Source organism: Thalassophryne amazonica, chromosome 7 (assembly GCF_902500255.1).
Source record: "Thalassophryne amazonica chromosome 7, fThaAma1.1, whole genome shotgun sequence".
In the NCBI taxonomy this organism is placed as follows: Eukaryota; Metazoa; Chordata; class Actinopteri; order Batrachoidiformes; family Batrachoididae; genus Thalassophryne; species Thalassophryne amazonica.
Genome location: NC_047109.1, coordinates 65,022,843 through 65,128,008, shown reverse-complemented (window position 1 = coordinate 65,128,008; position 105,166 = coordinate 65,022,843). Strand labels below are relative to the sequence as shown.

The 105,166-nt window shown below is 40.7% G+C and overlaps 1 protein-coding gene across 2 annotated transcripts; it reads right to left on the bottom strand.

Moving 5' to 3' along the window:
• Nucleotides 1–7,244: 7,244 nt before the first annotated feature.
• Nucleotides 7,245–92,465, bottom strand: smarcc1a (SWI/SNF related, matrix associated, actin dependent regulator of chromatin, subfamily c, member 1a). 2 transcript variants are annotated; one of them, XM_034174345.1, is made up of 28 exons: nt 92,230–92,465; nt 86,974–87,093; nt 86,140–86,225; nt 85,938–86,019; nt 79,443–79,535; nt 79,246–79,315; nt 76,445–76,514; nt 72,019–72,094; nt 70,160–70,285; nt 65,531–65,649; nt 65,134–65,264; nt 61,076–61,129; nt 60,901–60,938; nt 59,196–59,317; nt 57,444–57,515; nt 57,161–57,274; nt 44,081–44,234; nt 43,796–43,906; nt 43,378–43,437; nt 42,664–42,922; nt 41,481–41,642; nt 36,080–36,135; nt 33,465–33,618; nt 29,911–30,086; nt 27,654–27,788; nt 20,400–20,751; nt 17,116–17,241; nt 7,245–10,944 (listed from the first exon to the last, which is right to left on the bottom strand). In XM_034174345.1, exons 1-28 carry the CDS (start codon nt 92,404–92,406, stop codon nt 10,853–10,855), a joined length of 3,387 nt encoding a protein of 1,128 aa, XP_034030236.1. In that variant the 5' UTR covers nt 92,407–92,465; the 3' UTR covers nt 7,245–10,852. The 2 variants fall into 2 exon arrangements, with proteins under 2 accessions (XP_034030236.1, XP_034030237.1); XM_034174346.1 differs by having other exon boundaries at nt 65,531–65,625.
• Nucleotides 92,466–105,166: the final 12,701 nt, after the last annotated feature.

Genomic DNA, 105,166 nt, shown 5'->3' with positions numbered 1-105,166 from the left:
TGTCTAAGGACACCAGGGCCAAAACTGTAGACCTACACAAGGCTGGGATGGACTACAGGACAACAGGCAAGTAGCTTGGTAGAAGACAACAACTGTTATGATTATTTATTAGAAAGTGGAAGAAACACAAGATGACTGTCAATCTCCCTCGGTCTGGGATTCCATGCAAGATCTCACTTTGTGGGGTAAGGATGATTCTGAGAAAGTTCAGAACTACACAGGAGGACCTGGTCAATGACCTGAAGAGAGCTGGGGCCATAGTGACAAAGATTACATTAGTAACACATGATGCTGTCATGGTTTAAAATCCTGCAGGGCATCAAGGTCCCCCTGCTCAAGCCAGCACATGTCCAGGCCTGTTTGAAGTTCACCAGTGACCATCTGGATGATCCAGAGGAGGCATGGGAGAAGGTCATGTGGTCAGATGAGACCAGAATAGAGCTTTTTGGAATCAACTCCACTTACCATGTTTAGAGGATGAGAACAACCCCAAGAAAACCATCCCAACCGTGAAGCATGGGGGTGGAAACATCATACTCTGGGGGTGCTCTTCTGTAAAGGGGACAGGACAACTGCACCATATTGAAGGGAGGATGGATGGGGTCATGTATTGCGAGATTTTGGCAAACAACCTCCTTCCCTCAGTAAGAGCATTGAAGATGGGTCATGGCTGGGTCTTCCAGCATGACAATGACCCTAAACACACAGCCAGGGCAAGTAAGGAGGGGCTCCATAAGAAGCATTTCAAGGTCCTGGAGTGGCCTGGCCAGTCTCCAGACCTGAACTCAGTAGAAAATCTTTGGAGGGAGCTGAAACTCCAAACCTGAAAGATCTAGAAAAGATCTGAATGGAGGAGTGGACCAAATCCCTGCTGCAGTGTGTACAAACCTGGTGAAAAACTACATGAAACATTTGACCTCTGTAATTGCAAACAAAGGCTACTGTACCAAATATTAACATTGATTTTCACAGGTGTTCAAATACTTATTTGCAGCAGTAACATACAAATAAATTATAAAAAAAAAAAAAAAAATCATATTGATTTCCAGATTTTTTTGTTTTTAGATTATGTCTCTCACAGTGGACATGAACCTAAGATGAAAATTTCAGACCCCTCCATGATTTCTAAGTGGGAGAACTTGCAAAATCGCAGGGTGTTCAAATACTTATTTTCCTCACTGTATGTGAGGGTGGGCATTGTTTTTGAGGATACACAGCACAGCAAATTTCATTGTGCTGATTGCTACGCAACGACAATAAAGGTGATTCTGAATCTTTGTCTCATCAGACCAGAGTATTTTGTTTCTCATGGTCTGAGAGTCCTTCAGGTGCCTTTTGACAAACTCCAGGCAGGCTGTCATGTGCCTTTTACTAAGCAGTGGCTTCTGTCTGGCCACTCTACCATACAGGCCTGATTGGTGGATTGCTGGAGATATGGTTATCCTTGTGGTAGGTTCTCCTCTCTCCACAGAGAAATGCTGGCGCTATGACAGAGTGACCATCGAGTTCTTGGTCATCTCCCTGACTAAGGCCCTTCTACCCCAATCGCTGAGTTTATTATTATTTAAAAAGTATAAAGACAGTTGTTTGACAATGAATGGCTTCACCCAACCACTAACCATGAGTGAACAAAAAGCTTTTGTGTTATTATTCATATTCTCTGAAAAATGCCAAATAAAATAAAATAAATTAAAAATAGAGAATTCTGACAGGGTATGTAAACGTATGAGCACAACTGTGCGCACATGTGATTTGTTCATGTTTATTTTCAAAAATTTGCAAATTCTCAAAAAAAAACTTTTTTCACATTGTCATTATGGGGTATTGTGTGTAGAATATTGAGGGAAAAAAATAATTTACTTCATTTTGGAATAAGGCTGTAACATAAAATGTGGAAAAAATGAAGTGCTGTGAATGCACTCTGTATGTGTGTGAGTGTGTGTGTATATATATATATATATATTCACTTTTGGTTATTGTTATTTTTATTCTCCAATCGCCCAGCACTAACAGAGCAATTATTGTGTTTAAAGACAAAATTTGAGCCACCTTTGCAGTGTATCAGTTAGGTCCTGAGGAAGATGATCCAAGAGCAGTTGCCATATTTTATAGAAGGTGTCTGAGCTGCCTTTCAAAAGTGCACTTAAGCGTTCCATTGGAAAAACTCTAAATGTTTCTCTGTACCTTTGTGTAACGGATGGGGGCTGTGCCAGTATCCATTGAAGCAGGATGCATCTTCTTGCTATATGTAGAAGTTTGTGCAACAGCTTTATCTGTCCAGGTAGCACTGGCAATCTCTCAAATAGTCCAAAGAGAAATAAAACAGGATTCATCATGATCACACAGTGAAAAATGGAGCGAAGCTCCGTAGCAATATTTCTCCAAAACCTCATTATTAACGGACATTCCCAGATACAGTGGTAGTAAGTACTCACAGTGTTCTTACATTTTAAACAAAATGGTGAAATTTGAGGGTTAATTTTATGCAGAAACTGAGGGGTACGTTGGAGTCTGTGCAAAATTCTATATTGGTTTTCTCTGAGCCGATTGCAAGTAAATAAATTTCCAGCAAGCTTGAGGGCGCTTGACCAACTTTCAGTACCAATCTCAATCCCAGTGTGTTCTAGAGTTCCCGATGCTGGGAGGATTAATTTCCAGTAATTGTGCATAGCACAAAGAAAGAAATTTTTTAGGTATGGCCTCCTTATTAAATTTAAGCACTAGCTAATTTTAAGAGATGTATGTCAATCATGTCAGCCTCCTTCATATTACTTAAATATGAGAGGAAGAGACAGCTGAACTTCAAAGAACAAGTACTGTGCTCCTAAATATAGAAGCACGGCACAAAACTGACATCAGCCGTCTCCGGAAAGAAAAGGTCACCGCTTTGAGCCGATGTGATTGCATAAAATGCCCTTGTGTAAAACAGTGAATCTCCTCACTTGCTGTCAGATCTTCTCGGGAAGAGCGTCAGCAAAATGCAAATTGGTCAGTTCCAGCCTGTTTGGCAGGCAGCCTGTCAGCCTTCACCTAGTCGTTTTTTCTGCTTTGGAAATCTGTCCCAGGCAGCAGCAACAGCTAAGTAATCTGGCACACAGTCCCTCCAAAAGATACGGAGTCAGCACTTAATGGCTGCTTTAAAAGGAAATGCTAATAATTCACGTGCTTTCCCCATATGGCCATCAGAGGTCTTTGGTCATTAAGTGATTGGGTGACAAAAACAGCCCTTCAATAATTTTCCAGAGGATGTCATAATTAAATGTAGCACCCCAATTTGTCCTTAGTATACTTCAGTCTGGCTTGAAGGTGTCTCTTCTGCAGAAGTGGAGTTTTTCTTGGTCTGCAATCTTACAGTCTATTCCTGTCCAGGGCTCTAGTGATTCTCTTCTTTAAGACTACAATTCCCAACTTGGCTAAGGGCCCCTTCACGCTTAACACAAGACCCTGCTCAGAGTGCCGCTCTTATTGGACTGACATCTCTGCTGTTTTTTCACCATAATTAAAGACAGGGAAAATTTCCCCTTCGTCTACATTAGCTAACCTGACCACCTGTTAAAAGTGTTCACAGTGCTTCATTTTTTCCAGATTTTATGTTACATCCTTATTTCAAAATGGATGGCATTTTTTCCCCTCAAAATTCTACACACAATACCCCATAACAACAATGTAAAAAGTTTTTTTTGGGTGGGGGCGGGAGATTTTTTTTTTTTTTTTGCAAATATAGTAAAAATAAAATACTAAGAAATCACATGTACACACTATTCACAGCCTTTGCCATGAAGCTCAAAATTGAGCTCAAGTGCATCCTGTTTCCACTGATCATCCTTGATATGTTTCTACATCTTAACTGGAGTCCACCTGGGGTAAATTCAGTTGATTGGACATGATTTGGAAAGGCACGCATCTGTCCACATCTAAGGTTCCACCACTGACGGTGCATGTCAGAGCACAAACCAAGCAAGAAGTCAAAGGAGTTGTCTGTAGACCTCTGAGACAGGATCATCTTGAGATACAAATCTGGGGAAGGGTACACAAACATTTCTGCTACTTTGAAGGTCACAATAGGCTCTATCTTCTGTTAATTTGCACAATTTGTTTCACTTACCACCAAAATTGGAGCAAGTTTAACTTTTGACCCCTGTACACCCTGAAACTGACCTCTGCCACCATTCTTGCCATTTTACCCCACAACTCTAACATTTAGTCACAAATAATACAAACTATACTTTTGGAATTTTTGTGATCAAATAATGATTATTGCATCATGCTTTCATTTCACCCCTTTATCGCCCATCCTCAAATGAGACTATGTTGCCCAATTGTTAAGTTTTTCCAGTATTTAAAGTCATAGTAAATGAAGTTGAACTGCACCATCACTGTGTCCACAATGACTAGTGAGTGAGGTATGTGATGACCGACTCCTTTGGCACAAAACCCTTTCCCATCCCCCGCTCCCTATGCCACTGAGTGTATAATCTCTGCCCCCTCATACCTCTCAATAACATCCTCATGGTCAATCTGCCGGACAGAAATCCCTCCTCTCGCCAGATTACAGCACTGGTCGACTGGGATTAGGGTTTAAACGGCAGCAGGCCAGTATTTTTGTATTTTTACAAACATTTTGACTCCGCGTGTGCGTATACAACCCCTGGCAAAAATTATGGAATCACCGGCCTCGGAGGATGTTCATTCAGTTGTTTAATTTTGTAGAAAAAAGCAGATCACAGACATGACACAAAACTAAAGTCATTTCAAATGGCAACTATCTGGCTTTAAGAAACACTATAAGAAATCAGGAAAAAAAAAATTGTGGCAGTCAGTAATGGTTACTTTTTTAGACCAAGCAGAGGGAAAAAAATATGGACTCACTCAATTCTGAGGAATAAATTATGTAATCACCCTGTAAATTTTCATCCCCAAAACTAACCCCTGCATCAAATCAGATCTGCTCGTTAGTCTGCATCTAAAAAGGAGTGATCACACCTTGGAGAGCTGTTGCATCAAGTGGACTGACATGAATCATGGCTCCAACACGAGAGATGTCAATTGAAACAAAGGAGAGGATTATCAAACTCTTAAAAGAGGGTAAATCATCACGCAGTGTTGCAAAAGATGTTGGTTGTTCACAGTCAGCTGTGTCTAAACTCTGGACCAAATACAAACATGGGAAGGTTGTTAAAGGCAAACATACTGGTAGACCAAGGAAGACATCAAAGCGTCAAGACAGAAAACTTAAAGCAATATGTCTCAAAAATTGAAAATGCACAACAAAACAAATGAGGAACGAATGGGAGGAAACTAGAGTCAACGTCTGTGACCTAACTGTAAGAAACCGCCTAAAGGAAATGGGATTTACATACAGAAAAGCTAAACGAAAGCCATCATTAACACCTAAACAGAAAAAAACAAGGTTACAATGGGCTAAGGAAAAGCAATCGTGGACTGTGGATGACTGGATGAAAGTCATATTCAGTGATGAATCTCGAATCTGCATTGGGCAAGGTGATGATGCTGGAACTTTTGTTTGGTGCCGTTCCAATGAGATTTATAAAGATGACTGCCTGAAGAGAACATGTAAATTTCCACAGTCATTGATGATATGGGGCTGCATGTCAGGTAAAGGCACTGGGGAGATGGCTGTCATTACATCATCAATAAATGCACAAGTTTACGTTGATATTTTGGACACTTTTCTTATCCCATCAATTGGAAGGATGTTTGGGGATGATGAAATCATTTTCAAGATGATAATGCATCTTGCCATAGAGCAAAAACTGTGAAAACATTTCTTGCAAAAAGACACATAGGGTCAATGTCATGGCCTGCAAATAGTCCGGATCTTAATCCAATTGAAAATCTTTGGTGGACGTTGAAGAAAATGGTCCATGACAAGGCTCCAACCTGCAAAGCTGATCTGGCAACAGCAATCAGAGAAAGTTGGAGCCAGACTGAAGAGTACTGTTTATCACTCATTACATCCATACCTCAGAGACTGCAAGCTGTTATAAAAGCCAGAGGTGGTGCAACAAAATACTACTGATGTGTTGGAGCGTTCTTTTGTTTTTCATGATTTCATAAGTTTTTTCCTCAGAATTGAGTGATTTCATATTTTTTTCCTCTGCTTGGTCTAAAAAAGTAACCATTACTGACTGCCACAATTTTTTTCCCTGATTTCTTATAGTGTTTCTTAAAGCCAGAAAGTTGCCATTTGAAATGACTTTAGTTTTGTGTCACGTCTGTGATGTGCTTTTTTTTCTACAAAATTAAACAACTGAATGAACATCCTCCAAGGCCGGTGATTCCATAATTTTTGCCAGGGGTTGTATATACACACACAATATTACCAGCAGCTGATTGAGCATACACACAGATCAGTTTCCTCCTGAAGAACAAGGTCAGGCAATTTGAGTAAAACATGAAAAATTGGAGAAATTAGAGAAACCTGGGATGTAATTTAATAGCCTAAAAGTCCTGATCATGCACCTATACAGCATTATATATATATATATATATATATATATATATATATATATATATATATAAAAAGGAAGTACTTTTTCCTTGACTGCTTAAAACTATATGCATAATGTCAGTTAAAATTGTAGTAATTCAATAACCAGATACTAACATATACGTGTAGAAATACATCGTTGACAAGCTTAAGTTTTCAGCAGGTTGAGCACCTACTTGTAAAGTTTGGTTTCTGAGCTCCAGGTACTTTTAGGAGAGAGAGGGGAGTAGAGGGAGAGAGAGTTAAAAAAAAAGAACCCAAATGATTGTAATAGGGGCTGCTTGGACCCCCTAATAAAAAGTCTGACTGGGCGTTATCATTTTAAGATTTTGGATAAGCCTCTGGCGTCACTACAAACTGCAGTTTACACACACTTTATGTGCATGTTTCATACAAATATATAACATAAAGGTACGAGAAAGAGATGAACCAGACTTACTTTTTTCCTGTTTGTGAAAACATCACACAAAATACATCAATATAGTGCTCAACTTAACAGAACAAATCTTTGAGTTTTGAGGATTCACGTTACAGTAAATGTTATTTCAAAACCAAATGACTGTTCAACTGAATAATTACCTCCCTCACATAATGCAACTCTGTGTAATGGGTTGAAACGTAGTTCTTCAGAACAGGTCCACGGCTCTAAGTCTTGGAGCAATTATTATTAGTAGTAAAATTGTTCATTTACTTCAATTTCTGCTGTAAAGAGATTGAAAAACAGACATCAAACTCATACAAAACAGTTTATTCGACAGTGTCTAGGTCCAAGTACCAACAGACCCCATACAAAATTAAAAATAAAAACAAAAAAAGCTACAAACTTCCCAAAAAAGAAAGAAACTTCCATCTACACAAACATTCTTAAAAATACATTACTGTGAACACACACACAAAGAAATGACTGACTAAATATATGCAAGGGTTTCCCATCATATTAAGTCATTTCATATATTGATTCTGGTAAGATCTTAAATGGGAAAACAGAAAATGGTAAAATAGTGAGTGAATATGTTTTTTTTTTATTAATGCATTTCCTTCTTCCAGTGGGCTGGGGGGAAAAAGGCCAACAGTCAGTGATGCAGCAGTCATGTGGGCAGTGAAAAACAAAGAAACCGTTAGGGGGCGTGAGCAAGAGGTAGCAAAGGGGTGCACGAAGAGGTAGCAGATAGCAAGAGGAAGATTTCTAGAAGAGGTAGTAGCCAGCAGATGAAGGAGGAAGAGGTAGGAGAGACACTAACCGTGTTAGCAAAGGAGGAGAAGGAGCACTGATATTTAAAGTGTGTGCTGACCGGAAAGACACGTGACGGCGTCGGCTGTGTGACGGTTATTATTTCACCATCTGATCAAACATAGGATAAGTATAAACACTGGAGAGCTAACCTTTCGTCTCAAAACAGTTTGTCCATTTCAGACTAACATGCATGTAAAGGTTTATGACCTCTATTTATACTAAATGAGATTCAAATTAAATGGAATCAACTTTTTTTGCCGTTTGCTCCTCTTATTTTAGTACCATCATATTTATTGTGGCATAAGTTTTGAGGACTAACTGAAATCATAGCTGCTTCTCCTTATTCCACATTTAAGCAAATTTGTTTTCCCTTAGGCACACAGACACACACAAAAAAACAAAAAACATTACATCACATTTCTAAGGATTGATACACATAAATAAGAATATTGCTGCTAATGGATGGCTTGTGGCTAAAAAGCAATGCAAGAATGTGCACAAAGGTTTTTGGGTATGTGTAGGGCGTGGCGAGGTAGGAAGCACTAGGTATTGGTAATTTTGAAGTTGAAGGGGGCGGGGCTTAAATACTACTGTATTAGCACCTACAAACAGATAGAAGCCCACCGCGCTGAGAATGGTGCCATTAATAATTAGCTTCAGTCGAACTGCATCACAGCGTCTGCCCCTGGGCTGTGTGAATGTCAACAATTTGTGTGTGTATGCATGTGTGTGTGGTTTTCCAGTGTTCTGTGGCAGATTTGGCCAAGCAGTGTCCAGTGTGTCAGCTTAGCTTACGTCTGAGTGTGTTTTACTGAGCTGTGGGTAGGGGGTGTGGCAAAAGAAGACTGATCAGCGTTTTCAATATCCATTTTTCTAATTCTTGTACAGTTATTTTTTCCCCTCCACATTTGACACTTTGCAATATTGTTTCTATTCTTTTTCAAGGGAAAAGAACAACCCCCCCCCCAAATGTTACCAAAATTAAAAGTAAGAAATGATTACAACTGCTATAATAAACCACTCTACTCAGTCACCCAACCACAAAAAAGAAGAAAAAAAAAATCTATACTGAATAATAAATCAATTTCTTTCACTATTTCTTCCAAGGAACTGGAACTTTGTGAAGACAAAGTACAATTTAACAGGACGTATTTACTCAAGCATAAAACAGAACCTACAAATCAGATTTCAGATAAATGTCATGATTTGAAAATATGAAAACGGACGTTAAAACTAAACATGGTGCTGAAAACTACAGCGCCCATCATTTTTAAAGCAGTGTGTCCGACTGCTAACTGAATGCAATGAAAACAGATTTTCAAAATATTTCAAACTGAAACTATAAAGAAACCACTAATATGAAAAGAATTCAGTTTTTTAAAACTAATTTCCTGCCTTTTATTTTGGATGTTACTGACAAAGAAAAACAGTCATTGGACTGCGTCACCGGTCGATTTCACTCATGAACTCACCTGCTGATTCGATCAGCAGCATCTCGGCTCTGTGCAGAGCCTGTGTGAGACCACGGACTGACATGTCTCAGCTCAACGGTTTTGAACTCCGTGTCAGAACTGACGGGTTTAGATCGCAGCAGTGGACCAGAAGACACACATGATGCTGATCAGACTGACATCTGATTTGTTTTAACCAACAATGGCCATCACAGACATTAAAAACTGTGACTAAATAAAACTCTACAGCTCTTGAAAAAGCAGCAAACCTGGTCCCTGTGGTAAGAAACAGTTTAAAATGTCACTGGTCATAAAATGTTACTTACAGCAACTGTTCAGCAGTTAAACATAAATCAGTAGTTGTGACAACAAACGTTCATGGACATGTTGTGAATGGTTATTAAATAAGAAAGGAAATTTTATAAATATATTCATAGTATTCAAATTTTATAACCCCCCCCCAACATACGCACGCACACAAATACAATGCTCAGGATATCCTTAATTTGTGCATATTCTTTCCTTGAAAACTATATATTAAATGTTTGTTGAATGAGTTGTACCATTTAATCCTGTCAAGTGTGATCTGACCCATGATGCACAAGGACCTGTTCAGATCTATAATGCCAGTTACACATCACAGGTGAGAGGTGCAAGGCAAGGGAGTAACACTCAGTAAACAATATTCAACTATTATTCAAAAAAGAAAACCAAAACACAACCAAACAAAAAAAAGTTTGGCATTTCGTGCTGTTTCTGCTTCAACAAGTCCACCCGCAGTCATGTGGTCCAAGTCAGTACTGTTGCAACACCCCATGCAAAATGTAATTTTAATTGTAAATGTTACAGAAAGATTATCATTTCAGCCGATGCTTTGTCAAAAAGACTTGTTTTATTTGAACAAAAACTATTTAACTTCTGCACTCAAATGCAAACGAATTCAAAATGTCAAATGCAATGATGACTAGACCAAAAACACTGGTCAAACCAGGAAGAGCCAACACTGTGGTCACCAAACACCCTTCTGTCTGAAGACACACACACACACACACACACACACACACACACACACACACACACACACACACACACACACACACACACACACACACACACACACACACACACACACACACACACACCTACAGTGTATCATTTTTGGGGAAGTGAGAGGTAGATGCTCAACAAGAGCGATTTGCAGGCTGAGCCTGCTACAGCTCAACGCACACTCCCATTTATGTCTGACTGACCCTGTGGTCTCACTAGCTCCCCCTTGTGTTTTACTGGAATAAAGAGACAGGCGACAGAAGGATGTCTGTGACAGAAAGGGGGCTACAGTGCATTAGAAAATGAAATAACTCCTCCTGATCTCTTCCATCTTTCCAGCCTCCTTTTGACCCAACAGAGCAGAAAACTTTTTTTTAAAAAACCAGACAAGCCTCAGTGTTGTGCCCTGAGAGGAAATCTAAATATGTGTGCGAAAATCTGGTTCACACTTTCCACTGAACCTTGAGTGAGTGTGTGTGTTTTATCGTGAAGTGTGTCATAATTTGGGGAGCTGAGGAGGAAAAAAAATACAGCAAAAGCAGCAAAGGCCATCAGAGAGGGACTGTGGTTCAGAGAAGGGGTTAGTTTTTCTGTGTGTGTGTGCAGGTCTTAGTTTTCAGCCACTCGTCCAGGTGGAGGTGCTGCAGGACCCACAGGAGCTGGAGGCATCGCATCAGGCTGTGCAGGTGGTGGGCCAGGGTCTGAGGAGAGGGAAGAAGGCGGGATACATACAGGATTAATGCTGATCCAGTGTCTGGGGGGACTATTAACGGGAGAGGGAAGAAGACAAAATATCTTGCTGTTGTACATTTGATTTTCTGAACAATTTGCTTTTTCTGTACAATTCCAATCACAGTTATAACTAAAAGCAATGGCAAAACAAATTAGCCACTTTGAACAGTGACGCAGAGCTCATCCGGACTATTTCCAAACAACACGCAGTCGAAGAAAATTGTGACATACTTTCAATAAATCCTTTACCAAAAGTTGTAAAGTTTCTCAATTATTTTCAGCATGTACACTATTATGTAAATACACTTTTGAATTTAACCTGAGCGACCAGGTGAAATGTTGACAGGTGTGTTCAAACTGTCTTGGTGGACAGTAATTTATAACCTGCTCCTCTCATACACACACCTTTGCAACAATGTGTAGGTTTTTATGAACGGTGTGTTCGTTTGATGATGTTCTTTATCTTCTCGCCAACATACCCCATTTTAGGTGAATTTCAGTGTTTTCACCACCAAGTGTACATTTTTCCCAAAATTTTGCAAAGTAGAATTATGAACAGTGCTTAGATGAAGCAAAGAAAACCACTGGACTCAAAATCAGCCAATAAGCATTTTTGATCAATTTCAGTTTTCACACACACAAAAAAAGCCTAAAATTTAAAATGCCAAAATTCTGAGGAAGAAATTTGAAGAGAGCTTAGATGAAGCAAATTAATCAGAATCAAAATCCATGAAGGACTGGTGGGCGGACTGGCGGTTTGTCACAACGTTGGCTCATCTGACTTTTGCGCTGGATGAACTCATAAACACTGTTCTTTGTTCTTCCATCTGTGGATGGATTTTAAAATTGTGTCACAACAGTGTCATCAAAAGCTACAGTGTTGTGAGCAGTTGTAAAGAAAGAGCACAAACGATGAAGTTCCTGGTGCACAGATGGTCTGTGATGGAGCCAGCCAAATGTGCGCTTGCAGATAGCGAGCACAGCTGAAATGGTAATCAATGGCTCTCAGTCAGACATTAATACTGTCAGTTTCTCTTTCAGTCATGACTTAACGTGCATATCTCTGGTAAATGAAATGTCAAATGAGCTGACTATTCTCAATAAATAAGGAATTATGAAAATATTGATGTATTGTGATTTATGTATGGCGCCATATGCCCTGAGAAACAAAGTCATAAACATTGGGAAATTAGCTTGATTTCATCTGCCACTGATAACCGCTCACAGATGAGTGACTTTGGTGACATCATGTAAGGCACTGCCCCCCCCAGAGACATTAGAAAAGTGGAAGTTTTTGCTGTTTGAAAACTGTTTTTTTTTTTGTGGACTTTGACAATGAAAATGTTGGAATGGTGAAGAGGTGTGTTTTTGGAGGGTCCAACATAAACAGTTGTGCTGTTTATTAGTTGTGCAGTTTTCCAACGGATAAGATTTTTGAGGGAGAACTGGAAGCGTTTTCTATACTTCACTCGTACAAAGTGGAGAAATTGCAGCCGAGCACAGCGTGAGAAATGTGCTTCAAAAACTAAGGGAAGGAAGGATTTTATCTGTGTTTAAAAGGTGGGAACTAGGGGTCAACCGATTATCCCACTCAAAAATGTTGAAAGAGGAAAAAAAAAAATTGTCAGATGACAGAAAACCTCAGCCCCACCCAGATATGTCTCACCGTATTAAAGCTACTGCATCAGTTTTGAAGAAGAGAGCAAATGGTCCATGTGTTTTTAACCTCTTAATGAAATATAATATAAATATGAATCCTATTCAAGTTAAATTCCATCAAGATGTGGCTCTTACAGTAAATTACAAAACATTACAAATCTTGAATTACTTTGTTCTGCTTCACATAGGACCACTGATGTGTGAGAAGGCCCCATCATATGGAGCTAATGGCCCCTTACTTCAGGCACTGAGCAGTTATTGGGCACTGTAGTTTCATTTGTACTTCCGGGACAGCCCCATTGTCATTACTCACATTAAATCTCTCTAAAACGTAACGACACAACCTCTCCCATTTACCCCGTCTTCCCTTCACCACTGCACTTTTCGGAACTGCTTTGCAGCCGAAAACAAAACGGCAAAGGTGGGACAAAGCCACTGTCAAGTCATTCTGAAGTCATCAATGTGCATGTCCCAAATCAAGTCTCAGGCCAGCTTGCAAACAATTGTTGGTCATTATGACTTTAGACTTGCTGATTCATAACTTGAGAATGACTTGATGGTGACTTTGTCCCACCTCTGTAAAACAGTACATCATCTTTCAGTGTGAAGTAACGCTGTGTTTGTGTTGCGCACTGGCAGGCTGTCCTCGGGAGTGGTCAAATCCCGCAATATCACGCAGGGGTTCAAATTAGACTGCACTGCCTCATTAGTCCACACCACTCTTAAAATATGAATTGCTGCTTTCTGGTTTGTAGCAAAGTCCCGTCTACAGCACTACTTGATTAGCTACACATCACAAGTTCAGCCTGCCAGTGCTGAAGGCTGATGTCAGACTGGCATAGAAGAAGATAGTGTGCAGACTGGAGCTGTGTCAGCTGTATTTATTCATTTGTTCAACTTCACAATCATGTTATTTATACAGTATATCTGGAAATAATGACAATGTGTTTTTTTTTTTTTTTGCAAATGTATTAAAAATAAAAATGAAGAAATCACATGTGCGTAAGTATTCACAGCATTTGCTATGAAGCTCACAATTGACTTCAGGTGCATCCTGCTACCACTGATCATCCTTGAGATGTTTCTACAGCTTAACTGGAGTCCACCTGAGGTTAATTCAGTTGATCGGACATGATTTGGAAAGGCACACACCTGTCTACATATAAGGTCCCAAAGTTGACAGTGCAAACCAAGCATGAAGCCAAAGGAAAAATGAGTTTACTACATTTTGGAATAAGATACAGATTCTTTGGTGTCATTGTAACAAGTACAACAAAAGGTAAGGTACAAGCCTTTCAGTGCAAATATAAACCTGAGTAAACCACATGCAGACTTGAAAGGTTTGGGGAAAATAAACATGAAATTTAACAGAATGGAAAAAGGTATGCATGGCCCTGATGAGTCTGCCGGTAGGCATACAACCTACCACTGTGATACAACCTACCATTGTGGTATCATCCACAAATTAATGAAGGTGTTGCTGGTGTGGATAGGGGTCAGAGGTATAAAGGGTGAAGAGCAACGGGCTCAGCATATAGCCTTGAGGGGAACTGGTGCTGACTGTGAGAGCTGTGGATACATGAGGGCCAATCCTTACTCTCTGTGCAATCTGACAGAAAGTCCTTAAACCAAAGATAAGACTGTAACATAACAAAATGTGGAAAAAGCTGTGAATGCTTTACAGATGCACTGAAGCTCCTTGCACTTTTTGTGTGAAGGTCATGTTGAACGGTTCTGTGAATTAAACACAAGCTGCAAAACATTTAAAGAAAGTTTTATGTTAAGAGCATGTTATTTAATTAATTATTTATTTATTTAATTTTGACACCAGGCAATTATCGGCCTGATATATTGGTATGGCCTCCAAACCTTGTCGATAATCTGTATCTGCTCTTAAAAATCTATATTGGTAGATTCCTAATGGGAACAAGAAAACAGAGAAAGTGACTGCTACTGTGAGAGACGTGCTGTGGACATCAGACCTGCTCTAAACCATTGACCAGCGTTACCTGCTTACCGGATTAATGACAGATGAAAGCAACACAAATGCGAAAATCGCGATCGGATCTTGTCTGATCGTCATGTGTTCCTCACTCATCACTCACTCATCTTAATCTGCTTATCCAGGATCATGTCAGGGGGGCAACAGCTCCACTAGGAGAACTCAACCTTCCCTTTGCCGGTCCACATTTGACTGGGGGATATAATCTCCACACCTAGCCCTGGGGTCTCCTCCCAGCTGGACGTGCCTTGAACAGCTCCCTAGGGAAGCACCAGGAGGCATCCTTACCAGATGCCCGAACAACCTCAGCTGGCTCCTCTCAATGCAAAGGAGCAGCAGCTCTACTCCGAGCTCCTCACGAATGATTGAGCTTCTCACTCTATCTCTAAGGGAGACACCAACCACCCTCCCGAGGAAACCCATTTCGGCCGTTTGTACTCATGATTTAATTCTTTCAGCAGTGACCTAGGGCTGAAACGATTACTCGAATAACTCGAATAATTCGATTACAAAAAACGATCGAGGCAAATTCTGTGCCTCGAAGCTTCGTTTAATCGTTGTAGTACATATGCCACGCCTGTGTGTGGCGCTGTAATGTCCCCAGAAAAACAACAGAAGAAGACTTGAGCATGCGCTCAGGCCATGTAACAGCAAATCATTTAGCCCTTAAAGCTACTGCTTTCCAATGCGACAGAGTAAAATAAAGCCTCTTAAGAGAAAGAGAGTCCACACTGATTATCTGAAATAGACTTACTGTGCATTTAAAGCGAAGCAGTGTGTTTGTCTATTATTAAAAACACACTGTCTGCTCGACGTGATGAGTGACTATTGACCCGACGGCCGGCAAACCACAGTTGAAGCCGGCTGAGACTAGCACTAAGTGTTTCAAGTGTTTGTGCCTCACAAACACGATAAAACTTAAAACAGTAACTGCGAGGCTTGCATGTTTCAACCTCCTGCTGAAATGCATCTGCTGAATTGCAGACAAACAGGGTAAAAATAATAATAATAATAATAAACACATAGGGATCCAGTCCACCAACCTTAAAAAAAAAAAAAAAAAAAAACTCAAAATGGTTACATTTTACAAGTTGGGGGAAAAAAAAAAAAAAAAAACAGAACAAAAGCCACATCCCATCACCATTTCAGCAAAATGTCAAGACTTTGGCACAGGGACATTGTGCCATTGCTTAGGGAGAGCCCTGGACTACTGATGTTATTTAAAAACGTAAAAAGTACTTTTTATCCGATTACTCGATTAATTGCCAGAATAATCGATAGAATACTCGATTACAAAAATAATCGATAGCTGCAGCCCTACAGTGACCCAACCCTCATGACCATAGGTGAGAGTAGGAATAAAGACTGACTGGTAGATTGAGAGCTTCACCTTTTGGCTCAACCCCCTTTTCATCACGACAGTGCGGTAAAATGAATGCAACACCGTCCCTGCTGTGCCCATACTCCGTCCAATGTCTCTCATTGTCCCCTCACTTGTGAACAAGTCCCCAGTTTGCCACTCCTCAGGCACTGTCCCAGACCTCCATACGATGTTGAAGAGACATCTCATCCAGGATAGTCCCTCCACACACAGAGCCTTCAGCATTTCTGGGCGGATCTCATCAATCCCTGGAGATTTGACACTGCGGAGTTGCTTGACTACCTCAGTGACTTCAACCAGGGAAATTGATGATGATCCCCGTCAGCTTCTAGCTCTGCCTCTACTTGGGCTGTTCGCATTATTTTGTAGTCAGGTACGACAACACACCTGCCATTTCAAACATCAATATTTTGAAACAATACTCAAGCACAAACTGCCGAACATTTGAGGAAGATCAAAAGGCTGGTGTGTTTCTGTGTGTAGGTGTTGAGGAAGTACTGTGATCAATAAGAAACTACAATTTGCTCAAAGAATTATTTCAATTATTGGACATTTTATTTTGGCACTGGGTTGTTTTCCCTCCTCATGATGTAATTATGTTTTGATTACAGTCTGTCATGGCATCAGTGCAGAGTCGTTCATTTTTGCATCAAAGACTTTACATCTAAGTATTAATTTCTGGAATAAAAACTGAATTTTCATTCATCGCTTCCTGTCTCTTATTAGAGTGAGAATGCCAACACCTGTAAACTCAAATCCAAAACTTTCAATTTTGTGTCACTCAATTTGAGTAGTTTACTGTCGTAACAGCCACGCTTTGAGTGAGGCATTTTCTCTGTGAAACTCCGCGGATCCAAAGACACTGATTTATATCCGTTATACAGATCAATGTCCGTGGATTTATAAAATTTGCACGATGTAAAAAAAGAACGCTTTGCGATAGGCATTTTAAAAACTCAGTGACGATCACGATTACAGAGTACAACATGAACACGCCACCCCCCCCCCCCCCCCCCCCAACCACCACCATGATGAAATCCACGGAATTCATCGGATCTGCTGAGTTTTCACAGCCCTGAGAACGAGTTCTGTACTCACACATGCCATTGGGAGCTCCAGGGTGGCGTGGAGGCATCATGGGAGGTATGCCTCCTGGAGGAGGACCAGCAGATGGCGGACCCGTCATCATGCGTCCTGGCATAGGCTGGCCTGGTGCCACTGGTCCTGTGTTGTGCACCAGAGCAGTGTAGACACAGAAACGTTTCTCAACATGGTAAAGAGAACAAGCTGACATGACAGCAGGCAAAGCTGAAGACGGCATTTAGTGTGCAACCAGTTTTAGTGACACACTTCCTCATTTGTAATGTTTAAATCATAATAAAAATCCTACATACTGGCAGGTTCACAAATGAACAAAGACCTACTTTTTTTTACTCATCGTTTCATCCACTGTGTTGTGATAACACAGGAATGTTCTGATTGACTTATTTCATCATTCTGACATCAACAATTCATTTGGGGTCAAACTGACAAAATTAATCCAATTTCAGTGCACCTTTCTTACAGAGTATAAAAAATACACAGATCAAGCTCCTCCTTTTGTGCAGCATGGAACAAGTGCTGTCAAACCAAATATATTTTTATTTACTCTATGACAACCGGTTCTTACAGTGGGGCAAAAAAGTATTTAGTCAGTCCCTGATTGTGCAAGTTCTCCTACTTAGAAAGATGAGAGAGGTCTGTAATTTTCATCATAGGTACACTATGAGAGACAAAATGAGAAAAAAAAAAAATCCAGAAAATCATTGTAGGATTTTTAAAGAATGTATTAGTAAATTATGGTGGAAAATAAGTATTTGGTCAATAACAAAAGTTCAACTCAACTCTTTGTAACATAGCCTTTGTTGGCAATGACAGAGGTCAAACGTTTCCTGTAAGTCTTCACCAGGTTTGCACACACTGTAACTGGTATTTTGGCCCTTCCTCCATGCAGATCTCCTCTAGAGCAGTGATGTTTTGGGGCTGTCACTGGGCAACATGGACTTTCAACTCCCTCAACAAATTTTCTATGGGGTTGAGGTCTGGAGACTGACTTGGCTACTCCAGGACCATGAAATGCTTTTTATGGAGCCACTCCTTCGTTGCCCGAGCGGTGTGTTTGGGATCATTGTCATGCTGGAAGACCCAGCCACGTTGCATCTTCAATGCTCTCACTGATGGAAGGAGGTTTTGGCTTAAAATCTCACGATACATGGCCACGTTCATTTTTCCCTTAACATAGATCAGTTGTCCTGTCCCCTTTGCAGAAAAACAGCCCCAAAGCATGATGTTTCCACTCACATGCTTTACAGTAGGTATGGTGTTCTTGGAATGCAACTCAGCATTCTTCTTCCTCCAAACACGATGAGTTGAGTTTTTACCAAAAAGTTCTATTTTGGTTTCATCGGACCACATGATATTCTCCCAATCCTCTTCTGGATCATCCATATGCTCTCTGGCAAACTTCAGACGGGCCTGGACATGTACTGGCTTACGTAGCGGGACACGCCTGGCACTGCAGGATTTGAGTCCCTCTCTGCGTAGTGTGTAGCCTTTGTTACTTTGGTCCCAGCTCTCTGCAGGCCATTCATCAGGTCCGTGTAGTTCTGGGATTTTTGTTCACAGTTCTCATGATCATTTTGACCTCACAGGATGCCATCTTGCGTGGAGCCCCAGATCGAGGGAGATTATCAATGGTCTTGCATGTCTTCCATTTTCTTACAATTGCTCCCACAGTTGATTTATTCACACCAACCTGCTTGACTACTGTAGATTCACTCTTCCTAGCTTGGTGCACATCTACAATTTTCTTCCTGGTGTCCTTCGACAGCTCTTTGGTCTTGGCCATGGTTGAGTTTGGAGTCTGACTGTTTGAGGCTGTGGATAGGTGTCTTTTATACAGATAACGAGTTCCAACAGATGCCATTAATACAGGTAACAGGTGGAGGACAGAAGAGCTTCTTAAAGAAAAAGCTACAGGTCTGTGAGTGCCAGAAATCTTGCTTGTTTGTGAGTGACTAAATACTTATTTTCCACCATAATTTACCAATAAATTCTTTAAAAATCCTACAATGTGATTTCCTGGATTTTTTTCTCATTTTGTCTCTCACAGTTGAAGTGTACCTATGATGAAAATTACAGACCTCTCTCATCTTTCTAAGTAGGAGAACTTGCACAATCAGGTGCTGACTAAATACTTTTTTGCCCCACTGTAGGAACATTTGGTGATATTAAGAAAGACCTTTTGACCTATTTTAAAATATATTGAACTCCAGTTTTGTCCTATTGCCTGATCATTTCATGCTGCAGATGGTACAGCTTGTTTGTGTGCATTCAGCAGTGGCCAGTGCACATTTTATTAAATGTACCAAGTACAAGTTATTGTACTTGGCCCCACAAATCTTAGAAGCATGGTGTCTAACCAGATCGTTACTCTGGATGGCATTTCCCTGATCTCTAGTAATACTGTGAGAAATCTTGGAGTTATTTTTGATCAGGATATGTCATTCAAAGCGCATATTAAACAAATATGTAGGACTGCCTTTTTGCATTTACGCAATATCTCTAAAATCAGAAAGGTCTTGTCTCAGAGTGATGCTGAAAAACTAATTCATGCATTTATTTCCTCTAGGCTGGACTATTGTAATTCATTATTATCAGGTTGTCCTAAAAGTTCCCTAAAAAGCCTTCAGTTGGTTCAGAATGCTGCAGCTAGAGTACTGACGGGGACTAGCAGGAGAGAGCATATCTCACCCGTGTTGGCCTCCCTTCATTGGCTTCCTGTTAATGCTAGAATAGAATTTAAAATTCTTCTTCTTACTTATAAGGTTTTGAATAATCAGGTCCCATCTTATCTTAGGGACCTTGTAGTACCATATTACCCCATTAGAGCGCTTCGCTCTCAGAGTGCGGGCTTACTTGTAGTTCCTAGGGTTTGTAAGAGTAGAATGGGAGGCAGAGCCTTCAGCTTTCAGGCTCCTCTCCTGTGGAACCAGCTCCCAATTCAGATCAGGGAGACAGATACCCTCTCTACTTTTAAGATTAGGCTTAAAACTTTCCTTTTCGCTAAGGCTTATAGTTAGGGCTGGATCGGGTGACCCTGGACCATCCCTTGGTTATGTTGCTTTAGACGTAGACTGTGTTTCATAATTATTGTATGGCCTTGCCTTGCAATGTGGAGCGCCTTGGGGCAACTGTTTGTTGTGATTTGGCGCTATACAAGAAAAAAGTTGATTGATTGATTGATTGATTTTAGGTAATACGTCCATACACTTAATTTTCTTTACCTCCTGTCCACACAGTATGTTGTATAACTGGATATGAAACAGTTTTCTCTCTCTCACCTGTTTGTCCTGGGTGGTGAGGTGCCATGGGGTGATGTCCCATCGGCGGATAGCCAGGGTGCATGGCAGCACCCGGTGGTGGACCACCGTGGTGGGGAGGTGGTGCCCCATGATGCGGTGGTGGTCCTCCGTGGTGAGGTAGGGGCCCAGCAGGGTGCATACCAGGTGGAGGCGGTCCAGAGTGAAGCCCGGATCCAGGAGCCTGTCCCTGTCCTTGGGCTGCAGCAGCTGCGGCGGCAGCAGCAGCAGCTTGCTGCTCCATCTGCTGCCTGGCTTTCATTTCGGCGTATTTCAGCTGCTCCATGTGGAAGGCCTGACGCTCTGTGAGCAGCTGCTGCCTCTGCAGTTCCAGCTACAAGACACAAGAAAGGGAGTTACTCACCAAAACATCCACAGTCTGATTAGCCACCACTTAATATACATATGCATAATATGCATTTTCAACACAGCATTTGTAAACATTCTAGTTTATTTTTCATGCTTACACAGAAACAAAATAAATTTCACAAAGCACTTGGGAAAATTTTAAACATTACCGGTAAATTTCATAGGGGCTAATAATTTTGTACTCATCTGTACTAGCCAATGGGTGTGGACTAAGGTGTAAAAGCCAAGTGTTTTTCCAAATTACATCTGAGGACCACTGAGAGTCTGTGAAAAATTTGCAGTCAATCAATAGAAAGGCCTGTTACAGGATAATTTCCATTCTATCATCTGTCACACATAATTCTAATACAATTACATTTGTTCCACAAATCTGAATGGTTAATCATGTGTGATTTCCGACCATAAAATATCACTGTGATGGTGGCAAAATATCCAACCTTTTCACATTTGATGTATAACTCCGCGCCCTGACCGCTTTGCTATGCAGATGTCAATAATGGCACTGTCAGCTGACAGTGAAAGAAACTGGTGGCGCAATGACGCTGTTGCTATGGTAAGCTTCACCGACCGAATTCCTTACAGAAAGATAAACCATGCAAACGATGGAATTGCATTAGAATGGGAATAACCCTATTGTGTCTGATGATTTGCGGATGTTAATGCTGGATTATGGTCGCAAGTAAAACTCAATTTACAACTGTAAAATCCAGCATTAACATCTGCAAATCATCAGACACAACAGGGTTATTCCCCAATTTTAAGATAATACAGATTGTTGGACTATGTACCCTCTGGACTAAACTCCATGCTAAAGTGGTGTTTACGTGCTCTGCAGCTACTGTACTTACATACTGGTGAGACATCACCTTGCATGTGCTGCCTATAACTTCCAAAACTTGTATTCAGTGCCATTACGTATCATTGTACAGTAATACTGTTGCACCAAATCTCAGCATATTTTGAAGACCTGTGGCTTTAGGAACATACTGGGTGGGTCACCAGACAACACTGTGTTGAGTTTACAGACTGTCAGCCTTGATTTCCATCTACAGTGTTTAGAAAGTTTTGCACAGCAGAGGCCTTTTCCTTCGCTATTTAGAGCTCTGCACACTGGGACGTGATAGTGATGCCTCCATAACAAACAGTTCCATTGTGAATAAAATGTCCAGTGACTGTCTGAAGATAGGACATAAACAGTTGATGGCTATCTGCATGCCCCCTGAAAGCAGGTTGGTTTAATCTACTTTACAAGATAAACACAGTGCTCTGGAAAATGTTTACTTCCGCCCATTTACAAATAATTCTGTGTTGTCCTGGACCGTGAGAGGAGCCAGCTGGTTCAGAGCCACGCTGGCTGAGGAAATCCAAAAAAATACAGAATTCTGTAACTACACATGGAACTGAGTGGTGCTCTCTGTTAGCAATTCCAAATGTAATACAGCATTTACACAAAACGACGACAAGTCACGAATGCCACGAAGTATACATTCTTGGCTGCTGATCACGAATGCGATGATTTGAGGCAGAGGTGTCAGGTGTAATCAGGAACTGCTGCAACCTGTTACCACGCATTACACGTAATGGCATGTGTTCCTGGTGAATTATCAGGAACCATTATACACAGTCAAGAATTAATGTTGCACGCTACTGCGCGTAACAGTGCATTGTTACATTCTGTCACGTTGTGAATGAGGCCAATTGTCTCCACACACATCCCCATATTCATCCTCCAACTGCTGAACAATTCAGATCGCTCCAGTTTGCTCCTCAAAATCCACAGCAGAAGAACTTTGTGACTGCATGCTTAGTTGGGCTCTGTGTCATGGAGTGGTGCAGAGAGGAGGAGGAGGTGGAGAGAACCAGATGTGTGGCTCCACATGGCTTTGTCTGGCACGTTTTCCCAGACATCAGGTGCAACAGCAGCAGGTGGAACACCTGCAGGAGCGTGCTGATGAGCATTGGAACGAAACTTTGAGCCGACTTGGCGTCACTGTCCTTCTTCAGCATACTGCAGCAATGGAACTTAATGTGGTGCAGCAGGGTTTAATTAATTGTGCGCATGTCAGAGAAGAATGCTGTCAGTCTCTGTTAAGGATCACCACTCATCAAGACAGATCAACACGCTCAGTTTCAATCTCCACGACATGCACTACCCTCACACATGCACTACTCCATGCACTACCCTCACAAATGAGGGTAGTGCGTGACATTCGAAGATTTTTTGACAGCCAAAAACATGCTCCACGAAAATCACGAATATCACGCACCAACACGCACTATTAAGAAACCTATTCAAATGCGTTAAGTCACATTAAGAATGTCAGGAATGTGCCAAGAATGACACAAATATGACATTCATAACGCGTCCTGCCTATGTGTAAATGCAGCATAAATATTAAATTCAAGAAAGTTTTCTGCTTGGAAAGACACCCTAAGTAATTTACTGCCACAAGATGTTGCACTGACATGTGCAACGCAATTTAAAACAACCTTGGCCACTCCCTCCCGACCCTCATTCCTCCCCCTCTTATCTCTCACCAACTGGAGCCCTTGAATAGAGGCTTTGCACGTGATGTGCCATGTGCGGTCACAATACACCTGGCTGTATCAACAAGTCATCTCAACTAGTCTTTCCTCAGTTTTTCACTGTTTTTTCCACTATTAAACCATGCCAGAGACTTGTTGTGTGGTTCACTGTCACAACAGATAGGGACAGAAGGAGAACGTGAGCTCATTACAACACACAAGTTGAATCCCAATTCAGGGTCTGCACACTTCGAATCTCTGGAACAAACCCTCCTGAAATGAGACTAAATATAAATTTAGTAATAAGTGCTTTTCAGCAGAGATACCCTCACCACAGAGTTGCATGAAATCCTGTGCCTCTGCTGAAGAGAAGGTGAAATGCCACAAGACATGAGGAATACAAACCTCCCTCTCTACAAAAACAAAGGCAACAGAAGCAACTGCAACAACTATCGTGGTAACTCCCTCCTCAGCATCGCTGAGAAGCTCTTTGCTCGAGTTGCACTGAAGAGGCTCCAAGTTCTTGCAGAAAAAGTCTATCTAGAATCCCAGTGTGGTTTTTGTGCAAACAGGTCCACTATCAACATGATCTTCTCTCTAAGACAGTTGCAGGATAAGTGCCAAGACCTGACCAAAGCCTTCGATTTAGTCAGCAGGGATCCTCAGCATCATCAAGTCCTTTTAACATCAGACTCCTTCAGTATCCAGAGCAGTGTGAAACAGCTCTGTGTCCTCGCCCCAACCCTGTTCGCAATTTTCTTTGCAGTCCTGCTGAAGCATGCCTTCGGCTTGGCAACTGAAGGCATGTACCGCTGAACCAGGTCAGATGATAAGTTCCTTCAACCTCTCCACAGTGAGAGCTACATCAAAAGTTTGGCTGAAATGCCTTCAAGCCTTTCCTTTTTGCTGGTGATGACACAGTCACTACTCACTCGGAAGACAATCTCCAAGAGCCCATGACCCCCTTCTGTGAGGCCTGCCAAGACTTTGGACTTACTACAAGCCTGAAGAAAACACAGGTCATGGGAGAGGATACAGATCCACCATCCAATATCACCATCTCTAACCGCGAATTGGACATCGTCCATGACTTCATGTACATGAGCTCCACGATCTCTGACTGTCTCTCCTTTGATATAGAGCTGAGCAAGCGCATAGGGCAAGCATCTACCACCATGGGCCAATAACAAACTGATGGACCACACCAAGATTCAGGTCTAATGTGCATGTTTCATCAGCACCCTCATGTATGGCAGCAAGACTTGGACACTCCGTGCCCAACAGGAACACAAGCTAAATGCATTTCACATGCACTGCCTATGATGCATCGTGAACATCATCAGGCAAGAAAAAGTCTAGAAAGAGCAAAAAGCCTCTGCATGTATTGTATGCTGAAAACAGAGACGCATGCTCTGGTTAGGGTATGTCGCTCGAATGCATGACAGGCAGATCCCCAAAGACCTTTTCCATGGAGAAGTTACAGAAGGGAAGCGCCCTACACGGAGACCACAACTGCGCTTCAAGGGCATTTGCAAGAGAGACATGAAGGCCCTCAGCATCAATCCAGACTCCTGGGAAGCTGCAGCTTCAACACAATCGACCTGTAGACAAGTGGTGAGAAAAGGCCTTGCAAGCTTTGAAGGGACACTTTCACAACAGTCTGAAGCAATGAGACAGAGGAAGAAGGCTTCCAAAAAGACAGAAAGACAAACGATGAGGTGCTCATTACAAGGACTGTCACTCCCGCATTGGGCTGACCAGCCACAACAACCAATGCTGTTCCAGTTCCACCATTCAGCATGCAATTCCATAGTCTACCCAGACTGACAGATACCTACATGATTTATACTTTACAAAATAAACCCTGAACCATCCCTTAGTTATGCTGCTATAGACGTAGACTGCTGGGGGGTTCCCATGATGCACTGTTTCTTTCTCTTTTTGCTCTGTATGCACCACTCTGCATTTAATCATTAGTGATCGATCTCTGCTCCCCTCCACAGCATGTCTTTTTCCTGGTTCTCTCCCTCAGCCCCAACCAGTCCCAGCAGAAGACTGCCCCTCCCTGAGCCTGGTTCTTCTGGAGGTTTCTTCCTGTTAAAAGGGAGTTTTTCCTTCCCACTGTAGCCAAGTGCTTGCTCACAGGGGGTCGTTTTGACCGTTGGGGTTTTACATAATTATTGTATGGCCTTGCCTTACAATATAAAGCGCCTTGGGGCAACTGTTTGTTGTGATTTGGCGCTATATAAAAAAACTGATTGATTGATTGACATTTTTAAATGATTGCCTACTATAGTAATATTTATTTGCCATTTAGAGCAGCTTTAATTTTGGATTTTATTTGATTTTTTTGTATAAACACATCCTGGCCACCGACAGTAACGGCGCTTTAAATGTATAAACAACGCATTAATCAGGTGCGACCACACCTGATCAATCAGATCGTCTGATGATCACACCGACAGCGATGATGCTGTAAAGAGTTACGGGGCATTAATCAGGTGTGATCACTCTGATTGATCAGGTCATCTGATAATCACACCACGGCGCCGGTGCTTTTAAATTTTAAATCATCACAACGCTTCTGTCTGTGTAATCAGAGTATGACACTGGCGTGAGAAATGCACCTGGAGCAGAAAAACCATCAAGGGACTTGCTTTAAAATGCTGCCTTTCAAGCCACAAATTACAGTATTTCCAGACGTCATTTTCAAAAAATCAGGAGCTTTATGTGGATTCATCTCTGTCTGTGATGGTGAACTGGACTGAAACGAACAGGTCAGATTTTATATTTTTTGTGTTTGTGAATGAAACAGTCTGTCTGCATGAGGACTGCAGCTTTCAGCCAATCAGTGGCCAGCATGAATGGACGGATTTAGAGAAACGTGTGCCAACAATAACATAACTTACCTACAACTTATGTCCAGCTTGTGCGGGACGTATGAGTCACACGCTGGCATGCGTTGAAAATTTTCAGCATGCCCAAGATTTTTTGAGGAGTTCAGTTTATTAGGATGTATATCAGCGAACTTCGGTGTGTTTCAACGTGTTCTTATAAAAAACGTATCCTTAACTTACTGGACTTATACCAGCGTTTTTTTTAATATGATTGCCATATGCTGGCGAAATCTAGGGATGGGACCGATCTGATCCAGAATTACATCGGTATCGGGTTCTAAAACCAAAATACCGATCCAACCCGCGACATTTTCTGATACCGGAGAAGAACCACTGTGAATCCTCTCAACTGCTGTTGTTTGCTCTCTGCTTGTTTATTGCGGAGTGGGAGGAGGAGGGGAGGTTTTTGAAGCTGGGCTGTTTGAGAGAGCTCGCTTCTGAGATGTTCTAGCTGCGGGCAGCGGCAAATTTCTGCCGGACTCTCGGCTTCAACTTGTCTGTTCGTCAAGCATGGATTTTCAGAAAAATTAACTGAATTGTTGCTGAAAATGTGTGCTAAAAAGTTAGCCGCTTAACTGTCCCGAGGCTGTCAAATACCAGCTCAGCGTGCAGCCGAGGAGAAGCCAAACAGAGATTCTGCCCACTGAAAGGGAAAAAGTCTCCATTAAAATCCTGCACGTGAGCATCCATAATTATTTTACAGTTGAAAGGCTTCGTGTTTACCAAAAGGTCAAAGTTTGCGCAGCACTGAAACAGCGAGAGAGGAAGAAAAAGAGAGAGACGGAGGGGGAGAGAAAGCAAGTGAGACAGAGAGAGTGCTGTCTTTTCTCTTTAAGTCTATAAAAATAAGGCTATAAAAGTCAATACAAATACTTAATTCTTTCACCAAAACATCAAATCTAGGCTTTCATCTTAGATGCACCTTCTGGCAAATTGTGGCTCAACTTTCAGGTCTCCTTTTAAAGAAAATCCTCATATAAAATCAACAACAACAATAATAATAATAATAATAATATTAAAGCAAACAGAGCTCTGGTATCGGATCGGAAAAGTATCAGTATCGGCAGATATCCAAATTCATGTATCGGGATTGGAGCGGAAGTGAAAATTGTGGATTGGTGCATCCCTAGCTAAATCGTCAAAGTGTAATAGGACCTTTACATGAAACAAAAACAAACAGGTAAAAAGTAAATTATACAAGAGAAAACACTGAAATTTAAAAACTAAAAACTGATGGTTTGACTAAGTTACTTTAAAGTTTAATGGTGACACTGAACATACTGATTCAATGTCTGAAGAAAAAAACTATCATGAAAGATGAGCAATGGCCACAAACGATTTGTTGATTTTTTTTTTTAGCAAGAAGGTAAACAATGAAGAAATTCCAAATAACAAAACAGAGTGGAAGGGCATAAGGAATAATGCATGCTTCTTTATGACTTACGGCCTCTTTTTCCCGGTCCATGATGGTTTCCAGCTCCTCAAAATGCCTTAGCTTGATCTCCAGCTTCTTCATCTGGGTCTCTACCAGCAGAGCAACCAGAGACTTGATCTTCCTCTCCTCCACTGCTGCTAAATGCTGATAGGATAGAGAAATCATGTAATATTCCAGCAGTGCTGGTTGCAAAATGTCAAACTGTATAATATGTAATTTTAGATAAATTTCAGCACTAAACATCAGGAGGAACATAGTGCATGAAGAACACCAGAGTGAGTTTATCCTATTGAGAGAAAGTGAAACTTCGTTGCATTCTAATTGGGGAATCCTAAACTTTGAAAAACATGCTTTGTAGCTAGTCAATACAGGTAGGTGCTGCAAATGATATATAAAATAATTTAAGACCTTCACTCCTCAGTCGCCTGTTAAAGCCAGTAAATGCAGCACTCAAAACACCTCTTTCTTCAAAATACATGTACAAAGTCTGAATCCTTTAGAGTATGAACAAAAAATCTGCGAGAGATAATACATGCTGCAGGAATCACACATGTAAGGTATACTGTGTCAACATTCACATCACGGGATGTGATATGTCAAACAAAGCAATAAAATCAAACACTTTACTCAACAACTTTTCTTGATTTTTTTTTTTATAAAAGCTCCCCCCATGCTCATCTTCCATGAGAGGTCTGTCTGGTACAACATAATTTACTGTAATTTAAGGATTCCTGCATTCTGCGAGGTGTTCTGTTTTATGTGTCAAGTTCACCTCAAGTTGTCACAATCTTGCACTACTTGTCAGTCAAAAGTAAGACCCTTTGGCTGCTCCCTTGTTTTGGGATCAGGTTGATCAGGTTGAAGGTTGATCAGCAGGGTGATTTGGCACAAGTTTTATGCTGGATGCCCTTCCTGACACAACTCCACATTACATGCAGAAATTTGGCAAGGGTGGGGTTTGAACCCGGAACCTTCCACACTGAAACCAAGCACACTAACCACTTGTCCACCCCCCCACACACTGCTTGTCAGTGCCGATCAGTAAATTGTAGGGGGAGGTGGTTTCTGTATAAGTGACCTTAGATTTTGGACTTTTATTGTGAAACATCGTAATGGAAGAACCAAGTTTCCTTTGACTGTGAAAGGAGCTCTGTGCAGCAGTTAGCTTAGGGCAGAACTGTGTTGTATAAACAAAACCAGCTTCATATGTATGGAATTGGTTCTATGCAGAAAGGATGATCTTGACCAAAACAGGAAAATTGTTGAGAATACCTTGCAGAGTTTACAAGCTTTATTTTTGGCTTTTAACTAACTTTCTGTGCATTCAGCTACAAAATCACACTGAATCATAATTTCCAAATAAAGTCATGTGTGAGAATCCCTGTATTTTCCACATCATAATATACAGCATAACACAGGTTTAAAAAAAAAAATAAAACTGCGATGATATTACAAAGACCGTGGCCATAATATATTCAATATTGTGCAGATTTAAAAAACAAAACACACACATATGCAAGCATGCGAGCGGCAAATGTTTTAGGCTATATATTTAAAACTATAATTTTAGGCCAAATATCCAGCTCGACTGGCCACAACATATCTCAGCAAACTGTCCAAACATCTGTTTCATTAACACCCCTATTCCACAGGCCACCGTTCTATTACGATCACCCATGACGTGCAAAAATGGGATGAAATGGCTTACTCCGGGTTGCCTCCTAACACGATGGCTTATAAAGTGCACACCTGTCTACCCGCCTGAAATCAAAAGTAAGGAGCTGCGCCCTCAGCCAGAACTGCAACAAACACTGCTTCTGCTTCACATTTATCCCGCTGGAGCACAAACAAGTTTCAAGCTGTACTCGCTACGAATACTCCGCTTAAAGACATTCCAACATGAATGAAGCTGTTAAGGCTATGAACACCCCAAAGTTACCACGCAGTAGCAACTATTTGGCAAATTGGGATGAAATTTTTGCACAGCTTGAAAATTTCACCAGGATTTCAAAACGGGTGCCAATGATGGCCTAACTACTAAATATACCAAGTTTGCTCAAGGTTGACAAAGATGAATCAAGAAGGTACTATGACGCTTCAAAACATGCTCCGATTTGCCATTCGGAATGAAACAGGAAGGAACAACACTCTGTGGAATAGCCATCTAATACTGCTTTGACAACCAATGAATCAATCCAAAGTGAATACTCAGTTGACGGCTGGGACCTTTAAATTTGCTTCAGTGGATGTGTTCTGAAAGTCTCACCTTGGCCTTGGTGGCAGCAGATGCTAGGGCAGCAGCAGCTGCTGTGGCAATGTTTCCCTCTCCAATATCAAGTTCCAGCTTCTTCCTCTTGTCTTCATCTTCTGTAGATCCCTTATCTTCCCTATCTTTCTCCTGATCCGAGGATGCAGTCTCCATTGAGTCCTCCTTGTCTTTGTCTGAGAGGGAATACAAATTCATACTAATAACTAAGGGTGTAACGGTACATGTATTTGTACTGAACCGTTTCGGTACAGGGCGTACAGTTTGGTACAGGGCTGTTCACGGGTGAGTTCGCGTTGCGTGTATTTACATTCAGTGGTGCCAACTTAGCAACTTTCTCGCTAAATCTGGCGACTTTCCAAACCCTCTTGGTGACATATTTTCTCAAAAGCGACTAGCGAAAAATCGAACTACTTTTCCTGGCATTACTGGAGACTTTTCTGATGTTTGGCGACTGAAAGTGAAAGTCTCTTGTCACGGAGCGGCAGCGGGTCTCCCCCTTCTCCCCCGCAGCCTGAAAGCGCTGAGCGGAGGGATATCTACAATCCTCCTCAATTGGACTCACTCAGCCAACTGACCTTGTTTGCTGCGCTGTGATTAGTTCCGACTTTGAGAAGCCCTGGCCTTGAGAAATTTTATTTTAATAAGTGATGGCCAATTTTAATGGCAAAATAAATAAACAAACCAAGAATCAAGTTTATTTGTGGTTTTAAATATTTTTAAGGTGATTTTACTCACTTTTTTTTTTGCCTCTCCACAATGTTTTTGTTTTCAAAGCTTTATTTAAAAAAATATATTAACAAACATTAAATGAACAGTTAACAGAAAGAGATAGAAAATAAAATAAATTGTACAAAAGTAAATGGATTCTTTAACATTAATTCTCTTAAAAAATCCCTTATAGAGTGTGACAGTTTTGGAAAGCTGAATAAAATTTAACAGGGCTTCATGCTGGAACCGTTGTGGAAAGGCTTTGTTAAAAGCTGTTGACTACTATGAATGTATTTTTTTTATAAGATTTCATACATTTGTCATTTATTTGAGATTACATTTTATTTAACTTATTACCAGGCAGAACTTTGCAATTATTTTATTTTCCTGTTTGTATAATGTTACAATAAATCGTTGGTTTAAACAACAAGCAAATTTAGGTTTTGCATTTTTCTCCCATACTGTACTGAAAATGAACCGAACTGTGACCTCAGAACTGAGGTACGTAAAGAACCGTGATTTTAGTGTATCGTTACACCCCTACTAATAACAGACCTCAACACTGTCTTTGAAGCCCACCTGTCTGTGAGACAGGTAACATTGGGGATTTACCTGTTCATTGATGAGCTAGCCATTTCTGGACTTGCTCTTTCCATCCATTGTTCCTGCCAATAACAACTAATATTGATGACTGTTACCTATCCACAGAAATTGTACTATGTGGCCTCCAGCATATAATGAAGTGTGCTACAAATTATTTGAAGAGTATTTGTCCATAATCTCAAATAAACTGTTCAAATTAAGCTGCAAGTGTCAAGGCTTGTGGGGAAGCAATTAGCTAGGAGGCTTAATGAAGTGTCTGAGCATTGACATGCCACAAGTTTTCTCTCCCGTTTTCACTTTGGTCAGATTTCCCAGTACAGCCAACGAGAATCATTTGTCAACGCTGTTGTACTTTGCCTTGTCATTGCTTTCTTTTCTAAACTGAAGCCACACTTGTGACTGTTATGACATCTACCACATATGTGAGGAACATATTTCCAGGCAATACATGTCACCACTTTAAATATTGTTTAAAATATTTGTTGGAAGCAGATTGCTATTTTTGTGCATAGCAACTGGACACATGCTGCTCCTTCTATTACCAATTATCTTCTTTTCATTTGTTATGACCTGCCTCACTGTTTTTTTTTTATTGCTGCACATGGAAAAATGTCATCACAATTTCATTGCATGAAGTATAATGACAAACTCTAGTTTATTGCAAGCCATCTCACACTGTTGCAATGTTAACATGCGTGCTAGTTCATATAAAAACAATATGCTGCATCACAGCATATTGTTTTTACAAAATAAAATTGTCAATTTTTGATGTAATTGTGTTTTGGTAAATACATTAGTATCGGGTGTGATTACTCAAAGTATATTCCGTTTCGGGTCAGGTCTGAGAGCATGTACGTGTCACAACATCCACTACACAACAGGACAATTCTGGCTTCTGAATGGCAACTACTCAGGTAGAAAAGTGGCCCACCCCAACCTCCCAAAAGTAACCCTTTGTTTGGCAGCCAGGTATTCCCAGAAATGCACGAAAAAAGGAGGCTGCTTCTTGCTGCAAGGTGTAGAGGTTTGACCAGTTTTACCGACGAGGTAATGACCTGACAATGATTCTTACGAGACTGAAATGTTGCTTGCAAATAAAATTCTACAATTGAGGGCTTAGTACAACTAGGGCTGTCACAATTATTACAATATTCGTCAATCGCGATTATTTTTCATATTCGCGATTACTTTTCATATTCGCGATTACCGTGAATTATTTATTTTATCCACAAAGCATAAAACGACTCAGAATCTGACATCATTGTGCTGCAGCCTCGCTCTCGTCTTAAGGCAGGACAATAACATGGAGGCTGAAGAGCAATCCGTCCTGCCGTTTGGATAAGACGGCAGATTAAAACAGTGGCCGTCTTCTTCAAAAGCCGTCTAAAATGCGGAGTGTGTGTGTGTGCGTGCGTGCGCGCGGAGTCAACAGGCTGCAGACTGCGAGGGAGGGGGTGCGTGAGGGAGATTCCTGAATGCAGGCACGACACGTTACAGTCTGAGAACCATCAGTGCGCATCGAGCGCAGAGCAGAGGATTTTAACCTGAGTGAACATGTTAAAAAAACAAAACCCAAAACGTGAATTTTACTTCTCTCTGAACTTTCTCTAAAGGTGTGATTCTGCCGTTACCGTCCTGTTCACACCATGTGCGCGTCGTATGCTGAATTTATGAGATCATGAGATGAAATAAACGGTCAAATAGCTTTAAAAACATATTTAAAAAATGAGAATATATGAATGAACTGAGCCACAAAAAACAAAAACAAAAAACCCTTGACATGGAGAAGCTGTGGTGATGTTAAGATGCACAGATCACAAAAAGCAGGTGAGAACTCTGAACTTCAACAGCTGTTACTTTCCAAAGGTATTTATTTGTTCAATATGGGCTTAATGCAGTGTTTAAGCACAAAACATGACTGATGAGGAGAAACAATTTCAGAAATGCAACAGAAACAACCACAATTCAGAAAAAGTTGGGACTGTATGTAAAATGAAGATAAAAATAAAAATGTTGCACCATTCCCAGTTTCTCCACTCACAGAAGCCAAACGTTCTTCCAGAGTTGTGTAATTATACTACAATAGTAGAATATAAAGAAGGGGAAAAAAAAGAAAACAAATAGACAATATATTCGTCAATCGCAATTATTTGTCTGACAATTAATCGTCTCCAGAAATTCTTAATCGTGACAGCCCTAAGTACAACATAATGAGACTTTTCCATGAACCTCAGTATTACCTGATGGTGACATTTTGGCTTCCCCTTCCTCCATCTCTCCCTCCTCATGCTCTAATGCATCTCCTCCTTCCTTCTTCACCTTTTCTGTTGCCTCAGTCTTCTCGCTCTTCTCTGCTGATTCACTAGGCCTCTCTGCCTCATCCTTTAATTCAGCCTCAGGAAAGACGACACAGACATACAGCAATGTTAACACCAACACTCAAGTCTCAGGGGGGAGTGTGAATGATGAGTATTGATATTGATGGTAACTGTGGCATGAAAAAAAACAAAACATTTAATTGGCTGGCTGCATGCAGACACACACAAACACACCTTAATCAATATTGTTTAACTATGTGTGGAAAAAAATGCCAAGAACATTAGGTAGTAAAAATAAATAATTGAAAAAAATCAGTTTGAGCATAAAATAAAAAAAGAAAGTTGTGTTGAGTATGTTGTTCATGCATACTTAGTAGTTCATAATTTCCTACTACACTGAATGTCAATTCTGAGGCTGTTCTGTTATTCATTCATACACTTAAGAATATTCATGTTCTGAGTTCATAAAAAACTTGTTCTGTAAATAGTTCTCTTACTTTTGTGATCAAAAATATTGATTTGAATCTCAATTTTGAGACTGTTCTGTAAATAGTTTTCAAATAAACAATAAATATAGCAACTTCTGATGAATCCATATAAATTTCAGGCTTAAAATAACGTACAGATTTAAGCCCCAGCTATTTTGGGTTAAGCCACCCCCACTTCCGGTTTAGGCCCCGCCCACTACGAGTACAGATACGGATACAGATAATTTAGATGGTTGAACAGATGCAGATAGTGGTGTACTCGCTCATCCCTAGTGGCTAGCACTGTTGCCTCACAGCGAGAAGGTCATGGGTTCAATTCCCACCTGTGGCCTGTTCTCCCCGTGTTAGCGCATGTTTCCTCCGGGTGCTCCGGTTTCCTCCCTCATCCAAAGACATGCAGGTTAGGTGGACTGGAATTTTTAAATTGCCCATAGGTATGTGAGTGGGTGTGAATGTGTTTGTTTGTCTGTTAGTGGCCCTGCGACAGACTGGCGTCCTGTCCTGGGTGTTCCCCGCCTCGCCGTCTATGACTGCTGGGTTGGGCTCCAGCCCCCCCGTAACCCAATTGAACTAGGCAGTTGAAGTTGAGTGTGTGTGAGTTTTTGTCAAAAGCAATTCCTTTCAGATATTAATAAGGCAAATGTAGCCCCACAGCCCTGAGGTGAGCTCTTGTAGTCAGCTGCTCTGCAAGTCAACATCAACATAATTCATAAAGAATGGAGGACGTCTCATTTTGGGAGAAAAAACAAAACAGTTTTGTCCGGTTGTAGTTTTTTGTCTGTGTTACAATGTTTGGAAAGAGGTGTCATTTGATTTAAAATGGCAATTCGCTTTGAAGTTATTAATTATCTTTCGAACTTCATGCCTGGTTCACACGGCAAAATAATTAGGCTGATATCAGAACCAATCGTCCCCTTCCGACAATCTTAAGGACGCCCCTACAATTGTGATGACGCTAAAGATAATCTTATCAGATATTCCTGCCATGTGTGGTGTGTTTAGAGTGCTCTGATCTGCTGGGAGGGACGTCAGGAGTGCTCCGATCGCAAATCGAGGATATTCAACATGTTGGATTGTCTTGGCCCAATATCGCAGCGTGTAGTGTCCCCCAACCACAAACGAGCACGCAGCCTGTTGAATGTGACGTGTAGCCAATCATAAAGCAAGGTGACGGACGTATGGAGTGGAAAATAAAATCAAAACAGCTGTTATGACTTAACAGAAAGTCCAGTGGTTGCGCTGTCTCCACTCCTTTAAAGAACGCCTTTTCTTTCTCTTTTTGTATCTTTTTTTCCCCCTCTGTTGTAAATAGTCCATAAACTATCTCCGTCTCTTTACTCTGAAGTCACGTTTAATCTCGAGAGATTTTACGAGATTTCCTGTCTGACCTGGGAATATTCGTGTGTGACATCTGTTCATGTGTGGTGTGTTGACTTCACCGTGTGGCTGAACACCACACTGGGCGACCAAACCTGTGAGGTCTGATTTTTTTTTATAACCACGTGTGTGGTCTCTCGGGTTTTGGAAACCTACAGATAATTTTAAAATCCTGCTGTGTGAACCAGGCATTAGCCGACAGAGAGCCAAGCAGCGTTTGGAGCTGTGCAAACGGAATGGAGGACGATTCTCTTTTCTTGCCTGCAACACGACAAGAGTCCCAGTTAGTGACTTTAATCCGCACAAAGGTGACTAACGATTGACGTCTTTAAATGGCTTTGAGAGGGATTAAGAAGCAGACCTGCCGCTTCTGAAAAGCAGTGAAGCAGAGATCCAACCAAGCAGCGAGTCGGAGCGCTGCTTCGTTGCTTCTAGCAGAGCTGCTGCAGAAGCAGTTGACTGCAGACCCGCTGCAGGGTCTGCAATCAAGGTAAGAGAAATAATCATTTTCCCGATCAACACCCTCAAAAACAACGGCCGCTCTGGCATAATGTGAACTGAAGGACTGATAAGGGCATTGTTAAGCAAAAAAGCTATTGCTGTTGGTGCACTGAATCATTTCTTAACGATTCTTGAAAAGAACCAGTTTTCGATATCCAGCCCTAGTCTTACCTTATCACCCTGTTGCGAGTCGGTGTCTGTGTCCATCTTCTCTGACTCTGTTGTTTCTGGAAGTGACAAATGATCAGTGAAAACAGAATCTCGTCACAGTGTGAATGAGCCAAGCATCTTGACAATGAAGTGCTTTTGCGACCAAAAATAAAAGTTATGGCCAAGTTAATGCAATATCTCTAAATGCATTCAGAAGCAACAGGGTGATGGTCTTACCTTTAGCATCTACACATACTTCTGGAGTCAATCAGATATTTCTCCGGGGGGGGGGGGGGGGGGGGGGGGGGGGGGATGACATGAACTTTTGAATAATCAAACCCACCAAGTGAGGGCTTGAGGAAAGGAGATCAAAAGCATTTTAACCCCTTAACACCTATTGTCGCATATATGCTACAATATTTGACTCAAATATGCAACATACCAAATTGACCAGTATGCCTGTTGTCGCAAATTTGCAACATACCAGTATTATTAGTATAACATTATAACATAATTACCAAAATTACTATTAATTTTTTGTGCAAAAGTGAAATTAATAATCTCAACATTATTTACCATCTACTTAAAGGCAAAAACACACACAAAACAGTTTTTTATATACAGCTATATAAATTCAGGCGTTAAGGGGTTAAGAGCGCATGCCAGCCACAAAGAATCAGTTTGTGCACGTACCCCAAAAATGCAAAAACATGCAACCCAGTAACTATGTGTACCATTTCTGTAAAAATGTGTCTCAGGTACACTTGTATATGTGCAGGATCTTGACTGTGTAATGTGTCAGTTGAGGTCATTACAGTAGATCAGACACTGAACACAATCAGACTTATTGATAGCAACTGTGAGCCAGCAGGAAATTAAGTACCCATGAGCAAGCTCACAAAAATTAAGGAGTAGCTAGCATGTAGCAAAACCTGAATGAACAAACTGGTCAAATTTTCTACATGTAAATAATAAAACAAACGCAAACAACAACAAGATGTCAGACAGCAATAATTTTCTTTCATGCACATCTTCATGTGGAGTGCACTGTGTGAAATTTAATGGAAATCTAACAGTTTTTGATGAGTTGTGCAAACAAGACTCATTCACATGATGAACAGACAGGTGGGGTAATTCCTATGGACCCAAAATGACTGTTTGCAGGGATATAATACATAACTGGAATATGTATGGAGACATAAAAATGACAAAAAAATGCAAGAGCAATATCAAGATACCTCAACAAAGAAAGGCAGATAAGAGTGTCGGTTGAGATGACCCCGTTTTCTTTCCCCCCTCTTGCTCACCCCATCTGCCACGGTTTTAATCCACTGGTTACCATAATACTCTGTGCACACTAACACACATAACACACTTCTTCTCTTCCTTGTGTAGGCAAAACTAAGTGCTGTTAAGATCTCCAAAGCTCAAGACATAACGATTATCTCTGTGCTCAACACTTATGGCAACAACCAATAGTGAGAAAAAAAAAATTAAAACATGAGAATGTAAAGCAAGGAAATGCCAATGTCCACTGCTCTGTCTGACTCAAAAGGGGGAAGCACACAAAACTCACTGTTAAGTCTTATTTTCAAGAAAATTGAGATTTTCTTTTCACCCACACATAATATTTTACAAGGAGTGCACAAATGCAGTGTGACATAGTGGCTTAGAAGGTTGTGGGATTGTGTCCCTCCTGGTCCTTTCTGTGTGGAGTTTGCATGTTCTCCCCATGTTTACATGGGTTCCCTCCGGGTGCTCTGGCTTCCTCCCACTCCCAAAAACATGCAGGTAAGACTGTGAAATGAAAATTTGCAGGGGGTCTTGGGGGACGCAGCCTCCTAGAAACCGGGGTTTGGGCCCTGCTGGGCCCCAGAAACCAAGTTAATTTTTTATTTAATGATACGTTTTCAGCATCTCCTGGACGAAAAAAAATCTCAAAAAGAAGTGATCCTAGATGCAACCTTTCATTTGTACTGTCAATGTTAATGCTGAAATAACAGAATATGACCTGGAAGTATGACTTGGAATGATTTTCCTTTTAATTGTAAACCAAATTATGCATTAAGTCAGAACAATTAAACTACATGAAATTCACAAAGACTGAAAAGACTGTTAAAGCATTTCAAAAACCACAGCTAAAGCTTGTAGAATATTTTGAAAATCATGGTAAAATATCAATAACATACCTTATAGTAAAAAAGTCACATATCACTGTGTAAATTCCTGTAAATCCATTCAAAGCCACAATGTCTTTTTTTCCAACGAAACAAAGTCTACATTAATTAAAAAAGTCACATAATCTTGTCTGAAATGTTTGAACAGCATGTTTATTTTCCAGACAAAAAAAATTCTTACCGTTTCTTGAGGGCACAAGGTGCAGTTCGCTTTTCCTGTTTTTTTTTTTTTTATCTGTGTTCATGGCGACAAACTTTAAATTCTACCCAGTGCCAATTCCACAGATTGTTGTCCTTATTAAACTTTTTCAAACCGCGTTTCCCCTCTGGTCGACGTCGCTCCGTGACACAGACTTGCCGCAAAATTTTCCTTTTAAAAACTTGATGGCTCTTAAAGTATGTGATTCCACATGCTACGTTTAGCTTAAAGAACAGCGTTTTGGAGCATCGCTGTAGCAACCAACCAGTCCCACTTTACGACAACTGTCACAACAGCCACGCTTTTTTCCGCGGACGTCTTCGGATCCAAGGACACAGATTTGTATCCGTAACACACAGATCAGTGTCTGCGGACTTATAAAACTTGCACGATGTTGTAAAAAAAGAACGCTTTGCAATAGGCATTTTAAAAACTCAGTGGCGATCACGATTACAGAGTACAACACTAACACCCCCCCCCCCCCCCCATGATGAAATCCGCGGAATTCCTTGAATCCACAGAGTTTTCACAGCCCTGCATGCAGGTTAGGTGAATTGTTGACTCTAAACTGACCGTAGGTGTAAGTGAATGTGTTTGTCTGTCTCTATGTGGCCGTGATGTTTGTCACCTCTCACCCAATGACTGCTGGGACAGGCTCCAGCTCCCACTGTGACCCTTGACCAGAGTAAGCAGGTGTAGAAAATGAATGAATGGTCAAAAACAAGTATTTATAGCGGTCAGGTTAGGGACAATGCCCTGGTGTAGGGCTTTTCAACTACAGTCCTCGAGGGTCAGTGTCCTGCGACTTTTAGATGTGTCACTGCTTCAGCACCATGCCATGGGTCCTGGATGGTATTGAAGCAGGCAGACAACCATTTCGTTCCGTTCCTATCCTCATCTGTGACAGTCAAGTGAAACTGGGGCGTCCCCCTGGTCTTTTCTACCCACTGGGGTAGTTACTGATGTGTCTGCACCAGAGGGCTAAAATGTGACAGCTGATGTTCCTTCAAAAGTGATACCCTTCATCTGAGTCTCCCTACTGCGCATCCAGAAAGTATTCACAGCACTCCACTTTTTCCACATTTTGTTATGTTACCGCCTTGGAAATTATTTTTTTCCTCAAAATTCAGCATAGAATACCCCATAATATCAATGCGAAAAGGTTTGAGATTTTTCCATCCATCCATCCATCCATCCATCCATCCATCCATCCATCCATTTTCTTCCGCTTTATCCGGAGTCGGGTCGCAGGGGCAGCAGCTCAAGCAAAGCTACCCAGACCTCCCGATCCACACACACCTCCCCCAGCTCCTCTGGGGGAACCCCAAGGCGTTCCCAAGCCAGCCGAGAGATGTAGTCCCTCCAGCGTGTCCTGGGTCTTCCCCGGGGCCTCCTCCCAATGGGACGTGCCCGGAACACCTCTCCAGCGAGGCGTCCAGGGGGCATCCAGAAAAGATGCCCGAGCCACCTCAACTGCCTCCTTTCGACAAACAAACATAAAAATAATAATAATAATTAAAACTAAGAAATCACATGTATTATAACATATTCCCAGCCTCTGCCATGAAGCTCAAAATTGAGCTCAGGTGCATCTTGTTTCCACTGATCATCTTTGAGATGTTTGCACAGTTTAATTGGAGTCCACCTGGGGTACATTCAGTTGATTGGACATGATTTGGAAAGACACACACCTGTCCACATATAAGGATCCACAGTTGACAGCGTGTCAGAGCACAAACCAAGCACAATATCAAAAGAATTGTCTGTAGACTTCTGAGACAGGATTGCCTCGGGGCACAAATCTGGGGAAGGGTACAGAAACATTTCTGCTACTTTGAAGGTCCCAATGAGCACAGTGGCCTCCATCATCCATAAATTGAAGAAATTCGGATCCATCAGGACTCTTCCTAGAGCTGGACACTCGTCTAAACTGAGCAATTGGAGGAAAAGGGCCTTAATCAGGGAGGTGACCAAGAACCTGATGGTCACTCTGTCAGAGCTCCAGCATTCCTCTGTGGAGAGAGGAAAACCTTCCAGAAGGACAACCATCTCTGCAGTAATCCACCAATCAGGCCTGTATGGTAGAGAGGCCAGATGGAAGCCACTACTGAGTAAAAGGCCCATGGCAGCCCACCTTAGACTGAGGCGACGGTTCATCTTTCAGCAGGACAATTACCCTCAGCACACAGCCAAGATATCAAAGGAGAGGTTTCAGGACAACTCTGTGAATGTCCTTGAGTGGCCCAGCCAGAGGCCAGACCTGAATCAGACTGAGCATCTCTGGAGAGATCTGAAAATGGCTGTGCACCGGCGCGCCCCATCCAACCTGATGGAGCTTGAGAGGTGCTCCAAAGAGGAATGGGCAAAACTGCCCAAAGATGGGTGCACCAAGGTTGTGGCATCATATTCAAGACTTGAGGCTGCAATTGCTGCCAAAGGCGCATCAACAAAGTATTGAGCAAAGGGTGTGAAAACTATGTTTTGTTGTTTTTTAAAATTTCTAATAAATTAGCAAAAAACATTTTTCATGTCATTATGAGGTGTTGCGAGTACGATTTTGAGGGAAAGAATGAATTTACTCCTTTCTGAAATAAAGGAGTAAATGCAACATAACAAAATGTGGAAAATGTGAAGCGCTGTGAATACTTTCCGAGTGCACAGTAAATCCTGGTTTCCAACTTGCCCCCTGCTCCCCCACGCTGAAGTGGCCTCCAAAGATCAGATGGACTGCCTGTGGTTTTGTTGAGTCTGAGGTTATGAGAATTAAAAGTTCACAGATTAAATAGTCATAACACATTTTTACTTGTCAATCAAAACTAATTCAAAAGATAACTGTCTTTGGATGAATTGAGAGAAGGAGGGGATGTATTATGAAATGAATCACTGCTGCCATCCAGTGGCTACAAATACAGACAAGTGCAAGAGTTAAAGTTTGAGTTTATACACCCACATTCTAGATGTTTAAAAGGATTTCCATTTTCCTTTTTGCAACAAAACCCTGCTCTACATTTACACTATTAACACAGGGGCATATCTACTAATTTACCTGTCTTTTCAGGCTCCTCAGGGGCAGTGCCAGCAATCCCACTGCTCTCCAGGCCAAAGGCTGGGTCCACCTTACCCGTGCTCCGGGCTGCCTCCTGCACCTTTTTCACATGTGCTTCCACAAGTTCAGCTGGCACCTCTTCACGCACACGAGAGAACTCCTCTAAAGACAGATGGAAATCCCAACTAGACCCAATAATTTACAGGGAAATCTGTGTGGCATTTTAGAAATAAATCAAATAATCTCAACAGTTAAAATGAACAATAATAACATGAGCATTGAAATTTCTCCATGATAGAAAGTTGAGATATCAACACAACTGTAAAGATTTTTAAATGAAAGCCTATGTCTTTAGCTTTAATCTTAATGGGGAAGCGTAGTCTTCTTTGAGGGTGAGTGATAAAGGGGTTAAATGAAAGAGCATATGACGCAATAATCCTACTTCCGGGGACAGCCCCGTCATAATTATTCACATTAAATCTCGCTAAAACATGCTGACCCCACCTCTCCCATTTGCCTTGTCTTCCCTTCTCCACTGGGAACCGGAAAACTGCACTTTTCGTCACCGTTTCGGTAATTGCGGCCAAAAACAAAACAGTACACCATCTTTCCGTGTGAAGTGATGCTGTGTTTGTGTTGTGCAATGGCAGGTTGTCCCCGGAGGTGGTCAAATCCCACAATATCATGCAGGGGTTAAAGTCTTGCTACGGTAACCTATCACGACCAGAACAAAAATAACACAATATGTATACCTTACCACGTCTGTTTATGTATCACGCCCTGTATCATGTCAGCCCGAGTCCGAAGGACGAGGGTTGATACATGATACGAATCAGATGTGGTGAAGATTTTCCATCCACCTTTTGAAGGTGTTATACTTCAAAACACTTCTGGACAGCTTTTCACTGTAACCAGTGAAAAGCTGCCTACAGTGAAAAAAAGCTTGTGAGTGTATTTCTAAAGAAAAGAAAATTTGAAATACTACGAAGTAAAAACCCAAAATATGTACCCCTTTGTGTTTCCAAATCACATTTCTAACATGCATATATATTCTACACATTTAAGAAACCTATGTACTACAAATAAACATAACCAAAAGGCATGGCTAAATACAGAACATTGGCTCCATATGCCATATCATAATGTGAAATCGGACTATGTTTCCACAGTCATCAGTTCTCACCCAGGGCTGCCTTGGCAGCAGCAGATGCCACTCTGGGATCAACCACAGAGGCCAAGAAAGCGACTGTGCTCATGACAGGGTTGCCAGACTGGCTAAAAGGTATTGGCTGGTAGGCCAGTGGCCCAAGGGAGGTCTCTGTACTTTCCAGATACGGATCCTCAATGGGAAGGCGCAGGAAGTGCAGGATACACTCATCTTGGGTTCTCGAACCAACATGCTCTGACACCTTGTTCCAGTCATCCTTGTACATCTCCAGGGCCTGGGAGAGCGCAAGGACAGTGGAAAAATTAGTGTCATAATACTTGGCCAACATAAGCAGTATTCACAAAAGTAATGACAGGAGAGTGGAGGGACAGAGGAAGAAATTCAAATGTCTGTAAATGTGAGCAGAAGAAGAAAATACACAATAGAGGATGACATGGAAACAAATCCGTTTTGGACAAGGGGAGGGACTGTCGGTAATTATTATGCATGAGGGATAAAAAGAAACAGGTCTGAGGAGAGACAAAGGTCATAGCGGAGAAAAACAAAGGGTTTTGGAAGGTGGAACAGAAATGCTGACAGAGAAAGGAAGCAGAGTAAAAATGGGGGTGGGGGAGAAAAGGTATTGAGCACATGAAGTGACACAGAGAGACAAAGGCCTTGCCTGGCACAAGTGTAGTTAATAGCTACAAATTCAGTTCTTATATATGTATGACAGCTAAATGAATTGACCTCCAGCAGCAGTAGAGTCTCCTGTTCTGTCCAGTCCCGCGTGGAGCTCACAGGTTTGCCCTGTCGGAACGCAAAATCAAATAAACACACATATACACACACACATATATATATATATATATAAACGTGTGTATATATAAAACGTGTGTGTATATATATATATATATATACATATATATATATATATATACACACACACACGTTTTCTATGCATGCTTACTCCAATTAAGGTCCAATTTTTAGTCCACGTAGAACAGAACCAGACTTCCAACAATTATCTTAAAAAAATTTGGTATTAATTTACAGTATGCATGATGAGTTAAGGTTTCTTTCATGGGCACACTTCTGTGAATTTACCAAATCCTGTTTATGAAAAACGAAAACAGAGAAAACCTGATTATGAGAAACACATGCCAACCTTGGGTATTTTCCTGGCATAGAGGTCAGTGCGCAGGCCAAAGTTCTGCAGATCAATAGGCTTGTCTTTGTTTTTGTCTGGAAAGCTTGACATTGGCTGTGCAGGTGGAACCTTAAAAGCACAGCAGAGACAACTGTTGAACTTCACTTGCATTGTTTCAGTATTTGTAAAACCTTTTAAAACTATTTCACTGTGCTTTATGATCTAAACTGTTGAAATGACAGAACACCATCCAACTTTGCAGCTGTGAACCATCCATCACTTTTTTCCCCCTGAACGTTCTACCTGTGCAGGTCGGTTGTTAACAGGCATGAGGCCAGAAGGTGTGTCAGCAAGCACGGTGAAGTGGGGGGTGGGGGGTGGCCCCATGGGCAATGGGCGACTTTCAGCATCAACCTGGTAGTTCACTAAACCCCACTGTTCCAAGAAGGCATGCGCCCTTTAGACAAACAGGACAAAAACCACTGTCAGTTTTCTTTGGACATGTCAAGAAATCACTTTTATTTTATAACATCACAATGATTTACTTCAACTAAATATGCCTGCTTCTTTCAATTATTGCTTAAGTTAGAATGCATACACTGTGTGTGTCATCTTTCCACAAGCCACCAATCTGCAACCCTTAAACATCACATTTTACCATGATCACAATTCTTTGCATCTGTGGCGTTTTCCCAATCAGAGCCAAACTGGTACTTCAACTTATTTGTTGTTTACACCAGGGGTTCTCAAACTTTTTGGGGGCACAGACCCCTTACATGAGGAAAATAAAATGTTCAAGGACCCCCTCGTAACTTTTCAAACTAAATACTAAACAGCATGTTCACCAAGCTGGGTATCAAAATGTAACAGCAACAGTGGGAAAAAAAAAATCTTCAAAACAAGTGGAACATGTATTTGTTTTTAAATATGGACCACTAGAGTCTTGAGAATGTAGGTTTTTTTTAAACAATCTTTATTCTCTGAATAATCCTGGTTGCTCTTTTGCATGAAAATGCCCAGAAAAGTGGAATATTTTGCCAAATTAATAATCCCTGCCCACAAACGTGTCTTTATTCACAGATGATCAAAAGACATATTTCCAAATAGGTATGGAACTATGCTAACTTCCTGCACAGTTTCATTGATGTCAGTTGTTGCACCATGCAGCAGTGTGGGAAACAAGGTGTTAAGTTTGAATTTTTTTTTAAAACAGGTCCATTATTTTACTTGCTGTAAAAACAAAACCAGAAGAAAGAAGAAAAAAAACTGTTTGAAACATGCCTTCTGTAGTGCCCAAGCATCATGCAGGTTTTGCTAGAAGGGGTATAGTTTTATGTAGCGAATGTGTTGAAATATCTGTGATGGACGGACACTGTGGGACAATGTGCATGTGACGGACAAACACGGTGGGACATATAGACCATCAAAAATCTAACAAGGATTTACATATAATGTTTTCTATGCATAGCGCACTGAAATGCAAACAATATTAAAGCCGTTGTCCATTTGAATTAAGCGTGCCATAATTAATTTCCTTGTTTGTTTACTTTTTGAAGACAACACTTGCATTTTCTAATGTGGTCTGTCAATATCGCAAATCCTATTTAGCCAAGTTGCCAATACAACATCAAATTAAAGGGCAAGGTTTTATAGGAGTAATTTACTAAAAGTAAACAAAAGCCTGATTTTACATGGAATGGACCATGGCTTTAAGGATTTACATGCAACTGAAAACACCGTATTAAAGGGACACTCCACTCATATTAAAATAGCAGTTTCTAAAAGATAAAGATCATATCAACCTTGAAATAGTTTGATAATTATTGCAATTTATTTTTTTTTGAGAATTTTTCAAATGAAGCTTCCTCCAGTTGCCTGTGCTATGACATCACAAGTGCTCTTAACACATTGTTGAATGTAAACATGTATAGAGATATCAGTAAAACCACTTACAAAATCTCAAAAAATAGGCTAATGATTTGACTAATATTCATAAATAAGAGCAAGAAATATAATTTGCTACTTTCTGATGTTACATTATAATTTAAGTGTAAGATTTTCAGGTTTTTTACTGCAGTAAAACAGCATGTAAGCAGCATGTATGCACACCAGGCTGCACAAAATCAGCCCTTGTGCCTTCATACATGTAGCACATGGAAGGCTGGTCAATTTTTTAAAAATCATAAAAATAAAGCTAATCTATTGCAAATCTTATTTTTATTTAAGATGTCACTATTTCAATATAATATATATATATATATATATATAGTGGTTACCGCTGATGAGTCAAGTGTCCCTTTAAGCATCCAAACATACCTTGAAATAAACAAAATGACAAGATATTAAGTTATTTAGCGTAAACCAAAATCAAGATGGCTGCCATGGGGGCATCTTGATTATTGGAGCATGCCACAAATCTATATGAAACATCCTTACCACCCTAACATACTTTTAGTACCCTGAGAAAATGAAAACAAAAGGACCGGGCATTTTTAAGATTTATAAGGCAGAAAATATAATCAATATGGCCACCTTGCATGTAGTAGCCATCTTGATTTATCAGAGTGGGATGTGAATTTAAAGGGAAATCATAGCAGGATGTGCATAAAAAGGAATCATCCTAAAACCAACCTCAGCACACCAGAGAATAATTGACATGTATTTTTTTACTTATCAAAAGTCAAATTTGACAAACAGCTTTTGAAAGAAAGTGAACTGAAGGAAAATCAGGAAACTCATGGTGACTCACCTTCAGAAAGCTTTATAGAGTAGGGCTATATCTGTACAGTTCAAGATTTCCAGTCCAAATAAGGATTCTGAAGCCACCGATCAAAATAAACACATTGTTTACAACTTGCACCCTGTGACACTGACTGCACTTAGCATGCACTCACTGAAATGCACTTCATGCTTCTGCACTTGCATTGCTGCTTCATTCTAAAGTGATATATTGCAAGCATCTGAGGGGCCCTAAATTCAATGAAGCATAAACATGCAATCAGTACTTGACCAATTTCACCTTTAAAAGACAGGTTATTTATAATGACTAATAATATCAGACTGAGCTCCCGACTGTACATGGGACGGATGGACACTGTGTGACCAAAATGATGATCTCCATCTCTGAAACTTTCACTATCTCAAAGTTAAATCTGTGTGAATAATAAATCTTCACAAATTCTGATTTGAGTAAAGAATGTCACCTTCATCTTTGTAAATTGGCAATGAATGAAGAAAAATTATCTCCAATATCATAAAAAGAACAAAATCAATGAGCCTTAAGAGATCTGTCATCATGCAAAAGTAAATTCAATTTGTGAAAAATGCACAAATATCTGTTGTAAACACTGTGACTATGCAAAAATTATACATACAAATGATACCTTTTCCATACAAATAATGTACAGTACCAAAGGAAAAAATGTCCCACAACATGTTTGTCTGTCACATGTGTGACGGACGGACATTTTGTGGGAGAGAAATAGTTCATTGGTTGTGGGGACTTGGCCACTTGAATTTTTCTTCATGGGTGTCATTATAGAGTATGCTTGTGGGTAGGTCTTCATCACACTTAGGTCAACTTTTTTTTTTATGTTCCCACAGTGAGGAGCAACATGTAGCGTTATGCATGGACACTGTGGGATGGAAAAAAATATGCCCAAAATAAAAGGACTACAGTATCAAATTCCAAAAATCTAATGAAAAGTTATTTTTGTCAACTCTTTCGATCAACCAATAGGTGTTTTGGGTACTTCCACAAGTTTTAACGTGTTTTTATCCACTAAATGCAAGGTGACCTGTGTGTACGGTAAATTTAGGTATTTTTGCATTATGCTTCATTGAAGAAAAACAGGACGGACCAGCTGCAATTGCCCCGAAAGTACCACATGCCATATATCAATGGAAACTAGAAACAATAAGGATGCTGTAAATATGATGTTTCCTAATGATTAATAGGTGTACAACTTATTTCTGTCCAGCTGAATTTACATTATATCAAAGATATTACATTATTTTGGAAAAACCATCGTATTTTTGGGTCAATTAATGCTCACTGTGTGACTATTAAACACACCAGCCACCTGAATTTGTCTTGACAGATTCCTAGGAGCAGTGGCAAAACAATAATTTTGCTTGTTTTTGAAACTTGAACTGAAAGTATTTGGTTTCGATGCCCAGCATTGTGAACACGCTCTAATCTAAAACATCGGTTTCATATAGATGAACATAACCAAATTAAATCTGAATAATTTTAGTAACATTTCTATCAATTTGCACACAGGGTGATTTGCTCAAATACAATTTTGACTTCACACCTTTTTCAAGTTGTAGGTCTTGAAGCTTTCAGGAAAATGAAAAGTACCAAAATGGGCACAAATGAAAGTTATTTTCAAAACCATTTTAAAGCTTACTTTCATCTTTAATGTAACTTATTTCCCCTTATTCACAAAAATGAACAGCATCATAACAGTATTAGTTATTAAGCCTTGTCATAAATACTTTTATTATTTTATACACATATATTGTATTTTCACAATCCATTGAGCCACTAAATAAGAAGCCCACTTTGCTTTTTCTGAAGTTGTGTCCAAGTTCACCATTTGTGTTTTCTGCTTTATATATTCCTCACCCTTTCAATGAAAAAATAGTGTTTTGTCCTTGCACCCTGGATGCTTTGTAATGAGATGCCACTTTAGCTTGGCAGGCTTCCTGGCTTCATTTGCTAGCACCTGAAGACACATGACACATTTTGGTCTTCTGTCGCTGTTCGCAATCAATCCAAAGTCAATATAACTGTCATCATATTTTCTCAGTTTAGCTGGTTTGGGTTTAGTATCACTCGATAAAGTGGACGTACTAAAATATTTGTCCACTGTTGCCAGGTAGAAATGCTAAGCAACTCAGCAGGAGTTGTGCACCAAGTGCCTCATGAGTAAAGCAACTGGTACATGATAGCAACATGTAACAGATTTATGTGATGTGTCAATCATATGAGACTTTTTATCGAGCCAGAGGTAATAGGGAGTAATTGGTTTGATATGTTTGTTTTATTGGCGCAGCGGTCCCTGCATGTAATTATGTTCTTTTTTTAACGATACGGCATAACTTTAAGAATTTATTACAAATTATTTTGCGGACCCCCAAGCTTAGGCTCGCGGACCCTGGTTTGAGAACTGTTGGTTTACACACTTTAAAAAAATACCCCCTCCTCCCCCAAAAGCAAAGCTTAAAAATCAGATAAATACAAAGCGTGGCATATACCCTTGCAGATATGTTGGTGTAAGGATTTATAGTAGAGGTGATAATAAAGTCGAGAAATGATTTCCATAGTGAATGAGGGTGCTTTAAAGATGGTGTGTGGTCTATTTGTACAGCAAAATATTGATGCTTTACAATTGATATGTGGTGTACTGACCCAAACTGTTGAACAGAACCTTACTATAACCTGCCCCAATACACCACCAACAACTGATTTCAATCAGATGAGGTGTTCTTTAGTTCTTTAGAACAGAGGCTGCTGTGTGTGCCTTCAACCGGGACTATGGCCTGACTGGTCCCAACGTCTGTTCTCTATCGGCTCGGCATCACTCCAAACAGTCGCTGAAAAAAAAGCTTAGGTCTTGTCGAACCCCCAAATTTTTAGCAATGGATTTATGCTAAGCATGTGGAGATTAATAGACACGAATCGGTATCTAGATACAAATGTGTGCAATCTGAGTGCATCGACTCAATTGACGGGTTGAAACGCGATGGATCGGTCGCTACCTGCTTGCATCGATTTTTTCTGATGCACACTGAATGCACCACGGACTAAGCCAGAAAGCACATTTCTACCAGAACAAAAATAATGACATCAATAGCCTTTTTGCTTAACGATTCCCTTATCGGTCCTTCAGTTCGGGACACTGGAGCGGCCATTGTTTTTGAGGGTGTTTATCAGGAAATGATCATTTCTCTACGTTGATTGCAGACTAGAGCGGGTCTTCTTGAAGCAAGGAAGCAGCGCTTCAACCTGCTGCTCACTGGTTCTCTGCTTCACTTCCAACGGCAGGTCAGCAATTTCTTCATTAACCCCTCTCAAAGCCATTTAAAGATTTGTGTGGATTAAAGTCACAAACTGGGACTCTTGTTGCGGGCAAGAAATGAGAGTCGTCCTCCGATCTGCACCGGAGTTTTAGACGATGGTTCTCTGGCGTGAGAACCGGTTCACTGCCGTGAGCACCAGCCGGTGCATAAACTGAAGTTGTCCATCAGGTAATGGAAATAATAATAATAATATCCTCTCTTTTGCGGGACTAAGTGCACAGCTCCAAATAGCTGCACAGAATATGGTCAGAATTAATAACTTTAGAGCGAATCGCTGTTTTAAATCAAATGTCAACTCTTTCCAAATGTTATAATAAACAAACAACATCCGACCAAAACCAGGTTTTTTTATCCTCTCAAAATGAGATGTCCTCCATTTAAAAAAAAAAATTACATCCTGATGTGCAGTGCAGCCGGCTGAGCTCAGCTCAGAGGTTATGGAGCTAGATTTGTGCCATTAATATCTGAAGGAAATGCTTTTGACAAAAACTACAGATTTTGTTTATTTCTATTTATGTCCAGAGATCTAGGATCCACCATGTACATCAAGGACCCATTGACCATGTACAGATTTTACTGATTTTTATTTATGTCCAGAAATCAAGGACCCAGTGACCAATTTCATATTTATTTACTTAAAGACTCAATAAAAAATTGTTGACATAGAAAACCTGTAAAGCCTACATTTAGTACACAGAAAATTCACAAGAGGTATTGATAAGGGAATCGAAAAAGAATTGGACCATTATCAGAATTGATAATCGCATCAGTATCGATGAAATCTTATCAATATCCACTAGATGTGCACCGATCGATCGGGCACCGATCATGCCTTGATCGGTGATCGGCAAAATGCGCCGATCAAAAGGACCGATCACAACAGTGCAGGCAGTAGCGCAGGGAGTGCTTGGTCCTGTCATGACACGCTTTCCTCTGTGACGTAAACTCATTTTGACTTCTGATATGAGCTGGACGGACAAGGAGAGCAGTCGCTATCATCTAATGTAGTCCATGTCCGTCCAGCTCATATCAGAAGTCAAAATGAGTCAAATGGCTCTGAGATCTAAATAGACTGCTGTGTAATGAATGGAACCACACTGCCATCTAGTGGATATCCAGTGTGCGTGAGTGTGTATTTGTAAATTAGTAGGCATTTTGATTTTGTTTATTTTTTCATGAGTGTAGAGGTACAGAGAGTACAAAGAAGCTTTGTTCATTTGATTTGCTTATATTGTGAACTGCCATGATAGTGGAATTGACAACTAAGTTCGAAATAAAAAAAATTGATTGAAATGATTGATTTGTTTGTGGATCTGTGGATTTCGCGAAAAGAATGTCTCAAAATTACATCACAGAGGAAAGCGATGAATGCATGTAATTGGTGATCCACAAATGCTGAAACTCAATTCACAAATACAATTTCCAGTTTTACAAATGTAAATTTTTTTTTTTTTTTTTTTTTACAAATTAAGTTTTATATTTGCAAATACAACATTATTTGCAAAGACCAATTTACAAGTTACAAATATGAAATTTGCATTTGTGGATATCTGAACACATTTGCAAATCAATGATTATTTGTAGATCACCCTGTGTGCATTTACAAATATTGAGACAATTTTAACCCCATAGAATGAGGGCTGTATTTTACATTCTCAACGTATTCTCTGTAGGCTGTAACCTGAGCAACATGAAGCATGGAAAAAAAAAGCTTGCTGGTAGAACAAAGTCAGTGTAATAAAACAAAAGTTGGCAGTTTATTCTAGTGTCTTTATTTGAATGCATGTTTTTTGTTTTCATCATTAAGTTTTAATGCAAAAACAGTCCAATACATTAGACCTATATTCTTATTTTGGGCATGATCCAAATATGTACTTGATCGGTATCAGCAGATCAAAATTTCAGTGATCGGCCTAAAAAAATCCTGATCGGTGCACCTCTAATATCCACCATTAATAATATTGCACTAAACTGCATCGTATCGCATTGTGTGGAACTGAATCATCATCAAATACATATCAAATCGCATCAAATCGGTAACAGAGGTGAATCGCAACACACTGTATCGTTAATACTGTCATGTATTGCTATATGTAACGCATCGCTGGTAGTATATTGAGGTGCATAAAGAATCATTAGTGATGAGATTCACATGCCTAATTTACACCAATCTGGCCCAGCTGAAGGTTAAAAAGTCAGAAAGCTGCGAATCCACAGAAAATTCTCATGCCTGCTTTTATGAGAAGCTGCTTTTTTCTTCTTCCGGATGTGCCTCATTTGGGACGATCGAAGCTCACCGCTTGGTGGAAACATAATGCCTCCCAACTTCGTTGAGTGGGGGCATAAAAAAAAGAACAGTTGCAAGTCCTGGCTCCAGTGATGTGGACAAGAAAAACAGTTGGCCATGTTGTCAGTTGTTTACATCAAGACGGTGGCATCTGAAAGCAGTTTTGTTTCAACTGAGAACTCCATTGGTAATTGTATCTTTTACAATGGGGGGAAAAGGACCATACACTGGTAACTGAATACAGGAGACTCGTATGTATTGAGTTAACCCTGTGGGGTCCATATTTTAACCACACTTTCCGTAATTGTCATTTTAAGGTTTTATTTATTTAGTATAATGCACATGCTCAGCATGTTGGTTTAGTGGTTAGCACTGCTGCCTCACAGCAAGGCTGTAGGATCGCTTGGCCCTTTGTGTTTGGCGTTTGCATAATCTCCCTGTGTTTGCGTGGGTCCCCTCCGGATGCTCTGGCTTCCTACTACTTCCAAAGTTTTGCAGATTAAGGGAACTAGTGACTCTAAATTGACCATAGGTGTACATGTGAATGTGTCTGTCTGTCTGTCTGTCCAATAGACTGGTATCCTGTCCAGGGTGTAGCCCACTTCATACCCGATGACCCTTGATTAGAGTAAGCCATTACTCAAATGCATATAATTGCATTTGTGTATAACACGGTATGTAGAAATATTTTGGTTCTAAATGGCTCTAAGATGCATTTTTAGAAAATTCCTCAAATCTTTATTGAAAATACACCTGTATTCATGTACAACCCCTGGCAAAAATTATGGAATCACCGGCCTCGGAGGATGTTCATTCAGTTGTTTAATTTTGTAGAAAAAAAGCAGATCATAGACATGACACAAAACTAAAGTAATTTCAAATGGCAACTTTCTGGCTTTAAGAAACACTATAAGAAATCAAGAAAAAAAAATTGTGGCAGTCAGTAACGGTAACTTTTTTAGACCAAGCAGAGGGAAAAAATATGGACTCACTCAATTCTGAGGAATAAATTATGGAATCACCCTGTAAATTTTCATCCCCAAAACTAACACCTGCATCAAATCAGATCTGCTCCTTAGTCTGCATCTAAAAAGGAGTGATCACACCTTGGAGAGCTGTTGCACCAAGTGGACTGACATGAATCATGGCTCCAACACGAGAGATGTCAATTGAAACAAAGGAGAGGATTATCAAACTCTTAAAAGAGGGTAAATCATCACGCAATGTTGCAAAAGATGTTGGTTGTTCACAGTCAGCTGTGTCTAAACTCTGGACCAAATACAAACATGGGAAGGTTGTTAAAGGCAAACATACTGGTAGACCAAGGAAGACATCAAAGCGTCAAGACAGAAAACAAAGCAATGTCTCAAAAATCGAAAATGCACAACAAAACAAATGTGGAACGAATGGGAGGAAACTGGGGTCAACGTCTGTGACTGAACTGTAAGAAACCGCCTAAAGGAAATGGGATTTACATACAGAAAAGCTAAACGAAAGCCATCATTAACACCTAAACAGAAAAAAAAGAAGGTTACAATGGGCTAAGGAAAAGCAATCGTGGACTGTGGATGACTGGATGAAAGTCATATTCAGTGATGAATCTCGAATCTGCATTGGGCAAGGTGATGATGCTGGAACTTTTGTTTGGTGCCGTTCCAATGAGATTTATGAAGATGACTGCCTGAAGAGAACATGTAAATTTCCACAGTCAGTGATGATATGGGGCTGCATGTCAGGTAAAGGCACTGGGGAGATGGCTGTCATTACATCATCAATAAATGCACAAGTTTACATTGATATTTTGGACACTTTTCTTATCCCATCAATTGAAAGGATGTTTGGGATGATGAAATCATTTTTCAAGATGATAATGCATCTTGCCATAGAGCAAAAACTGTGAAAACATTCCTTGCAAAAAGACACATAAGGTCAATGTTATGGCCTGCAAATAGTCCGGATCTTAATCCAATTGAAAATCTTTGGTGGAAGTTGAAGAAAATGGTCCATGACAAGGCTCCAACCTGCAAAGCTGATCTGGCAACAGCAATCAGAGAAAGTTGGAGCCAGATTGATGAAGAGTACTGTTTGTCACTCATTAAGTCCATGCCTCAGAGACTGCAAGCTGTTATAAAAGCCAGAGGTGGTGCAACAAAATACTAGTGATGTGTTGGAGCGTTCTTTTGTTTTTCATGATTCCATAATTTTTTCCTCAGAATTGAGTGAGTCCATATTTTTTTCCGCTCTGCTTGGTCTAAAAAAGTAACCGTTACTGACTGCCACAATTTTTTTTCCTGATTTCTTATAGTGTTTCTTACAGCCAGAAAGTTGCCATGTGAAATGACTTTAGCTTTGTGTCATGTCTGTGATCTGCTTTTTTTCTACAAAATTAAACAACTGAATGAACATCCTCCGAGGCCAGTGATTCCATAATTTTTGCCAGGGGTTGTAGATGAACTGCTTTGGTGCTGGAAATGGGTTCACCAAAGTCTTTACCTCACAAATGCCGTGAAATATGAAGAAAGTTGCAGATCGATGTATTACCAAAAAAAAAAAAGAAAAAAAAAAGTGCAGCATCATTCTTTTTCTGGGCATGATGTTGAACTGCATGCTAGAGTGTAGGGAGTTATCTAGCCTGCAGATTAGGGGTTGACTGGTATGGATTTTTAAGGGTAGATACCAATACGATTATCGACAAGGATTATCGATATTTGAAGCAGATATTTGCCTGCAGTCACAAGTGGCAAAAATTTAGTATAACACATTCTTAAGGTGTGTTAAGGGGAGGTGATGGCCTAGTGGTTAAGCACTGGGCTTCAGACCAGAGGATCCTTGGTTCAAATCCCCATCTGGCCAGAAAATCACCTGAGTTGCTCCCAAGGTGCAGTTGAGTGCCTTGCATGGCAGCACTCTGACATTGGTGTGTGAAATGGGTGAAGGTGAAGCATCATTGTAAAGTGCCTTGGACTTCTGATTCAGCTGGAAAACGCTAGATAAATGCAGCCCATTTACCATTTTCCCATGGTCTAGTGTTACAGAGCAAACTAAAAATCACAATCTAGTGTAATATTCACTGGCAATACTTGTACAATCGCATTTAAGATCTGGGATATGTATCAAATTGAGAGTCCTAGACCTACTCAACTGGAATATGTTTTATGCTGGTTGTCCTTCCTGACAATGTCAAATTTACAAGGAAAAAAGAAACCTAATGTACATGCTTTTTATGGTTTAATTTAACCAGGTTACCAACAGATAATCCACGTAAACATGGAGAGAATATACAAATTAAAAACAGAAAGGAACTAGGTATTGGTGGGATTGAAACCAGGGCCTTCATGCTCCGAGGCAACAGCGCTAACCACTGTGCAAACAGAAATACATCTTTTGTTTGTTTTTGTACTCTATCAGAAAAAAGAAAAATACATGGGTGGTGGCCAAGTGGTAAGTGCACTTAGTTTCAGTGCAGAAGGTTCCTGGTTCAAACCCCATCCATGTGGAGTTGCGTCAGGAAGGGCATCTGGTGTAAAACTTGTGCTATTTCAACACGCAGATCCACCTTGGATTTGCTGTAGTGACCCCAAGTGCAAACAAAGGAGCAGAAGGGACTTACTATCACAAAATGAAAAAATATCCCTGCACTGAACCAAAGTACACAAAACCTCTGCCGGTAGAAGAATGAATCAGCAACAAACTCAGAACACACAGACATCAAACCATAAACGGACTGGAAAGCAATGTGCAATTGTGACCCAAAAATCTCCCAGCCAGCAATGCGCTATTCAACTGAATCAAGATCAGACAGTGACAGATTTGACGTCCACTCGTCACAGGCTGATAGCTGCAATCAACAACTCTGGTCACTGCTCCTAGTGGTTGAATTGTGTCAAACTATAATTAGGATGGGTTAAATGCAGAGGACAAATTTTGTTGTACATACGAGGTCTGTTAGAAAAGTATCCAACCTTTTTATTTTTTGCAAAAACCATATGGATTTGAATCACGTGTGATTGCATCAGCCAAGCTTGAACCTTCGTGTGCATGCGTGAGTTTTTTCACTCCGTCGGTTGTGTCATTCGCCTGCGAGCAGGCTTTGTGTGAGTAGTGGTCCACCCCTCTCGTCGGATTTTTATTGCGAATAAAATGTCTGAACGATCTGGAGCTTTGCTGCATCAAATTTTTCCAGAAACTGTGAGAGACCTCCAGGTGGACACCATTCGGAAAATTCAGATGGCTTTCAGGGACGATTTTATGGGGATTACACAGATTAAGGAGTGCTCCAGCCGGTTTAAAGACTGCCCACAGCTGCTGAGAGCGCGCCGCGCGACAGGCTGAAACCCCGCTGAAACAACCAGATCATTTCCAACGTGAAGGCTTTGTTGATCCGGGACGTCGTCTGACTTCCACAAAAATGGCAGAAGACGTGGACATCAGTACTTTTTCGGCACATTCCACTGTTACAGGAGTTTTTTTTCATGGAAAGAGAAGCGGAGGGATGCGCCACGGAGCTGTTTTTGGAGCTGTTTGAAGGGAATGGAGGACGATTCTCATTTCTTTCTCGCAACAAGACAGGAGTCCGAATTAGTGAGTTTAATCCGCACAAGAGTGACTCATGATTGACATATTTTAATAGCTTGGAGAGGGGTTAAGAAGCGGATTTGCCGCTTCTGAAAGGCAGCAAAGCAAAGAACCAAAGCAGCGGGTCGTAACAGTGCTTCAAGCTTCAAAGTGATGCATGTCGGTACTCAGATGAAGCAGAGCCCGGTGGTTGAGATATTGAATCAGGCTGCTCGTGCTCCGTAATGACTACGACGACTGCGGACCGCTCTTCTTGCACGTGATGAACCTCTGGGTACCGAAACTTGGCACCGAAAGCCGTGGCATGTTTCGATACTCAGTACTACCAAAGCATTTCGGACGGTGCCACAAAAGAACCGAAGTTCGGTACCCAGTCCTAATTAACGCAGCAGAAAGTTGGACATATAGGAATCCTTTACACCCCCCGAGCTCACCTCATGATGGCACACACATCCCCAGTCAAGTTTCTTCGGCAGGATGTGGAAGTGAGGTACTCCTGAGGGTTTAGCCGATACGTGTCAATCATGAAGTTACGGTACGCCAGGTATCTGTTGCAGAAATGGAAGCCAAACTAGATGATCAGTGGATCACATAAGGTGGTACATTAGGTGATCCATCATTCTGCATTGAAACTAACATGGCATACAAGAATTACATATGAAACCTATTACAGTAGCTTCGAGTAAAATGAGCAAAGGTACGTGTTGCTAGACGCACATTTCTGGAGTTTTGGACTTGTTTTTTCCATTGAAGAACTCCGGCAAAGCTCTTCTCTCAATCTGATGGATACTAGAAGAAAAGACAAACATAAAACAGAAATCATCAGCAAAGAAAAATGACAGAAACTAGTCAGTCAATGAAAAAAATGCAAGTGCATCACCTTCTGAATGTCAACATAACTCAAAAAAACATGTCATCTTGTACATTTCTAAATTAAAAGGGCATATAATCAGGATTAACTGATTAACCATTGGTCAACTTTGATTTATCAGATCGACACAAAAAGAAAGTTTGCTTTGCTTTGCTTATATACCTGCCTGCCACGTGCTGGACATATGTCTCCGGGCTTGGTTGCAGAGAATAATCTTACATGCACGATGAAAATTAGGAGCAGCTGTGTTTCATTTCAGAGAAAACAATGCTGTCATTCAAATGCTAGATTCCACTGTCCATTATCTGAAGGGATGTTGGCTTAATGTTTACATGGGTAAATGTCCTTGAACAAGACACTGAACACGTAATTGCTCAGTATGCAAGTCAGCACCTTGTACGGCTGATCCTGGAATTGATGCGTGAATGCGTGCATGTGACACATTATTGAAAAGCATTTTGAATATCTGTTCTCAGGCACAATTTAACCCTGTGGGGTCCGAGGGCATTTTTTGGACAGTTCACTCGCTTGGCATAAATGTTTTCTTATTGCTGTTAACAGCTCTCCCTGCATCCCACAATCAACTTTTTTCAGGACAACCTGTGCTTTCAGAATATATATGTTTTTGTTGTGTTTTATATGTGTAATAAAGATTTACAATCAAAAATAGGCAAGGAAAAAATAAAGCGAAAAATAATTTTCCACACACATTTATTCAAAACACACCGCAAACTATAATAAACAACTGTTGTGACACTTTATAAAGGTAATTTGAGGTCGTGTGAAAGACTGTACAACAAAGAGGTTCAAACAATAAACACAAATGCACATTTTGAACAATATATACAAAATGGTCTATGTGTTTTGTTATTTTGATATGGTAAACAGTGCTTTACACCGAGAAAGCAACAGAGTTACCCAGTAACATTCACATGCAAACTAGTGGAGCAATCCTGATAGTTACACACTCTTTGTTTGAGCACATGAGATTGTCATCAGAGGCTCTCCGTCTGCTCCTGCTTTTACTGATTGCTGTACGTAATGGCGCAGGGCGCACTGAGTATGTACTAAAAGTAAGTACTCATTGGAGCACCCAGGGGGCTATTCAAATGGGCCAACTAGTAACATATTACTCCTGAAAATGATCTTTGGCTTTTCACGTGAGGTAAATCTGCCCTACTACTGGATTTTGGAAAACCATGTGATGGTGAACCAGTTCCGATTGGACACCCACATTGCGCACATTATCACACAGCTTCTATGAGGAGTACAAAGATGGCCGATGGCTGGTTCGAAAGTCAGTGGAGTTAACTTTTCACCAACTTTACAATATAAAGCGCCTTGGGGCAACTGTATGTTGTGATTTGGTGCTATATAAATAAAATTGATTTGAACTATCTCATATCATTAAAAAGTTATTTATAAATTAGTAAAGCTTGGTCTTAGCTGTCGTATGCGACGGTGTTGGCCTAGAGGGTTAAATGTCGTCTATTTACAGTTCTTGCCAGAACACATCATTTTCCATTTAATTCCGTCCATTATAAAATTCTCTATTAATGCTAAAATCCAGAGTTGAGAACAGCTCCTCTCTCTCTTACCAGTTATAGTCAAACCAAGCAGCATAGCTGGGAATGATGATGTGGTGTGTCTGTTCTGTCACGTTGTCCTCGCCAGTGTCTATGAGTCTGTTTGTTTCACCTTTGCCTTGTTCTTCATCGTCCTGCAGAGAAGCAGCAAATAAAATGTTAGTATGACAATTGCAGGTTATCTAGTAGCACTCTGTGTCTTAAAGATTTGACACTTAATCGAAAAGGTCCAATTTCCCAAAGATCTTTCAATATAGATCAATATGAAAAATCTTCATGATATTGTCACATTTCAAAAGGAAAACTTGACAAAGAACTTTCTAAAGATAAAGATAAACTTTACTGATCTCACAGAGGAGAAATTCACTAATGCCCCAGTCATACGGCGACAGATGGAGGAAGGACAAAACATTAAAAAGTCAAAAATCGTCAAGGTGGACAAAAAATCCTGCACAATTCCAATCACTGAAACGAAAGGAATGAAACAAAACAAAAACTAATGACAGAAAAACGACGCAAACGCCTTAAACGAAATTAAAACAAAACATTCACAATGACATGATCGAGAGCGGAAATAGAACTGAGCGCAGCCAGCCTTATCCTCATTTACACAGTACCTGCAGGTGAGAGACTGCGTTTGTCTTCACAATAACAAGTTTAGTTTGTCTTCACATTCTGAGTTCTCCATCAGCCATGGGGAAACTGTCCGTGTCAGACGAAGGCTATTACCAAAGGCATGCACACACAGGCCAGCTACAAATGGTTAGTATGTGTGTAAACAGTTAAAGTAGTTGGTAAAACATTGTTAATGCTATTGTTTTGGTATGAAAACATTGCTTTTTTTCGGCCCAAAACATGAACAATTCATTAGCAAGGACGTTTCATTCAGCCCAGTGAAGCTTTAGTTACTAATTCATTCAGATATTGTTGCGTTCATTCAATACTTTGGACTTGGGAGGATGAACGTCATTAGACGAAAGTCAAATGATACGCTAACATTACGTGAAGTAAGCAAATGCTAAGAAACTGTCAAGAAAGAAAGCAAAACGAAACGCAGATGATTCAAGGTTGCCAGCGGTATTCACTCAAATTTTTCAAAAGTTTGAAGATTCTGACAAACCGCCAGCTGCAGGAATGAAGATAAACGAAGGTTAAACAATGCCACCGAAAGTTGACGTAAGTCCAGATTTCTTGTTTTGTTTGGGCTTCGTTGTCCTTCGTCTGTGCGTGTGACCGGGGCTTAAAACAAGAGTTACGTACGTAACTACAGTTCTATGAATTCCAGATGAAGGAATAAAATAGAACTCCAACTCTGATACAGGGCCAGTCAAATTAATTACCTGATTTAAGAGCACACATTCACATGACTCAGTTACTGAAATAACCACAGGTAGTGTCTGCCGTAAAGCTAAACAAAGACTTTGTAGAACTAGTCGTGTTAGTATTTGGTCACAAAATGTCACAGCAAATTTCAATTCATTTCAGCATAATTTGCAGCAACCCACAAAGCTGATCAGGACTGCACAATAATCTGTGTATATATTTTAACCTGTTGCCAATTTCAGTTAACTTGAACATGCAAAAATATGGATTCATGCCAAATTACAAACTGCCCTTACACTGCAGAATTTTTAAACAGTGTCCATAACATCCAGACAACACACTCGGTTTAGTGTGATGAGTATAGAATGGAGGCCCAAGTCATGAATAAACTCACCCTTCCACCAGAAAGCATGGAATCCTCCTCCATGTCATCTGGCAGAAGAGAAAAACAAAAACAAACAAAAAAAAAATCAGAGGTCAGTGGAAATACATCTCGCTGTGCTGTGGTCCATACATAAAAGAACGAAAAGGGAATGTTTTCTTCATGACAATTTGTCCAAAGCACATACCCAAGTCATTCCCTCCTTTTACTGGAGTATTCTCACCATCTTTCTTTGAATTTGCTGTGTTTGGAAAAAAAAATATTAAGAAATAAGGAGTGATGCATTAAAAGAGCAAAAAACATTTTTAAAACTTTTATACAGCTGTAAGCAAGGAAGAATTATTCAACACTCTGCTTTTCAAAAGGGGACATGTAAATGATTCTGTGGAATCATTTACATATGAATCCTGATGCGAGCATTCCTGATGCGCTTTGAACATTTCTTTATTTCTTGATCAGTGTCTATTTCAGACAGTATATATATATATATATATATATATATATATATATAGACAATATATTTGAAGGGATCTAGGGGGGGGGGGGGGGGGGGGGGGAATCGATTCATGTCTGAATCGCGATTTTTATTAAGATTCAGAATCGATCCAAAATGTCCAAGAATCGATTTTTAAAAAGCATTTTTTAAAACATTTTCTTACTTACTTGCTGCGTGTACTGTTTGTCAGGCAACGGCCTCCGTACTACAGCGTCCCCACGAGGGGAGGGTCCGGCGTGCTTCAAACATTAGCTTAGCATGGCGGACGAGGGGCTAATTCAGCCAGCGCCGTCTTTGCTGAAGGCAAATGTTTGGGCACATTTTGAATTTTATTATTTGCTGCGTAAGAAGGAGCTTGACATGACTTATGCAGTGCGCAAAATCTGCAAAATGAAAGTCAAGTACTTCGGAAACACTTCAAATCTGCAAGCCCACATGCGACGCCATCACCCAGAGCTAAAAGGAGCGGCGCAGCGGTCTCTGCCGACTACTGACCAGCGCTTCACTAAAGTGCCAGCCAACTCAGAACAAGCAAAGCAGATAAGTAAATTTACATCTTTAGAATCTTTTGATTAACCTTGTAAAGCTGCATTTTCACATAAACATTTTTAGTAATATAACTATTTCTCAAAGCTCTTTGAATCAAAAATCGATTCTGAATCGAATAGTCACCCCAAGAATCTAATTGAATCGTGAGTTGTTGTACGATTCACATCCCTACGATCTAGGGAGGATAAAGCTGTTAACTTTGGAATTTAGGCCACAGCTAAGTGTTTCACATCCAAATGGTAATAAATTATTTTATTCGTGTATCTGCATGAATAAAGTTAGTGTTGCGAATCAGACCAGTCTTCCTCGCTTCGGCACTCAGCAGTTTGAGCCAATTATTGAGCAGATTCAACCAATTACTGACAATATGGCGGACAACCTGACAGATGTCATATCGTGGAAGATGCAATGTCTTAGACCAAAAATCGAATATAATCATTGTATTACTGTCTTCAGGGGCCTCATTTATCAACTGTTTGAATATAAAGATTTGTACTTAAATAGTGCGTAGGAACACTTCGAATGCTGCGTTTACACACAGGCAAGAAGCGTTACGAATGTCATATTTGCATCATTCTTGGCACATTCTTGACATTCTTAACGCATCTGAGTAGGTTTCTTAATAGTGCGTGTTGGTGCGTGATATTCGTGATTTTCGTGGCGCATGTTTTTGGCTGTCAAAAAAAAATCTTCCACGAATGTCACACACCACCCTCATTTCGCCTCATGTCGTGGAGGTCGCAACTGAGCATGATGATCCGTCTTGATGAGCGGTGATCCTTAATAAAACGTGACAGCGTTCTTCTCTGACGTGTGCACAATAAACCCTGCTGCACCGCATTCAGTTTCATTGCTGCAGTATGATGATGGGGTGTGTGGAGACAATTCGCCTCATTCACAATGTGACAGAACTACGCGATATCGCGTAACAACACGGAAACTTATTCTTGACCATGCGTAATGGTTCCTGATTATTCTCCAGCAACATGTGCCATTAATCGTAATGCGTGGTAACAGGTTGCAGTATTTCCTGAGGACACCTGATGCCTCTGCCCCAAATCATCACATTCGTGATCAGCGGTATGCTTCGTGGCATTCGTGACTTGTCGTTATGTGTAAACGCACCTGAAGCAAAGTATGGAATTTTTCAACTTGGACATGGGGTGCATCCAGAAAGTATTCACAGCGCTTCACTTTTTCCACATTTTGTTATGTTACAGCCTGATTCCAAAATGGAGTAAATTAATTTTCCCCCTCAAAATTCTATTCACAACAACCCATAATGACAATATGAAAAAAGGTTTGTTGAAATTTTTCTAAGTTTATTAAAAAAAAAAAAAAAAAAAAACCCCAAGAAATCATATGGGAGGTGATGGTCTAGTGGTTAAGGTGTTGGGCTTGAGTCCAGAAGATCATGGGTTCAAATCCCCGCCTGACTGGAAAATCACTAAGGGCCCTTGGGCAAGGCCTTTAATCCCCTATTGCTCCCGGTGTGTAGTGAGCGCCTTGTATGGCAGCACCCTGACATCGGGGTGAATGTGAGGCATAATTGTAAAGCACTTTGAGCGTCTGATGCATATGGAAAAGGGCTATATAAATGCAGTCCATTTATCATATGTATAAAGTATTCACACCCTTTACGCAATACTGGTGCATCTGTGGCAGCAATTACAGTCTCAAGTCTTATTGAATATGATGCCACAAGCTTGGCGCACCTATCTATGGGCAGTGTTGTCCATTCCTCTTTGCAGCACATCTCAAGCTCCTTCGGGTTGGATGGGGAGCATTGGTACACAGTCATTTTCAGATCTCATCAGAGATGTTCAATCAGATTCAGGTCTGGGCTCTGGCTGGGCCACTCAAGGAAATTCACAGAGTTGTCCTGAAGCTACTTCTTTGATATCTTGGCTGTGTGCTTAGTGCCGTTGTCCTGCTGAAAGATGAACCGTCACCCCAGTCTGACGTCAAGAGCGCTCTGGAGCAGGTTTTCATCCAGGATGTCTGTATACATTTCTGCATTTATTTTTCCCTCAATCCTGACTAGTCTCCCAGTTCCTGCTGCTGAAAAACATCCCCACAGCATGATGCTGCCACCACCATGCTTCACTGTAGGGATGGTGCCTGGTTTAATCCAAACATGACACCCGGGATTCATGCCAAAGAGTTCATTCTTTGTTTCATTAGACCAGAGAATTTTGTTTCCCATGGTCTGAGAGTCCTTCTTGTGCCCTTTGGCAAACTCAAGGCAGAGTGCCATGTACCTTTAGGTTCTCTTCTCTCCACAGAGGAATGCTGAAGCTCTGAAAGAATGACCACTGAGTTCTTGGTGACCTCCCTGACTCAGGCCCTTCTCCCCTGTTCGCTCAGTTTAGACAGACGTGGATCGCAGCTTCTTCCATAAATGGATGATGGAGGCCACTGTGCTAATTGAGACCTTCAAAGCAGCAGAAATGTTTCTGTACCCTTCCCCAGATTTGTGCCTCGAGACAATCCTGTCTCAGAGGTCTACAGATAATTCCTTTGACTTCACGCTTGGTTTGTGCTCTGACATACACTGTCAAGTGTGGGACCTTATATGTAGACAGGTGTGTGCCTTTCCAAATCATGCACAATCAACTGAATTTACCCCAGGTGGACTCCAATTAAGCTGTAGAAACAACTCAAGGATGATCAGTAGAAACAGGATGCACCAGAGCTCAATTTTGAGCTTCATGGCAAAAGCTGTGAATGCTTATGTACATGTGATTTTTTTTTATTTATTTTTAACAAATTTGCAAAAATCTAAAAAAAAAAAAAAAAAAAAAAAAAAAACTTTTTCACATTATCATTATGGGATATTGTGTGTAGAATTTTGAGGGGAAAAAGAATTACTTCCACTTTGGAATAACAACAAAATGTGGAAAAGTTGAAGCACTGTGAATACTTTCTGGATGCACTGTATAATTTCTACAGATCATTTCTGTGTCAGCAGCAGGCAAGTTCAGATTCCAAATTCAAAGCGCTCAAAGTGGCGACATAAATAAATCAGTGAGTTTCCAACCAGACTCTCCTCGTGCATGTATTTTTTTTACTTCCCTGGATTTACATATTTCACAAATAACCCTGAAACCTTTTTCCTCAGTGGTAATCTGTGTCAATACAGAAAACTTTCATCTATGTTATGAATCAAGTAGCAGTTTGGCATTTCCATCAGACTATACCATTCTTGGATATGCTCCCCTCCTCAATGCTGGCCCCAGCTGAAGAGTCATCCATGTCCTTGGTGAGGTCCTCTTCCATGTCCTCCTCTTCACCTCTGTGACCACGTCGCTTCCAGTGAAGTCCTGGGTTGCTGGCATAAGGAAAGAAGAATTAGGGCATTACTCACACTAGGACCAGCAGCACTGGATTATGCCCGAACACGACTGTTTGGCTTGTGCTCACAATTCACCACATGTTGCATCCCTGAGCACATCAACGTTTAATTTTGAATTTACAATGTCACTTTTACAAATCAAGTCTAATTAAATTTGCTTCCTTAAATTTACTTCTTTGTCACAGCTTCCTCTTCTTGCTCAGTTCCTTCTTTAAAATAATTTCAAAGTTTATCACACTTACCCCTTCTTGCCTCCCTTCTTGCGGGACTCAGCAGGAGTGCTGGGCGGCGAAGGAGAGCGTCTCCTCTTCTTCCCGGCAGAGTTGGCTTTACGCTCCTTGCGATCAGGTGTACGGGAAGACTGATCAGAAAAACCCCGTGTAGCGCAGGGAGTGAGGGATGGAGGATGAGAGAAAGATCAAGAGAATGAGAGGATGGAACGACTACACACATAAGGAGGGGGAAGTGGTGGGAGAGCGACAGCAGGGAGGGGAGGAAGGATGCTGTGTTGGAGGAAACTCAGAGTTCCTGTACACTCACTGTCAACACCAACAGTTCCAGGTTTGTATTTGACCAACATTGAGGCTAAATATTTAAAAATAAATAAATAATTCACTGCTAGTCATTTTAAAATCATGTCTGCAACAGTTTGAAATGACAATTTAACCTGTCCATATCAGATTTGTCGATTAAACCTCTGGAGTCTACTGACACGCCTCCGTGTCAAAAGTCATGAGCTAATTAAGTGAACTTAGCACACAATGCGCTCCACTCTGTCTGTTTGAATGTGTGTTGAACGTGTGAAATTCAACCTGTACACCACTTTTTAAATTTTATTAATAGGCCAAGTATAACTTGAATTATGATAAAAAATTTACACAAGTTTTTTCCTGTATAATATGCTCATATTTGCTGCACGTTTTGCAGACACCTGCAGCAAAAATGACTCATTTCCTCATTCTACTGCAAAAGAGAGAGGGGTGAGAAGAAAAAAAAGACTCCATCTGCAGCACGAGAAAGGGGTGTTCATCACTGGTGGAAAACTCAGGAGCTAACCAATCAAAATCACCAACTACACGTGGGTTTGATGACAATCCACAGACGCCACATGGCTGTGTGTGTGTGTGTGTGCATTTTGCGAACAAGACTTTTCTTCCATCTCTCTCTCTCTCTGTGACAGCAAACAAGTTAAAAATAAAATAAAAAATACACAAATTTTTCCTTTATCACTGGAGTAAAATATATGATCTAATAAACAATGATACCTAATCCACATAATTTGGTTGCTGACAGAAGGAAAATTGTGGTTTTGTGCGGGGCGAAAAGCAGACAGCAATCAGTTTTGAAAGTGTGATATTTGCCGTGCTTGGAGTGTGCATGGTGGTGTGTTTTAGTGTGTGTGGCTAGTGTGTGGTGTAGTTATTTTATTTATTTATTTTATGCATCAAAATAATGAGGCATCTGAAAAAATGACACCAAACAAGGCGAGATAAACAGTTCTTTTTAAGGTAAATTATGAAGGTAAAACCAAAAGTACTCAAAAACGCGCAGTATACCCGACTCCAGATGGTTAAACGGCACAACTTCCTAAATGACCTGGGGCCTCATGTACAACGTATGCTTATGCACAAAAACGTGTCGTACGTCTGTCTCCACGCCAACGTTCAGATGTCTCAAAAGTAAAATGACTGTGGAAATGTGCAGTGCATCACGCAAAAATCCTGGCTGGCATACACGTTTCTACAGCTATTGTTTCACTGCCGACACATAGCGGTGATGCTGGGAATGTTAACAGTGTGAAAACAAGATGTCATCAGATTGATGTGCACATCAGCAACACAGCAATGAGCAATTAACATACTCACGTGTTTGCAATTACATAGATGATATAAAACCATCAAAGTGATGTGTAAAATGGCACTAACAGTTGCTGCGTTAGCGTCAGTGGACCTTGCAAATGGTGCAATCTGACGCGAGCATGTACTCAGGGAACACAAGGATTTACTTGCAAATGGAAATAATTGGCTCATAAACCGATTTTGATTATCAAGGCCACTGTTACTGGAGTTGTGCGCAGAACTGCGGCCCTCTCAGAGCACAATACCGCAATGAGCCAGGAGGTTGCTGGAAATAGGGGCACTTCAGCGCGAGATGGCCGATCAGTTAGGAGTGTGCCAGTAAACCTTAAGCCAAGCCATGCCAGCTCTATAGAACGCAATCATCCAAAAGTCATCCAGATACATCCCATTCCAATATTAAAGTGGCACTTGCAGCGAGAGCCAGTTTCCATGTAATCGGAGCTGTTGACTGCACACATGTTCAAATCGTATGTGATGTGCAAATGCGCATCAGGTTGGTGTTTAGCACGGTGCACGATGAGAGCTGCTCAATCAATCAAACAACTTTATTAATCCCACAAGGGGCGATTACCGGTAAGTAGCTGCTTGTTGTGTAAATAGTGTATTTGTGTAATTTATCCGAACGCAAACCAGTGCGGCCACATTTGAGGATGTGCGCATTCAAATATGATTATTATTATTGTTAAGGTTTTTTTTTTATTTTTGCTTGACAGTGAGCTGCAGAGCTTCTTAACAGGCTTCCTGTGTTCTGTATTTGTCAATAAACGCGTGTGTAAACTGTGAATGTCATACCCTCAGTGGAGGCACGCCTCACCTTTTAACACCAGTGTGCGCGCTGTTTTGCATGTCGGCCTGACACACACAGGCTCTGTAGCTCCCACAAACATTTTTCCAGTTTCATGATTAATCCATTTAACAGTGCACTGAATAAACTGTCCCTGCGTGTCTCCACGTAATTTCCAGTCATCTATAGCATAATTTCTTTCCTGTGTTCATGTTGTCTGATGTGACGTCGTGGGGAATCCCAGCTCAAACGGCCTATTTACATGAAAATGCATATTTAAAGGGGCGTGGCCAGGGAGAAGTTTGGTTCTATGCTCAGTGGGATGTACAAATGGAAAGTGCGTGGATCCATGCCTACGCACACCTTGATACATCTGAATATATGGCGTACGCTATGTTCCAGTAGGAAATCCACGTAAGTCTTGTACATGAGGCCCCTGTTCATCAGAAAGAAATTTTACATCCATTCTTGGGTTGTGTTTTGGACTCTTATCCGCATATGCCTTTTTAACTTGAGGGAGAGAAGGGGAGCAATGTTGACAGGTGTCAAGAAATGGTTATGTGCTTCTGTCCTGTTCCATTTCAGAAGTTTTTTTTTTACCTGTTGAAAACAAAACAAAACAAAAACAAAAACTAAATTGAAAGAAGATTATCTAGCCAGTCCTACTGCAACTTCAGGTCAGAAGAGGACTTGTGAAAACCTAATCTACGCATATCACAACTATTCCAGTTATACTTGGACATGTAAAAAGCACTCACTTATACTTGGGTAAACATTAGCTGTCTTGAAAGACAAAGATCCAGACTTTCAATAACTTCCTGGACTCAGCCACAGGCAATGAGTCTGTATGTGGCGAGAGCATCAAACTTGTTAAGAAACTCACTTCCCTGCAGTGACATTTGTGTTTCTGGCAGCTTACCTAATGGGTCTAAGAAATGTCTGGAAAGAGCTTCCAGACTTGAGGTCGCTGGATAGAGGTCTATGGCTATGCCAATACATCTGCAAGTGGACAAAGGACAATACACTTGTGCCCAAATACATATCATGGTATTTGGGTGCAAGATATGCAAGAAATGCAATTCTACAAGTATTGCAATCTGACGTTACAATCACAATTGTAAATGGTGCATTTATATAACACTTTTCCATCTGCATCAGATGCTCGAAGCGCTTTACAATAATGCCCCCCCATGTCAGGGTGCTGTCATACAAGGTGCTCACTACACACTGGGAGCAACTAGGAGATTAAGGACCTTGCCCAAGGGCCCTTAGTAATTTTCCGGTCAGGCTGGGATTTGAACCAAGCTTAACCACAAGACCATTACCTCCCCTGTGTGATTTTTGATTGTCCTTTATAACCCCAGACCATGGAGAAAATACTAACAACACACATCTAGACACTGTATATCCTAAATCATATTTACAAAAACAAATGTGCATCACATGTGGGGGTTCTTTAAGTAAATAATCATCAGCACTCAATCTGATCTCCAGGGAAACTTCTCACAGCCCAACTTTTTTTTTTGTCTTGGGTCTGTTTGAAACGGCAGTGACATCAGTTAATACTCAGATTAGGTCCACAATACAATTAGTGGTAAATCAGTTCTCATACTGTAAAATTAAATATTATGAGTCTGTAAGTATTGATTCCCACACCCACCACTAAAAGAACGAGGCTAATGCGACATCACCATATTAGGGCTATTTTCAGGTAATAGTGGTGATTAGTCAGCTGGGCAGACCTTGATTTATACATCTTAAGATAGGTGCTAGATGTAAGCATTATTAGTGATCAGCTCATTTTTACCATTTGTTGGCAGGCCTTAAAACTATTCTGTAGTTAATGCCAAAATTTAAATTCTTTAAGACTGAATTTTATAATCTGCCATCTAAATGTGGACAGGAACCCTAAACAATATTATACAGAGATAAGGTGTGAGGAAAGACTTGGAAAAAATGGGTGATGAACAGATAAGAGACCATACTTGACAGAGGACAATAAAAACTATGGCATAGAGCATCAACAGACAAAACATGCACAAAAATCAGGCAGACGTGTGCCCTCATACCATTCAATAGCCCAAAAATTCAAAGTGTCATAGGACAGAGCCCCTGAAGAAAATTTAACCATAGCTTCTGATATCTGTATTTTACTTTTTGAGCCACTTATATCTTACAACATTCAAAACAGACTTAACTCAGTATTTTAGAACATACACAGCACTTACCTCTTCCTCCTTGGGGAAGATCCTGTGACGGAAGGTGACTGGCTTCTTGTTCTCATCTACTTCATAATCTTCTTCATTCATCCACTCATTGAAGGCATCTGTGTCTAAAACCCACTTAGCGTGAACCTAAGAGTGCGAGAGAGAAATGAAAAACAAAAGAGATGCAAAGGAAAATTGTGAACCACAATCAAGTCTTTTTAATATTTATATTTGAGCTTACTACCAAGAAACATTCAAGACTTTATGACATGAAAGCCAGCTTGCCTGTAATTCTGCACTTATTATCCCCTCAGTATTTCTATTTTTAATTATACTCACTATTCTATACTGTAGAGCGGGTAGCTTAGTGGATAAGGAGCTGACCTGCCAATCTGTAGACCTGAGTTCCAATCCTGGATCCTGGAAAGTATGCGTCTTTGGACAAAGTACGTAATCTCCATTGTCTCAGGCTATCCTGCTGTAAATGTGTACCTGCCTTGACTGGAGACATAACCTGCTTTGGACTGGGGTCCAAGGAGAGTCACAGACTCTTGTCTGCTTCATGCTACAGAATCTGGAGATGAGCACCGGCCCAATGGGCCTCACAACCTATAATGGCTTTACTTTAATATTCTATACTACCGTGGAATGCTGTGGTGTTCAGTGCACTTGTTTTCAAAACAGAAGTATGGGGGCATTATTGCAGCAAAAGTATTTGCAAATGTGTATTTCGATCCACAAATGTGTAACCAGATCCACAAAAGTGTAAAAACATTTGTGTGTGTAACCAAATCCACAAATGTGTAATCACATCCACAAATGTAAAAAAAATAAATAAATAAGTGCGTGTGTCTGTGAAAATTGGGCCACTCGATTGGATGTTTTCTTACACGTGACTTTTGCTACACTTCTGCTGCGGAAGCACCAATGATATCAGCCACTACTGTTTTAAGCCTGGCCAGGCCCTCGCAGAACATCTCTGAGGGCCTGGCCAGGCCCTCGCAGAACATCTCTGAGGGCCTGGCCAGGCCCTCGAAGAACATCTCTGAGGGCCTGGCCAGGCCCTCGAAGAACATCTCTGAGGGCATGTTTTATTTCTTTATTTTTCCTGCGTTTCGGAGACCAGGAACATGAATGGATCTTCTTGCGTCTTTTAACATTAAATAAACACAAGAATAAAAATAGTAATAACAAGAAAATGTTGACGGTTCCTTTCAGCCTGCTGCATGTCAAGATATGATTAATAGAGGAACACCTTAAGGGAAAATCCACTGTGTGCTATTATCCAGTAAATGCAATGCTCTTCCATAAGATAAAGTACTATTTGTGTTAACATTTTGTTATTATTACCATTTTTATTTTTGTGTTTATTTAAAATTAAAAGATGCAAGAAGATCCATTCATGTTCCTGGTCTGGGTATCGTTGTTTTTTCGGAAAAAGGTGATTAGATTACTGAATTCAGTGCTAGGTATTCAAATGGAGCCGTCTTTTATCACTTTGTTTCTTGGCATGCCCAAAAAAGGGATTATGTCCAAATAACATATTTATTCAGGATTAGCCTTGCTGCAAAAAAGCCATCACTAAATACTGGCTCAAAAAAGACTTCTTCTGTTACAAGTAATCAAACACATAAGAACAATGGAACTTATGACGTTTAGCCTCCGTTTACAACAGCACAAGGGTTAAAAATACTGGAAAAGATGGGACCGTTTTATCCAATCTGTGGACGATGACAATGTTGGCAAGATGTGAAATGTACCTGTGATTCTCCTTGGTTCTTTTGTTTCCTGTATGCCCCGGGATGTTTAAAAATAAAGCTCCAAAAAAAAGCTATTGAACCTGTTGGAGTCTAGCTACACTCATGCTAGTTACAGCTCACCTTCCAAGACCCATCTGTGTCTGGTGGCTCTTCTACATCAGCATCCACTTCACTGGCTGATATCCATGTATCATAGCTGGTGGTACAGACAACAGTCATTGGTAAAGCACTCAACATCTCTAGTAGTAAAGCATTTACCAAAGCATTATAATACCATATCATCATACCATATTATATATTATGTCAAGGCTATGCCAAACAAGGACAGATTGGTTTTAATGTATATTTTACATTATTAACCATGCCCCAATCACTCTCATATTTGTATGTGAGGTGCAGACTGGCACTCACTATCACCTGACAAAGTTTGGAGGTTCCAATTTTATGCCTGTTTGTCTATCTTCCGGTTATCAGCTGGAAACCAAGTGCCAAAAAGCAATGACAAATTGTGCATCGCAGAGAGAACCAATGTTCTGTGAAAGCGGCCTGAAAATGAATCCAGAAACCAATTTGGGGGGGGGGCTGAAGATGCCACAAAAACAAAAAAAAAACCCTCTGATTCAAGTGCATGAACTAAATACATACTCCTGACATTTGGTCACATCTAAGTTAGCTTATGAAAAGCCACTTTGAAGTGGCTTTGACTTTGAACATTTTAACCAAGGTTAAAAAAATTTTGGAACTCGAAACTAGTGTTCGTGGAGGTTTGCGCACTACGAGCAGGACACTCTAGTTATGAGTGAAACTAGAATAATAAAAACACAAACTGCAGCACAAGCAACTGCAACAGAGTACTGTATTTAATGACACACCAATCTATTCCTTTAAAACATAAATTCTTTGTGAAAATCTCAAACAAAACCAAAGGTATGCAGAAATTAAAAGCCATAAAATTGGGGTCTGTTTGAGCACCTTTCTTGTTCTTGAGTGATTTTTACTAATTGATGCATCTGTACATAAATGGGGTCATCTTATGTTCAAGGACTCGACTTGTACATGTTAATACATCCACAACAGCAGGTTGTGTTAAATATCCGTGACACGAATGTGCCCAGAGGGGTGTCAACCTCTCTATCTCTAAAATGTGTGCCTGTCTTTTTATCTTTCTATGGAAGCAGTTGGACAGTCGAAATACTGCCAGTGAAGCAGTGTTTTATTATTTATTTTGTGCTCAACCATCTGCATTTAGAAGCGGTTGTGTACTTTGATACATAAACTAAAAACTGTTAACATTGTTCTTAAGCATATTTCTGCTGCTGTCAGACGTGTCCATAGAGTATGTCCCAAACGTATAGTTCTAACAACCTAAATTGAATCCTGATACACAGTGTTATCTCGAGCCCCACTGACCAGACTTTCCAATGATCTAAACTTGACGTCAATGGGTAATTTTCTGCAACGATGGGGATCGATAGTGGGCTCCCACTGACCAGTACGTAGCATGGCACATAACCAGAATATGGCATGTTGCTGCCGTGTCACATTTTCGCAACTGGGGAAGCGGTCACCTCCTGCAAAGCCAGCATGTTCTGAGGAGTTGGATGATCTGCAGTCATGGCATGTAAAGTCCACCAGCATGAGCGGCAAGAGCACCTCCTATCTACTGTGCTATATGAACAGAGAGAGCACTCAAAATTGAATGAAAAAGAAAGAGGCTATGGTGGTGAAATCCCTGATAAAATTGTCCAATCCAATTGGGATTGTGACTGTCTTCATCATAAAACTGTGAATCAAATTAATTTTTAAATTTTTTAAAATTATTTTGTGATCTTTTTCCTCACAGAGGTTAAGCTATTTAAACAAGTAAACAGGGACACACTGCAGCATAACCTTTGTCTTTCTGTACTTCCTACGAAGGCTGAAGATTATTTGGTATGTCTTCAAGAATCCTCAGCAACTTCTACAGGAGAAGAGCAGAAAGTGTCCTCACCAGTTCTATCAGTGTGGTATATACATTCAGTGCACAGTTCAAGAAAGGAGGCCCTTCAATGTGTGATAAAAACAACACAACACCTCTCAGGAGTGGGCTTCCCCTCACTCCAGGGCCATTAGAAAGGCATGCAGTATCATAAGGGACAACACACTTCCCCAACAGTCTCTTCACACTCCTGCCATCAGGCAGACATACAAAGGTTTGAGCTCAGAGACAAGTTTGACAACAGCTTCTTTCCACAAGCCATCAGACTTCTGAAGCTACACTGCACTTTCACACCAATTTAGACTGAACACTGGTTATCTCCAATACATTCCAATACTTGCATAACCATCACAGGTGCCTATATGCACAATGCACTTATGACATTGTGCACAACAGATACATAACCATCATACAGGTCTTCTTATATATTTATGTGCTGCTCAGTGTGTATCATGTCATACTTTTTTGTTTTTATCCTTTTATATTTTTAATAGCAGTGTGTAATGGAGGACCAGGAAAGTACAAATTTCCAACAGACTCCTGATCTACTGATCTTTCTGTGGCTGCCTGAGCATGTGTGCAGGACTGCCCAATGGAGGACCCGTAGGCCACATGTGGCCCAACTTTCCTTTGGTGCCACCTTGGCAATTGACATGATCTTTGGAATTAAATAAAACTGATTTTATGTTGAAACTTCATTATAGATTCAGAATGTTAAATAATGCATTTAATTGAAATCACATTAATTCTGTAATTCACAAAGGGATAAATATTTTTGGCATGTGGCCCTCCATTCAGATTAATTTGGATGACTTGGGTTGTAAGGACAGCCCAGAGGTCACTGGAGCTGAGATTCCTGTCCTGGATGCTGTGTATGCTGGACGTCTGTAGAGGAGAGCCACCAGGATCTCCACTGACCATACTCACCCTGGACACCATCTGTTTGCCACGCTCCCATCAGGGAAGCGATACTACAACATAAAAACCCAGACTAGTAGATTGAGGAACAGCTTTTTCCCCAGAGCTGTAGCCTCCATCACCCCTCCTCTTCCTCGCCCCCCCCCGCTCTCATACTCACCAGCTTCAGCTACATTCTGAGCCACAGACTATTGTAGCAACTGGATTTTAAATAGCCATGAGCAGTGCAATTTTTGCATCTCAGTTTACATTGTAAATGTCTTCTTATATTTTATTTTTATATTTAATCATTGCTGTTACTCTACACGCTCCATTGGGTGCTTGAGGGTTCATGGGCGTTCGCCCAACCAGTCCACATGTGTTTTGTGGCTCTGGAGAAGGCATTCGACCGTGTCCCTCGGAGCACCCTGTGGGGGGTGCTCCGGGAGTACGGGGTCCTTTGCTAAGGGCCATCCGGTCCCTGTACGACCGCAGCAGGAGCTTGGTTCGCATTGCCGGTAGTAAGTCAAACCTGTTTCCAGTGCATGTTGGCCTCCACCAGGGCTGCCCTTTGTCACCGGTTCTGTTCATTATTTTTATGGACAGAATTTCTAGGCGCAGCCAGGGTGTAGAGGGGGTCTGGTTTGGGAACCACAGAATCTCGTCTCTGCTGTATGCGGACGATGTGGTTCTGTTGGCTTTGTCAAATCAGGACCTTCAGCGTGCACTGGGGCGGTTTGCAGCCGAGTGTGAAGTGTCCGGGATGAAAATCAGCACCTCAAAATCCGAGGAGTGGAGCCTCAAGTGAAGGAGTTTAAGTATCTCGGGGTCTTGTTCACGAGTGAGGGACGGATGGAGCATGAGATCGATAGACGGATCGGTGCAGCGTCTGCAGTGATGCGGTCGCTGTATTGGACCGTCGTGGTGAAGAAGGCTGAGTAGGGGGGCAAGGCTCTCGATTTACCGATCGATCTACGTTCCGATCCTCACCTATGGTCATGAGATTTGGTTCATGAGCAAAAGAACGAAATCGCGAGTACAAGCGGCCGAGATGAGTTTCCTCCGCAGGGTGGCTGGGCGCTCTCTTAGAGATAGGGTGACGAGCTCGGTCACTCGGGAGGAGCTCGGAGTCGAGCCGCTGCTCCTCCACGTCGAAAGGACTCAGTTGAGGTGGCTTGGGCATCTTTTCCGGATGCCCCCTGGACGCCTCGCTGGAGAGGTGTTCCGGGCACGTCCCATTGGGAGGAGGCCCCGGGGAAGACCCAGGACACGCTGGAGGGATTACATCTCACAGCTGGCTTGGGAACGCCTTGGGGTTCCCCCGGAGGAGCTGGGGGAGGTGTGTGTGTGTATCGGGGGGTCTGGGCGGCTTTGCTTGAGCTGCTGCCCCCGCGACCCGACTCCGGATAAAGCGGAAGAAGATGGATGGATTTTACCCCTGTGTAATTCTTTATTGACCCTGACCTGGCTATCAAGAACAATGTGATGTTCTAGATAACATCCTGGTGATACATTATTCTGATCATGTTACTGGCTGGCCCTACATGGTCCTAAAAGAGAAGAGTGGTGTTCAGAAAGTGTTTCTCTAAAAATAAATTTGTTACAATCAAGGTCTTGGCTTCAAAGAAGAACAAAAAAGTGCATCAACTGTCCGCACTGCTCAGTACTCACCTGTCTGGGTAAAAACCCCAGTGCACCAGTAGCTGTTTGTCTTTTTTCATAACAGGACGCAGCCACTCCTCTGCAACAAACACAAACACACTTTGAACCAAACTAATATTTATTGTGGCTATATGTCTAGAGAGAGTACTGTACAAAGGTTTTAGGCACATTGACATAAATACAAATATAGCTTACCATACTTGTATATGACAGTAGGGAGTGGTGGACAAGTGGTTAGTGCACTTGGTTTCAGTGTGGAAGGTTCCTGGTTCAAACCCCACCCCTGACGCATTCCTCCATGTAATGTGGAGTTGCATCAGGAAGTGCATCCAGTGTAAAACTTGTGTCAATTCAATATACAATTTATGCAATGCAATACGACTTGCTATACTTGTGTATGTCAAAGTAGATATTTTAAATCATAGCTTTTAAGTTTTCTTTGTATTTCTTAAACTAACAGTCTATGTGCCAAGCAGGATTTCAGTACCATGTAAGGTGGCAAACACAAACACTAACAAGCCAGCCTCAGTGTATCAGGGTCAATAAAGAATTACACAGGGGTAAAAAAAAACCAAAAAAAAAAAACCCTCCAGTTATATTGAAAAGTTTGGACCATCTATGACTGAATGTTGTGGGGCTATGGGGCAAAAACAGCAAAAAATGGTGACAAAGGTCAATTTCAGTTTGTACAGCAGTCAGAAGTACAGAGCCCACATAGGGACATGGTGGTTAATTTTTTAGCCCAGATTATAGTGTTCCCTCGCAATACTTTTGAGTCCATATTTCCAGCCTGGGGACACACAGGTTTGTTGAATCATTTCAATGGATTGCACATCATGGATAACCAGAACTTGATTAAGTTCTACTTTAACCTGGGGCTTATATACAATAAAATACTGGAGGCTTTGTCTGTGAGACACAATGTGATTATGTGCATGAAGACTCTGAACCGTATTTTAAAGTTTCGGTGGAGATATGATGCACTAGAAGACGCCGTGTGCTTTATTCGGGGGTAACTCCAAGGCTCTGGAAGCCTGCATGGCTACTGAGTTACAGCTGTGCAAGTTGTAGCAACTTACTCCATCTCACGGGATTCCATTCTCTCGTGAATCCTGTTGCTGTGTGTGTGTGTGCATATGCTTTCAGTCTCCCCCCACCTGATTCCACTCACTGTGTACTCTGATAGGCATGAGCTTTAATATATTAGGTTACTGCGAAGGAACGCGAAAACTATTGTGAGGGAACACAATAATATTGCAAAGGAACGCAATAATCTGGGCCCCCCCCAAAAAAAATTAACCACCATGTCCCTCGGCGGGCTCTGTATAGAAGTTAAAGCTGCTCCAATTTTGAAAAAAAATAAAATAAAAAAAAGTTATGTAAATTATTGGTTGAGATAACTGGATTAATAAATGGAATGGTTTTGACCATGTTGAATGCTTTGTCTCCAAAATAAAGGGGACTTCTCGAAGTAATCTAAAAAAAATCTTGGACTGTAAAAGGAGAGGGACTTAAGAGGTGGTTGTCCAAGGTAACTAAGCATAACAGATGGTGCACACTATTCCTTTTTAAAACCCTATTAAAGCTATACTGCCACTAACCTTAAGATTTAAGGCATAAAAAGAATTTTCTTTGACACCACAATAATTGTATTGATTATCCTTTAAATAAGGGATTCATAATATGACACTGCTAATATGATCAAAATTTGCATTGTCTAGAAAAAAAATAAAAAGTTCCCCTGAAGGTGAAAATTTCAAAAGAACAAATGACTCTGAACAACTTACAGCAGCGATGATACCGATCCATACAGTCTATGGCAGCAGCGTCATAGATCACGCGGTTGCTTACCCAGAGTTGCGCGAGGGATGCTGGGAAGTACACGGTGACAACCAGAGTAGAGACGCACAGTGATATCTGCTGGCTGGTCTCTCTCAATCCAACATTGTGGAAAATGCTCTGAAATAGCTGTGTTTCTGTGTAAATCTAACAAGTTTCTCATACATTGCGTAAACGCTAGCGAGAAATAAATGTCTAAATCTAAAAACATTTTTTATAACCAGATAACACCTCTGCAGTGCTTTACAAGGCAACTCACAGACATCAGAATTACCCAAGGTCAAAGGTAACTTTCGGCCTTTTCAAAAACCTCATGCATGCACTTGCGCATCCTCCTGCAGATGCCATAAAAATGAAAATAAAATATTTGTTATGGAATTCCCCCAGGTAAATATGCTCTCTATTAAAATGAGCTGTAATTTTGCAATGCATTAAAAAAATTAACTGAAGTTAAAATGCTTGGATTTCAGTAGAAACTAAATTTCGTCAGTTTAGTGAAATCTGAATGGCAACCAATAATTTACATCACTTTTTACCAAAATTGGAGCAACTTTAACTTCTGATTCCTGTACAAACTGAAACTGACCTTTGTCACCAATTTTTCTGTCGTTATCCCATAACATTCAGTCAAAGATGGTTCAAAACATACATTTTTTGGAATCTTTATGATAAGACAAATAATGTGGTGTACTTTTCAAAATGACTGGAGCATTTTTAATTTTTAACCCCTATGGAATTCTTCATTGACCCCTACCTGGCTACAGCTGCCACCCTGAAATGGACAGCGTACATTTTTGGGTAAACAATGGTATACTGAGGCTGGATTGTAAGTGTTGTTTTGCCATCTAAAGTGGTACTGATTAGGTCAAAATTGTCTCCTGGCTCACTGACCATAAGCAATCACAAAAGTACTTACTCAAAGAAAACTAACCTAATGACAAGTTTTGTAATTTGACAAAATAGCAGCTTACCTTCCTCTTGCTGGGTTGGAGGGGGGTAAATATGGTGTGTGGCCTTTGACTTATCCTCTGTGATGGAACCCTGAGGAGAACAAAATGTAATACTGTAACCACACAACAAAAGATACATGCTCGTAAGCATAAAAAAGCAATCCGTGCTTCACTGAACAAATCTTTATATCTAGCTTCACTTAAGTTGGAGTCCTCACCTGGTGCCTTTTGATGATTTCTTTAAGTTTACTGGCCTGTTTCTGCTCGATGTCCGTCGAAAGGAAGACAGCGGGACGTGTCAAGCAGTTATTCTATTAACACAGAATTACAGATACAGTTACATTCAATGAGAAGCAGTTTTTAATATTGAATTGAATTTATTAGGCACATATATGCTAAACAAAAATATCTCGTACACAAACAAACAAAACTCATAGACAAAGTAGTTAAAAGAAAGAAAAAAGAAAACAATGAACATAGTGCCCAAAAGGCGTAGGCAGAAGCAACGCTTATCAATGCCTACACCCTTCCATACAGTCAAATTAAACCAGGCTATGTGCCAGGCACCTAAGTGGCTCTACTCTACTCTCCTATTTTACTCTTCCTTTTTAGATATACCTTTATATACTAGCATAGTTCCACCTTAGAATTGGAATATAGAAGATATAACTTACTGAATTTTCATGAACAAACATTTCCAAACAAAATCTCGAGTGGTCACATATTTCCCAAACAGCTCCTACTACATGCTAGTTATCACCATACATTTTATAAATACATTTTACACAGATAATTATAGTGGGCGATTTTAACATCCACACAGATGCTGAGAATGACAGCCTCAACACTGCATTTAATCTATTATTAGAGTCAACTGGCTTTGCTCAAAATGTAAATGAGTCCACCCACCACTTTAATCATATCTTAGATCTTGTTCTGACTTATGGTATGGAAATTGAAGACTTAACAGTATTCCCTGAAAACTCCCTTCTGTCTGATCATTTCTTAATAACATTTACATTTACTCTGATGGACTACCCAGCAGTGGGGAATAAATTTCATTACACTAGAAGTCTTTCAGAAAGCGCTGTAACTAGGTTTAAGGATATGATTCCTTCTTTATGTTCTCTAATGCCATATACCAACACAGTGCAGAGTAGCTACCTAAACTCTGTAAGTGAGATAGAGTATCTCGTCAATAGTTTTACATCCTCATTGAAGACAACTTTGGATGCTGTAGCTCCTCTGAAAAAGAGAGCTTTAAATCAGAAGTGCCTGACTCCGTGGTATAACTCACAAACTCGCAGCTTAAAGCAGATAACCCGTAAGTTGGAGAGGAAATGGCATCTCACTAATTTAGAAGATCTTCACTTAGCCTGGAAAAAGAGTCTGTTGCTCTATAAAAAAGCCCTCCGTAAAGCTAGGACATCTTACTACTCATCACTAATTGAAGAAAATAAGAACAACCCCAGGTTTCTTTTCAGCACTGTAGCCAGGCTGACAAAGAGTCAGAGCTCTATTGAGCCGAGTATTCCTTTAACTTTAACTAGTAATGACTTCATGACTTTCTTTGCCAATAAAATTTTAACTATTAGAGAAAAAATTACTCATAACCATCCCAAAAACGTATCGTTATCTTTGGCTGCTTTCAGTGATGCCGGTATTTGGTTAGACTCTCTCTCTCAGATTGTTCTGTCTAAGTTATTTTCATTAGTTACTTCATCCAAACCATCAACATGTCTATTAGACCCCATTCCTACCAGGCTGCTCAAGGAAGCCCTACCATTATTTAATGCTTCGATCTTAAATATGATCAATCTATCTTTATTAGTTGGCTATGTACCACAGGCTTTTAAGGTGGCAGTAATTAAACCATTACTTAAAAAGCCATCACTTGACCCAGCTATCTTAGCTAATTATAGGCCAATCTCCAACCTTCCTTTTCTCTCAAAAATTCTTGAAAGGGTAGTTGTAAAACAGCTAACTGATCATCTGCAGAGGAATGGTCTATTTGAAGAGTTTCAGTCAGGTTTTAGAATTCATCATAGTACAGAAACAGCATTAGTGAAGGTTACAAATGATCTTCTTATGGCCTCAGACAGTGGACTCATCTCTGTGCTTGTTCTGTTAGACCTCAGTGCTGCTTTTGATACTGTTGACCATAAAATTTTATTACAGAGATTAGAACATGCCATAGGTATTAAAGGCACTGCGCTGCGGTGGTTTGAATCATATTTATCTAATAGATTACAATTTGTTCATGTAAATGGGGAATCTTCTTCACAGACTAAGGTTAATTATGGAGTTCCACAAGGTTCTGTGCTAGGACCAATTTTATTCACTTTATACATCTTCCCTTAGGCAGTATTATTAGATGGCATTGTTTAAATTTTCAATGTTACGCAGATGATACCCAGCTTTATCTATCCATGAAGCCAGAGGACACACACCAATTAGCTAAACTGCAGGATTGTCTTACAGACATAAAGACATGGATGACCTCTAATTTCCTGCTTTTAAACTCAGATAAAACTGAAGTTATTGTACTTGGCCCCACAAATCTTAGAAACATGGTGTCTAACCAGATCCTTACTCTGGATGGCATTACCCTGACCTCTAGTAATACTGTGAGAAATCTTGGAGTCATTTTTTATCAGGATATGTCATTCAAAGCGCATATTAAACAAATATGTAGGACTGCTTTTTTGCATTTACGCAATATCGCTAAAATTAGAAAGGTCTTGTCTCAGAGTGATGCTGAAAAACTAATTCATGCATTTATTTCCTCTAGGCTGGACTATTGTAATTCATTATTATCAGGTTGTCCTAAAAGTTCCCTGAAAAGCCTTCAGTTAATTCAAAATGCTGCAGCTAGAGTACTAACGGGGACTAGAAGGAGAGAGCATATCTCACCCATATTGGCCTCTCTTCATTGGCTTCCTGTTAATTCTAGAATAGAATTTAAAATTCTTCTTCTTACTTATAAGGTTTTGAATAATCAGGTCCCATCTTATCTTAGGGACCTCATAGTACCATATCATCCCAATAGAGCGCTTCGCTCTCAGACTGCAGGCTTACTTGCAGTTCCTAGGGTTTGTAAGAGTAGAATGGGAGGCAGAGCCTTCAGCTTTCAGGCTCCTCTCCTGTGGAACCACCTCCCAATTCAGATCAGGGAGACAGACACCCTCTCTACTTTTAAGATTAGGCTTAAAACTTTCCTTTTTGCTAAAGCTTATAGTTAGGGCTGGATCAGGTGACCCTGAACCATCCCCTAGTTATGCTGCTATAGACTTAGACTGCTGGGAGGTTCCCATGATGCACTGAGTGTTTCTTTCTCTTTTTGCTCTGTATGCACCACTCTGCTTTTAATCATTAGTGATTGATCTCTGCTCCCCTCCACAGCATGTCTTTTTCCTGGTTCTCTCCCTCAGCCCCAACCAGTCCCAGCAGAAGACTGCCCCTCCCTGAGCCTGGTTCTGCTGGAAGTTTCTTCCTGTTAAAAGGGAGTTTTTCCTTCCCACTGTCGCCACGTGCTTGCTCACAGGGGGTCGTTTTGACCGTTGGAGTTTTTACGTAATTATTGTATGGCCTTGCCTTACAATATAAAGCGCCTTGGGGCAACTGTTTGTTGTGATTTGGCGCTATATAAATAAAATTGATTGAAATTGATTGATTGATACATTTTCAGTAGTAACGATTCAAGTGTAGTAGATTCTTCATACAACACAAAAGAACATACAACACAAGAGAACATAATTTCTTTATATAAATATTTGAACATCGTTTGAGTTCCTCAGGTAGATTATTCCATTATTGAGGCCACAAATGGAGACACAGAAGCATTTCCTGGTTGTCCAAGCACCCACAATTTTGAAATGATAAACTCCTTAAATTATATATTCCTTCTCTTGGCGCAAAAAAAAAAAAAAAAAAAAAAAAAAATCTTGAATTCTAAATGACAATTGCCTATTTTTCACTTTGTACATCAACTGAACAGTCTTGAGCATTATCAGATCATAGAATTTTAATATTTTTGATTTAATGAACAATGGGTTGGTATGATCACAATACCCTGCATTGTGGATTGTTCTTAATGCCTTTTTTGAAGAATGAATAATGGTTGCACTGTACTTTTACAGTTATTGCCCCAGACTTTGGCACAATAAGTCAGGTAAGGTGCAGTCAATGTGCAATACAGAGTATGTAGTGATTTGCATTCAAGAATGTGCTTAGCCCTATTTAAAACTGCAATACTTTGATACTTTCTTTTGAATATGTTGAATATGAGATTAACCAGTTGATTCTTTCATCAATAATCACACCTAACAATTTGTTCTCTTTGACACATTCAATGTTTACACCTTCTAGATTTAACTGTATTTGTGCGTGTTTTTTTTATGATTTCCAAATAACATTATTTTAGTTTTGGACCAATTTAATGACAGTTTGTTAATATCAAGCCAACTCTTCAACTTTATCGTTTCCGTTCCAAAATCAGATAATAATTGTTGCAAATTATCTCCTGAACAAAACAGGTTTGTGTCATCTGCAAAGAGAACTGCTCTGAACACATCTGAAACTCTACACAAATCACTAATGTACAAAATAAATAACTTTGGTCCCAACGCAGAACCCTGGGGAACCCCACAAACGATGTCCAGATATGAAGGACAGCAGTCCCCGAGTTTAACAAACTGCTTCCGGTTTTCTAAATAGCTTTTAATTCAATTCAGAGCCACTCCTCTGATCCCATACAGTTCCATCTTTTGAAATAATATGTTGTGATTGATTGTGTCAAAAGCCTTTCTTAGGTCAATAAATAAACTTATTACTGTTTCCCTGTTACCGGATGATGATGGCTGGTTTGGACTTGTTGTCTTTCTGTGGTAGTGAATGACAGTCTGCAATGTCACTGTTGTTAATGTGGATGTTATTTGAAGACAAGAACTTGATGATCTGCTGCTCCAAGGAGTGGATTTCTCCTGGCGTTTCGTCCAGAATACTTGTGCTGCTGGCTGCAGCCATAGAATATGACCGATGTCTGGTGTTCAATCCTGTTATAATATCATCCATCCTTGAATACTGTTCTAAATCTTCCACTCGTTCTTCTGATTTCGTTGTCTTTTTCCTGCATCAATTTTCTCAGCTACCGCACCTCCTTCAACAAACCCAGTAATTCAGTCTGGTTTTTTACCACGCCACTGAGTTCTTCAGACATAAAGTTCAATTACTGTTTTATTTCTTCCAATTCCTCTCCACTTATTGCCTTCTTAGGTGCATGCTGGATGATGTGTGCAGCAGCTACGGTGGGCTAGGTAGCTTAGAAAGCTAACAATAAGCCTGGTCCTGGCTTGCTGGGTTCCGGCTTCGTGGGCCAGGATGTAACTACCTCTGTAGCAGTGGCCCGTAATTAGCTGCCGTTGTGAGCTCCGCGGGTCTGTTTGGCGACTCCGACGCCGCCGCTGCGGGGTTGGGTCGTCTGCCTCCAAGGAACCATGGGCCGGGATAGACCTGCAGTGCCGCCGCGGGACGTGAAGGGACTGTAATGCTGTCATGGAGCTGAGTTGGGCCTCTGTGACCGCAGGCCGAGAAGAGTCTGCGACGGTCTGCTGCGCCACTGCTAGCCGGGATGGCCCCACGATACTGCCGTGAAGCCGAGCCAGGCCCCCGACGCTAACGCGGGGCTGCTGCGGGGTTGGATTGCTGGGTTGTCAGCCACCAAGTAACCGTGGGCCGATGAGGGACTGCAACACTGCTACAAGCCGGGCTGGACCCGCGACGCCGACACGACCCTGGATGGCGGATACCGGTGCGGCCACTGGCAACAACAAGCACACACGCTGTGGAGTTTGGATCAACTCCACTCACCGCTGCCGCTCACTCCACTCACCAATATCAGATTATATCAATGTTCATGGAGTGTAGTTTGGTTTTCGTTATTGTACAAATGCTAAGTAAAAAAAAACAAAAAACAACAAACAAACAACACAGGAATGACATGGCTAATTTGTGCCATGACGTAAAAAAAAAAAAAAAATAGTACAACAATGGTGACACTCCATGAGTGCATTTTAGCTCTAATGATAGAAAATGGATAACAACGCTAGCTATAATATTCCATCCGATTTTCACGTCAGCATAGATTTTTGAGGCGACATTTTAACCAAAGTTTTTCTTTCTTTCCTTTGAAGCAACGTAAACAACAAATAACATAATGGGGGAGGCGATGAAGTGATTAAAGCTGTGGACTTGTGACCAGAGCATCTTCTGTTCAAATCTGTCAGAATGGAAAAATCACTAAGGGCTCTTGGGTAAGGTCCTTAATCCTTAGACCTCTAATGCTCTCCTGCATCTGGCCAGCTTTTCATCATATTTCTATTCATATATTTACAGTGTTCTGGAGAAATATATATGTCTCACATTCAAAAAACTGAGATTGTTCTAAACATTTTGATATGGAACACATGGGCATTATACTAAAAGAAAGCACATTACAAGGGGATTTTTTAAGGTATGGTAAAATCTTAGGGCTATAATGTTTAAACAGCAAGTTGCTCCCAGTGTGCAGTTGAGTGTCTTGTATTGCAGCACCCTGACATCAGTGCGAGTGTGTGAATGTTAGGTATCACTGTAAAGTCCTTTGCGCATCAAAGTGCCATATAAATGCAGACCATGTCCCTTTAAGACCGGTGCGTACAGAGCAAGTACCATACCTGCACTAAGTTCTTCTCCACATTTAAGAACATTTCTACATTTCGGTCCATCCTGGAGGGATTCTGCAGATCAAACCGTCGCCTGGAAATGTGGACAAAAACAGAGATGTAAGTGAAGTGATCCACTACAATACTTGGGCCAAACAACACTCTGTGTAATGAATTCAGTCTCATCTATGCAGTTAATAGTTTGCCAACTCACCAGCCCTGCTCACTCTTAAACTTGTAGACAGACCCCAGAATGTGACAGAGAACACCTCCAGCCTTGAAATCCAGGAAACACTTGGCCTGAAGACAGGAAAGAAATAACATGTTTAGCTATTCATTGCAAAGTCAATTTCTGCCTTTCTGAGAAAATACTGTAGATTTCACAACTAATCAAAACAAGAGTGCTCTGAGAGCACAATACTCCCAGCTGGCAAATGCTGCTTTGGTATAAGTGCTTGCTACATTCTGAAAACATTTCAAGGAAATATACCGTTACCCAAAAATCCTCCTAAAAATGTGAAAAAAGTTGACTTCAGAATACAGGCACCAAGTCATGAAACTGGCAGTGTCAAGCTTTGTTAATCAAGGGCCATAACTCTGCCAAAATGTGTCAATCTTGTACAATATTACAATACGTGTATTATCAACCTATAACAAGAATTTGTACCAAGTTATATAAAATTCCTACAAAAATATGAGGAGTTAATTTCAGATTGCAAGCACCCAAGCATGAAACTGACCAAGTCTAGCTTTGTTAATCAAGGGCCATAACTCTGGTAAAATCTAAAATATGCTTATTATTAATGGACAACAAGGACTTGTGACCAAGTTTCATGAAATTCCTCCTAAAAGTGTGAAAGGAGTTGATTTCAGAATGCTTAAACCCTTCTTGGGACAGACGGACAGACAGACAGAAATCGTTGTGACATCATCCCTCTACGTGCCTTCGGCCAGCGGGGGCAAACATACATCAATATGAAAAATATACTACAAACAGATATTTCAGGATATGGTTATGAATGAACAGAGGTATGTGTGTTACACTCACAGGTAGCTTGGTAAGGGCAGGATTGTTGACTCTGCGCCCAAAAGCATCTTCCTGGAACTGCAGCAGCTGGACCACAAGCCCAGCCAAGGACTTACTGGAGGGGGAGTCATTCTGTACATACTAGGACCACAGAGATAATATTTGTTATCAGATGGGTGTCAATGCAGACCAATAAAAACAGTACACACCCATTCCAGGGATATCTAATTTTTCAAATAGAGCAAAAATATGTCCTTAATCCCAAAATTTCTCACAGTGTCCAGTTGAGTGCATTGCAAAATTCCTTCCTCAAAATTGGGCAAGTCGAGTATTTTGGCACCCACTGGTGGCCAGTGCCATCAAGACCCCCATGGTTTTTCAGTTGCATTTGACAGAATAGGGCTTATATTTGTTGATAACATTGAAATCTGGTTGCAGTCTGGACCGTTTGGTTTTCGGTCAATTTTTTTTTTTGGAAAAGTTCGTTTCTTGGTAGGTTCCATCTCCGAGACATGTTTCGTTGAAATCCAAGTCGGCTTGAATCACAGCCCGCCTGATCCATACAAAAATGGGCTCTTAAAAGCAATCATATACTCTGACGATGTAATTCAAAGTTGAAATAACTCAATTAAAAAAATGATTTCACCATGAGGTTTATGTCATTTTAAGAAATCCTACTTTACAATCACAATGCAGTCATTGTTAAATCATTTCCTGTTGCATTTATAATAAACATTTGTATTTATTTACGATGTCTCTTTTTCTAGTTGAAATGCAGATATGAATATCTACCAGAGATAAAAATGTACACATGAATTTCCATGCTATTTTATTTGTTTAAAAATAAATGTCCAAGGTTCCTTATGATAAACAAGAAATCATCTCATCTGAAACCGGTAAGTATGATTTTAATTTATAGATGAAGAAAGGTTTCTAAAGAATCTTATTTTTTTACTATTTTAATTACAAGTGTTCTCATGTAAGAAACTTTTTTTTTTTTACAGCAATCAAAAATTGGTTTTGAGATTAAAAACAATTGTAAGGATTTTCTTCAGAAAACTGCTGTGTATAAATGAGCCGTTCTGTACTGTAGTCTTCCATGTTTTGGCTTGATGCCTCATTTACATTGGACAGCACGAAGCTACGCCACAGTGCACAGCAGCGAAAGTTGGACTGGGTTGAACTTTGACCATGGCAACTTGACGACAAGTGGCAATGCGTGCTCCCGGTGAAGAGTCGCTTTAGCTCGGCTTTTGATGTAACGCTTCACATCAAAAGCGAAGCATCCAAATGGACGCTTGCATCAAAAATGCGAAGCAAAGCATTTTTGTAGCTTTGCATCAAAAATGCGAAGCGTCTCATTGAAAATAATGCTTTTTTAAGCGAAATGCAATGCGTCTAACATCCTCAATGCTTGCAGCGTGAAAGGTTCTTAAGACTGCATGAAATTTCCATTAGTTTACAACTTTTTTGCATTTAAGTTTTTGTTTGAACATGTTTGTTTGAATTTACTTTGCACATAACTTTGTTACATATTTATATGTTATTCATTGTTCAGCATGTCAATATAACACTTGTGCAGAATAAAATTAAATGTGTTAGACTGTTACTATTTAACCTGCTAGTTTTGTTTCACTATATGCAGAAACTAAAAAAAAAAACCTATATAGTTTTGTTTCAAATTTTCATGAATTTTTTTAAGTTGGAAGTGACCTTGCATCTGTGGCCATGTGGGAACAAAGCATCTCTTTCTTTTATTTTTCTCATAGAACTTGTCTTTCTTCCTTAATTCTTCCTCATCTAGCTTCCTCTTATGACCAATTCCTTTAGCATTTGTTTTTCCTGGCTGTTGTCTGGGTTTGGGTGATTGTAATTTAAACATATCAGAGTTTCATTCATTCATTCAAAGCATTCTGTTCCGTTTGCGTCTTCTTCACTTGCTTCCTGTGCCGAGAATTAAAAAATGCTCACAAAGATTTGTAATGGAAAAGGCTGAATGCACACTCCACTTCTTCTTCTTTCAAGTTTATTGCCGATTTGCAAACCAACATGGTGCATTATCGCCACCAACTGTTGGGTGTTAAGCATTAATAGATTCTCATTCACTCACTCATCTTCAATTGCTTATCTGGGACCAGGTCGTGGGATAAATGGATTCTGACGTATGCTATATAAGGAATTGTGGAGATGAGGGAGGGAAGGGAAAAAAGTGGGGGAAATTACACTGAACTATATTCTCTTGAATAACGCGTTCAATACATGTCCTTGACCTGAAATCTCGTTCACTTAGTGGAGCGTGCGTGAGACTCTGTGGGAGCGTGGCACAAGACAAAAGCAAACATGGTGGACTCACTGAAGTTTAATGACACAGAGATGTGCAGAAATTTGACTTTGCCACCAGAAAAAAGGTCCAATAAATAGTAGTGGCCCGAGTGGGCCATCATTTTATAAACTGTACTGGTTTGTAGTGACCCGACAGTGGGCCAAATCGCTGCTGGGCCAGCGTGCAAATGACAATGCCGAGCCCTGGCCACATACAGGCCTGGTGTATATACTATAGCGTTTAAACGAAGCCTCGAGGCAAAGAATTATCAATCAGTGTTTCTCAAAGCCCAAAATGATGTTCCAAAATCAAATGGCATTTAAAAATCAAATGGCATAAAAAAAAAAAAAAGAAAAAAAAAAAAGAATGTCTCAAAGTTAACTTAATCATCAACTATAAATGTCACAGATGTAATTTTTCTTTCAAGAATGAGCTGGGGGCATGTTCACGTGCAAACATCAGAATCAGAATAGCTTTTATTCGCCAAGTATCCACAGAATTCACAGGAATTTGACTTTGGTGTGAGCTGCACTCTCTCTGCATGGCATGTACAAATATACGAGGTCTGTCAATAAAGTATAGGTCCTTTTTATTTTTTTCAAAAACTATATGGATTTCATTCATATGTTTTTACGTCAGACATGCTTGAACCCTCGTGCGCATGCGTGAGTTTTTCCACGCCTGTCGGTGACGTCATTCGCCTGTGAGCACTCCTTGTGGGAGGAGTCGTCCAGCCCCTCGTCGGAATTCCTTTGTCTGAGAAGTTGCTGAGAGACTGGCACTTTGTTTGATCAAAATTTTTTCTAAACCTGTGAGGCACATCGAAGTGGACATGGTTCGAAAAATTAAGCTGGTTTTCGGTGAAAATTTTAGCGGCTGATGAGAGATTTTGAGGTGATACTGTCGCTTTAAGGACTTCCCACGGTGCGAGACGTCACGCAGCACTCCCAGGCGCCGTCGTCAGCCTGTTTCAAGCTGAAAACCTCCACATTTCAGGCTCTATTGATCCAGGACGTCGTGAGAGAACAGAGAAGTTTCAGAAGAAGTCGGTTTCAGTATTTTATCCGGATAGTCCACTGTTAAAGGAGATTTTTTTTTAACGAAAGACGTGCGGACGGGTCCGCGCGTCGGGACGCGGCCGGCGCGGTGCGGCGGCACAGGAAAAACACCTCCGTTGGAAGCCTTAAGGACAAGTTGGAACATGTCCAGCTGTTAAACAATTTCTCATATACTCACTCCACTGAAAGCCATCAAAAGCCGCCTGGATTTTACAAATGGTTATCAACACGGAGGTGTTTTTCCTGTGCCGCCACACCGCGCCGGCTGCGTTTCCGACGCAAACAGTGGAATATCCGGATAAAATGCTGAAACCGACTTCTTCTGAAACTTCTCTGTTCTCTCACGACGTCCTGGATCAATAGAGCCTGAAATGTGGAGGTTTTCAGCTTGAAACAGGCTGACGACGGCGCCTGGGAGTGCTGCGCGACGTCCCGCACCGTGGGAAGTCCTTAAAGCGACAGTATCACCTCAAAATCTCTCATCAGCCGTTAAAATTTTCACCGAAAACCAGCTTAATTTTTCGAACCGTGTCCACTTCGATGTGTCTCACAGGTTTAGAAAAAATTTTGATCAAACAAAGCGTCAGTCTCTCAGCAACTTCTCAGACAAAGGAATTCCGACGAGGGGCTGGACGACTCCTCCCACAAGGCGTGCTCACAGGCGAATGACGTCACCGACAGGCGTGGAAAAACTCACGCATGCGCACGAGGGTTCAAGCATGTCTGACGTAAAAACATATGAATGAAATCCATATAGTTTTTGAAAAAAATAAAAAAGGACCTATACTTTAATGACAGCCCTCGTACATAGGAATAACATAGGATTCACCTACTCTTTAAATACAAAAACAAGCTCTTTTCGTACTGTGTTTTTTGGCTCAGTCTGGCTGAAGTCAAGCATCTATCTGAAAGGATTCAATCTGCCAGAAAAATAAGCACTTTAAAAATGTGTAGCCTTTTAAGATTTTTATCAAGTAATAACCATAACCGACAAGTTGCAACTTCTCAGATAGGACTTACTCTTTTCTGTTTGCTTTTTGAACAACTCTGAGCACTGGTCTAATTAATAAGTTAAAAAAGTAAACTGCGGTCTTAATATGTGTTGCTCTTTAAAAAAGATACAAAGGTGAAAATTAGATCATTTGTTTTAATTAACATAATTTGTACCAAGTATAGATTCAGTTTTGTTCCGAAACTGAATGTATAACCTCTGGTGGAGGTTAATTTAATATATTTGGTGTGACTTGACCTGAGAAAGTGTGTGTTATATTGTTGACGGTGTCTAAGCAAGTAGACTAGTCTTTGTATGACTGAATGGAGGCTACACACCGCTGTACTGCTGTGTTGACAAAACAACACTGCGTACTTTTCAGGGGCTGCAAACAGTTACTTTGAAAAACGCACAGAACTGCAGGATGTTTCAAAAAGGAAGACTATAAGTAGAAATGTAGACAAGATGAGATACTACTGATGGCACGATCATCCCAACACAGTCCCATGACTGCACTGAATTAGCTTCTCAGGCCTTTTGCACTGATGATAGGTTAGTGAGATTAGTTTCGCTCAAATACTATGATAGAAGCTTCCTACTTGAACACGTCCGTAAACTATAACGCATCTCGGCCGCAGTTTTGTAAACATAAGCGTCCTGGCAGAGGCACGGGTAGATAGCTAGCTGGCTAGCTAGCTGGCTAGCTAGCTGCTGTTGACAGAGAAATAGACATGGCCATATGTTCACTGGTATTATCAGTGAGTCGCAAACAAACGCACACGTTGGACACATAATGAACCCTTGGGCACAATTTATTTTGTCTCGGGGAAAACCCCCGTTATTGTTTTATAGTACCAGTGGAAAGCGGCCTTTATAGTAGTAAAGTAGCACAGCAGCTTGCTAACCTTCTTGTAGTGCTTCCCGATCCACAGCCGCACTGTCTCCAGCTGAGATATCGTTTCAGAACTTTCCCAAAATTTCGTGGACGGCCCACCGTCTTTTTTTCGTCCCACTGCAGCTCCACCGCCGACGATGCCGATACCTGGACCGGCTGAGCCTGTTCCCCCGCCTGCTGTCGCCATTGTGTTTTGTTCGCTTGGTTCGTCTCTTTCTCCTCCGCGACGCCGCTCAGCATGCAAGTCTTCGAATGACACTGCGCAGGCGCAAGCGTGTTCACATTTTTTTCATATCTCGCGATAAACAAAAGCGAATGGGGTTATGGGAAATGTAGGCATCATCTCAAATTTATAACAATTGTCCTCGCAGACTTGTGACATCTCAGTATCAGGGATAGCATGTCTGAATCATACTCCACCCAGGTGTACACTGTTCCATCACATTTGTTGCGCTTCTCAGCTGATGGAATAGACAACCTCCATCCAAAGCCCATGCAGATGATGGCAATGTATTCGGATGGAGCTGGCAGCCTTTCCAGGTGAAAGGTTTCAATTGCTTTTTTTAAAGTTAAGAAGACATAAATGTCTGGCAACTGCTTTAAAACCCATTGAAGCATTGTACATATCAACTTGCAACAGGAGTCAAAAGCATCATTCTTCTGCACACATCTAGCCAGCAAATACTGGCTTATAAATAACATATCAATTTTAAAACCCATTGCAAGTATTTTATGTTTAAACTCAACAAACTACAAATACTTGACTTTGTCAGCAGCTAAAGTAAATCATGATTCTGATTGATTATTAGTCTTTTACTGATGTTCAAGAAAAACATATTTTGAATTTAAATGTTCAACAGCGCCCTCTAGGTGATAGATGTTATTTATATTGTCATATTTGGGTTCATTGACCCCATAAACATAGATTTAGATACCAAAATTAATGTTCTACGTCAAGTAGAAGTGGAAATATGGCAAAATATTGAATTTGGTGGCCATTTTGCTTATCGCCCCCTGGTGGAGTTAGCCCGCACTTAGAAAAAAATTACCCCGGCTAAAATCTCTTTTTTGGGCCAATCTTGAAGACAGGGCTGCTGCTAAGGTTTTGGAGGCCCTAAGCATAACTGGTCAGGCAGGCCCCCCCACCCCCATACAAGAGAAACCCCCCACCCCCCCACACACACACAAAAGTTCTACTCAAACCATTACTATTTATTAAAGCATTTAAGTTTAGCGTTTAAAGCTACATCAAATCAGCAAAGCCAATGCAACCTAGCTTAAGCAGCACCACTGAACATTAAGCAATCAAAACAATTTAAACCTTTAACACGTACTTACCAGCAAGGGATGCACGGGCATCATCTTTTTGTTTCTTTTTCCTCCGTTTTTCAGCTCCAGACTCCTGCTGTCGCTTCACTGTTTAATTGTGGCATAGTGGCAACTTGTCGTCTCGTGTCAGAATCGAATGTGGGCTAGCAGTGCTACTTCAGTTAGGCGCAGGGTTGCCAGATTGGGTGTTTTCCCATCCAATTGGTTTGTTTAGAGTAAAAATATGGCACTGGACGAGTTTTTTTTGTATAGAATTGCCACACACATTTTAAAAATCAGTTCAAATTGCGCAGGATTTAGGGCCTCCATGCATTTTTGAGCATTTATTGGACTGGAAATCATCACATCTGGCAACCCTGGTTAGGCGACACAGCGAACAGAGAAAGACGCAAACAGGGCTGTACCATTTCAGGGAATCGGGGTGGGGGTGGATGGGGGCTTTAATTAGGCAAAAAAAACTGTTAATTTGCCCCAATTAAGTAATGGGGTAGGGGCCTACACAATGTTTAAAGACAAAAACGATGGGCCTATTCATAAATAATTCATATTGATTTTGAAATGTAATAATCAGTTACTTTGATAAAGTAATCCAATTACTGATTGATTACTGATTACTCCTTGAAAAAGTAACTTAGTTACTTTATTGATTACTCAATTATAAAAGTAACTAAGTTAGATTACTAGTTACTTTTTTAGTTACTTTCCCCAGCTGCTGACAACAACCCTCTGCCACCTCAACATGACAATGATACTTGTTTTGCCAAAACTCACTTTATAGTCACCCTTTCTTGACTTCAATGAAAATAAATACTTGTTTTATAAAAAGTAAAATAATCTTTCTTGACCTCATATTTAACTGTTGACAGCACTGTAACAGTAAAACTTGCAATTTCTAACCTACATCGTTTATAAATGTAACTATTAAATTCTAACATTTTTCTAACATTTAAATTCTCTATAAACATTTTACTTGTCAAAATTATTATTATTTTAAGTAGTATTAGTAGTTGTAGTAAAAAAAACGGCTTCAAAACTGACCCTTTAATCTAGGGGTGTTGTGGGGGAGGGGGGCACATCCCTGCCCCACGCCCCCATTCCATCTGGATTCGCCCCTGCTTTCGCGTTTGAGCACAAAGAATGGATAACATTTATTTATGCAGAAAACATGACCAGATTTACAGGTAAGAAAGTTTTATTGTGTTTTCACATCATGTGGTCCTCAGAAAGAGAGTTTAGGTGCATTTGAGTGGAAAATAGTGTTAGTTGTTGACGCGTCGCGGAGGATCAGCTGTTTTTAACGAGACGATACGGAGCGGCTCAGCTCAGAATTCTAAATAAAGGAGAAAAATAAAGCGTAAAAATGACTGTAAAGGTCAGTGCAGGTGTGCTGTTTTCACCGCGCTTTAAGAGGTGAGGACGAGTCGTAGCTGATGAAAAGCTCACAGCTCGCTTAAAGTGGGCAGTCGAACCCCGACCCCCTGCCCACAGACCAAGTTTAATGCTGCTGTCCACCCACAATGCAAAAATAATAGTAATGCACAGTGACTTGGAGAAGAAACTTTAATCTGATTACTCATTTGGAAAGATTAGCGTTAGATTACTCGTTACAAAAAAAGTGGTTATCACTGGCATCACTGGTAATAATGTAATAATTTCAACACATTTTTCAGTCAATTGGAGGCCCTGCAAACTAATGCAACATGGTTGGTGCCCCACGCAGACTGCGTAGTCTGCTTATGCCGAACGGCGGCGCTGCTAGAATATACATTCAAACCTTACTCTCGGAATTTTAGTCACAGACGCAGTGGGTGGGACCTCCACTATTTGGCACATTCTTCCACACAGTCTTCAAGGATTGAAGACTGTTTGTGGACCTATGAAGTCTGATCTTAAGTTCTTTCCATAGATTTTTTTTTTTTTTATTGGATTCAACTCAGGTGATTGGCTGGGCCATTCTTGCAGCTTTATTTTCAGTCTCTGAAACCAATTGAGAGTTTCCTTGGCTGTGTTTGGGATCATTACTGTCTTGCTGAAATATCCAACTTCATTTCATCTTCATGATCCTGGTAGATTTGTATCAAGAATGTCTGTACCTTTTTCCATTCATCCTTCCTTCAGTGATATGAAGTTTGCCACTGCTGGATGCTGAAAAACAGCCCCGCACCATGACGTTCCCACCTCCAAACTTCACAGTTGGTATGGCGTTTTTGGGCTGTTGTGTAGTGCCATTTATGGTATTATGGCATCCAAAGAATTCCATTTTGGTCTCATGTGACCAGAATATACAACCCCTGGCAAAAATTATGTGATTCCATAATTTTTGCCAGGGGTTGTATTCTCCCTCCCAGCATTTCACAGGTTTGTCTAAATGTTGTATAGCAAACTTTAAATGAGCTTCAGCATCCTTTTTCTTCAGAAATGGAGTCTTCCACAGTGAGTGTGCGCTTATTGTTTTCTTTTAAACAATTGTACCTGCCAATTCCAAGTCTTTCTGAAGCAGTCCTTGGCTCCTGGACAACTCTGTCAGAAATCTTGCAAGGAGTACCTGGTTGTGGCCAATTTATGGCAAAATGATGTTCTCTCCTTTTTCAGATTATGGCCCCAACAGTGCTCAGTGGTACATTCAGAAGTTTAGAAATCCTTCTGTGACCAATGCCATTCACATATTTTACAACATTCTCCGTATATTCATCAATATTCTACGAAGAATACAATATATGAACATCTTAGGCGAGCTCTTTGCTTTAACCCAACATCTTGGTAAAAAGACACCTTTTCTTAGGCCATAGGTTGGGACAGAATCAGGTGATATTAATTTGCACTGACAAGGGACAGGACTGTTTTCTAATTACTGATAGATTTCAGATGGAGTCTTGGCTTTCCATGTCTTGTTGCGTGTCTCTTTCATCAGATGTTCAATACTTTTTTTCCTGTGTCATTTCACATTATTACTCATAACATATGGACATCTATGGTTTGATTTCTTTGTATGGGTGTATTACTTGGGTTGTTACTGATATCTGATGAAAATGTGAGGTCAATAGCACCTTTAGAAATGTATTTACTGAGAAAATTGGTATATTTGAAAATTGGTAATATTTGGCATGTTTGGAGTATGTATTATTTTGGTGGAGTATTTAGCGTGTGTGGTTAGTGTGGTGGTAGTTTTTTTTTTAAGTTTTTGTTTTGTAAAAATGAGGCGTCAGTGTTGAGCAAGTGCTTCAGTTTTTTGTTTTTAAATTGAAGACAGACAGAGCAGCACATCAACAGTCTGAACCAGACAGTGAGGATTCAGATGATGAATGAAATGATCCCTCTGTTGTTCTGGAGCAACCAGAGCAGGTGGATCTACCGACATGCTCACAGATCTCCACAGTCGGTCAGATTGCGCACTTCTCTTTGCAGCTTCTCCAGGACTCCTGTGCTACAGAGCTCCGTCCCAGCGCAGAGTCCTTGAATGCAGAGCAGGATGCAGACACACAATGCTCCAACACGGGGGTCCAGGCCCGTTTCGTTTAAAGCGTGGCGATCAACGTGAGCTTCGGTTTCATTTTGTTCCTCTTTTGTTCCTTTTGCGCTCCTGATTCGCAGGCTGTACAGTGATGGGGAAAGTCAAAAGCTCAATCGTCCACCTTTTCTCAACGATTTGTGACTTTTTTTGTTGTTGTTGTGTTTTTTTTTTCCCTTCGTTCAGGTACCGTCGTATGCCATGTAACCGGGCCATTAGTTCTTCTGTTTGCTCACCCGATCTCTTTCAGGCATTTCAAAGTGGTAAAAAAAAAAAAAACCTCTGTCATAGGTAGATTACATCACTCCATTCACTTCAGTGCTAAAGCCATCTATTGAAAATGTGTAAAAATATGACTACGATTTTGTCAGTTTTTGCAGAAAATTCATAGGCAACAAGGCACTTTGCTTTAAAACAAAAAGTAAAAAACCATGATGAAAAAGCTTTTATTTTCAAAATTCAGAACAAACAGATAAACATTATAAGACACCTGACACACACTTTGGCCTGCCACAGAAATGAATTGGTTAAAATGAATAAATTCAATGACGGAGCCACTGCCCCCATGTCTACACCACCATTATTACATCTCTGAAATTAAAAGCATAATTATTTACTGTTTGATTTGTTCGAACACGCATTCTGGTGCATTTGTTCTCACCAGAGTGACAAATCATATCATCGACATAAAATCATCACCATGTCAGTCTTGTATCTCATTGTCACATTTATGAATGCAATAATATAAAAAAAATCTGCAAAGAAAAAATATTTCCACTCCAACACAGAAAAACAAACATAAAAGCAAAAATTAAAGCCAATACAGAACCGGCAGCCTTTTTACAAAAGACCATCACAAAAATATTTGATTAGTAGTTACTAAAGCTGTAATGGCATCAGAGAACATGTGCGCGCACACACACACACACACACACACACACACACACAAACACACACAGCGCTTCACTTCCACATTTTATGTTACAGCCTTGTTTCAAAACGGAGTAAATAAATTTTTCCCTCAAAATTCTGCTTACAATACCCCATAATGACATGAAAATTTTTTTTTTTTTTTTTTTTTTGCAAATGTATCAAAAATAAAAAAACTAAGAAATCTCTTGTGCATATTCACACCCTTTGCTCAATACTTTGTTGATGCACGTTTGTCAGTAATTACAGCCTCAAGTCTTCTTAAATATGATTTCACAAGCTTGGTGCACCTATCTTTGGGCAGTTTTGCCCATTTTTTCTTGCAGCACATCTCAAGCTCCATTAGGTTGGATGGGGAGCATTGGTGCACAGCCATTTTCAGTTCTCTCCAGAGATGTTCAATCTGATTCAGGTCTGGGCTCTGGCTGGGCCACTCAAGGACATTCACAGAGTTGTCCTGAAGCCACTCCTTTGTTATCTTGGCTGTGCGCTTAGGATCATTGTCCTGCTGAATGACAAACCGTCGCCCCAGTCTGAGGTCAAGAGCGGTGTGGAGCAGGTTTTCCTCCAGGATGTCTCTGTACATTGCTGCATTAATCTTTCCCTCAATCCTGACTAGTCTCCCAGTTGCTGCCGCTGAAAAACATCCCCACAGTATGATGCTGCCACCACCATGCTTCACTGTAGGAATGGCGCCTGGTTCCCTCCAAACATGACGCCTGGCATTCATGCCACAGAGTTCAATATTTGTCTCATCAGACCAAAAGAATTTTGTTTTTCATGGTCTAAGAGTCCTTCGGGTGCCTTTGGGCAAATCCAGGTGGGCTGCCATGTGCCTTTTTACTAAGGAGTGGTTTCCATCTGGCCACTCTACCATAAAGGCCTGATTGGTGGATTGCTGCAGAGATGGTTGTCCCTCTGGAAGGTTCTCCTCTCTCCACAGAGAAATGCTGGAGTTCTGACAGAATGACCATCAGGTTCTTGGTCACCTCCCTGACTAAGGCCCTTCTGCCCAAATCCCTCAGTTTAGATGGGTGTCCAGCTCTAGGAAGAGACCTAGTAGATCCAAACCTCTTCCATTTAAGGATGATGGAAGCCACTGTGCTCATTGGGACCCTCAAAGCAGAAATGTTTCTGTACCCTTCCCCAGATTTGTCCGTCAAGACAATACTGTCTCGGAGGTCTAGACAATTCCTTTGACTTCATGCTTGGTTTGTGCTCTGACATGCACTGTCAACTGTGGGACCTTATATGTAGACAGGTGTATGCCTTTCCAAATCATGTCCAATCAACTGAATATACCCCAGGCGGACTCCAATTAAGCTACTGAAACATCTCAAAGATGGTAAGTGGAAACAGGATGTATCTGAGCTCAATTTTGAGCTTCTTGGCAAAGGCTGTGAATACTTATGTCTTATTTTTTTGTAAAATTTTTAATAAGTTGCAAAACCCCCCAAAACAAACAAACTACAAAAAAACCTTTTTGCACATTGTCATTTTGAGTTATTGAGTGCAGAATTTTGAGGAAAAAAAGTTCATTTCATACATTTTTGGAATGAGGCTGTAACGTAACAAAATGTAGAAGTAAAGCTTTGTGAATACTTTCCGGATGCAGTGAGTGTGTGTTTATATATATATATATATATACATACATATACACAGTGGTGAGCACAGCTAACCAAAACGTTAGCTTCGATAACCACAAATCCACTAACTGAAAAGTTAACTTTTATAACAATAAACTGATAAAAAAAAAAAAAAATAGCGGAAGCTACAGGTAACTGATAACCACTAACTTTTAGTATTAACTCCGGTACACTGTCAGCTACTGACAAGCCAATTTTGAATTTAAGCACCGCCGATGCTTCTGAGTAGAATCAAAGGGGTCATTCTGTGTGAAATCATCAGGTGCCTCCCAGGTCACTGACTCAGATTCTCGTGTTTTTTTTTTTGTTTTTTACAAGTACCTACATATGTCTGATGAACACATGCAAAATTTTTCTGCTTAATTCCAAGTAGTTTTTTAGATATTATTTTTTAATAAGGGTACCCACAATCCTATTTTTCACTCGCAAACACATTTTGAGCTTTTTTTCCCCACTTTTAAAAGGCATTATCTCAGCTAAGAATGCAGATATAAACCTCAAATTTGGAATACACACTATTTTGGCATCCCAGATACAGTAGTAAATTTCAAAAATGGGATACAGAGCTATTTTTTTATTCTGTAGCATCACAAAAATGGCAGTTTGTCCATTCTCGCAAAAAAAAAAAAAAAAAAAAAAAAAAAAAAAGAGCTGTACTAAAGATGGGATTCAATGGATAATCTTCATATTGTAGAATACACATATCTGGGGTACTAGTTATATGTACATATTGACTCTTGAAAATTGAATATGATTGTAGAATGTCAAAAATAGGCCCCCAGTCTCTTTATGATTTGACCATGTGGGCAAGTGCTCAGCTGTTGTGTGTTGGGGGGTTTGGCTGGACATTTGGGTGTTCTTTTCTTTGCTCTCCAGGTGGTATGCAAACTGATTTATTGTCTGTGGAGAAGGTGCTGGCAGAAGAGTCCTTCACCCTCATCAACGTGATATGCAGCACCTGTGGATGATGCTCACGTGCAACCTTGAAGACTTTCAGCTGAAGCAGATAATGAGATGGCGTTCTGCATTTAAGCCATGTGTGATTCAAGCAGAGTTGCCGGGAACTCGACCTTGTGATGTTTGTTTGTGAGACGCTGAGGACCGCGCCTGGGTTTGACACATCGTGCCTGTGAAGGAGGACGGGTGAGGGACACATGCTGTCAGCACACATCAGAGGTGATTGATTTTCTGAATAAATGTTAATAGTAATGTGGTATTTTGTTACGCAGTAGATTTGAACATTGATGAGAATTGTACAGCTCGCTTCTCACTGCCGTGGCGTGCAGACTGATGATCCTCCACCTGTTGTGAGAAGCTGCTCATTTACATAAAGCTTAAATTCAGACCTGAATGTGTTGCTGATAGTGTGTGCCTTTGAAGGATATTAGTTGTAGCTGCTGACTTACCTTACCTTTTCTATCCTTCACAGAATCGGTTTGTCGTGTCCACCTGGGGGGTGTTTGGCGGTGAACGTGAGTCCAGAAGCGCCGGGCTTCGATCCCTTTGGGCGCTGGACAGCGCACCGTCCTTCACTCCGCCAGATAAACGCACTTTTATGTTTGTACACAGAGTATTGCACAAAAGGGGGAAAATAAAATTGTTTTGTTTTTGGAACCGCTTTCTGGTTATTTTAGCGCTGGGTTCAGTCAGACGCAGATCCGCTCCTCAACCCGCGTCGGCACATAACACTCAGCCACTTCATAACTTTTTTGTGGAGAGCATAACTAAATTTAGCAGAAGCTAATTGGTCTGCTGATGGTTTTTGAAGTTAGCTGAAAAGCTAATCTGCTAACAAAAAGGTCAGCTTCGCTAATTAGCAGAATTGTGCCCACCACTGTGTGTGTGTGTGTATATATATATATATATATATGTGTGTGTGTATGTATAAAGCCTGCGTTATGGTGCAGAATTAAAACATTGGAACAGAGCACTGCAACAACCAGGTCAAACTGCTCAACTTTATTTATTCATTTATTTTTACAATCGTCACAGGATCTTTCCTGTTCATCTGTGATGTGAATAGACTGCTTTAAAAGAGATCTTACGTGTTGCAAAGCTACACAGCACAGATGTTTTTTTTTTTCTTAAATTAAAAACTGACCCTGGTGGGCTTTGCCAACAATAAAAAGCAAATTGAGATGAACAAAAGCAGACATGATTCACTTTTTTTAAACGGTTAATGAGAAAGGCAGTCAGAGAGCATATACAAAACAATCAACAAACAGATGACGGCTTCAGAATTCTGACTTTGTTCTCCATCAGCTCTTTGTGAAGTAATGAGACAAAATATTTGCCAAAAGCAGAAAAAAGTGTCGAGGCCAGTCCAGAACATCACCCAAAATTTAAATAAAACTTCCCCATCCAATAGACCATTGCCCCACAAAGGTTTCTCCAAATAATAATAATTTTATTGAACATTAAAACTGTTCTTATTAAATGCAGGTTATATGTATACTGTGAAGATTTTCAGTTTTAATAAGCCCATTTAAAGTACCCTGAAGAAAAAAAATAAATAAGGATTGCTACTTTTAAAATTAAATTCCTGCATGTGCTACAGTACCCTGAAATATGCAGCTTGAAAAATGGTTTTGCTTTGGCAGTAAACAACAATTACAGAAAATAAACAAACAAAATATTTTAAGACTGTATTGTGAAAATTACAAAATATACCAGTACGAAGTTAAACTTGTTCTAAATTTAAAACTGTAAATTCCTTGGCAGAAAAATCTTCAAACAGGCAACTGAAACAAAAATACATTTGTAAATTCAAATTCTGGATTGAATGAATTCCACCTACATTTAACAAAAACACACTTGCAACACTTTGCTCCCAGATTTATGTCAGCACAGAAGGAGTACGCAGCATGTTATATATTTAACAAACAACGATAAAAAAAAGTAATTATTTTGTGTTAAACTTTACGAGTATGTTCTGATACTCCGGTCTGGACAAACGGGTTTAAAAAGCAGCACGACTGCTACACGGGTGTTCTTCATAACGGAGACAAAAAATTGTTGTTTGAATGCTCTTTGTTCTAATCTTCTTCAAGTAGGATGCCCCAGATTTAATCAGATCTGATACTCAACCTTTGTGTTGAGAGGTTAATGTTATGCCATGGGGATCTGCCAGAGAAATATTATGGATTGTGCACTTGTTGCATGACGGAGTCAGCTGTAAACAAAGAACAGTATGAGTGGGAATGTTCCTGTCTAATGCTGCATTCACACTGGGCGCGATCAGATGCTACAAATTTGTGGGGGTCGCGTGGCGACGGACGTGCCACCATCGCCTGGTGTATCGCTCTGCTTTTGCTGCGAAAATTCGCCCCAGTGCGTCATCAAATAGGAGGAGCTTCCATTCCGCTCACCGGCTCCGGCTGTCAGTCAAGTTAACATGACGGACCTTGATCACATGGAGCGACTTGTTGTGGAAAGCTGACAAACGTCATGAGATGTTCCCAATTCCGGGAGTATCATTATTTGCTGCAGGAGCTGCGTCTGGATGACGGCCGCTTTCAGCGGTCCTTCCACCTCTGCAGGACCCAGTTTGAGGACTTCCTGTCCCGTTCACGTGCGCACATGTAAACAATTAAAAAAAAGAAACTCTGCTGCTTGCTGCGGGGCTGCAGCTCGCTCTTCCCCCAAAAACTCTGTCATAATTGTGTTTAGAAACCAGTCACCATTTGTTTTATTATACATCTGTGTAGTTAATAAGTAAAATAATCTCCACAGACGATTCGCTCGTGCGCGCACGTAAAAAGGAAAGAGAAGGAAACTCCGCCCCCCCTGCTGTGGGGCTGCTGCTCGCTCCAAAAACTCTGTCATAATTGTGTTTAGAAACCAGTCACCATTTGCTTTATTATACATCTGTGTAGTTAATAAGTAAAATAATCTCCACGGGCAATTCGCTCGCGCGCGCACATAAGATGAAAAAAAGAAACTCCGCTGCTTGCTGTGGGGCTGCTCCTCACTCTTTCCCAAAAAAACTCTGTCATAATTGTGTTTAGAAACCAGTCACCATTTGTTTTATTATACATCTGTGTAGTTAATAAGTAAAATAATCTCCATGGACGATTCGCTCACGCGCGCACGTAAATTTAAAAGAAAAAGAATCTCCGCTCCCCGCTGCTGCGGGGCTGCTGCTCGCTCCAAAAACTCTGTCATAATTGTGAAATAAAGGACAAAAGAGACATAAGTCCTGCTCACAGGCTGCTACCAGATACAGGACATGTTCACATCTTCAGTCAAACTCCAGACATCTCCACGTCACTACATATTCAGTCCCTGATTGTCACCGCGGCGCGACGAGACAAAAAAGTTCAGACTTTTCAACTTGGGGAGGAGGGCAATGCGACGTGATGCGACGCAATATCGCACCACAAACGCGCCAATCGCTCAAAATCGCTTCACTCGTGTCGCTTCATTCGCATCCATCGCATCGCGCTGCGTGACTTGGCGCCAAAACGCGTCGTTCCATAGGGATTACATGGCAACCTGTCGCTGCTGTTGCTTGCGTCGCGCCCGGTGTGAACGCAGCATTATGCTGCGTTTACACACTGGCAAGACACGTTACAAATGTCATATTTGCATGAATCTTGGCACATTCCTGACATTCTTAACATGCCTTAATGCATCTGAATAGGTTTCTTAATAGTGCATTTTGGTGCGTGATATTCGTGATTTTTGTGGACCATGTTTTTGGCTGTCAAAAAAATCTTCCACAAATGTCACGCACTACCCTCATTTCACCTCATGTCGTGGAGGTCACAACTGAGTTAGTTGATTAGTAGTGATCCTTAATAGAGCATGACAGCGTTATTCTCTGATGTGCGCACAATTAAACCCTGCTGCAGTTTCACTGCTGCAGTATGCTGAAGGAGGACAGTGACGCCAAATCGGCCAAATTTTGTTCCAATGCTCATCAGCGTACTCCTGCAGGTGTTCCACCTGCTGCTGCTCTGCGTGATGTTTGGAAAATGCGTGAGACGAGAGCCGCGTGGAGCGACACATCTGACACTGTCTCCTCCTCCTCTCTGCACCACTTCATGGCACAAAGCCCAACTAAGCATGCAGTCACAAAGTTCTTCTGTGGATTTTGAGGAGCAAATGGGAGCGATCTGAATAGTTCAGCAGCTGATGGATGAATATGGGTGTGTGTGGAGACAATTCACAACGTGACAGAACATAACAGCGCATTCTTGACCGTATGTAATAAATTTTGAAAAATAAACAAAAAACAAAAACCTTTTTTATGTCATTACAGGGTGTTGTGAGTAGAATTTTGAGGGGGGAAAAATTTTTAATCTTTACTTTCGGAATAAGGCTGTAACATAACACAATGTGGATAAAGTGAAGCACTGTGAATACTTTCCAGATGCACGGTAAAGCCCCCCACCCCCATCTATATCTTGTATGTCTGGGCTCCAATAACAATAACAAACTGTTTTTGGTTTTGCAGGTGCTGCTAAATAAGCTATTTGGCTGTATTCTAATTTTCTGGCTTGCCTGATGTTACGTCAAGTGATAAGGGGGCT

Excerpts from the sequence above, each read along its gene's own strand:
- smarcc1a (XM_034174345.1), bottom strand. The coding sequence starts at position 92,406 with ATGGCGACAGCAGGCGGGGGAACAGGCTCAGCCGGTCCAGGTATCGGC. Across the intron at positions 60,939-61,075 it reads AAAAGGAGGGAATGACTTGG|ATGACATGGAGGAGGATTCC; the intron begins GTATGTGCTTTG and ends CTCTTCTGCCAG. Across the intron at positions 27,789-29,910 it reads CTGCTGCCACCAAGGCCAAG|CATTTAGCAGCAGTGGAGGA; the intron begins GTGAGACTTTCA and ends CTATCCTATCAG.